Source organism: Giraffa tippelskirchi, chromosome 10, assembly GCF_054371585.1.
Source record: "Giraffa tippelskirchi isolate mGirTip1 chromosome 10, T2T-mGirTip1v1.2.pri, whole genome shotgun sequence".
NCBI lineage: Eukaryota > Metazoa > Chordata > Mammalia > Artiodactyla > Giraffidae > Giraffa > Giraffa tippelskirchi.
Genome location: NC_137284.1, coordinates 42,191,981 through 42,336,159, shown reverse-complemented (window position 1 = coordinate 42,336,159; position 144,179 = coordinate 42,191,981). Strand labels below are relative to the sequence as shown.

Below are 144,179 nucleotides of genomic sequence, written 5' to 3'. Positions count from 1 at the left end.
AAATCCCAATCCAAGGGGCCACAAAAGAGTTGGACACGACTACTGTGACTAAACAACAACAAAGAATGTATAAGCTTTAAACAAGAGATTGGAAAAGAGCCAAATGGAAATTAAGCAAAGCCTTACAGAAATTGCAGGACACCTCAGGACAAGAAGAAGGAATTCAGTTTGACTCATGCGTAAGTCACGCAATAGTGTAATCATGAAGTATAGAGACCATGGTGTGAAGATCCTTAAATGTAAATTATTCACCCTATACCTAAAAACTGAATTATACTTACACTAATTTTTACATCATACCTTTCAGACTCTGAAGAGAAAAAAAAAGCAACATTCTTTCCATGTATGAGCAAGTGCTTCATCTATTAACTGATTAATAGATTTTGAGCACATCTGACAATTTCCAGAAACTTGCTTTTTTAGCAATTCCCTATTTCTCTTATATTTTAGCCATTTCTTTGTCTACTGGGTTGTTTCTTCACAAATTATATTCTTGCTCTAATCTCCTCCATTTAAAACAAAACAATCAATCAATCCTCTTCCTCTGTTCAGATTTCCTATGAAGCTGCTATCCTATCTTGTCTTTTGGAAGGGATTTCTCCCGGGAATAGCTCATCTCTTCTTTCCATCTCATCCCTCCTGCTCCCACAGCAACTGAGCTAACGCTGTTCTAGCAGAGGTCACCCTTCAGGAAACTAATGGCCAAGTCCAGTCAATTGTTCCGAGGTCTCTTCTCAGCTAATCGCTCTACAGCATTTGATGCTAAATTATTCCAGTCCTAAGAGTTGTTCCATTCTTGTGAGCCATGGCACTCTTCTACCCATTCTCACATTGCTTCCTGACCATTACTTTTAGTCTCATTTGCTGTTCCGTCCAACTCCCCTTTCATGACTTACTGTTAAGTGAATTGAAGTTACAAAAACAGAATGTATATTATGACCCATTTATGATGCATTTGTACATTTAGATATTTACAGTATGCACATATGAGTTGCGTCTGTGTAAGCCAAGTCTGTAAATATGTGTATATCAAAGTGCTAGTAGGCAATAGAGATATTCTGAGTGAATCTCACATTAATCATTTCTAACTTTTTTTAATGTGTAAATTTGCCAATAATATTTATGTGCTGTTTAATTATAGAAAGTGAAAGAAAGTGAAGTTGCTCAGTCGTGTCTGACTCTTTGCGACCTCATGGACTGTAGCCTACCAGGCTCCTCTGTCCATGGGATTTTCCAGGCAAGAATACTGGAGTGTGTTGCCATTTCCTTCTCCAGGAGATCATCTCAACCCAGGGATTGAATCTGGGTCTCCCACACTGTAGGCAGAAGTTTTACCGTCTGAACCACCAGGGAAGTCCTGTTTAATTATACTTACATGTTAATTATTCCCTAAAGCTCAAAATTTTCCTCTGAATTACAAACCTGGGTGACCTTAATCATACCCAACTCTCTCCCCTATTCTTCATTTGTGCCTCAACAGTCCCCAGATAGTACTCTTCTCTAGGAAACTGCTTTCCTGCACCTATATCTTTACGTATTTGCAATTCCCAAACTGGAAAGCTTCATGTAATATCCTGTTTCAAATCCTAGGGCCTATCATAGTGCTTTGTAAATAGAATATACTTACTGAATTGACTGAGTGAATAAACTAAAAGCATTATTCTTTATTCTGTATGGTTTATGGAATTATTTTTAGTTAAGGAATAACATATTCAGATATATAATTTAAGATTTATTGGGAAGTATATAAAAAATGAAATGCAGGTGGAGTGTTTAAAAGAGAGGAAGTAAGTATAAGGAATCACAGAAACCTTAGCCACCAATAAGAGGATCTTTTCGATGAAGTGGTGCCTCCAAGGAATAATAAAAAATATCCCCAATGTTCCTGATATGCTATAGCTTTTAAAGATGTACATCACTTGGTATGATGAGTGAGGGTGTCTAGTGATTCTAAAATAAACCATTGCTGCCATCTTGTGGAAAAAAACATGTATACTTTATACCATTTAAATTTTGCTAAGACTCACTGAATCTTAATTATTCAGTCTTTAAAAGTAATAATAAATTTCAACTTGTTTTTTAAAAAGTTATACTTTATATTTTAAAAAGTAACTTTTTAAAAATATAAGTTGAAATGAACTTGTCTTTTAAAAAATAATAAATTTCAACTTAACCCTTAACGTTTAAAACTATTTCTTCTTCTGCCTCTATGTAAACTGACTTTTCAATTTACATGAACTTTTTAATCTATTTCTTTTTTAGAACCGAATGCTGTCTTGTTCATTGTAATATAAATATCTCTAAATTAATTTTTATATTTAAATTTGTTTTTATTCATTTTTCCTCCAAATTCTACAAGCTAAAGAAAAATGTCAGCTATAAACTAATTGTGAATTTATTGTCTTTTAGCTCCTAAGTACACGAGTCCATTCAATTTATTTAATAAATACACACTGAGTGCATATTTTGTGTCAGTAATGTTTTAAGTATTCAAGATATGGTAGTGAATAAAAGACAAAATCTCTGCTTTCAAGGATTTTACATTTTAGACATATAAAGTAGATATGTTTGTCTTGATGTTCTTCGAAAACATCTTTGTTATATACTATAACAAACTGAATAAAGTTCCTAATTCAGAAGGAAGAAAGATATGGAAGAAACTGTCACTGAAATGGAATTTCTTCTTAGAAAATAACGCCTCAGTTCCATTCAGTTCAGTTACTCAGTCGTGTCCGACTCTTTGTGACCCCATGGACTGCAGCACGCCAGGCCTCCCTGTCTATCACCAACTCCCGGAGCTTACTCAAACTCATGTCCATAGAGTCGGTGATGCCATCCAACCATCTCATCCTCTGTCGTCACTTTTCTTCCTGCCTTCAATCTTTCCTAGCATCAGGGTCTTTTCCAACGAGTCAGCTATTTGCATCAGCTAGCCAAAGTATTGGAGTTTGAGCTTCAGGGTCAGTCCTTCCAATGAATATTCAGGACTGATTTCCTTTAGGATGGACTGGTTGGATCTCCTTGCTGGCCAAGGGACTCTCAAGAGTCTTCTCCAACACCACAGTTCAAAAGCATCAATTCTTTGGCACTCAGCTTTGTTTATAGTCCCAGTCTCACATCCATACCTGACTACTGGAAAAACCATAGCTTTGACTAGACGGACTTTTGTTGGCAAAGTAATGTCTCTGGTTTTTAATATGCTGTCTAGGTTGGCCATAGCTTTTCTTCTAAGGAGCAAGCATCTTTTAATTTCATGGCTGTGGTCACCATATGCAGTGATTTTGGAGGCCAAAAAAATAAAGTCTGTCACTGTTTCCATTGTTTCCCCATCTATTTGCCATGAAGTGATGGGATTGGATGCCGTGACCTTAGTTTTCTGAATGTTGAGTTTTAAGCCAGCTTTTTCACTCTCTTCTTTCACTTTCACCAAGAGGCTCTTTAGTTTTTCTTTGCTTTCTGCTAGAACACTTCAATATTAGGACCTTGCATACAAAATTTTGAAGCTTAGGAACTGGAAAAAAACTAGGAATAAAACCACCATATGACCCAGCAATCCCACTCCTAGGCATATACCCTGAGGAAACCAAAATTGAAAGAGACACATGTATTACAGTGTTCATTGCAGCACTATTTACAATAGCTAGAACACGGAAGCAACCTAGATGTCCATCAACAGATGAACGGATAAAGAAGTTGTGATACATATACACAATGGAATATTATATAGCCATAAAAAGGAACACATTTGAGTCAGTTCTAATGAGGTGGATGAACCTAGAGCCTATTGTACAAAGTGAAGTAAGTCAGAAAGAGAAAGATAAATATCATATACTTACACATATATATGGAATCTAGAAAGATGGTACTGATTAATTTATTTACAAGGCAGCAATGGAGAAACAGACATAGAGAACAGACTAATGGACACAGGGAGAGGGGAGGAGAGGGTGAGATGTATGTTGAGAGTAACATGGAAACTTACATTACCATATGTACAACAGATAGCCAACAGGAATTTGCTGTATGTCTCAGGGAACTCAGACAGGGGCTCTGTATCAACCTAGAGGGGTGGGATGGGAAGGGAGATGGGAGGGAGGTTTAAGAGGGAGGGGACATATGTACACCTATGGCTGATTCATATTGATGTTTGACAAAAAACACCAAAATTCTGTAAAGCAATTATCCTTCAAATAAAAAAAAATTAATTTAGAAAAAAGGGGGGAAAAAAGATATTCAATGGGAATGCACACATTTCAACGTATTTCAATTTGTTTCAGCCTGAGTCCTCTCCAAAAGTAGAGCTGGAGACAAAAGCTTGTAAACAGTCTGTTTTAGGAATTACTGCGAAGAAGACGCGTGGGAAATTGTGAAAAGAAGGAGAGGAAGAAAATTGAATCCTGGGATATATTATTGAGCAGTAATGATTACTGTGATAAATAATTGGGCTCAATTCCTCCAGGAAGCCTCATAGGATACATCTCAGAATTGTCCACTCGAGACAGACTCAGGTGCACGTTTCCACTAGTCACCGTCCGACACTTGGTCAGGGTTGCACCCTTGCATGATTATTCCTACCACTTTCAGGTTTGGTAAGCATCAGAAGGGGTGACTGGATTCCCCTGGGCATTTTACATATCAGCACCAGAGAAATCTGAGGTTAGAGAATGAAACATGATTCTGATGAAATAAGATGTTAAGTTGCATCCACAATGACTAGAGTACAATGATGGGCCAGGAGAGTGTGGTGGGGCATGAAACAGGTATGTTTCTCGCCTTTCATTTCAGGAAGCTGTTGAAACTAACAAGGGAACCACCTGGAGGTGGGAGTTTAAAAAATAAAAACAAATAGTGGATAATTTATTATAAGAAAAATTACTTTCAAATTTTGGTAGGAGAATTTCATAAGTTACTTCCATCAAGAATTGCAGTATATATGAAAATTCAAATATGGGTGATGCTATGGTAACACCAGTTCAAATAACTCACACATGCTAAAGAGTATAAACATAAGCCTATGATATTTAATATATGAAATTATCATTTCTAGTTTCTCAATATTTATTTCTATTTTGTTCCCTCCTTTGTTTTGTAGGGATGATTTCAATATATTTTTGTTTCTAATCTTCATTTTTTCTTTAATTGCAATTTTCAAAAGCCTTCAAAAGCTGAAGAGTTTCTGGGAATCCAAATTTTAAAAGTATTTCAGTTAAAGGTGCTTAGCCTCTTTTGAAAATGTAACCAAATTTTGGAAGAATCATTTACAAAATATGCAGTATAATTGTATGGTATTTATACTGGCTTACAGAGTAGTGAAATAAACTCAGGACATTTCTAAAAATGTGATTGATGCAGGAAAGCAAAAAGAGAAACAGATATTATAATAAGGTTGGCCTTTTTTTTTTTTGATTCAACATAGGCTTCATTACAAAAAAGGAATTCAATTATTCCATGTAAGAAAATTTGCAAATTCTGACAGTTTTCTAATTATTTAAGTAAATAAAATTGTGCATGCACAATCACTAAGCCTAAATACATTTGTGCCTCATAAATTTCTGAATTTGATAAGAACAGGGTTTGTGTTATGATGTTGTGTCCAACAAAACTGATATTCATATTGTCACCCTCTAATCTATTGTATAAAGTATGTTATATGTAAAAGCTAGGTTATCATTGCAAATTTCAAGTTCCTAAATACCTAGACCTCATATTCTTGTGATACGTGATATGAAAATGTATATATAACCACAACTTCAGGTTATTTAGTAAAATAGCAAAATAATAACACCACATAATTTGTGAAATGGAGCTAAAATATGTGAATGCAAATTTACAGCCTTAAATTATTTCATCAGTGAACAAGGAAGAAAAATGAAATTAAGGCTTTTATCCTAAAAGAAAAATAAAATTAAGGAAAACAGATGAAATAATATATGAAACAGAGAAGATAATAATTTAATAGAATTGAAAGAAAACCTAAAAATAAACCAGAGTAGGTATACCTGTATTTTCATAAATAGTATTATGGGAGTAGTTGACTTAATGATCCTAAGTATAAAAACACTGGGAAAAAAATAACACCAAGGAAAATATACATAAATTGACTGCATAAAAATTAAATATTGCTCCATGTATCAAAAAATGATAAATAAGAAGAAAGGTCAACTATGAATAAATTTTTTAATGCTTTATTTTTATATTTTAAAATTATACAAAATTCTCTTTAAAACCAAAGTAAAAATCTTTAGTTTTCCATAGATAACTGAGTAAATGATAGGAGTAGTGAATTCACAAAACACAAAGAAAACAAAATTATTAATAGTTATAGTACTTAATGCTAGACAGATGCTGTGAATTTAGGACTTTCATGTATTGCTGTTGGGAGTGTAAATTTGTATAATCTACCTAGAAAGTAACATACGTGTATATTTCATCTTAAATATGTTCATATTGTATTGCTAGAAATTCCACTTTCAAGAAACTAGGCTGAGGAAAAAGGAGATACAAATATTTGTATATAAGGATGCTAATCATATTATTATTTACAAAAAAGAAACATTGGAGACTATATTTATGCGCAACTACAGAGAATGCCTATTGTCTAAGAACATATTGGTATTTGTGGGTGGCAATAAAATTGGATACCATTCAGTCATACTATTTCTGTGTGTGCTCCTGCTCAGTCGCTTCAGTCATGTATGCCTTTGAGACTAGAGACTGTAGCCTGCCAGGCTCCCCTGTCCATGAGATTCTCCAGGCAAGAATACTGGAGTGGGATGCCATGCCCTCCTCCAGAAGATCCCAACCCAGAGATCGAACCAGGGTCTCCTACGTCTCCTGAATTGCAAGTGGATTCTTACCCATGGAGCCACCTGGGAAGCCCACTATTTCTGTAGAACATTTCTAAGTAAAAATAGTTTTCATTTATTGAGCACCTACCATGGGCAAGGCAATGTACTAAAGAGGCTTACAAGGGATTTCCATGCTTTTAATATTTACATGATCTCTTTATAATTATTATTATTTCATTTGACAGAAGAGAAAATTGAAGTCGAGAGCTTTCCTGAAATGATTAGTCTTTTAGGTTCTATTTTGCATCTAGGTCTTCTGCCAAAGGTCTACTTTTATCTATTTTATAGCACTGCTTTTGGAACATGGGAAAAATCTCAAGATAGTATGTAAGAGTTTGTGTACGGAGAGGTGGGGTGGGATGGGTAAAAGCTGGATTTAAAGCTATATAAATTATCTACCACCACTAAGTTTCTTGAACCATTCCTGGCGGTGACCACTGGTGTGTAGGAGTGGAGACAGACGTGTGATTGAGGGTGGAGTGGAAGGCACGGTCTCTATGCTTTTCTTTCTAAGAATAATTTAATTGTATAGCTTATTAAAATACCCAGAAGAACATAAACTTCCATATACATTATGACTCCAGCCTTTCATTTTGTTTCTTAACACTCATACCATTACTTGCCTGGGCGGGGTTGGGGAGGAAGGGGGAATCACTGGAAACAATTTTATCAGTTTTTTTTTTAATGATTTCAGTACTTATTGCTAAGAAGCAGAATTACTATTGATTTGTTTTTTAGTACAGATGGTTTTTAGTACATCTGTATTTCCAAATTATCTCTTATAGCATTTATTATTTTCTGATTATAAAATGCTATAGTTGAAAAAAACTGACAATAAGCATTAAAACCATGAGTTAGTTTACTGATAGACCTTTCAATGTTACAATGATGCTAGTCAGTCAGTTCAGTCGCTCAGTCATGTCCGACTATTTGCGACCCCATGAACTGCAGCACACCAGGCCTCCCTGTCCATCACCAACTCCTGGAGTTTACTTAAACTCATGTCTATCGAGACGGTGATGCCATCCAACCATCTCATCCTCTGTCGTCCCCTTCTCCTCCTGCCTTCAGTCTTTCCCAGCAGCAATGATGCTAGGATACTCAGAAAATGGATTTGTCCGCAACCCAAACTTTTTAAACCTCTTTTTCATTTCTCCGCTTACACCCATGGCTGGTGAAAAAGCAAATTAACATTACCATTGGAAACAACTGACAGTATATACTTTAAAGTTCTGAAGTTATTTTTAAAAAGGACTGCAAGTGCATATGCATGCTTAGTTGCCTCCCACTCTTTGCGACTCCATGGACTGTAGCCTGCTAGGCTGCTCTGTCCATGGGGTTTTCTAGGCAAGAATGCTGGAGTGGGTTGCAATTTCCTCCTCTAGGGGATCTTCCCCACCCAGGGATTGAACCCAAGTGTCTTGTTTCTTCTGCATTAGCAGGTGGACTACTGAGCCACTCTGAAAGACTTTTAAAAGACTTGTGCTGTGCTGTGCTTAGCCACTCAGTTGTGTCCGACTCTTGGTGACCCCATGGGCTGCAGCCCGCCAGGATCCTCTGTCCATGGGGATTCTCCAGGCAAGAATACTGCAGTGGGTTGTGATGGCCTCCTCCAGGGCATCGTCCCAACACAGGGATGGAACTCATGTCTCCCACATTGCAGACGTATTCTTTACCATCTGAGCCACCAAGGAAGCCTGTGAATACTGGAGTGGCTAGCCTTTCCCTTCTCCAGGGGATCTTCCCGACCCAGGAACCAAACCAGGGTCTCCTAATTTGCAGGCGGATTCTTTATCAGCTCAACTTCCAGGGAAGCTTAAAAGGCTTAAGTCCTTGCAAAACAAAGAATGTTGCCCACCATCCAGTTCTACAAGGACCATGTCATTAGCCACTGTAGTCACTGACCAGCAGTATACCCTGGAAGGAATTAAAGATAAGGAACAGGTTGAGGCACTCTGTGCTTTGGCGAAACAAGCCCTCTAGACAGTTAGGTATCTCAGGAAGAATTTTAATGAAACCAAATTCTAGCATCTTTCCATATATGGAAAAAGAAAAAAAAGAAAGTACTAAAATCATTAACTGAGATACCTGTTCCTCCTGACTAGCAATCATCTTTTATTGAGATGGGGCTTTTTTTGTGGTTCAGCTGGTAAAGAATCGCCTGCAATGTGGGAGACCTGGGTTCAATCCCTGGGTTGGGAAGATCCCCTGGAGAAGGGAAAGGCTATCCACTCCAGTATTCTGGCCTGGAGAATTCCATTGACTGTATAGTCCATGGGGTCACAAAGAGTCGGATACGACTGAGCAACTGTCACTTTCACTTTTATGGAGATGTATGCTTGATTGCATGCATTCCCCATCCAAAAAAAAATCATATATATATATATATATATATATATATGATGCCCTACTTCTTCAGAGCAGTTCCTCAGCACTGCTCTGGACTATATAGTCCTCTGTGAAGACCCTGAATAAAACTCAACTCAGTGCTCTTACATTGCGAAGGTTTTTTGTTTTCTCAGTTCACACACCTTACTGACACTTCTCAAAAATCTAAAACAAGAAAAACAACAAACAATAATTTCATTATTGAGGCTTATGTATAATAAAGTTGATATGATTAGAGAAAGAATGGTTATAGTGCATTTATTCATCAGAATTATACTTCATCATTCATGTGATTATGTAATAAAACAAGAACACGTTGTAGATAAAATAAAGGAGAATACAACATTGTATATGTCTATGCTGCAAAGACTACATAAAAAATTTAAAATAAAAATGAGAAGCCTTCTTTATTGGGGTGGGAGAATTGTGAGCTCATTTTTAACACACCTGAGATCACTAGAAACATTGTATAGCTTTTTGAAAGTGAAAGTTACTCAGTCATGTTTGATTCCGGGTCCGCATGGACTGTAGCCTGCCAGGCTCCTCTGTCCATGGAATTCTCCAGGCAAGAATACTGGAGTGGGTTGCCATTCCCTTCTCCGGGGGTATTCCCAACCCAGGGATCGAACCCGGATCTCCTGCATTGCAGGCAGACTCTTTACTGGCTGTGCCACCAGGTAAGCCACTTAGGAAACATTGATACTAATTACTTAAGAATATCAATGTTACTTACTGATATTGACATTTTGATTGTTCAGTATACGTTATCAAGAAGAATTTGTTTTTATTTCAAATACACCAAGTTTGGGAAATACACAAGTTGGAGCTAGGGTTATTTGCGTGTGCCCCTTAATGTGTCACTACACTTTTGATACTCTTCATCAAGAGTATCATCTTAGTAGAGGATCCAGGATTAGAGAATTCAGCATTGCAAACTGACTAAATGAAGTTAACATGAAATAACAATCACCCGAGCATCTTAAACCAATAGCGCTTCCCTGGTGGCTCACTGGTGAAACAAATCTGCATCTGCCTGCTAGTGCAGGAAACGCAGGTTCAGTCCCTGGGTCAGGAAGATCCACTGGAGAAGGAAATGCAACCCACTCCAGTATTCCTGCCTGGGGAATCCATGGACAGAAGAGCCTGGCAGGTTACGGTCCTTGGGGTCGCAAAAAGAGTCTGACATAGCTTAGCAACTAAACAACAATCTCGAGCAGCAATGACCATTTCAGGGCTGTCCCTGAACATTTTTCTTCGATATTCTGATTTTCAAGTGATTTGTATTTTCCGTGTGATTTGCCCTCAACTACTCCGTTATTGAAACCGCTCCCGATGCCTACACCTTCTCCACGCTTCCGAGATCGGAACAGTAGAGACGGAGGGGGACTCGTCCACCATCCCGCTCAGTTATTAATCAACCGCGTTCCAGGAAGAGGAGTCAGAAAGGCTGCACAACCCTTCGCTCGTTCTCAGACCGTTCGGGAGCGAACGTCCCGACCGCCCGTAGACGCGTCACCCAGGTCCAAGGAGGAAGGAGGTTGCTGGGCGGCGGCGGGGAGCGGGGCGGTCCCCATGCTGCGCGGAGGACGCGCGGCCCGCAGCGGCGAGGGAGGCGGGGCACGCCCAGAGACCCAGCTTCCGGCCTGCGAGGCCTGTCCCGCGCTTCCCCTCGCCGCGCCAGCAGCCCCACTTGCTGGGCCCCCGCCCGCTTCCCCCGCCGCTTCCCGTCGCGTTTGCAGCCCCGTCGCGCCGCGGAGCCCCACCTGCGGGGCCCCCGCCTCTTCCTCCGCTGCTTCCCGTCGCCGCTGCGCCTGCGCGGCCGGAACCTTCGCGAAGGTTCCCGAGGCGGAGCTGGCTGTTCCCGGAAGCCAGCAGCCTGTGCGCCCGCAGGCCGGAGTCGCGCGGCGGGGGTTGCTAGAGGCAGCGAGTGGCGGTTCCGGCGTCCAGGAAGGAGAATGTCCCTGCTGTGCTACAACCGGGGCTGCGGCCAGCGCTTCGACCCCGAGACCAACTCCGACGGTGAGAGAGGCTCCGCCGCCTCCTCCCCTCCCTCCATCCCCTCCCGGGGACGCCCAGGGCCTCGCAGGCTGACCCCGCCGGGCCGTCCCATCCCCTCCCGGCGACGCCCGAGGCCTCGCAGGCTGACCCCGCCGGGCCGCCCTATCCCCTCCCGGGGATGCCCGGGCCTCGCAGGCTGACCCCGCCGGGCCGCGTCCCGGGTGCGGGGCCGCTCTGCGGGACCCAGCAACGGCGTCCAAAGCCGGCGCCCGGTCTCCGCCCCCGGCGCCCGGCGCACTTGCTCCCTGGCCGTCCGCTTTCCCTCTGGGCCGGGTTGAGAGCGTCGTTGTCCCCGCCCGCGCCTTTCGGAGCAGTGAGAAGTTAGCCAGGTGCCCTGGGCTTGCCGTGCGGTGGATGCGCGCGCGCGTGTGTGTGTATCTGTGTGTGTCAGAGACAGACATGGACCAAAGGGTTGGGCAGCGGGCGGATTATCCTAGCATTCACTTGACTCACTGTTTTAACCATACTTAAAAAAAAAAAAAAAACTGTTCTTGGTTCAGATTCTTTTGAATGGTTACGCTGTTAGGTTTTGATACGTCTTTTCCAGTGGGAGATAACATTCGTCATCCGTTACTTTGTAGCCGTCCGTGTTCCTTGGGTATTTTTGCATGGCCTTCCCGTCTTAGTACTGGGCGGTCTGCAGGATACTGTGCTTGAATGTCCTCTGTAGCAGAGGTCCCCGACCTCCAGGACCTAATAATGACTGATGATCTGAGGCAGAGCTGATGTAGTCATCGTAGAAATAAAGTGCCTAATAAATGTAACGCTTAAATCATCCTGAAACCATCCCCTACTCCACCTCACTCCACCCCGACCGCCAGCGGGTGGAAAAATTGTCTCCCGGGCCCAGGTGCCTTAAAGGTTGAGACCCGCAGCTCTCCAGCACCCACGTGTAGAATTAAGGCTGTAAACTTGAGAGTTAATGACTAGCTGAATGATACAAACTGACCGGTGGATTTGAATTTTGGTAGGTGAATGGAGTAAAGGACTGACTTGATTCCTTGAAAACTGTGAGCAGTTACAACACTTTCTCAAATTCCACCAGCATTTAGTGTATGTTTTCTGTATGCCAGACATTGGTCTGTCACTTAATATATATTACGTTATCTCATTTAATCTTTACCACAACCCTGTGAAGTGTTTATTATACCCAGTTAATAAGAGAAGTACAGCAACAAGTTAGCAGCAAGGTTTCTCATTGTGTAGGAAATTAAAATCAATACTTTAAAAACTCTTTTTCACCTCTGAGATACCTAAATGGTTATCTTGCTGCACAGGTTAATTGGTGACATAATTTAAAATGGTAAGCTCTTTGGTAGGCTTCTGAGGAAGGTCTAAGTTTAATCATTTTTACAGTATTAATGTGAAGTTTTTCAGGGAGAAAATTATGAGTCTTCAGTGGATGAAAAAATCAAGAAATAGGGGTTTCAAAGCCCTTTGCTGTTGGTAGCCTATGTAAAAAGTAAATTGCTTTAGTGGCTATACCTATTCTACTTTAATATTAAAGAGGAAAGTCTTATGCTTTGTTGAATGGGATAATATATTTATTTATAGGGTGTTATGTATCAGCCTAATTTTAAGAGGAGATACAACCAATTTTTTGGAACTCAACTCTGTGTGTGTGTGTGAAATGGTACAGTGCCTAGGAAAGAGAGAGGGGAGGGAAGCCAGGAGAGCCAGCGGTGTAGACAGTCTCAAGGATTGAGCATCCGCAGCACTGAATTAAGTAGGGAACGCCTTTAAGGTTGCTGAAAGTTTGTTAGCTTTAACAAAATTAATTGTTCAGTCGTATCTGACTCTTTGCAACCCTGTGGACTATAGCCCGCCAGGCTTCTCTGTCCACGGAATTCTCCAGGTAAGAATACTAGAGTGGGTTGCCATTCCCTTCTCCAGGGGATCTTTCTGACCCAGGATTTTCAACCCAGGTCTCCTGAATTGCAGGTGGATTCTTTACTGTCTGACCCACCAGGGAAGCCTGAGGTTATTGTAGGTACTTAAAATACTACGGGTAGGTTGGTTGATGGAAAATGGAGATACAGAAGCTAAAGGAGTGTTTTCGTGTGGTGATTTGCTTATGTTAAAACAGCTTCTCTAGAAGAAGCATTTCTTCACTAACAGTATTTTATTCAGTTCACACGTTTGAGGGAGGAAACGGCTACCAAGCAGCAGAGCCAAAATTTGAGCCAGGGTCAGACTCAATGTTAAAAGCCCTGGTTTTGTCTTGTAGCTTCTTACCCATAAAATATTACCTTCAGCGAAAGTGTCAAACTTGATTTTTTTTTTTTTAAAAGGACTAGAGAGAAAGATGTCCATCTGCATGTTATTTAGCAATGATTTCAAATACTGTTTATACTAGTTGTATGGTTAAGACCTGACTCACTCTTGCTGCTCTTCTGCCAGAATGTCCATTATTTATATATGCCTGTGTCAGACATTATGTGCTGTATGCCTCTGACTGTATGTAAATTTGATATGAAATACACTCTCTGTTCTCTACTTTGATTCTCCTCTCAAATTCCTATTCCTCTGCATATTCATTTCTACTTTGAATCTCGTTTTATGGCCCTCAATTCCACTACTCCCCTTCATTAATAGATCTTCTGAATCTGGGCTTAGGTACTGTACCATGAACACTTTCTCGCTTTATCAGCTAGTCTCTATGTAGTACCTGGTTACTAACTAAAGAAACCATACTGACTTAATACAGGGATAGGGAGATTTTTCTCTAAGTACCAGAAATTAATCATTTTAAGGTGATTCCAGAAATCAGAGGTTGTAGCCAATTGAGTACTAAACAGACATGAAAGTTTGAGCAAAGTATCCTTGTAAGAAAATTGCACAAGTGTGGAGCTGACCTTTTTCTGAGCTCATGGTTCTAACTAGGGAATAAGTGTGTCCATTATCATTTTTTTTAAACGTAATGCTCCATTATTGCAGACCATAAGAAGTCTATTTTCATAAGAGAGTTAAGTAAAAATTGATGGTGTAATGGAGAGGTAGGGAATAATAGACTAACAATCAGTGACAAATCTGAAAACATTGTAGAATTTAAGCCTCTTTTTAATGAGCTTTATATCTAGGAATTGACACCTACTTAGGAAAATTAAATTAGCAATTAGATATTACTCATATATCAGTTTTTAAAAAATGAACCTATTCTTCAAAAATGTCTTTTTAGAGCATCTCTTGCGCAACTTTTATGGATCAATACACATAACATTTAAATTTGATAGTATTTTTGTAAAAACAAAATTGAAATAGAATACTAAAGTTGGGTACTAATTAGATTTTACTGTAAAGATTAGAAGAATACAAAATATAATTGGTTATACTTGAACTATGTGTATTTTTATTTATAGCTGTCATACTCAAATTAGAATTTTAACCTTTACTATTTTAATGCAGTGTTATATTAAGCATTGTGTGTCATGCATCAAACTGGAGCATTAGTGAAGTATTATTACCTGCATATGGGAAAAGGATTATATGTTAACACTGAAGGAAAATGGGTTTTCTTCATTGTAAAATGTTTTCCTTTTTCTTTGCTTTTGACTAGATGCTTGTACATACCACCCAGGCGTTCCAGTCTTTCATGATGCATTAAAGGTAGGAGCTTGATATATTTCTGTCTTAACATTTATATAGTAAATTCAGAGGTATAATACTAGACCTTTTTTTCTTTTTCCCCCTCAGCTTATGCTTTCTTACTGACTATTTTGGAGTGCTTTAAACAAGTGTTCCACGAGAGTCAAAGAAGACAGTAGATGGCAATCTTAAGAGTTTTTCCAGTTACAAAATTATTATTTTTATCCCAACTCTCATTTTCTATGTCCCACATTTTTCTTCACCTAACTTTGAGGGGAAATGAAAGCAATTGTACTGGTTCTTAGTTTTTAAACATATCGGGCAGCTATTGGCTCATAAGAGTAGCTCTGAATTTTAGGAAAGATTGTTATAAACACTTAACAGTGCCACTCAGGACAGACATCTAAGTTGAGAGTAATACAGTACAGAAAAGAGATGCCACCAGTTTTCCTTGATGTTCTGAAGAATTAGAGACATAACAGAATATTGTTTGATGAGGATTTTTGTGTTGGGTTTATTGGTCTTTTAAAATTTATGATAATTTGGTACATTTTCCATTGTGTATCTCAAAATAAAATGTTGCAACATGGCTACTCTGGTTTTAGGTTTTCTTAGGAACATAAGCAGTCCTTCCTGTTTATATTTATCAATGTCCTTTGAATTTCTAATTTTACCTTTCAGGGAGTAATTATACTCTCTTGGTGTTTAGCTGTTAGCCAAGTGTAAACAGTGATATATGAGCAAATAACAAGCCTATATTAATCTGGTTACTTCTAAGTGAGAAAAACAGAACAAACGTTCGATACCACAAATTGTGACCTGACTCCTTACATCTTTTTGTTTTCCGATGATGTTTTTTCGCATATCTTCTAACCACGGGCGTACTTCACTTCTCAGTTTGGCTTCCTTTTTTTTCTCTTGTTCACTTCTCAGTTTGGCTTCCTTTTTTTTCTCTTGTTCGGTTTATTTTGTCCTTACTTCACTTCTATAATGTACTTTCATTTATGTGTGTCATTGGCAACTACAGATGAGTTCTGAAGTGACCCCTTATTCCAAAAATAGCCTGCCTTTGCTGCTGCTAGTAGTGATAGCACTAACTTTCTAGTCATTTAGTCCATTGCTCCTTTTTATATCCAACTGTTAATTATTCTGATTGAACTTAATGATTTTACTTGGAAGTATTTTTCTTTCTCTTTTCTAATTTTGTTCTGTTTATTATTGTTTTTATAACATTTCTTGAAGACCTAGACTTCCCAGTACTATTGAATTTCACAGCCCAGTAGATTTTAAGCAAAATATATAAATCAGTAGATTGTGTACTGTTGTCAGTTTTCTGTTTAGCCAAGTAAAAAATTAAACATTGCATGAGCATTAAACATTGCAATTAAACATTGCATTTTACTATTCAAATTGTGCATGCATGCTCAGTCATGTCCAACTCTTTGCAACCCCATGGACTGAAGCCCACCAGGCCCCTCTGGCCATGGAATTTTCCAAGCAAGAATACTGGAGCGGGTTGCCATTTCCTTCTCCAAACTATTCATACTAGAAGAGGCACATTGAGGGAAAAGAACAATTCTCAAGAAAAGACAGTTGCAACCCTATACTCGCAAACTTAAATTTTAATTTCCTTTTCACATTTTACTGAGGACAACCATACCATCTCAGGTGGGCATTGGGAACAACTAGTCTGTGTCATGTATGTGTCCCAGTATTCCCTGAATACTTAATTCTTCATATAGAATTAAGATAATAAAACTTTTTTTCATACAGAATAGCTTTACTGGTGACAATATTATCTGTACTAATTAAACCTTTAATTTTGTAGTGGTTAGTTATTTTTCATCTATATCTCGAGTAAAAGAAAATGAAATTTCAGAACAAAAGAAAATATGAATTGTAGAATATTTGACATTTCTTTTTTTAAAACTTTTGAGTGCATATTGTGAAAAAAACACTACCAAATTGTTCATGCATATATTGAGAGAAACAGTGAGGCCCAGATGGGTATGTGCAAAGCTGGCCCTTAGTCTGAATTTGAGACATCCCAAGCTTTGGGAGTACTGCATTTTTATTTTCTTTTTCTTTGTACTACATTGGAATTATAGGTGACAACTTAAAGCTATGTTTTTAGTTAGCTACTTGATACTTTGTTTAGCAATCTCATACTACTTTATAGTTTCTATATTTGTATGCTTCTAACTGAAAAGCTCATGTAACCTTGAAAGATCAAACAGTGCTTAAGCTGCTACATTAATTGTTTTTCTGAAAATAGAATGCTTATTGTTGAGAAACAACTATGCTGAGTTTGTTTAGAAACTGAATTATTATAGTTATTATCTCTAACTTACTGGATTTTAATCTAACTTAGTTTTTAAAGTAAAGCACTTCACTTGCACCCTAGATCCCTTAAAATACCTAATTTTATAAATTATAAAATGTTTTTGTTCTAAAACTCAAGTACTATTCTAAAACAGAAGCAATTTCTGTTTCCATATTTTAAGGTGCTTCTTCTTTTTTTTTTTTTTTATAAATTTATTTATTTTAGTTGGGGGCTAATTACTTTACAATATTGTAATAGTTTTTGCCATACATTGACATGAATCAGCCATGGGTTTACATGTGTTCCCCTTCCTGGACCCCCCACCCACATCCCTCCCCATCCCTAAGGTGCTTCTTTTTATGATGGATCACAACAACATTGGTTAATTCTTTTTTTTTTTAGTCAAAGACTAAGCATTTCACTTCATTAGATTAATTATCTACAACATTTTAATACTATAAAATTATATATATACAGGTCACTTTGCAACTCAAGGAAGTAAATACAAGTGGTATTTTAGTGAGTTGTGGTTCTTATACAAACAGAGTTTTCACTTTTGGCTCTTATGTTTCCTAGGGTTGGTCTTGCTGTAAGAGAAGAACAACTGACTTTTCTGATTTTTTAAGTATTGTAGTAAGTATTAATTTTTTTTTCCTAGATAATGGGAAGCTCCAAATTTGAGGAGTTTGATTTTGAACAGCTATTGCCTAGTCCTTGTTAACTTACAGATGATCCCTTTCTTTTAAAATGGAGGTCACCTCCCTTCTATGGCACTTAAAGTAGGGAATTTATCTGTTTTAGAGATTAAAGTTTCAAGGTGTTAATTAACTACTTGTCAATTTATGTTTGTTTTTGATGTTAATCTTTTTTTCTTCATTTCTAGTGTACTTATATACATCACAATTACACTCTAGAATTTTTTCCTACAGCTGATTTTTTCTTTAGTTTTTTATTTATTTTTTAATTGAAGTATAGCTGATTTACAGTGTTCTATTAGTTTCACATATACAGCGTAGGGATTCACTTATACATATGTATCTCTTCTTATTCAGATTCTTCGCCATTGCAGGTTATTACAAGATATTAAATATAATTCCCTGTGCTATACAGTAATTCCTTGTTATTTGATGTTAGTAGTCTTAACTCCATGAAGAGGCAATGATTTAAATCATATTCAGTTAGGAACAATAAATTATCGTATCTAAGATACCATCAAGTTGCACTATTATTTTGTGTACCCTTAAGAAAGAAAACTAAAGTTGCTAATTAAATGACATACCTTTGACCTTATGATTTCAGTGACGTTAAAATGTATGTCAATGTTATATAGAAAAGGTAGCTAGCGTTTATTGAATGTTTACCACCTGCCAGATATGGGAAGTATTGTATTTTTTTTGTTTAATCCTCTCAAAAATTGCCTCAATTTTACTGATGAGGAAACAAGTTTAAAAAGATTAACTTGTTCAATATCATATAGCTAGGAACAGAACTGAGACTGAGATTGAGGCCCTTTTGTATAAATAATTTGTAGAATTCTCTGTGAGATTGCCAGAATTTGTTTCCTGTAAACAAGTTTATGCTGTACCTTTAATAGAATAGTTAAAGTAGATATTTATTAGGTGTAATTTAGAGGCCTCTTTTTAATGCATTATTCACGTGTAAGAACTCATTTGCAAATATATTAAGTTTTGAGTTCTCTTTGTAGTTTCTTAAAATACGTCGGTGTATTAAAAGTGGAGAAAACATGGACTTGAATTTATGAATTAAGAATTGAAAATTAGTATGTGTCACAGCATGTGAAATAGATAGTAGGATAATTCTCAGTGAATGAATACCTTTCACCAACAGGGCTGTACGAAAGGAAGGCATAACAGTGAGAAGCCCCCTGAGCCAGTCAAACCTGAAGTCAAGACTACTGAGAAGAAAGAACTATCTGAATTGAAACCCAAATTTCAGGAGCACATCATTCAGGCCCCTAAACCAGTAGAAGCAATAAAAAGGCCAAGGTACACTTTATATAGCTATATACTGGTGTTACACTTAATAATAGCATTTGTTCCTGGTATTTCCTCTTACAGTTTTGCATCATATAATTTGTAGCCATTGTGTAGTTCACCAACTTTTGAACCATTTGGTTTTCTCTTCAGTTCAGTCACTCAATTCAGTTCAGTCGCTCAGTCGTGTCTGACTCTTTGAGACCCCATGAACCGCAGCACTCCAGGCCTCCCTGTCCATCACCAACTCCCGGAGTTTACCCAAACCCATTTCTGTTGAGTTGGTGATACCATCCAAGCATCTCATCCTCTTTCGTCCCCTTCTCCTCCCGCCTTCAATCTTGCCCAGCATCAAGGTCTTTTCAAATGAGTCAGCTCTTCGCATCAGGTGGCCAAAGTATTGGAGCTTCGGCATCAGTCCTTCCAATGAACACCCAGGACTGATCTCCTTTAGGATGGACTGGTTGGATCTCTTTGCAGTCCAAGGGACTCTCAAGAGTCTTCTCCAACACCACAGTTCAAAAGTATCAATTCTTTGGCACTCAGCTTTTTTTATAGTCCAACTGTCACATCCATACATGACTACTGGAGAAACCATAGCTTTGACTGGAAGTAATGTCTGTATTTCTTAATATGCTGTCTAGGTTGGTCATAGCTCTTCTCCCAAGGAGCAAATGTCTTTTAATTTCATGGCTGCAGTTACCATCTGCAGTGATTTTGGAGCCCAAGAAAATAAAGTCTGTCACTGTTTCCATTGTTTCCCCATCTGCTTGCTATGAAGTGATGGGACCAGATGCCATGATCTTAGTTTTTTGGATGTTGAGCTTTAAGCTAACTTTTTCACTCTCCTCTTTGACATTCATCAAGAGGCTCTTTAGTTCTTCTTCACTTGCTGCCATAAGGGTGGTGTCATCTGCATATCTGAGGTTATTGATATTTCTCCCAGCAATCTTGATTCCAGTTTGTGCTTCATCCAGTCTGGCATTTCTCATGATGTACTCTGCATATAAGTTAAATAAGTTTTCTCTTAGATAATACCTTTTCACTTCTATTCCCTTGGGGGCATGCACACAGTAAAACTCCAGGGCAGGTCTGTTCACCCATGTGCAGTTATGCTCAGGTGAAGGAGCCACACGTCTTTCCTGTGCCTTGGCATGCATGGTTTCAGTGTGGCACAGGGGAATTCTCTAAGGGAATCGTCCTTGTCAGGGAGTCAGTTTGAGTTGAAAAAGAACTTGGAGGCTTTCTATTCTACCACGGTTTGTTGAATATTTTTTAAGACATTCTTCATAGAAAAACATTTCATTTCCTTTCAAAAATTCTAATGAAGAATTTTATTTTAAAAGGCAGCTCGTTTTATCATTGCTAATTGAATATATAATTTTTCCTTGCATTGGGTCAAATTCTATTTATTTGTCCATATTTTGCCACTTATAATAAGCCTAGTCATTCATCTTTTACCCCCAGTTGTCTGAAAACTGTTAGTCTCATTACTGATCAATTTTTAATGTATTTGATTTACATGGCATATCTATTAAAGTACTTTTAAAATACATTTTGCTCATTTTGCAGTAGAATTACACAGATTCTTCATACTCACTTTCTGACCCACTATAAAAATGGCACATATGCTGGGATTATTGTTGGATATCACTGTTATACCAGGTCTTCTTCACATAGCACTTGAGTACTTAATTATTTCAGCATCAAAATACAGGACTTAAAAAAAAACAGATGGCTTTTGGCCTCAAACATGACCTTTGTTGATATTCATACTATGGATTCATGATTTCCCCAATTTTTTCTTTATTGATCCTAAATAAATAAGTTTGTAGCATCTTGACAAATATCCAACAAAGAAAAAACCCTCGGACGTTTTGATGTTTATTTTGTTTATTTAACCAAACTACTTAGGGTGATTTTTTCTATAGCCACCTTATTCATAATCATGTGAAATTTTATCAGATGTCTTACTGATTTGCCAGTTGTTGGGGGAAAGTCATAAAAAGACAAGAATTTTGACATGGATCATTATTAAATATTATAGTTGAGTCTACTGTAATTGACAGTATGAGGTAATATTTTTTAAAATAATGGACTACTAATAACTTCACTTAAGAGAAATTTATCTTAAATTCATTGGATGGTATTATAGAGATTATGAGGATACAAGTTTTTATGTACTTTGTTAATGCCTCCTATGCAGTAGGTTTTTCATTAAGGATGTAGAATGAATAACCTAGGATTTTTTGTTTTATTGCTGCATTAATTAGTATTCTTAATACTTATTGAATGCCTTAAATTGTACATACAGCACTTTACAAAATGTTAGGGGACTTTGTTGTTACTGTTTTTTTAACCCTACTACAGCTGCCTTGTGATATAACTGTCTGAATTAATAGGTGCATGTACTAGTGTCCACGTGAAGTGAACTGTCTCCACCGGTAGGGACGTGGATTCACCTCTTTGTACATAATTATTGCCTTAGTACATAATTATTTAGTTATGTACTGATGTAATGATAAAAAGCTGCTTTAAAATAAAATTCTCCTTCATTAGAATTTTTGAAAGGAAATGAAATGTTTTTCTATGAAGAATGTCTTAAAAAATATTCAGCAAATTGTGGTAGAATGGAAAGGAAAGCCTCCAAGTTCTTTTTCAACTCAAACTTGACTCCCTGACAAGGATGATTCTCTTAGAGAATTCCCCTGTGCCACAGTGAAACCATACATGCCAAGGCATAGGAAAGATGTGTGGCTCCCTCACCCTGAGCGTAACTGCACACAGATGAACAGACCTGCCCTGGAGTTTTCCTGTGTGCGTGCCCCACTGAGTAAATCACTTAGTGCATAATTGTTCACTTAGTCCGTACTTACATGCTCCCGTGTTTTCCTTAGGCGTGGAATGTAAAGGTACTTCACAGCCCCTTCCTTGGAGTTGCTCATCCTGGCAAATTTGGATTCTTAGTCTTTGCTTCCTTCCCGTTAGTCCTACTGATTCATAATTTGTGTTGAAAGTAGCATGATTATTTGATATTTAGTATCAACATTTTTCTGTTAAAACTTAGAAATGTAGCTGTGTTATAGCAGTTATTGTAAAATACTTTTTTAATTAGAGAAACTTGATTCACAAAGCTTTTGGCTTATCATAAGTAGGCTCAAGCATATTTATTTTTAGTACAAAGAAATATTTTTGTACCTCAATAATGGTGATAAAGTTTCCAAAATCTCTAGCCCAGATGAACCAATGACAAATTTGGAATTAAAGATATCTGCCTCCCTAAAACAAGCACTTGATAAACTTAAACTGTCATCGGGGAATGAAGAGAATAAGAAAGGTAAGATTTTGCTTTTTATATTTTTCTTTTCAGTTAGCCAGTTATCTAAAAGAAGCAGGAGCAGTATATTTTACGGTGTATAAATATAAAAAAGTGGTACTTTGTAATAAAGAACTTCTTTGTTTACTGAATGCCTGTTAAACCATAGAATGAATATGTGATTCATTTGGTCTTTATTAAAAAAGAGAACCTGTTAATTACTTTTTTTTTTCTTCTGTTACTCATTACTTTTTAACAGTGAGTTAAACTTTTTTGTAAATGTTTCATTGTGCAAGATATAAAATATTCAGCATTCTCTGACACATACCTGTTACCTGGGGGAAAAGAATCATTTCATGATTTCTCTTTTACATAAGGTAAATTTACTGGATATAGGGTGCATTGTAGAATAGAATTGTGTCATGTATCATTTTGGGAATATAGGCAAGACTTAATCACAGTAGTTGGCTTCTGATTCACTTTTACGTGTATTACATGAAAAGTCACAGAAAAACTATTACCTAAAATCATTGTAAAATACCAGTTTTTTGTATTTAGATTATTTTTTTAAATACTCCTTTTAAGAAAAGGTTACTTTTTAAGAATAGCACTGTAGTAAAAGTGTTCTATTTTAATGTTTCTGTTTTGTTTTTCTTTCTTTTAGAAGAAGACAGTGATGAAATTAAGATTGGAACCTCATGTAAAAATGGAGGGTGTTCAAAGGTATATATTATAAAATTTGTGTCACGTTTGGAAGTAAAATTTTAATTTTGAGAAAAGAGTAATTTACTGACTCAATTAGATACAAACATTTAACGTGCCTGTTATGTGTTGGGCACTATTCCATGGAGCAGGATTATGAGCATGGATAAGCGCCTGTCCCTGAGGAGCACGTCTGATAGATCACAGGAATAAACAGGTCTAGTTCTGTCAGCATTTACTGAGCACTTCCTGTGTGCCAGAAATGGTTTTAGGGGCTGGGAAAATGGTATTAAATAAAGCAAAAATCCCTGTTCTTGTGGAGCTGATATTCTGATTTGGGGGGAGGGCAACAAATAAGTTATTAAGTGCTGTTAATTTAGGTAGACTTGAAAAGAATAAAGCTGACAAGGAGATACAGAGTAAAGCTATTTAAGTGCACTTGTCAAGGAAGTCCTTTTTGATACGGTGACACTAAGTCAGAAATCTGAATGATGGAGCAGATGAGTTGTGTAAACCTTGGAGTGGATGTGGGAGTAGTATATGTAGAGTCTTTAGAGCTTGGCTACTCAAGAAGTTATACGAAAGGTCAGTGGAGGATTGATCAAGGGTGTGAAACAGGGTATGAAAGGCAGGCAAGATTATAGAGGTCCTTACATGTCACAATGAGGAGTTCAGGCTTTAGTCTAAGTATAATACAAAGCTGTTGTCTGTTTAAGGAGGGACTTTAAAAGGATATCTTTGGCTGATAAGTGGTAAGTTGAATGGCACAGGAGTGGAGTCAAGGGAAGGAAAACCAGCTAGGGTGCTATTTTGAAAGACCAGGCATTGGCATATGTTTTAGAGAAGCAGTTAAATGTAGGATGTCATCAGACATCTCATTGAGGCTTCTTTCTGCCTACTCTATGTAATATTACACCCTCTCCGCCATTTCCATACTCGCCTTATTTCCTCACAGCACTTGCCACCTTATTCCATACTACTTATTTTACAGATTTTGCTTCCCTTCTTCACTCATGTAAGATTTAAAAGGAAAACATTTTGTTTTCTCTTCGCTGTGTCTTGAGTGCTTAGAACAGTGCCCAGCACATGGTAGGCACATTAGAATGAGTGATACCTGGAAGTATTAGCAGGACTTGCTAATAAACTAAAAGTGAAACATCTCAGTGCTCCATTAACTGAGAAGGAGAAATTGGAGTTAGGGTTGGGAGCAGGTTTGCAGTCTTCTTTCATGCTGAGTTTGGGATCACCTGGTTCATTTAGAGATGGAAATACAAATGCATTCCCGTATATTTAAGGTAGACGTAGCAGATAAAAAGAGAACGATTAATTCTTTGAGTGCAGGAGGTACAGTGCAGGTGGTAGGGCATGTAGGGATATCAGAGCAGAGGTATCCCAGATGAATTTTGAGAAATGAATGACAGTTGTATAAATGGACAAAATGGGAAAGGATATTCCAAGCAGAGATAGCTGCTGCTGCTGCTAAGTCGCTTCAGTTGTGTCCGACTCTGTGCGACCCCATAGACGGCAGCCCATCAGGCTCCGCCGTCCCTGGGATTCTCCAGGCAAGAATACTGGAGTGGATTGCCATTTCCTTCTCCAGTGCATGAAAGGGAAAAGTGAAAGTGAAGTCGCTCAGTCGTGTCCGACTCTTAGCGACCCCATGGACTGTAGCCTACCAGGCTCCTCCATCCATGGGATTTTCTAGGCAAGAGTACTGGAGTGGGGTGCCATTGCCTTCTCCGGCAGAGATAGCAATAATGTACAAATATCAAAAATAGTCAATGATAATGGTACAGAATTTGCTGATGTAAAGTTGAAGTTAAAAGTCAGGCTAGATCCTGAAAGGCTTGCTGCTCACAGCTTAGGTCTCCCTTTAGGTCACGGTAGCCACTGAAGACATTTTTTTAAAGTTTTTTCATTGAAATACAGCATTGAATATATATAAATATAAGCTTATTAAGCAGAATGCACATGCTTCCTCTCATTCATTATTTCCTCTCCCAAAGGTAACTACTTTTTTCTCTCAACATAGATTAGTTTTGCCTACTCCTGAACTTACTGTAAATAGAATCATAGAACAGGTACTTAAATCTGTCTTCTTTGCTTAATTGTTTTTTGGTTATCTTGGTTTCATGTAGCTGTAATTTGTTCATTTTCATTGCTTTAAAGCATAGCATTGTTTGTGCCAATCAGTTTATCCTTTCTACTGTCCTGTGAAGTTTTTTGATTCATGTTACTATGGACATATTTGTGCATGACTTCTGGGATACATTTACACATTTCTTTTAGGTAGATGACTAGAAATAGTGTTGCTTCTTCAGTGTGTGTGTGTGTCTGTGCAGTTTCAGCAGGTACTCCCACCTAATTTTACAAAGTGGTTGTGTTCATACTCTTACCAGCAATATATGAGGCTGGATCCATTTGTTCCACACCTTGGTAACACTTTTGTAATATCAGTCTTTTTATATTTAGCCACTCTGGTGAATGTGGAATGTTCCCATTGTGATTTTAATTTGCACTTTCCTGGTGATGTTGTTGACTGCGTTTTTGTATGCCTGTTGGCCATTTGGATGTCCTCCTTTGTGACACTGTCCAAAATCTGTATCTGTTTTTCTATTAAGTTGACTTTTTCTAAATGATTTAGAGATTCTTCATATGTTTTAGCTGCAAGTCCTTTGTCAGAGAGACTATACTTTTTCACTGTCTTAATAATGGCTTCTTATAAACAGTCTCTTTAATTTTAATGAAATTCAGTTTGTTCATCTTTTCCTTCATGACAGGGGTGTTCTCTGTCCTCTTTAAGAAATCTGTTTCTTTTAGGGCTTAGAGGCACATTTAAATAATGCAAACCACTTGGAACTGATTATTGTATATGGTTTGAGGTAGAGGTAATTAAAGGACTTCAAACAAGAGAGTGATGCATGTTTAAGTAGATAGTGGAGTCCAGAAATTGAAGGCAGAGAAATTCATCAGAATCTTTTAGCATAGTTTCATTGCCTAGAATCTGCTAGTGATCTTGAGGAAGTTTAGCAGATTAAACTGGTAAGATTTTTTTTTAATTCAGGTTGACAGGATTTTGTGATAGACCACATGAGGGTAGAAGGGAAAGAGAAACTGAAGAGGACTTGCAGAATTTTTACTTTGAGAGACTCAGTGGATATGGTGCCATCAGATAAGATTGGGAAGAAGAGTAGGAGGTCTGGGGAACAATAGTGATAGAAGTTCAGAATCTTAACGTGCTGAGTTTTGTGTGCCCATGGAATATCTTCAGGAGATATACACACCCCGTAATCTGAATTTACAAAAAGTAAATGTACAGAATTTTATTTTCTGTAACTGTAGGATGGTTGCTGTAAATACCAAGTAGACAGAAAATATACTACTGGCTGCATCTATGTTTTATTAACATAACTTTTTGTGAATTCATCTGTAGAGCCTTCATCTACAGCAGCAATGGGGCCCGGATCTTCCAGACAAACCCTGGATATATATATAGGTCTGCAGCTCATTTTACCCTTTGTAGGGATAAGAAGTCAGCACTCTGGACTTCCAGAATTGCTTATTAGATTTTCCATATTAATTCATAATGCTCACAGAGTTTACTGTGCAGATAAGTCATGCTATAACTATATTTCTGATGAGAATACTAATCTCTTGGTTTCAGTGTTGTCCTGTGAATTTGTAGAACATACCTGAATATGTTTGGAATATGTTGGGATGTGTCCTCATACCCAAAAGTCTAAAAAACATCTGATACATCCTATTGCCTACTTTAATATTTACCTTTTTCACAGGGAACTGAAATTTAAGCATAACCAAACAGGAATCTTTTTTTCATTCCTTATTGGAATGGCCTGAGGTGAATTTATGAATGTTCTAGGTAATTGTTACCTCTTGGGCATTTTCATAGTTCATAGAGGTCACCAGTACTTACAAATACATGTGAAATGTAACATTGAGATATGAAACTAATTTTTTCCCTCTTTTTTTCTCTTGTAGACATACCAGGGTCCACAGAGTCTAGAAGAAGTCTGTGTATATCATTCTGGAGTACCTATTTTCCACGAAGGGTAACTTAAACCAGACTAACTAAAACTTTATGGTCGATGTTAGAAATGTTAATATGCCTTTAAACATTATTTGCCATGCAACAATATTAGGTATTTTACGTACATTGTCATATAAACTTTACAATAACTTAGAAATGTGAGTTTTGTCTTCTTTTTACACTTGGGAAAACTGAAACAAGGTTACAGTTGAAGTGACCATTGTGATTCACCTCATGTTTTTTTATATTCCTTTATATTACAATAGGATACTCTTTTTCTTTAAGCTGAATAGGTGTTTTGTGTTGTTTTGTTGAAGGCCTGTCCTGCCCATTGGTAGGACATTTGGAATTTTGGGCCGTAGGACACTAAGACACCAAAATTGTGGCATCTGAGAAAACCAGTCCTTTTCCACAGCCCTCAGCTGAGAGCCTCTCTCGTTATGTTACACTGTGGTTTATAGAAACACAGTACTGTGTGAGAAGCTTTCACTGTGTTTCTGTATCTTCAGGACTCCAACCCAAAGTTTTACTGTCATTTTTGTCTTCCAGTGTTAGATCTTGCTTAAGTAAATAGTGTTAGATTTTTCTCAGGTTAACTTTTCACTTACTTTGGGATTGACTATCATAGGTTATGTAAACATTAGTTTTTAGTTTGTTTGTGTGTTCTCACTTCGCTGGTTTATTCAAATATGAAGGTTTTCAGTCTTTGATCATACCATTTCATAGTAGCTTCATGAGGAAACTGAAATGCAAACTATCAGTGAAAAGCTAATTTTGGATTTTGTGATGGTTTTAAGCATCTTCACTCAGGAAGCCAGAATTGCTATACTAAATGGCATTCTGGTTATTAGTCTTCTGGTAGTTTTAACTGTTTAGCAACTTGCTGCTGCTGCTGCTAAGTCACTTCAGTCGTGTCCGACTGTGTGTGACCCCATAGACGGCAGCCCACCAGGCTCCGCCGTCCCTGGGATTCTCCAGGCAAGAATACTGGAGTGGGTTGCCATTTCCTTCTCCAGTGCATGAAAGGGAAAAGTGAAAGTGAAGTCACTCAGTCGTGTCCGACTCTTAGCGACCCCATGGACTGCAGCCCACCAGGCTCCTCCGTCCATGGGATTTTCCAGGCAAGAGTACTGGAATGGGGTGCCATTGCCTTCTCCGGTTTAGCAACTTAGACACTTGTAAAATACTAAAGTTACATGCTTACTTTTTAAAGTTACTTATCACTGTAACACTTCCAAATTTAATTGATTGTCAGATTTTATTTCTGAAATTTTTCTATGGTAATTTAAAGGATGAAATACTGGAGCTGTTGTAGAAGAAAAACTTCTGATTTTAATACATTCTTAGCCCAAGAGGGCTGTACAACAGGGAAACACATGTGGACTAAAAAGGATGCTGTAAGTAATGTTTTAAAAATAGCATACTGGAGTGTATTTATCTGAGTCATTTTGAAGACATTTGAGATTACTCTCTTTAGATTTAAAAGGAAAAAAAAAGTGAGGACAGTCAAGTTTGATGAACCTAACTAAAATCTAAAATTAATCTGAGTCCAGCTCTTAAAGCACTGCTCTTTGATCAGAATAACCATTGTGTATGTTGATGCAAATATGTAGATTTTTGTGAAATACTTCAGCTAGTCTAAATTGAAGCATATTTTTCTGTAATTGCCCACTTTGTTTCGACTTTTTCTGTTTAAAATCACTTTTCTGGTCATTTGAATTTTCCGTTTAGACTCTGATTCTCTTCTGTGCACTTACTGTCACTCAACCATTTACACGTTACAGACACTCCATCTAGTGGCCAAAGAGTAGGATTGCAGACTTATTTCTTTGGGTTGTTTTTTTTTTTAATTTATTTATTTAATTGGAGGCTAATTGCTTTACAATATTGTGGTGGTTTTTGCCATACATTGACATGAATCAGCCTCTGCTTGCTACCAGGAAACTTATGAAAAGAAAAGAGAAAGCATCAGTTCCTACTTCCCTAACAGCATTTTAAAAAGACATGTAGCTATGCAAATGATCTCTGAAAATCCCATTAAACTGTAAGAAAGCAAGCAATTCATTGGTAAATACATATCTGTTAGCTATTATTAATGTACCTTGTAGTACATTATATTAGTTTTATGTGCTGTATTGGCACTAAAAACCCCAAGACAATGAATGTTTTCAGTGTGTGTATCTTTATGTTCAGATTACTTTAGGAATTCATTTAGTGTGTATAAGCATATATTATTATGTCTGCTTTTAATAACACATGGGTTAGATACTGTAAATGTATCTGTTAAGTTATAATAATTTATCTATCACAAAACTTCTAGGAGTGTTTTATTAGTAAAAAGTGAAATCTCCCTGTATTTTCTCCAAGGTACAAAAATTTGAAAGTTTTGCTTTGAAAAAATAAAATGTTGTTTTGTGTCCTTAAGTTTTCATAGTATGTATGACCCTTGATGAAAAACACCTTTTTATTATTTTTTACTGCATATAGTTGTCAACTATTGAGTGACTAAGCCAGGTATTTAAGGGCAAAAATATGTAAGTGGTGTAAGTAATTTAAATTCAGTTGGCATAATTATACAAAAATATAAATATTGCTTTTGCACACAATAGTGTCTCAGAGTCTCATGCATTAAATTACCCTCAGTTATAAGACACATCCCACTTCATCTTTCAAGTAGTTATTGTTATAGCAATGTATCATTCATAGGTAATAATTATTTCCATAATAGTAATCAAAAGATTACTTCCACAAATTCTACCTTTTTTCACGTTATTATAAGAGGAAAATATTCAATAAGAACAACAGACAGTTATAACTAGTCAGTTATTTTTTCTCAAATTTCAGTCTGTAGAAAATAAATGGAAAGTTATTATGCATGAGGTTAAGATGTTGTCTGGTTTATATTGTTAAGCAAATACCTCTACTTCAGTCTCAAAAGTATGTTCTCAAGTCATAAACCTAGTATTTTGTTTTATTGGTTAAACTTCTTGATGGGTGCTTTAGAATTTGTTTATGCTTAAAAATATTAAGTCCTCAATTGTACGTGGTGTTTTTCTCAATTTTAATGGGTCAAATTACTCTTTTTAAGAGGCTAATTAAGGCACTTCGTAAATTCATAAAGTTTCTCTTACACTGCAGGGGAAAAAGGTTGTTCCGTGTAGACATGACTGGCATCAGACTGGGGGTGAAGTCACCATTTCAGTATATGCTAAAAATTCACTTCCAGAGCTTAGCCAAGTTGTAGCAAATAGTACATTGGTAAGTACACTAAATATCTCTGGGTTACGCGTTGTTCTGTCATAAGTGTATATATCTTCTTTGTCTGCGTCAGGTCTTGGTTGCAGTGTGCAGGGCCCTCCATGCTGATGTGCAGGTGCTTTGTAGCACGGGTCCTTTCCAGTTGTGTGTCTTAGTTCCCCAGCCAGAGAGCAAACCTGCATCCCTGCATTGGAAGGCAGATTCTTCCAGTGGTGTTCCCTGGAACACCAGGGAAGTCACTATACGTTATTCTTACTGTATTATAAAATGTTGATCTTGCTTGAGCTGTTTTAAGATTGAAAAAGTCTCTCCCATTCAAAAAAATAATTTGAAATTACTTTCATAGAAACTACTTTAAGTGATTGTTCTCAGGGAGTTATTTCTGAAGCATCCTGGAAGTACTGTAGTGGCTTAGAAGATTTATCAGATAATAATGATACTTAGTTCTCAATGTGAAACTCCACATTAATATTTTTTTCACTGTTAATGGTTTTCTCAAATAAAAGTATAATATTGGCACTTCCTTAAAATAACTTAAATGATTTTTATCCGTGTCTTTATTTTTATAATCACTGTTTTAATATCATAAATCTTTATTTTGGTTTTGATCAATTAATCAGCTTTTTTTTTTTTTCAGTTAAATGTACACATTGTATTTGAAGGAGAGAAGGAATTTCATCAAAATGTGAAATTATGGGGTGTAAGTATTATAAATCCAGCAGAATTTTTTCTTAATATGTAAAATGCCATTTTATAACAAAAGACAGTACTTTTGGTAAGCATTGATGCAGAGTAGATATATAACTTACCATTATTTCTTACCCAGGAGTTTACATCTAAGAGATGACCTTAGAAGCTTGGCATTTTGACTGTTAGTTAGCAACAGGCCATAGACATGAAGTCTTGTTTATCATTTAAACATCCTTGCCTCTAAAATTAGTAAAACCATCCAGAATACTGTCATTCTCTTTGATATGTTACAGGTGATTGATGTAAAGCGAAGCTACGTAACTATGACTGCAACAAAGATTGAGATCACCATGAGAAAAGCTGAACCTATGCAGTGGGCAAGCCTTGAACTGCCTGCAGCCAAAACCCAGGAAAAACAAAAAGAAGAGACAACAGAATGAGTTGAGAAGGGAAAAAAATGTTATTGGCTGTTTCAGAATTCTTACTATGTGGTGAAGTGGTGGCTTGCTGCTGTACTCTTGTTTTCTTGTTATTGTTGAATCTGGCATTTCAGGGTCTGCGCTAGGTTCAAGCCAAAGTTGGTTTATCTTTTGTGCCTCCCATATCGCTTTTGAGTTACCTAAATTAATTATTCATTTCTCCTCACTAATAGAACTGTAGTTGTGTCCTATACTTGAAGAAGCTAGAAAATAGCTCATAACAGTTACAATATTTCTTAGCGTAATACTGCGTTAATCAGAGAAATGTAAGAAACATTTGCTTTTACATCTTTTTCTTTTATCCTATAATTAATCACTAAAGCAAGATAGAATGTCAAATTTTTAATTAGCTTGTTCATGAATTTGTGTTCCTATACTTGAAAATCTTTAAGGAAGAGATGAAGCTCTGCATTGCTTTTCCACTCAACAGTTAACATTTTGTAGGGGGATTAACTCAAGGTAGTGTAGTAGCAAGGAAATACAAACACTGATTAACAAATCAGGATTCATTTACAACTAATTGGGTTAAAAATTACATCAGTACCTGTATACTTGCCAAGCAGTATGATATGAGTATATGAAACATCATAAATAATAAAAAGGTATCAATTTGATTAAAATTCACCATTTTATAAGACTAAACAGTAGTGTTAAACATCTCTTTCCTAATAGATCTTTGTATGGTGTCATGACTGAATGGTACCTGATTTATAGTTTGTGCCCTCTTAGAATCTTTTATTAGTTATAAAGATAAATTATATATTATCTGGCCTCCCTGGTGGAAAACTGTCTGTAAAATTGCAGGCTAAAAGACTTTTGGAAATACATTAGGGTATCAGAAAAGTAAATATTTAAACTTTGCTTTATGACAGCTATTACATGTGAAATAAACAAAATAGTTTATTCTTTTGGAGTTTTTTTATGTTTTCACAAACAGCTTGACAATTCTAGGTGATACAGTGTTGATTATATATTGTACTTGATTAAACATAGGTATCACAGAATTAGATAGTTTATGCTACTTGAACCCATTAAAGGATAATTAGTTTTTGAGGCAGTGCAGAGTTCACAAAGGAAACTGAAATTAAGACATGTTATGAAGGCAGAAACTATGGTGAAACAGTACATTTGAGTATGAATTATGTTTATGTAGATTAAAATAATTATTAAGATCCTTGAGTGTTTTTCTTTCTTGGTATTAATGGACTTGAAAAGTTTGCAGAAGTACAGTTTTAGTTAATGGTATTTCTCAAGTCTGTTGTCCTTGAATAAATAACTATTAGATGTAGTTAATGTAATTATTAAATGGTTCAGCTGTGTTAGATATAAAGACAGAAAAATTGGCAGCCAGCTTTTATGACACTTAAAATACCATGGCAAGAAATTTTTGCAGTGGAGATTGGACCCAAACAAAATGTATATTTCTGGTACTTGGGGTTGTATTTAAATTTTATTTAACTTTCATAATTTTGGAACCTGGGTTCGTTTGTAGACATGAAATCTAGTTTATTATTTAGAGGAAGGATTGATAATTGATTTGAGGTAGATTACTAGGCCCTTTACTGATGATTCCTTCTTGAGGTTTTTTCCCCCTAAGCAATACGTAATACGTACCCATGAACTATTATTTAAAGCAAGAGTATTATTCACGTAATAGTTACAAACCACTCAACCTTTATATATAATGTATTATCTATACATTATATACTCACAATTTATGTATTTAGTCTGGTTATACTAGGGACCATTCTATTTCCTTTGTTATTCCTATGAACCTCTGAATTTGTTGCCTAAATAAAAATCTAAATATAAACAATTATCTTAGACTCATACATACAGTTAAAATTAAGTAGAATGAGTTTTAATTATCAATCTGGGTCAAAATGCTTGTTAACTATTCAGTTGTTTCTCTAGAAAAGCTTTATCTATCTTAGTGTATTCATAGTAATTACTATAGCAAACTAATCAAAGCTAGGTTTATTGTACACTTGATAACTAATCTGATGGCTAAATCAACATTATAGGGAAACCTAACATAGCATTTTTCTTGCCTGGTACATTTACTAATATAAAGGAAGAAGAGTACTGAGAATTTGAACTTCTATTTTTTTTAACCTCTTATTTTGGTATTATTTTAGATTTACAGAAGTTGCAAAAAAGTACAGTTTTATGTCCTATATTAATCTTCCCCAACTGCTAAAATCTTACATATCATTAGAACATTTACAAAACTAAGAATTAGCCTTGGTACAATACTGTCAACTAATGTTGAACATTAATTTTGATTATTTGTTTTTAGTGGAACATGATTTTCAGAGTTCTTGAAACCTAGTATTTTGATAGTAATTAAAGCCAGTAATTTAGAGCCATTAAAAATATAAATTGAAATCAACCTATCATAGACAAACATCGTGACCATATACTGGCAAAGTACTGCAGTGATTATTTTATTAAAATTTATATTTTATGCCAGAGATTTTAATTCTTATTAAGTAAAACTTGTTTGGTTTTCTTTAGACAGTTCTTTAGCAATCCAAGGGTGAGCAGAACCTTAAAGCTGCTGCTAAGTCGCTTCAGTTGTGTCCAACTCTGTGTGACCCCATAGACAGCAGCCCACCAGGTTCTGCTGTCCCTGGGATTCTCCAGGCAAGAATACTGGAGTGGGTTGCCATTTCCTTCTCCAATGCATGAAAGGGAAAAAAAGTGAAGTCACTCTGTCGTGTCCGACTCTTAGCGACCCCATGGACTGTAGCCTACTAGGCTCCTCCATCCATGGAATTTTCCAGGCAAGAGTACTGGAGTGGGGTGCCATTGCCTTCTAAAAGAGTTCTTGCCAATATCTTAAGATGACTTTGGGTTATTGCTCTACCACCCCTTGCTTTGGGGAAAAAAAAAATCAGTCATTACTCAGATTTAAAATTATGTTATACATACACCTGTAATAAATTGATGGAAAATCTTAAAAGTGAAAATTCCCTGGTGGTCTAGTGGTTTGGCCTCTGTGCTTCCACTGCAGAGGATAGGTTTGGAGTAAAGAAAAAAAAGGATTAAAAGCTCACTTATGAGGTCTGTAACCTTGCTTTTTCTTTGTAATGGCCAGGTACTTTTTGCTATCAGAAAGTTAAGGGATTTTTCAGTTTGTTTCGTTCAAATTATTTTGACCTGGTATTCATTTTTGATACTTATTTTCATTCTTTTGCCTATGTTATAATTCTTTAGCCTTGGTTCTAGAACGCAAACTAAGTCCTGCTTGTTTCTTAGTTTTGTTAGAAACTTTGTTTCTAACTGAGTTTTTAAGTTTCATTTCTTTTGTTTTTTGGGTAGCTGGGAAGTTGGTGTTTCACCTGATTGCTTCCTTTCTGCCCAAATATTTTACAAGTTAAACTCTGGAGTTGTTGGGTGGCTTGGTTTTTTTTTAAGTACAGATGCGTGGTGCTTTATACTTTATACCTTTGACATTATCTCTAAAATACTGGACTTGCAAAGGTTGCTTTTTTTTTTTTTTTTGCATAGTTTGATTTTACTTTTTTTTTTAAGTTTTTGTATAGCTCTTAGTTGTGAAGAATTCCGTAAAAAACAGTTACTTTTAAAGAGCATGATTTTCTTAAATGCCAGTTAATGCCTTTTCTTATTTTTCCAATTTAGTAGGCCACCTTTAATGTCTACTGAAGTGAAATAAAACTTCAAGCCTTAAACATTTTTATGTTGCTTAAAGATTATGTGGCAAAATAATTTTATTTGCTAATCCTTTTTGACTCAGCAGATAACAGTGTCCAGATGATTGTGTTGTTAAATTATGCTTTTAAGACTGCTAAGAAAGATTAAGCCTGGGAGAGGAAATTATCAATCTGTCAAAATGCTTGTTACTTCCTGAACCTGTAATACTTTCTGTTCCAAAAATGAGACTAGATGAGTGTATTAATGTTTTTAAAAACACTGTCATCCTTCATGTTGCTCATTTTGGTTTAGAGTTCCATATTTATTAATTATTTATTTGTATGATTAATTTGTTAATGTTTGTATTCTCTTATAGACCACATATAACCTTGACTGTGTCTAGGCCAACCATTATATCCCTGTTTTCTAGGATAGTACTTGGCATGTTGGTTGGCTCTTACAAATATCAAGGCATGTAGCACTTGTTATGGGCCAGTCTAAGGACTTTTGTGAAAATAGACTTAATCCTCATGACACCCTGTGAGGTATATTCTCTTGTTACAGGCAAGGAAACTGATTTATGGCACAAGTGAGATAACTTGCCCAGTGGCAAAACTAGCGAGCTGTGGAATAGAGATTTCAGACTCGGGCGCCTGGCTTCGTGTTCCGTGCGCCTGCCTGTTTCACGCTGCTTGTGTCTGTCAGTTGAAATAATGGTTCCATGAAACACTGGCATATACTGCATGGAAAACTAGTACCATTGTGTTTAGTTACCAGGAAAAATCTTACTTTTTCTTATGTTTTGTTAGAAAATAAATTTATAAAATAAAGTATGTAGTCTTTTTGTCTGTATGGTTTTGGTTCTAATAATAAGCTGGGTTAAAAACTTATCATTTATGATTTAACAACTCTTAAGGTCTATAGTTTCTTTAAACAGCTTCCAAAGAAATTTCAGAGTCCTCCTCAGTTCAAAAAAGTTGCCATTGTCATTTTGATTGTCATGTATTTTGCATATAGCTTGTAGACAGGAATATACACCTGTGTGTTGGATAAAATATGTCATGAAACAGCATTAAATATACCTTAGTTTTCCCCATTAGTATGAGAACTGGTTGAAGCAATTTAGGTCTGGAGCATAACATGCAGAGAAAGACAGATAAGACTGTAAATATAGGGATAAATAGCAAAGGAATTGCTGGCTTTTGAATCTGAATTGTTGGCTTCCACCTTCTAGTCCAAGTTATTGGTCATCAAAATACCACTCTTAGGCCGGCGGTGTCAGCATCTTGGAATCTGTTACAAATGGATATTCTTGGTCCCCAACATGTCAGACCTACTAAATCAGAAGCTCTGGGAGTGGTGTCCAAAAGTTTGCAGAAGAATTTCCATTTTACTCTATGATGGGAAAACACTAGCAGCGTGGACGTCTAATTAGGCTTGCGTTTTTTTCTTTTTATCAGCTTTATTTGTTTTAAATTAACTTTTTGTTTAAGAACCATTTTGGATTTAAAGAAAAGTTGTGAAGATAGTACAGAGTTCCCATATACTCCACTATTTTTAATATCTTGCATTAGTATGGTACATTTTTACAGTTAATGATCCAGTATTGATCCATTATTATGAGCAAAGTCCAACTTCATTCTGATTTCCTTAGTTCCACCTAATGTCTTTCTGTTCCAGGATCCCATCCAGGACACCACATTTCATTTACTCATCATGTGTCCTTGGTCTCTTCTTCTTTTTGACAGTTTCTCAAACTTTCTTGAAAACCCTAACATTTTGGAGAAGTACTGGTCAGGTATTTTGTAGAATGTCAATCGGGAATTGTGTGATGTTTTCCTTAGGATTAAATGTATGTGTTTTGAGAAAGAAAACCACAGGTGTAAAGTGCCGTTCTCATTGGTGGTGGTGAGTAGGTGGTGTCAAGAGTAGGTACTGTCAGCGTGGCTTACCATTTTAATCTGGCTGAGGTGTTTGTCAGACTTCAAAGCGTGAAGTTACTCTTTGTCCTGTCTTCTATCTTTTAGTCATGTGCAGCCCATACTTAAGGGTAGGGAGTTATGCTCCGTCTCTGAAGGGTAGAGTATCTACGTACGTTATTTAGGACTTCTGTGCACTAGAAGGTTTGTTTCCTCTGGATGTATTGATTTAGTCATATACATATACCCGTACAGACTCGTTGTTAGACTTTGAGCTATAGTCCATGTTGCTTTGTTTCTCAGGTTGCCCAGCGGTGGTTATCGTAACTTCTCAGTCGCCTCTGTGTTCCTTTGTCACGCCCCTGGCCTGTCACTGGGTTTGCTTTTGGTTTGGCTTGGTTTTGGTTTTGTGTGTTAGCACATTCTTTCTGGCACTTGAGCTTGCTCCAGTCAGTCATTTCTCTAAAGATTCTGGTTCTTCTTATTGGGAAATGGTGTTAGAAACCAGTATCTGGGTGTTAGGTATACTCATTGCTGACATATCTCTGTGCCTAGGTACACTCAAGCCGATAGCAAGGAAATAAGTTTGTATATACTAACGTGTCTATACACATATCTAATTATTTCTATAATTTGTATCTATATGAAGGTAAACGAGTTCATAGTTAGTTCTCCAACACTAATCCTTTACCACATGGATCACTGGAGCCTCCTCCCCTAACTTATCTGTATCTTCCACTCCTACAGCAAAAAACCCTGGCTTCTATCATCCACTGTCTGTTTACTTGTTCAGTTTCAGCATACTTGTACAGCAGTATCAGAATTTCTAACCTAATCTCCCTTACAAAACAGATCTATCACTTGGAGCAGTGCTTAGGTAGTTTTCTGTCTGTAGACTTCATTCATTTCTAGACTCCTGCACTCTTAGAGTTAGCTGGACAATTTTTTCCCCTCACTTCTTTCTTTGAGGTTTTTTTTTTATATATTTGAGATTTTTTTTCATTGATTTGTAATAAGACATTTTATTTTAGAAAGATCATTGTAGGGAATTCCCTGGCAGTCCCGTGGTTAGGACTCCCAAGTTTCCAACTGCAGGGGACCCAGTTTTAATTCCTGGTCAGGGAACTCTGATCCCCCAGGTTAAGTGACATGGCCAATGTATATATATAAAAATTATCTAAATAGATCATTGTAATGAAAGGTACAATTAGAAGTGGTTTAAGGAGAAAGACCCTTCAGGATGAAGGCATGAAATACAACAGAAGCAGTAGGAAGAGAATAGATTTAACTTGAACACAAAGGAATTAGAGATTAGGTGAGATTTTACAAATAACTCGTAGGTTCATTTACTTCTCCAGGGGATCTTCACAACCCACATCCCCTCCCTTGGCAGGCACATTCTTTCCCACTGAGCCACCAGGTAAGTCCATCTAAACCAGATAGGGATTATATAAAAAAGCTTTTGGAAGAAGTGATTTTTCACATAGGACCATTTGAGTCCAAGGAATCTTTATAATGTCCAGGTAAGGGCTTCCATTGTGGCTCAGCTGGTAAAGAATCCACCTGCAATGCGGGAGACCTAGGTTCGATCCCTGGGTTGAGAAGATCCCCTAGAGAAGGGAAAGGCTGCTCACGCCTGTATTCTGGGGTGGAAAATTCCATGGACTATATATATAGTCCATGGGGTCACAAAGAGTCAGACATGATTGAGCAACTTCAACTTTCAAAGTAGTCCAAGCCATTGGTAGTCCCAACGTGAGCCCGTGTCTGGCTCAGGATTTGAAAGTCCTAAGTAAATAGGCGGTAGTGCAAATAAGCCATTTTCCTAACTTTAAGGATGCAAAGTTGATACTATTCTGAACTTTGGAGGTCATCTGACTTTAATTCAAAAACAGTGACAATTCATGTTCTTTGTATCATGTAGAGATACACAGGCATTGAAATAAATAAGCCTGAAAAAGCAGTGTTGAGGCTTACACACTGAATAGGCAGAATGTGCCACCTAAACTACCTATAATGGCTCTGTTTGATGAAAGAGTTCTTTACCAGGAGACTGGAAGGAAGGCTTGGTGGACAAAAGCACCATGAATTCTGTCAGTACAATCATTTATTATTTTAGTGTTAGGCATGATATGCTCTTACAGCAGAGGAAAATGTAAAGATTACTTGTCGACAGATACAGTGAGGTGTGCGTACTTGGTCATGTCCTACTCTTTGTGACCCCATGGAAGGGGCCTGCCACGTTCCTTTCTGTGGGGTTTTGTAGGCAAGAATACTGGAGTGGGTTGCCATGTTTGATGCATTAGGCTTGTTAGAATTGGTGGGTTCATTATAGTTAATATTACATTTATAAAGTTCTAAAAGGCAGCCAAATAATGGATTTCATTAACAGACCGATCCCAGACCAACCATAGTAGAGACCAAGTTGGACTGTTTTTGTTACTTTAATGATTCCTTCCAGCCCCACCCTCACCTTCCCTTCCCCATAATGCTACTTAAATTATCATCAAGAGGCTGGGTTGGGGACAGAGGGTGGAAACCAGTTTATGGAAGCACAAAGCCAATATCAGGATAATGAAAATCAGAATTGAAGGATACTTAGTTAGGTGGAACTCTAGTCCCATCTAAGTAAATGTATAGTAAGAGGGCTTTAAAATTTACTTGATCAGATTAAAATACTTCATAAATTATGTGATTTAGGCTTAGGAAATTAGGAAGTATTAGTTACAAGTAATTTGAAACTGTAGAAATAATGATGACTAATTTTTAATTCAGTAGCTTGGCAAGTAATATGTGCCAAGGACTTTGCTGAGTTCTTTTGATAGCTTTTCATTTTATCTTCAGAACACCCCTATGATTATACACTATTATACGTGCATTGGATAGAAAAACAGAGGCAAAGGAAAGCCACATGACTTATCTCAGGGCAAAAAAGATAGCAGATGGTGAAATTACATTTTAAAATGAGGGCCTTCAACTTCAAAGTCCTGTTTAAACTCTCCATCATGACACTAAAGATAATCTGAGTCATCTTGCAAAACTGTCAACTTTAAAAAAAAATGCACTACCTGAGAGTTGAAAGTTAATTTTTACTTGGGGCAAAATGAGGGCTGCAGCCGGTGGGCAGCCCTTCAGATTCCTCTGACTGCTCCATAGAGGCAGCCAGGGGGAATACCAAGCTGTATGTGATTTTGGTCAAGGGGAGTTTTATGTGATCAAGCACGTATTTTTGAAGAAGGTTTTGCTGATCACGAGGTGTCATGGTGAAGGAATTTGGTGCTTTTCTAGATATAAGAAGATGCAAGAATTAGATCAGCTCTTGAAAATATCTAACTATCTGAAGACCTGTTCTACAAGTTTCTCAGAGCACAGAGTGCCTCATTCCTGCTCTCCACCCTGAACTCTTTCAGGGTATGTTGAAACTGAGCAGCTGCAGAAGCATGTGGTTGAATCGTAGTGGTAGAAAGTTCAGTTCAGTCGCTCAGTAGTATCCGACTCTGCAACCCCATGGACTGCAGCTCACCAAGCCTCCCTGTCCATCACCAACTCCCAGAGTTTACTCAAACTCACGTTCATTTGTCAGTGATGCCATCCAACCATCTCATCCTCTGTCATCCCTTTCTCCTGCCACCTTCAATCTTTCCCAACATCAGGGTCTTTTCCACTGAGTCAGCTCTTCACATCACGTGGCCAAAGTATTAAGAGTTTCAGCTTCAGCAACAGTCCTTCCAATGAACACTCAGAATTGATGTCCTTTAGGATGGATTAGTTGGATCTCCTTGCTGTCCAAGGGACTCTCAAGGGTCTTCTCCAACACTATAGTTCAAAAGTATCAATTCTGTGCTCACAGCTTTCTTTATAGTCCAACTCTCACATCCATACATGACTACTGGAAAAACCATACCTTTGGCTAGATGGACCTTTGTTGGCAAAGTAATTTCTCTACTTCTTAATATGCTCTCTAGGTTGGTCATAACTTCTTCAAAAGAGCAAGCGTCTTTTAATTTCATGGGTGCAGTCACACAATATGCAGTGATTTTGGAGTCGCCAAAAATAAAGTCTGCCACTGTTTCCACTGTTTCCCCATCCACTGGCCATCAAGTGATGGGACCAGATGCCATGATCTTAGTTTCCTGAATGTTGAGTTTTAAGCCAACTTTTTCACTCTCTTTCACTTTCATCAAGAGGTTCTTTAGTTCTTCTTTCTTTCTCTCATAAGGGTGGTATCATCTGCATATCTGAGGTTATTGATATTTCTACTGGCAATCTTGATTCCACCTTGTGCTTCATCCAGTGCAGTGTTTCTCATGGTGTACTCTGCATATGAGTTAAATAAGCAGGGTGACAATATACAGCCTTGACGTACTCCTTTCCCAATTTGGAACCAGTCGGTTTTTCCATGTCCAGTTCTAACTGTTGCTTCCTGACCTGCATACAGATTTCTCAGGAGGCAGGTCAGGTGGTCTGGTATTTTCATCACTTGAAGAATTTCCCACAGTTTATTGTGATCCACACAGTCAAAGGTTTTCAGTTGTCACTCAGTTGTGCCCCATGGACTGCAGCACGCCAGGCCTCGCTGTCCATCACCAACTCCCGAGTCTACCCAAAAAATGTCCATTGAATCTGTGATGCCATCCAACCATCTAATCCTCTGTCATCCCCTTCTCCTCCTGCCCTCAATCTTTCCCAACATCAGGGTCTTTTCAAATGAGTCAGCTCTTCGCATCAGGTGGCCAAAGTATTGGAGTTTCAGCTTCAACATCTGTCCTTCCAATGAACACCCAGGACTGATCTCCTTTAGGATGGCCAGGTTGGATCTCCTTGCAGTCCAAGGGACTCTCAAGAGTCTTCTCCAACACCACAGTTCAAAAGCATCAATGGCATAATGAATAAAGCAGAAGTAGTTGTTCTGGAACTCCCTTGCTTTTTCGATGATCCAATGGAAGTTGGCAATTTGATCTCTGGTTCCTCTGCATTTTCTAAATCCAACTTCAACATCTGGAAGTTCATGGTTCATGTGTTGTTGAAGCCTGGCTTGAAGAATTTTGAGCATTACATTGCTAGTGTGTGAGACAAGTGCAATTGTGCAGTAGTTTGAACATTCTTTGGCATTGCCTTTCTTTGGGGTTGGAATGAAAACTGACTTTTCCAGTCCTGTGGCTACTGCTGAGTTTTCCAGATTTGCTGGCATATTGAGTGCAGCATTTGCACAGCATCATCTTTCAGGATTTGAAATAGCTCAGCTGCAATCCCATCACCTCCACTAGCTCTGCTCATCATGATGCTTCCTAAGGCCCACTTGACTTCACATTCCGGGATGTCTGGCTCTAGGTGAGTGATTACACCATCGTGATTATCTGGGTCATGAAGATCTTTTTTATATAGTTCTGTGTATTCTTGCCACCTCTTCTTAATATCTTCTGCTTCTGTTAGGTCCATACCATTTCTGTCCTTTGTTGTGCCCATCTTTGCATGAAGTGTTCCCTTGGTATCTCTAATTTTCTTGAAGAGATCTCTAGTCTTTCTCATGCTATTGTTTTCCTCTAATTCTTTGCACTGATCACTGAGGAAGGCTTTCTTATCTCTCCTTGATATTCTTTGAAACTCTGCATTCAAATAGGTATATCTTTCCTTTTCTCCTTTGCCTTTTGCTTCTTTTCTCAGCTATTTGTAAAGCCTCCTCAGACAACAATTTTGCCTTTTTGCATTTCTTTTTCTGGGGGATGGTCTTGATCACTGCCTCTTTTACAAAGTCATGAACCTCCATCCATAGTTCTTCAGGCACTCTGTCTAGCAGATCTAATTCCTTGAATCTATTTATCACTTCCACTGTATAATCGTAAGGGATTTGATTTCAGTCATACCTGAATGGTCTAGTGGTTTTCCCTACTTCCTTCAATTTAAGTTTGAATTTGGTTATAAGCAGTTCATGATGTGAGCCACAGTCAGCTCCCAGGCTTGTTTTTATTGACTGTATAGAGCTTCTCCATCTTTGGCTGCAAAGAATAAAGTCAATCTGATTTCAGTGTTGACCATCTGGTGATGTCCATGGGTAGAGTCTTCTCTTATGTTGTAGGAAGAGGGTGTTTGCTATGACCAGTGCGTTCTCTTGGCAAAGCTCTGTTAGCCTTTGCCCTGCTTCATTCTGTACTCCAAGGCCAAATTTGCCTGTTACGCCAGGTGTTTCTTGACTTCCTACTTTTGCATTCCATTCCCCTGTAGTGAAAAGGACATGTTTTTTGGGTGTTAGTTCTAGAAGGTCTTGTAGGTCTTCATAGAACAGTTCAACTTCAGTTTCTTCAGCATTACTGGTTGGGACATAGACTTGGATTATTGTGATAACGAATGGTTTGCCTTGGAAACAGAGATCATTCTGTCATTTTTGACACTGCACTCAAGTACTGCATTTTGGACTCTTTGTTGACCATGAGGGCCACTCCATTTCTTCTAAGGGATTCTTGCCCACAGCAGTAGATATAATGGTGATCTGAGTTAAATTCACCCATCCCAATCCATTTTAGTTCGCTGATTCCTAAAATGTCGACGTTCACTCTTGCCATCTCCTGTTTGACCACTTCCAATTTGCCTTGATTCTTGGACCTAACATTCCAGGTTCCTATGCAATATTGCTCTTTACAGCATCGAATCTTGCTTCTATCACCAGTCACATCCACAACTGGGTGGTGTTTTTGCTTTGGCTCCATCCCTTCATTCTTTCTGGAGTTATTTCTCCACTGAGAAATATTGGACATATTGGGCATCTGCCGACCTGGGGAGTTCATCTTTCAGTGTCCTATCTTTTTGCCTTTTCATACTGTTCATGGGGTTCTCAAGGCAAGAATACTGAAGTGGTTTGCCATGCCCTTCTCCAGTGGACCACATTCTGTCAGACCTTTCCACCATGCCCCGTCCATCTTGGGTGGCCCCAACGGCATGGCTTAGCTTCATGAGTTAGACAAGGCTGTGGTCCATGTGATCAGATTGGCTAGTTGTCTGTGATTGTGGTTTTCATTCTATCTGCCCTCTGATGGAGAAGGATAAGAGGCTTATGAAAGCTTCCTGATGGGATAGACTGAGGGGGAAACTGGGTCTTGTTCTGATGGGCGGGGCCATGCTAAGTAAATCTGTAATACAACTTTCTGTTGATGGGCGGGGCTGTGTTCCCTCCCTGCTATTTACCTGAGGCCAAACCATGGTGGAGATAATGAGGATAATGGCGACCTCCTTCCAAAGGTCCCACACATGCACTGCTACACTCAATGCCCCCAACCCTGCAACAGGCCACTGCCAACCCACGCCTCTGCCAGGGACTCCTGGACACTCACCGACAAGTCTAGGACAGTCTCTTGTGGAGTCACTGCCCCTTTCTCCTGGGTCCTGGTGCACAAGTTTCTGTTGTGCCCTCTAAGAGTCTATTTCCCAGTCCAGTGTAAGTTCTGACAGCTCTATGGTGGGGTTGAAGAAGGAATTCAAAGGGCCTGGACTCCATCTTAGGCCTGTTCGTGCTAATTATGCTTGGCCACCTCTCTAATGGACTCTGAACTCTGTGCTTAGTGCCTGTGGAAATGACAATAGAAGGATAAGACCCCCTCTGGACAGGTCATAAATTCTTATCTGTAACCTCAGGCTTATTGATTATTGACTGTTTGAACACATAACACATGAATGATGGAGTTATTGTGATTGTATTTACCTTTCCTTTGTTTATGTAAGTCACAAGGAAGTTGGGTGGTGGGTTCAGACACGTACACATGGGGTATAAAAGATTTTCACAAATGCTGGTCGGGGTCCTTGGCTAAGAGGATACTCTGCCTTGGGCCCGCCAGTGTAATGAACTGCACTTCACTATCTGCATCGTCCTTCTGAGTGAGCTTGTTTCCCGGAACGTGTGGCTATAACAGGGTTAATTACGACCTCCTCCTGAGTGCTTATGTCATACCCAGGTCTGCTGCACCCAGAGCCCCTGCCCCTGCGGCAGTCCACTGCTGACCCGTACCTCCACAGGAGACGCTCAAACACAGTTCTGTCTCAGTCTCTGTGGGGTCCCTGGGTCCTGTGCACACAAGGTTGTTTGAGCCCTCTGAGCGTTTCTGGCGGGTATGGGGTTTGATTCTAAGTGAGATTTCGCCGCTCCTACCATCTTGCTGGGGCTTTTCCTATACGCTTGGACGTCAGGTATCTCCTCGCAGCCACTCCAGCACCTACCATCTTGCTAGGGCTTCTCTGCTCTTGGACGGTGGTAGTGGTAGATGGCAACTGCCAATTTGTAGTTGACAAAATCAAAAATTGGAACTGGCATTTCTCTATTGGTGTTTAATGTTTTCTTTCTTAGTATCAAGTGTATGAATTACTGTGAAAAGATAAATGTAGTTAATTGAGCTATGAACTTTCTTGATAAGGACCTCCATAGGGCAGATGGGCTAGTAACAAGAATTAGGGATGGTGTTTGCAGAGCTAAATGAAAGTAAAATGCCCTTGGCAATTAATTTGTCCTTTGTTGGCCTTATTATCATTTGGAATCTAGAATCTGGCCTTATCACTTGGAAGTTTTCTAAATCTGTATTCTTAGATATAGATCATTGGAAAACAATGTACATCAGCCAGTAACATATTACTGGAATGGAGTGTCCAGGAGTCTCCAGTGGAGGCATGGGTTGGTGGTGGCCTGTTCCAGCATTGGGGGCACTGAGTATAGCAGTGCATGCATGGGACCTTTGGAAGGAGATTGCCATTATCATTACCTCCACCATAGTTTGGTTTCCGGTCGTACTACAGGGAGGGAACACAGCCCCACCCATCAACAGAAAATTGGATTAAAGATTTACTCAGCATGGACCCGCCCATCAGAACAAGACCCAGTTTCTCTCACAGTCTGTCCCATCAGGAACCTTCCATAAGCCTCTTATCCATCAGAGGGTAGACAGAATGAAAACCACAATCACAGAAAACTAACCAATCTGATCACATGGACCACAGCCTTGACTAAACTGAATGAAACTATGAGCCATGCCATGTAGGGCCACCCAAGATGGACAGATCATAGTGGAGAGTTCTGACAAAATGTGGTCCACTGGAGAAGGGAATAGCAAAAGTCAAGAGATACCTGGAGTAACAGGCAAATTTGGCCTTGGAGTACAGAATGAAGCAGGGCAAAGGCTAACAGAGTTTTGCCAAGAAAACACACTGCTCATAGCAAACACCCTCTTCCAACAACACAAGAGAATACTCCACACATGGACATCACCAGATGGTCAGTACTGAAATCAGATTGATTATATTCTTTGCAGCCACAGATGGAGAAGCTCTATACAGTCAGCAAAAACAAGACCAGGAGCTGACTGTGGCTCAGATCATGAACTCCTTATTGTCAAATTCAGATTTAGATTGAAGAAAGCAGGGAAAACCACTAGAGCATCTGGGTAATGACCTAAATCAAATCCCTTATGATTATACAATGGAAGTGACAAGTAGATTCAAGGGATTAGATCTGACACAGTGCCTGAAGAACTATGGATGGAAGTTCATGACATTGTATAAGAGGCAGGGATCAAGACCATCCTCAAGGAAAAGAAATGCAAAAAGGCCAAATGGTTGTTTGAGGGGCCTTACAAATAGCTGAGAAAAGAAGAGAAGCAAAAGGCAAAGGAGAAAAGGAAAGATATACCTATTTGAATGTAGAGTTTCAAAGAATAGCAAGGAGAGATAAGAAAGCCTTCCTCAGTGATCAGTGCAAAGAATTAGAGGAAAACAATAGCATGGGAAAGACTAGAGATCTCTTTAAGAAAATTAAGAGATACCAAGGGAACATTTCATGCAAAGATGGGCACAACAAAGGACAGAAATGGTATGGACCTAACAGAAGCAGAAGAGATTAAGAAGAGGTGGCAAGAATACACAGAAGAACGATACAAGAAAGATCTTCATGACCCAGATAACCACAATGCTGTGACCCCTCACCTAGAGCTAGACACCCTGGAATGTGAAGTCAAGTGGGTCTTAGGAAGCATCACGACAAGCAGAGCTAGTGGAGGTGATGGAATTGCAGTTGAGCTATTTCAAATCCTAAAAGATGATGCTGTGCAAGTGCTGCACTCAATATGCCAGCAAATCTGGAAAACTCAGCAGTAGCCACAGGACTGGAAAAGGTCAGTTTTCATTCCAACCCCAAGGAAAGTCAATGCCAAAGAATGCTCAAACTACTGCACAATTGCACTCATCTCACATGCTAGCAATGTAATGTAATTCTCCAAGCCAGGCTTCAACAACACATGAACCATGAACTTCCAGATGTTCAAGCTGGATTTAGAAAAGGAAGAGGAACCAGAGATCAAATTACCAAAATCTGTTGGATCATAGAGAAAGCAAGAGAGTTCCATAAAAACATCTATTTCTGCTTTATTGACTACACCAAAGCCTTTGACTGTGTGGATAACAACAAACTGTGGAAAATTCTTCAAGAAGTGGAAGACCAGAACATGTTTTACCTGTCTCGTGAGAAATCTGTATGCAGGTCAGGAAGCAACATTTAGAACTGGACATGGAACAACAGACTGGTTCCAAATTGGGAAAGGACTATTTCATGGCTGTATATTGTCACCCTGCTTATTTAACTTAAATGCAGAATATATCATGCAAAATGCCAGGCTGGATGAAACACAAGCTGGAATCAAGATTGGGCCAGTAGAAATATCAGTAACCTCAGATATGCAGAAGACACCACCCTTGTGGCAGAAAGTGAAACAGAACTAAAGAGCCTCTTAACAAAGTTAAAGAGAAGAGTGAAAAAGTTGTCTTAAAACTCAACATTCAGAAAACTAAGATCATGTCATCTGGTCCCATCACTTCATGGCCAGTGGATGGGGAAAAAGTGGAAACAGTGACAGACATTATTTTCTGGGGCTCCAAAATCACTGCAGATGGTGATTGCAGCCATGACATTTTTAAAAGATGCTTGCTCCTTGGAAGAAAAGTTATGACCAACCTAAATAGCATATTAAAAAGCAGATGTTACTTTGCCAACAAAGGTCCATCTAGTCAAAACTATGGTTTTTCCAGTGGTCATGTATGGATGTGAGAGTTGGAGTATAAAGAAAGCTGAGTGCTGAAGAATTGATTCTTTTGAACTATGGTGTTGGAGAAGACTCTTGAGAGTCCCTTGTACTGCAAGGAGATCCAACCAGTCCATCCTAAAGGAGATCAGTCCTGAGTGTTCATTGGAAGGACTGATGCTGAAGCTGAAGCTCCAATACTTTGGCCACCTTATGCGAAGAAGTGACTCATTTGAAAAGACCCTGATGCTGGGAAAGATTGAGGGCAGGAGGAGAAGTGGATGACAAAGTATGAGAGGTTGGATGGCATCACCAACTCGATGGAAATGAATTTGAATAAGCTCCAGGAGTAGTGATGGACAGGGAGGCCTGGCGTGCTGCAGTCCATGGGTTTGCAAAGAGTCAGACACTACTGAGTGACTGAACTGAAGTGTAATGGGAGGAAAGAAACCGTAAGTTAAAAAGAAGTATTAGTACATTAGGCAAACAAATTCACTCTTATTTCAGTCATGTAAAGCTAGGATTTCCTTTGTGAAAAGTTAGAGAACCTGTCTCATTAAATTACAGGGAGAAACACTTAAACCTGAGCTTTAGTGTTTTAATGAATCAAGGACCACATATAAAATTATTGTGTTATATTTATAGGTCGCTTCTTCCAAAGAGATCTGTAGCCATGCATGTGTGATCTTTTATATGTTACTGTGCTTTGTCAGGTCATCTTAAGGCTAGGTTTCTTAATATTTCTTTCTCCCAAGGAATTGTTCTAAGTTGGTAGTTAATGAAATTTGTTGATTTTATTAAAGTTTTTGATAAGATACAAAAGTTTATGACCATCTTTAAGTATTGTATCCATTCCTTTGTTTATTTTATTTCATTTAAGGAGACATTTTTTTAGCTACTTCTTATGTGCTAGGGATAACTGACCAAACACACAGGCCTCTGCTTCTGGAGAAACTTCCAGCAAGAAAAGGAAAAGGTCATCAAATAAAAACTGTGCTAAAGGTAATCCTGTAAAGAGTGGCTAAGAGAGCATATTTGGTAGATTTTATATATAGATGTTTGGAGGGGCAGACACCAGCATCCTGAGAAAAATGGGCAGGATTTAACTGAATAGAAGAGGGAGGAGAAAGAGTTGCAAAGACCTGGAATTGAGGGATGACGATGGTCTCAAGAAAACTCTTGTTAGCCTGCTGAGCCCTCAAGCTTTCTGTCTTATCCTCGTCCCTGAGCAAACATCTCAGCCTTTGGTTTTAGGTTACTCCAGATTCTACTACATTGTGGTAGTACTAGAATATGACCATTAGAAGTTCTGCTGATGTTCCCTTATAAAGTGCTTTAATCTAGGCCAAATCTGATCATTAGCTCATAAGGAGAATTGGCAAACGCCCCCAGGGAAGTAATCAGTAGTTGTCAGCAGTACTTGGAGAGTTTTAGTACTGAATACATTTAGTCTTCACTGCTTCCACAGCTTTTTGATATCTCTAAAAACGTGTGTTCAGTGAATTTTTTTCTAGTTGTTCGAACTGCAGTGATTACCTATCAATACCTACTATATCATTCCTGGGAGTGTGGAAGTCCGTATTGAAAGCTTTGCAGAGTGCAGCATGATCACATTTAGGAAGTTCATTATGGCTGAAGTCACTATAGTTGTAGTACAATAGGGGAAAGGAAGTGGGTGATTTGAAAGGAAGTTGTTACATCATTTAAGTGAAAGATGTTGTTGACCTGAATTTAGAATAACTGCCCTTGGGATTGACAGAAATGGATGAATATAGGAGTTACTGAAAAGAGAGGAAACAGAGCAGATGAGTCACTAACATTAAAAAGCAATGACAGCACAAAGATTAAAATCTATTATAGTATTGTAATTATTTCTGACGTTACTGTTTTACCAAACCCATTTCTATTCTTTGAAAGTCGACTAGAGGAGAAATAATTATTTTCTTGTATCTCATTTTCATATATAAACTTGAAAGTTTGAAAGTCAATTGATAGTTTTGGAATTCTGAGCTAATATGAAAAACACTAAAAGTCAAGGCTATGGTTTTTCCAGTGGTCACGTATGGATGTGAGAGTTGGACGGTGAAGAATGCTGAGCGCCGAAGAATTGATGCTTTTGAACTGTGGTGTTGGAGAAGACTCTTGAGAGTCCCTTGGACTGCAAGGAGATCCAACCACTCAATCCTAAAGGAGATCAGTCCTGGGTGTTCATTGGAAGGACTGATGTTGAAGCTGAAACTCGGATACTGGGGCCACCTCATGCGAAGGCTTGACTCATTGGAAAAGACCCTAATGCTGGGAAGGATTGGGGGCAGGAGGAGAAGGGGATGACAGAGGATGAGATGGTTGGATGGCATCACCGACTTGATGGACATGGGTTTGGGTAAACTCCGGGAGTTGGTGATGGACAGGGAGGCCTGGCGTGCTGCGATTCATGGTGTCACAAAGAGTCGGACCCAACTGAGCGACTGACTGAACTGAAAATAGCCCATGTATGCTTCTGTGCTGCTGCTGCTAAGTCGCTTCAGTCGTGCCCGACTCTGTGTGACCCCATAGACAGCAGCCCACCAGGCTCCTCCGTCCCTGGGATTCTCCAAGCAAGAACACTGGAGTGGGTTGCCATTTCGTTCTCCAATGCACAAAAGTGAAAAATGAAAGTGAAGTCGCTCAGTCGTGTCTGACTCGTAGCGACCCCATGGACTGCAGCCTACCAGGCTCCTCCATCCATTGGATTTTCTAGGCAAGAGTTCTGGAGTGGGGTGCCATTGCCTTCTCCAGTGCTTCCGTAAATGAGTGTTATTTATGTCCTCAGAATAGAAAAACTAGTAAATTACAAAGATACTAAAAGAAGTTTCTATCTTTGAACTTCATTGCATCCTGAACGTTATGGACTTTTCTTCAAAATGAAAACAGCCTTACTGTAGTTCTTATTATAAGAAATTAAAGCAATACAGAAAGGTACAAAGAATAAAAGCCTACCACCCAGTGTGAACACTGCTGATATTTAGTGTGGCATCTTAACCTTTAGCTTTATCAAGATTTTATTTTCTAACTCAAAAATAACTCATGAACAACTTACCAGAAAAAGGAAAACTGTTTCAGTCTTATGATTATTATACTGGAAGTTAACCAGTTTACCACTGATAAATATTTAGTTTATGTTTTTACTATGATAAAATGTTGCAGTACGTATCTTTGTCACATGTATTGGCATTCTTTCCAATTTTTGCTAGAATACATTTTTAGAATTTCTAAATTAAATTATATGCCTACTATTCACTTGCTTTTTATTGGTTTACTTCTATGTCATTCAACATAAAAACATGTTTAAATGATGCAGTTATTGTAATAGAAATTCATGGCTTTTCTAAGTTTGAATTTAAAAGTCAATAATAGGGTTTGCAAATGATGTGACTGATAAGGAATTCGTCTCCACAATTTATGAGCAGCTTATGTCACTTATTAGCATCAAAACAAACAACATTCTCAAAAAATGGGCAGAAGACCTGAATAGACATTTCTCTAAAGAAGAGACATGAAAAGGCACATGAAACGATATTCAAAATTACTAGTTATTAGAGAAATGGAAATCAAATGAGATAGTGACCTCATACTGGTCAGAATGTCTGTCATCAAAAAATTAACAAACGACAAATGCTGGAGAGGGTACGGAGAAAAGGGAACCCTCCTGCACTGTTCATGGGAATGTAAGTTGGTACAGCCACTGTGGGAGAACAGCATGCAGGTTCCTTAAAGAACTAAAACTAGAGCTACCCTATGGCCCTGTAATCCCACTCCTGGGCATGTATCCAGAGAAAAACATGGCCCCAAAAGATACTACACCCCAATGTTCATTGCAGCACTGTTTACAATAGCCAAGACATGGAAACAACATAAATGCTCATCAACAGAGGAATGATTTAAGAAGATGTGGTGTATACACACACACACACACACACACACACACACACACACACACACACACACACACACTGGAATATTACTCAGCCATTAAAAAGAAATAAGGCCATTTGGAGCAACATGGATGGACCTAGAGAGTGTCAAACTGAGTGAAGTCAGAAGAGAAACAGCCTATGACATCCCTTATCTGTGGAATCTAAAAAGAAATACAAATGAACTTAAAAAACAGAAAGAGACTCACAGACTTAGAAAACGAATTCATGGATGCGGGGGGAAAGGGACAGTTAACGACTCTGGGAAGGTCATGTACACACTGCTATATTTAAAATGGATAACCAAGAAAAACACATTGGATTGTGCATGAAACTCTGCTCAGTGTTATGTGCCGGCCTGGATGGGAGGGGGGTTGAGGGGAGAATGGATACGTGTGTATGTGTGGCTGAGTCACTTCACTGTGCACCTGAAACTATCACAATATTGTTAATTGGCTATATCCCAATACAAAATGTTTTTGGTGTTGACAAAAAAGTAAAAATAAAAACATTTTAAAGTCAATAATAGGAGATTCCCTGGCAGTTCAATGGTTAGGATTCAGCACTTTCACTGTCATGGCTCAGGTTTGATCCCTGGTCCTGGTTGAGGGAACATAGATCCCACTAGCCCCACAGCATGGCCTTAAAATATATATAATACTAATAAAACAGGCAAAATTACTGCAGATGGTGATGGCAGCCATGAAATTAAAAGGCGCTGGCTCCTTGGAAGAAAAATTATGACCAACCTAGATAGACAGCATATTAAAAAGCAGAGACATTACTTTGCCAACACAGGTTCATCTAGTCAAAAGCTATGGTTTTTCCAGGAGTCATGTATGGATGTAAGAGTTGGACTATAAAGGAAGCTGAGCGCTGAAGAATTGATGCTTTTGAACTGTGGTGTTGGAGAAGACTCTTGAGAGTCCCTTGGACTGCAAGGAGATCCAACCAGTCCATCCTAAAGGAAATCAGTCCTGAGTATTCATTGGAAGGACTGATGCTGAAGCTGAAACTCCAATACTTTGGCCACCTGATGCGAACAACTGACTCACTGGAAAAGACCCTGATGCTGGGAAAGATTAAAGGTGGGAGGAGAAGGGGACGACAGGATGAGATGGTTGGATGGCATCACCGACTAGATGGACATGAGTTTGAGTAAACTCGGGTAGCTGGTGATGGACAGGGAGGCTTGGCGTGCTGCAATCCATGGGGTTGCAAAGGGTCAGACACGACTGAGCGACTGAACTTAACTGACTAAAACAGGCAAAACATTGTCACTAGCAAAATATTTCCTTGCTATTTCACAAGTATCCTTATGAGAATCTCTTACTCAGGATGTGGACCATTGAATAGGATATGCTTAGGGAAAAAACCTTTTTTTTTCTTTTTGCAGGGGGATGATTCTTTGAGCTGCTGCTGCTGCTAAATCGCTTCAGTCGTGTCCGACTCTGCAACCCCATAGACGGCAGCCCACCAGGCTCCCCCGTCCTTTGAGCTGGGAGACAGATAAATGGGAGTTTATTGTATGTTCTTTTTGACGGTGTAAGTCTGACTTAAGGAAGTGCTGTTCTGGGTGTAAAGTACTCAAATCAGGCACCATCCTCTTCTAGAGTGTTTTGTTGTTGTTTTGCTTTTGTTTTTTTAAAACATATCTGATATGCAACATGTAAATTTAAAGTGTAAAATGTTAATTTGATGCATACTGACATTGTAACATGATTGCCATTGTAGTGATAGTTAACACCTCTATCACCTTAGTATCCTTTTTTCTAGAAGTTGGAATAAATTCTCTAATAATTTTGATGATTGTATTATACTGTCAGTTCAGTTGAATCGCTCACTCGTGTCCGACTCTTTATGACCCAAACACTGCAGCACACCAGGCTTCCCTGTCCATCACCAACTCCCAGAGTTTACTCAAACTCATGTCCATTGAGTCGGCAATGCCATCCAACCATCTCATCCTCTCTCATCCCCTTCTACTCCTGCCTTCAATCTCTCCCAGCATCAGGGTCTTTTCAAATGAGTCAGTTCTTCTCATCAGGTGGCCAAAGTATTGGAGTTTCAGCTTCAGCATCAGTCCTTCCAATGAATATTTAGGACTGATTTCCTTTAGGATGGACTGGTTGGATCTCCTTGCAGTCCAAGGGACTCTCAAGAGTCTTCTCCAACACCACAGTTCAAAAGCATCAATTCTTCAGCGCTCAGCTTTCCATATAGTCCAACTCTCACATCCATACATGACTACTGGAAAAACCATAGCCTTGACTAGATGGACCTTTGTTGGCAAAGTAATGTCTCTGCTTTTTAATATGCTGTCTAGGTTGGTCATAACTTTTCTTCCAAGGAGTAAGCATCTTTTAATTTCATGGCTGCAGTCACCATCTGCAGTGATTCTGGAGCCCCAAAAAATAAAGTCTGTCACATTTCCACTGTTTCCCCATCTATTTGCCATGAAGTGATGGGACCAGATGCCATGATCTTAGTTTTCTGAATGTTGAGCTTTAAGCCAACTTTTTCACTCTCCTCTTTCACTTTCATCAAGAGGCTCTTTAGTTCTTCTTCACTTCCTGCCATAAGGGTGGTGTCATCTGCATATCTGAGGTTATTGATATTTCTCCCAGCAATCTTGACTCCAGCTTGTGCTTCATCCAGCCCAGCGTTTCTCAGGATGTACTCTGCATATAAGTTAAATAAGCAGGGTGACAATATACAGCCTTGATGTACTCCTTTTCCTATTTGGAACCAGTCTGTTGTTCCATGTTCAGTTCTAACTGTTGCTTCCTGACCTGCATACAGGTTCCTCAAGAGGCAGGTCAGGTGATCTGGTATTCCCATCTCTTTCAGAATTTTCCACAGTTTATTGTAATCATCACAATTTTGATGATCGTATTGTAACATACTGTAGCATTCATCATATCTTAACTTTTTTTTTTTTTACTATTTATTGTAAATTTGTACCCTAAGCAACAGTTTTGTCCTCTGCTTACCTTGTTGAGTTTATCACCATTTTATTGTGTTTCTGCAAATTTGACTTTTAAAACTTCCAAACATAAGTGACAACATATAGTATTTGTCTTTTTCTGTCTGACATCTCAGTTAGCATAATGTGCCAAGGCCATCATGTTCTCACAAATGCCCTCCTCTTTTGTGGCTGAATAATATTCCATTATATATGTATTAAATAGCATGTATTCTTTATTTATCCATTGATGGACACTAAGTGTTTTCCATATCATGGCTATCATAAATAATCTGGCCATGACTATTCAAGTACACATATCTTTTCAAGTAATTGGTTTCATTTTCTTCCCAGAAGTGGAACTGCTGGGTCGTGTTAGTTCTTCCTTTAATTTTGGGGGAACCTCCATACTGTATACCAAGGATTCCCTTTTCTTCACATTCTCACCAGCACTTGTTATCTCTTGTTTTTTTAATAGCCATTTTAACAGATATGAGATGATACCTCATTGTAATTTAATTTCCATTTCCCTGATGATTATTGATATTGAGCATCTTTTTATGTACCTGTTGGCCATCTGTATGTCTTTGGGAAAATGTTTATATAGGTCTTCAGCCCACTTTTATTTTTTTGAAGTTTATTAATTTTTTAATTGAATAGTCGCTTTACAAATTTGTGTTGGTTTCTGCTCTACAACAACACAAATCAGTCATAATTATATAAATATTAATATATACACACACACACACACACACACATATCCCTTCCCTCCGGAACCTCCCTTCCCTCCCCCCATCCCACCCCTCTAGGTCATCACAGAGTACTAGGCTGGGCTCCCATGTTATTTAGCAACTTCCCACTATCTGTTTTATACATGATAGTGTATATATGTCAATGCTGCTTTCTCATGGGCTCCTGCCCATTTTTAAGTCAGATTGTTTACATTTTTGTTCCTTAGTTATGTGAGTTCTCTCTATATTTCGGATGTTAACCCCTTATCATAAATTGATTTGCAAAAAGCCTCCCTCATTCTGTAGGTTGCCTTTTCATTTGGTTGTTTTTATTATTTTTTTCTGTGTAAAATCTTTTGAATTTGATGGAGTCCTATTTGTTGATTGTTGCTTTTGTTGTCACATCCAAAAAAAATCATTGCTAACACCAGTGTTGAGAAGTTTCCTCCCTATGTTTTCTTCTAAGAATTTTAAACTATCAGACCTTATGTTTAGATCTTTGACATATTTCAAGTTACAAGTGGTGTAAGATAATGGTTCATTCTCATCACCTTTTCATTTTATGGTTTCCTTTGCTGTGCAATAGCTTTTAAGTTTAATCCATTTCTTTATTTTAGTTTTTTTTTATTACTCTAAGTCATAGAGTGATAAAGATCTTGCTGTGATTTATGTCAGTGTTCTGCCTATATTTTCCTAAGAATTTTATGGTATCCAGCCTTACTTTGGGTCTTTAATGCAAAGAGTTTGAATTTATTTTTGAGTAAATTTGAGTTTATTTTTGTGTATGACATTAAAGAGTGTTCTAATTGCATCCTTTTACATGTAGCTGCCCAGTTTTCCCAGCACCACTTATTGAAGAGACTATCTTTTCTCCATTGTATACACTTGCCTCCCTTGTCATAGATTAATTGACCATGAGTACATGGGTTTATTTCTGGGGTTTCTATGCTGTTCCACTGACCTAGTGTTTTGTCTGTTTTTCTGATAGTGCCATACTATTTTGGTTACTGTAGCTTTGTAATAGAGCCTGAAGTCAGGGAGTGTGGTTCTTCCTGTTCTGTTCTTTCTCAGATTGTTTTGACTATTCAGGTTCTTATGAGTCCATACAAATTTTCAAATGATCTGTTCTAGCCAGTGCAGGAGACCCCTTATAGAAAAAGGATGGTGAAAGTGGGCCTCCTTGCCATGTTTCCCTGATCTTAGGGGAATACCTTTCAGTTTTTCTTCACTGAGTATCTGTTAACTGTGGGTTTGTTATCTATTGACTTTATTATGTTGAGGTATGTACCTCTACGGAGAAGGCAATGGCACCCCACTCCAGTACTCTTGCCTGGAAAATCCCATGGACGGAGGAGCCTGGTAGGCTACAGTCCATGGGGTCGCTAAGAGTCGGACACGACTGAGCGACTTCACTTTCACTTTTCCCTTTCATGCACTGGAGAAAGAAATGGCAACCCACTCCAGTATTCTTGCCTGGAGAATCCTAGGGATGGCGGAGCCTGGTGAGCTGCCGTCTATGGGGTCGCACAGAGTCGGACACGACTGAAGCGACTTAGCATAGCATGTACCTCTATACCCAGTCTGCCTAGGGAGTTTTAATCATAAAAGGATGTTATATTTTATCAAATGCTTTTCTGCATCTACTGAAATACTAATGTAGTTTTTATCTTTTATTAATGTTATGTATGACATTTATTGATTTGCATGTTGAACCATCTTTGCATACAAGGAATAAATCCCATTTGATCATGATACGTAACCCCTTTGTGTCTTCTTGAATTGTTTGCTAAGATTTTGTTGAATGTTTTTGTAAACTCCTTAGGGATATTGCTCTATTGTTTTCTTTAAGTGTTCTTATCTAGCTTTAGAATCAGGGTAATAGAGGCCTCAAAAAATGAATTTGGAAGTATTTCCTCCTCTTCACTTTTTGAAAGACTTCGAGAAGGACTGATATTAATTTTCTTTTGAATGTTTGGTAGAATTTGCTAATGAAGCCATCCAGTCCTGGGGTTGTGTTGGTAGGTTTTTGATTACTGATTTAACCTCTTTGCTTGTTACTGATCTATTCACATTTTCTACTTTGTCCTGATGTAGTCCTGGGAGTTTGTATTTATAGAAGTTTATCCATTTCTTCTAGGCTATCTTGTTCATAATAGTCTCATATGTCTTTAATATTTCTGTAGTGTCTTCCTTTTCATTTCTGAGTTTTCTAGTCTGGTTAAAAGTTTTGTTGGTTTTGTTTATCTTTTGAAGAGTCAGCTCTAATTTTGTTAATTCTATTTTTTCCCCTCTGTTCTCTATTTCCACTTTGATCTTGATTATTTCCTTCCTTCCTCCTGCTAACTTTTTCTAGACCCTTGATGTGTAAAGTTAGGGTTGGTTTTTTTTTTTTTTTTTGAGATTTAATTAATATATGAACTTATTTCCTATAGTCTTTCCTCTTAGAACTGCTTTTCCTGCATCCCATAAGATTTGATAGGTTATATTTCCATTTTCATTTGTTGTGAGATAATTTTTTTTCCTCTCTGACTCATTGGTTGTTTAGTAGGAGTGTCTTGTTTATTTTCCATGTATGTGTAGATTTTCGAGCTTTCCTCTTACTGTTGATTTCTAGTTTCACACCATTGCTATCCAAAAAGACAGTTGTCATGATTTCAGTATTTGTTGAGATGTGTTTTTGCTTTCATTTCTTCTCATATCATATGATCTATCTTAGATAATGTTCTGTGTGCACTTGAGATGTATATTCTGCTGCTCTTGTTTCAAATGTTATATATGTCTATTAAGGTCATTTGTTATAGGTATGGTTAAATTTCAGTATTTGTTATTGATTTTATGTGTATTATCAGTGGTCATTTATCAGTGGGAAACTGAAAGCCTCTAGTACTATTGCATTATCTATCTCTCCCTTTTGATCTGTTACAATTTGCTTAACATATTTCATTGTGCCAATGTGGGGTTTATATTTATGACTGCTGTATCTTCTGGATGTTTTGACCTTTTTATCATTACACAGCAACATTTTGTCTTTTATCATTTTTGGCATCAAGTCTATTTTGTCTGGCTATACCTGCTTTCTTTTGGTTTCCAATTGCATGGAATATCCTCTTATACTCAAATCTTTACCCTGAGCCTATGTGTATCTTTAGAGCTGAAAAAGTTAGATCTTTTTAATCCATCCAGCCACTCTGTGCCTTTGACTAGAGAACTGAATTTATTTCTATTTAGAGTGATTATTGCTATGTAATTACTTCTTACTGCCATTTTTTTCCACTCTACCTTTGTAAAATGATGATTTTCCATGGTGATTTGATCAGTCTGCCCCCTTTTTTATGTTTTGTGACTACTCTAAATTTTTTCTATATAGTTTTGCAAGTATGAACATCTCATAGATAAAATAACCTATGGAAAAAACAGACTTTTTAAAAAAGTAGTTCCAATAAACACTTTGTGAATTGAACATATGGTTATACACATTCACTATCTAATGTCCTTAGTTTATTACCTTGCATGCAAATAAGCATTGTTCTGTTGGGATTATCAATTGTTGATTAAAGATGATAGAAACAAAAACTTACCACTTAAGTAAACAATAAGCTGCAAAGGTTACTATTTTTCTCTAAACTCGTAGTTCTAACCACATGTGATGTTTCAGTAATACATGTCTTCTACGTAGCGATTTACTCACCTGGGACAGTAGAAAAGTGTGATTTGTGGGTCATAACCAAATATTGTCTCTACAATACAGTGCTTTAAGTCAAAAATTAAAATACAATTACTCCTGTGTCCCAAAATAAGTTTTGTGCTAAGGTAACATAGTGCAGGAGAAAATACAAAGGTCTACTATGCTTTATAAACTTATGTTTCATAAGTACCACTTTCATTGCCCTTTAAAGCTTCTGACTGCAGTCGGTGTGCCTGCCTGCCTGTGAGGGCTCACCTAATTTTGATTCGCTTTTTGGCAAAATAATTGAACAACCAAGCTTTAGGAAGGTTTCATCTTAGATCACCCACAATTCTGAATCATTAGGCTCTTGTTGAAAGTTTGTACAAGCTGGTATGATTCTGTTCAACAGGACTGAGTATGAAGATTTGTGGCAGCTACAGTGGACCTGTGGACAACACAGGTTTCAACTGCGTAGGTCTGTTTACCTGATTGTTTTCACTAAATACATACTACAGTACTTCATGAATGCATGAAGTCGGTTGAATGCATGCATGCAGAAGCAAGGATATGGAGTGACTAACTGGCAGGTTACACATGGATTTCCAGTTATACAGAGTCAGCACGCTTAACCCTCATGTTCTTCAAGGGTCAACTATTTTCACCTATCAGACATATTATTCAGTAGGGTTGAAGCTATCAAAAGTATAGCTATTACACTTTTCTTTACCATTTGTACTCCATAATGGTTTCACAGGAGAAGGTGAGGCAGCAGGAGGAAGACAGGGAGGGTGTAAATTTAGCCAAACTGTCCATTCACAGAAGGATTTTTAAAGCTTAAAAATGTATATGGACCTAACAGAAGCAGAAGATATTAAGAAGGGGTGGCAAGAATACACAGAAGAACTATACAAAAAAGATCTTCATGACCCAGATAATCATGATGGTGTGATCACTCACCTAGAGCCAGACATCCTGGAATGTGAAGTCAAGTGGGCCTTAGAAAGCATCACTACAAACAAAGCTAGTGGAGGTGATGGAATTCCAGTTGAGCTATTTCAAATCTTGAAAGCTGGTGCTGTGAAAGTGCTGCACTCGATATGCCAGCAAATTTGGAAAACTCAGCAGTGGCCACAGGACTGGAAAAGGTCAGTTTTCATTCCAATCCCAAAGAAAGGCAATGCCAAAGAATGCTCCAACTACCGCACAATTGCACTCATCTCACATGCTAGTAAAGTAATGCTCAAAATTCTCCAAGCCAGGCTTCAGCAATACGTGAACCGTGAACTTCCAGATGTTCGAGCTGGTTTTAGAAAAGGCAGAGGAACCAGAGATCAAATTGCCAATATCCGCTGGATCATCGAAAAAGCAAGAGAGTTCCAGAAAAACATCATTTCTGCTTTATTGACTATGCCAAAGCCTTTGACTGTGTGGATCACAATAAGCTGTGGAAAATTCTGAAAGAGATGGGAATACCAGACCATCTGACCTGTCTCTTGAGAAACCTGTATGCAGGTCAGGAAGCAACATTTAGAACTGGACATGGAACAACAGACTGGTTCCAAATAGGAAAAGGAGTACATCAAGGCTGTATATTGTCACCCGGCTTATTTAACTTATATGCAGAGTACATCATGAGAAACGCTGGGCTGGAAGAAACACAAGCTGGAATCAAGATTGCCAGGAGAAATATCAATAACCTCAGATATGCAGATGACACCACCCTTACGGCAGAAAGTGAAGAAGAACTAAAGAGCCTCTTGATGAAGGTGAAAGAGGAGAGTGAAAAGTTGGCTTAAAGCTCAATGTTCAGACAACTAAGATCATGGCATCTGGTCCCATCACTTCATGGGAAATAGATGGGGAAACAGTGGAAACAGTGTCAAACTTTATTTTGGGGGGCTCCAAAATCACTGCTGATGGTGATTGCAGCCATGAAATTAAAAGACGCTTACTCCTTGGAAGGAAGGTTATGGCCAATCTAGATAGCAGATTTAAAAGCAGAGACATTACTTTGCCAACAAAAGTCCGTCTAGTCAAGGCTATGGTTTTTCCAGTGGTCATGTATGGATGTGAGAGCTGGACGGTGAAGAAAGCTGATCGCCGAAGAATTGATGCTTTTGAACTGTGGTGTTGGAGAAGACTCTTGAGAGTCCCTTGGACTGCAAGGAGATCCAATCAATCCATCCTAAAGGAGATCAATCCTGGGTGGTCATTGGAAGGACTGATGTTGAAGCTGAAACTCCAATACTTTGGCCACCTTATGCGAAGAGTTGACTCATTGGAAAAGACCCTAATGCTGGGTAGGATTGGGGGCAGGAGGAGAAGGGGACGACAGAGGATGAGATGGTTGGATGGCATCACTGACTCGATGGACATGGGTTTGGGTAAACTCCGGGAGTTGGTGATGGACAGAGAGGCCTGGCATGCTGCAATTCATGGGGTCACAAAGAGTCGGACACGACTGAGTGACTTAACTGATATACATATATATCAGTATTACATGTATATTTATATAATTTTATTTTTAAATGTTAGATACAGAGAAAGCAAGCTAGAAGACAATATAGTTACTTTGCTTTTAGGAAAAAAATTGATGTATTCTGCTAAATTTTAAGATATTTATTACGTCTGGTAATGCAGAGAGAAAGGTAGAATTCCAATGTTTTCTTCAATAACTGACTTTTTTCTAAACTAAAAATTATGAGAAAAGATGGAAAACTAAGCTATTCCAATTTCCTTGCCAGATTTTTTTTTGGTAATAACATTTATTAAGGTATCATTGTTATACATTTTAAGTGTACAATTTGATGAGGTTTGACAAATGTGTATACCTGTGTACACATCATCCAGATCATGATAGAGAAAACTCCCATAATGCCAGAAACTTCCCTCTGTGCCGCAAACCTCCCTGACCCTTACTTGACCCATGCAATCACTGATCTAATTTCTAATACCATAGATTAGTTTTGCTTCTTCATGTATTAAGTAGAATCTCATACTAAGCATTCTTTTGCATCTGGCTTCTTGCCCTCAACAATGTCTGCCAGTAATGTTACATGGACTGGCAATTCTTTCATTTTATTGCTGAGTCGTAGTCCATTCAACAGTTTATTCATTCATCTATTGATGGACATTTACATTCAGTTCAGTTCAGCTGTTCAGTCATGCCCGACTGTTGGTGACCCCATGGACTGCAGCACGCCAGGCCTCCCTGTCCATCACCAACTCCCAGAGTTTACTCAAACTCATGTCCATTGAGTCGGTGATGCCATCCAGCCATCGCATCCTCTGTCATCCCCTTCTCCTCCTGCCCTCAATCTTTCCTTACAATTATTTGCACATTAAGCTGCAATGAACATGCCAAGAGTCTTGGTGATCATGTTTTTACTTTTCCTTAGTAAATACCTAGAAGTAGAATTTGAGCTATAATTATATATTTAACTTCATAAAAAAGTGCCAGACTGTTTTCTGAAGTGGTTGAACTGTTTTACATTCTAGCCAACAATGTCTGAAGAGTTTAAGTTCCTTGCCATATTTTATTTTGGGGAATTTTCATTTACTTTATCTCTTTCTCCATATGCATGGATGTCCGTGCTCAGTCATGTCTTGGACTGTAGCCAGCCAGGCTTCCCTGTCCATGGTACTTTCCAAGAAGGAATACTGGAGTGGGTTGCCATTTCTTACTTCATTCTACTACAAATGATGAAGTTCTTTGGTTTGTTTTATTGGATTAGCACTTTGATGATGAAGTTTTAAATTTTTGGAGCCAAAAATCTCTTTACAGATGAACAAGCTGGAAGTCTAAAGTCAAAACATGACATGAAAAGCAAAATTTTAGCATACTCTGGCTTCATGTGTTATCAGAAAGATGGATTTTATCCTCAGACTTTTAATGGCAGCCAGTTGCCTGAGACTTTAGTATAAGAATTCTTTCAGAGTCCCTGCCGCTGCTTGAATTGTAAAGGCTGCAATAGAAATGTGTTTCTTCACTTCTTTCCAGGCTGAACGAGGATCTGCTTTATTTTCAATATCAAACATAGCATCAAAGATGCCAGGAAATGATTCACCAGCATATTTGTTGTGGCTGCTTGGAGCAAAGATGATGTGCCTAGCAGAAAAACACAGAGGACAGGCTGAGCTAAAGAGTACTCATCATGCATTACATTTCACATGCTCTTCTTTTCTCTTTTGTGGTGTCTTTCTTAGATCGCATTCATAATGAAATACTGTGTCTCCTCCTGATATCTACTTTTGTTACTCCAAAGTAAAACCTTATGTTGTTGGTTTGAGACACTTAGGCAATAGTATCATTTTAAGCAAAGAAAGGAGTTGATAAGATGTGTCTAGCAAATCATATCATGTTATCAACCCAAGCAGCTGGAAATAAGGAGATACTTTCCTGTAAGTTACAGGCATTAGTTGTCTAACTGCCAAGACATCCACAGACATCCATAAAGCATGTATAATTTATGGATATTTTTTTAATAAGAGATTTAAAAATAATTACATTTGTGTTGTCTTTTTTAAAGATTCAACAAGAATGAGTTATTCCCAATACTCTTCAGAATTAAAAAGCAACAAGCAAAGGAGCTTGTATTTCAAAAATATCATAATTAGTAAGGATAACGAAGCCCATTCCACAAAGGTAAAACAGCTACATATGGGTTGCCCACAAAGACACACTTAATTTCCAATCTAGAAGAAAAGACTGCAGCTGATTTCCTACTTCATCTCATAAGTAGCTCAGGAGATCAAGCCACTTCTCTCCCCACTGCATGGAATTCTACCTTCCAGAAAGGGACATATTGGATTAATCACTCTTATCAGGAATTAGGCCTAGACTTCCCTGGTGGTCCGGTAATTAAGGAAATCCACCTGTCAACGCAGGTCCAGAAGACTCCACACACTGTGGGACAACCAAGCCCGTGTGCCACAACTACTGACCCCACACTCACTCTTGAGCTTGCACAGCCCAGAGGCCACGCTCCACAATGAGAGAGGCCACCGCAATGAAAAGGCCAGGCGCCACGACCAGAGAGTGCCTCCCCGCCACGCCCCGCCACAACCAGAGAAAGACTGCTCGCAGCAATGACGACCCAGCGCAGACAAAGTAAATTAAAGGCAGCTGCGGGGGCTTGGGGGAGTGCTTCAGATCCCTTCTTTAAAAAAAAAAAAAAAAAAATTAGGCCTAACAGTCAAATCCTAGAGCTGCTTCAGAATGTAAAGCTACCGTATGACAAAATATGGAACTCTCTGTAAGTATTAATGATCGAAGACATTTATAATGTAATCATTTAGATTTCCCAGAGTACATCAGGATTTATTGCTTTGGCTTTTGAATTTTAGTATGGCCTTAAGTGGATTGTTGTTAATGAAACAAGTATACATGGTGAACTGTTTATAAACATTAATAGTCTGACCTATATATAAGCTGAGATACTAGAGATAAAGGTCACAGGTATTCCTTAGTACATATGCCATCTTCTGGAGAGCTGTAGAGGGAGAGTAATGTACAATATTATTGATTCAGGAATCAAGAAAACCTGATAAAATTGTAAATGAGGTGTTTCCTTAATTTTTCTTCTGATCATCAGTGTATAGAAACACCATAGGTTCCTGTACATGGATTTTGTGTCCTATAACTTTACAGATTTCATTTATTCTAATATTGGGTTGGCCAAAAGGTACATTTGAGTTTTTCCATACACCTTTCAGAAAAACCTGAATGAATTTTTTGGCCAACCCAACAGTTTTATTTCTGGAATCATTAGGATTTTCTTCTGCAATAGTGGCAGTTACTTCTTCCTGATTTGGATGTCTTTATTTTCCCAAACTGCTATGGCCAGGACTTCCAATACCCTGCTGAATAAAAATGGTGAGAGTGGACATACTTGCCTTGTTCCTGCTCTTAAAGGAAACGCTTTGGGTTTCTCACCATTGAGCATAAAGGCAGCTGTGGTTCTGTCATATATGGGCTATGTTATATTGACATACATTGCCTCTGTATCCAGCTTGTTGAGACTTTCTTTTTTTTTAATCAGCCTTGCCATGGTGTGCGGAATCTAAGTTCCCTGATGAGAGATCGAACGTATGCCCCCTGTGAAGGGAGCATGAAGCTTTAACCACTACGCCACCAGGGGGCGCCACTGTCTCTGTTAACACCTTTTCTGACATTTGAATTATAGTTTGTCTTAGGATGGGTATCTTCTGAGTTCATCTCATTCACACTCTCTGGGTTTCCTGGGTCTGGATGTCTGTCTCCTTCCCCAGGTTAGGGAAGTTTTCAGTTCCTTCTATCCTTCCGTCTGGAACCTCTGTAAGACACATTGTTTCACTTGATGTTGTCCCAGAGGTCCCTTCAACTGTCATCGCTTTTAAAAAACCCTTCTTACTTTTTGTTGCTCTGTGAGTTCCACTGCCTGTAGTTCCAAGTCACTGATTCTTCTGCTTCGTCTGGTCTGCTAGTGAACCCGTCCAGTGCATTTCTCAATTCCATTAACATATTCTTTAACTCCATGCCTTCTATTTGGTGATGTGTGCCAAGTCACTTCAGTAATGTCCAACTCTTCGTGATGCTATGGACTGTAGCCTGCCAGGCCCCTCTGTCCATGGAATTCTCCAGGCAAGAACACTGGACTGGGTTACCGTGTCCTCCTCCAAGGGATCTTCCTGACCCAGAGACTGAACCCACATCTAACCCATATCCCCTTGAGAGCTGCAAGCATACTTCCCTCTGGTCACCAGAGTCAGAAAATGTAAAGGCATCCCCGGTAGCAGCTTCAAAAATCGGAGGGCCAGAAAAGGGTATAAGCTCCCTTCTGAGAGAGGGTCAAGCTGGAGTGAGGCAGAGGAGGAGCAGAGAGCGTTTTCACCAGCCTTCACTACCCAAGTGCAGCCCTGCAGACTTCTAGAAGCGGGCCGGAGTGAAACCCTGCCACTCAGGCCAAAGCTCTTGGCCAGGCAAAGGAGCTTCTTCCTCAGAAAGACCCGGGGTGTGTTTCAGTCTGCTCTCTGGCAAGAACTGTCTCTCCAATTGTTACAGCCCCATGGGATTCAGGAATGCAAGCCCCCCTCACCCTCCCAACCTCAAGCCAAGCAATCAAGGAGTGTCTGATGGAGACAGCTGGAAAAACCAGGACACCAGATGCAGAAGCCAGCCTATCACATGCAGATAAAAGCTTCCCTCTGGAGATACTGGTGCTCTGGAGCTCAGCAGAGGGACTGCAGGAAGATCACTGCCTTTGGAGAAGAAGAGGGGAAAGCTGGTGCCCACCAGCCTCAGCAAGGCAGAGGAAGAGCAGAGTACCCACCAGCCTCCACCCCAGAGAGGGTCCTAACCGGTCCCCGCCCCTCGAGCCAGTGCTTTAAGATCAACAAATGAACCTCTTTCACATAAAATCTGGGGGATACTCAAGGGCTGCTTCTGTGCTGGGGCCGGTGGCAGGTGATTCTAGCGGAGTTCTTTCAGCCTGAGCCATTTCTAGCTTCTGTGCATCCCTTTGGTCTCATGGATGCAGCCTCGTTGGGTCTCAAAGCCAGGTATCGGGGAGGCTCACCCTCAGGTGCAGGTGAGGTGGCTCATTTGGGGACAGGCCCTTTGCTCCCCAGAGAGAAGCTCTGGGTCTGTGAGCTCCCTCCTGATGGTCGGTTGCCGCAACCACACGATGCAGTGGGATTTGTGGTGACACTGGGCAGTAGCCTCCTCTACCCCTTTCACATCCACATGGCCTTCTTCTACTTCGCCTGATGTGAAGGAGTTGCTCAGTTTTCAGGGTTTGTTTTTTTCCCCCCAGAGGAAACCATTCCATCTGTGGCTGTAGATTCTGTGTGTCTGGGGGCGGTGAGGTCTGTATCTCCTTACCCTGCCGTCTTGAACTGCCTCTCCCTCACTTTAGAATACAGCCTTTGTGTTCAATGAACAGTTCCCAATATATTTTTTAAATTGGAGGACAGTTTGTCAGCTACTTAATCAAATTTAAAATGTGTTTACCTTTTGACCCTGAAATCCCAGGTACTGATTATAGAGATATTAAATGTTCAAGTAGGTCTTGGGGACATTTTATAGTAGTACTTTTCTAATAGTAAGTAATTGGGGGAAAAAAACAAATTAATTAAAAACTCAATAAGGACTAAAAATTACACATGCAAGCCATATAATGGAAAACAATGAAACAGATGAGAATAGCTTAAAGTATACATACTGACACAGAAAAACCTCTAAGATAAACTGTTACCCAAAAAGGCAGTTGCAAGGTGATATATGGTCCCATTTATGTAAATACAAATGAATAGATAAACAACCAAACGTATACATAACTGCATTCAAAATTTAACACCAAACTCTCATCTCTGATTTTCTCTGAAGGAAATAACAGAAACATCTAGGTGCTAGCATTGCCCCTTTTTATTCTATGTAACTCCACAGAGCATGAATTTGAAAATGAGATATCCTGCTTATAAATCATATAAATTAAAAACATATATTATAAAGATGGACTCATGGCAAAAAAAGATTAATCTATAAATTGGCTTCCAATCTTTGGTTTATGTAAATACTTAACTGATGGATGCTATTTTATTTGCATCAATAAATATCTTCACAACATGTAAGATTTTATAAAAACAGCAACTATTGCGCTCACTTCGACAACACACATACTAAAAACAGCAACTATTTACTCAGTGCACCCCTCTCTGAGATAAATCTTCTGCAAGCCTTAAATCTATAAACCTATGGGGTATAAGCACAGTAATCTCCATCTACCGTTGAGGAATCTGAGTCTTGGAGAAGTAATTTGCCCAGGTGACACTTGGTATTTGGCAGAGATGGGTTCTAAATGCCTAGGATTATAAGCAGTTAAATGCTAACACTAATTACTAATGTTTATAAGAAATGAAATATGTAGAGCTATCTTTTGTTTGTGTCACTTGACTATAAACAGCCTTGTAAAATAGCTTGTTATCACCCTCTTAATTCAGATGAGCAAGCCCTAGATATGACTTGCTGTAAATCACACATGTGCCAAGTGAACTAGAACAAAGATTTCTGACTCTAGGGCCTTTCTAATTTTTACCAAGGAACCACAGCTTAAAAGGCACTTTGAAAAACTGGAGACTATCCAAAAGCAGCCAGACACTGAGAAAAAAGCACAATTCTTTATGGGAAACTATGGCACCCATCTTCTGAAACCCTAAACGCTATATGGAAATAGATCGAGACTATTCTACTTGACTTGGAGAGCAGTACAAGATCAGAGGGAGAACATTATGGGGAAATATATCTTTATAATGAAAACTTCTTATTAAGTAGATCTTTCTTATAATTGAATGAACTTCCTCATGTGATAGCAAGTCTTCCATCACTGGAAGATTCAAACAGCAGCTGGATAACCACTTTCCTGAGATCCTACAGAAAAGATTCATGTAGAAAGTTGAACCACATGAGCTCTAAAATCCCCTTTAAGATTCTGTCTTTTAGATTTTGTCACAAAGAGTCATTTTCAACTATCATTTGCCATTTATATCTGTAGCAAAGCAATACAGGATATGAAATTAATTTTTCTGATATTACAGATTACACTGTTATGGGACTTCCCTGGTGGTCCAGTGGTTAAGAATTAGCCTTGCAATGAAGGGGACAGGAGTTCAATCCCTGGTGGGGGAAGATCCCACATGTTGTGGAGCAATGAAGCCTTCGCACCCCAACTACAGTGCCCACAGGCTCCTGAGCCTGTGTGGCACAATGGGAAAGCCCGTGTGCCACAGAGAAAGGGCCCTCATGATGGAACTGAGACCTGGCACAGCCAAATAAATTAAAAAAAAGTATACTATCATGCATGCATACTAAGTCGCTTCAGATGTGTCCAACTTTTTGTGACCCCATGGACTGTAGCCCACCAGGCTCCTCTGTCCATGGGATTCTCCAGGCAAGAATACTGGAGTGTGCTGCCATGCCTTCCTCCAGGGGATCTTCCTGACCCAGGGATCAAACCCCTGTCTCCTATGTCTACCTGCATCGGCAGGCAGGTTCCTCACCACTAGTGCCACCTGCATAATCTCACCCGTGTTTCCTTCAGTATACATATCCACTTTCCACACATCTGACAGTGGTTTAAAGCAGACCTCGGGCATGCTGGTTTGGGTCAGAGTGACATGCTTGGTGTCCTTTAGTGCAATACCTGTTGCCTCCTTACCTGTAGAACGGCCTCCCTGGTAAACCAAGAGGATCGATGAATGCTCTTTCAAGAAACATCAGCTGATCATTCATGATTCTCACTGCCATGGGGCTTTGAGAATAAAAAAATAGATAATTAAAACCCTTACCATGAAGCCGCATTTTAAACTATTAAATAAGGATAAGGCATGGGGAAAAGAAACTTCTAAATCATAGACTTTTAAGAAAATAAATATTAAAATACCCAGGCTCATACGGTAAGCTGCATATAACAGCAGGCGCATCTTTCTAGTATTTATAATAGGCAAAGAGACTGATTGGGAAATGGTTTGATTTCTTTTTCAAGACCACAGACTTTCCAGAAAGAAGTGAAAGACATCTTTAATTCTCTGTAGGAGAGCCAGGACCCCTGCAAAGATAGACAGCGTGGACTGCCAAGCTGTTCTTGGTAAGTCATTCAGTACCACCATGGAGGAAAGCAGCAGAGTAAAGGCTGAACAACACAGAATGAAGGGAGTTTGCAGGAGCCTCCAAGTGGGGAGAGAGACAGCTGTACCTTGTGGGCGGGGAGTCCCTTCCACACTTGGAATCTGCCAACTTAATCTTTTGGGGTGCTGCACAAGTTCCCTAGGTTGTCCTACGACCCCAGGGAGAGAGAAAGGCCCCTCACAATGACTGACACAGCTTTCTGCCTGGATGGGAGGTGGGAAAGCGTTTTTGAATGAATTTAAAAAATATTAAGAAAAGTGATATGAACTGTGAGGTGGTACAATTTATGCTTGTTAAATAATGCTTTGAGTATAACTTAAAATTATTTTTCACCTTTCAAGTGGCAAGAGGTTACTGCTACTGCTAAGTCGCTTCAGTCGTGTCCGACTCTGTGCGACCCCCTAGATGGCAGCCCACCAGGCTCCCCCATCCCTGGGATTCTCCAGCAAGAGGTTAAAGGACATGCAAAAAAAAAGTAGAATTTCTACACTGTTCACAGGACTATTTGGGACTGTAGTATAATGTGTTACGAATGCACTTAAACCCGCAGAATTATGAATTAGCAGCAGCAGTCAGAATTCTTACCATGCAAGCTTCAAAAGACATGTCTCCTTAGCCCCCACCATGGGATGAGTTTTTAGTTTATCTTTCAACAGCAATGCGCCTCAAACTTTAATGTGAATACAAACTACGTGGAGAGTCTACTGTAGAATTCTAACTCAGCGGGTCTGGCACAAGGACTGATATTCTGCCTTTCTAACAAGCTCCCGGGTGATGCTGATGCTGCTGGTTGGAAGACCATAATTTGAGTAGCAATGATTCTGAATTGAGTGCTTCTGTGAGGGCACACAGTTCATTCCACTAATCACATTGCTTTTAAAAACAGTAGATAGCTTTACATTTGAAACTTACTTATTCAGATCAACTTGTGAAAGTCTTCTGTGGAAATCTGAAGCGGCTTCTGAGAAGTTCTTCACAGCAGAAAATAAGGACTCTTTTTAAAAAATAGAATAGAGGTGAAATTATTAAGCACAAGTGTTTCATATTTCAAAGTTTCACTTTCCCACCATCCTCATGCTAGTTTGCTATGACTCAATAGGTATTGAAACTATTTTTCTACTGAGTCTTCTTGCAGATCCATGGAATGTATTAGAAAATCTTGTAACAAAGAAATAATGTACAAAATTGAAAATGGCAAAATTGATTCTTAAGGAAATAACAAATTTCAAGAGTCTAGGACATAAAAACTCAATTTATCAGAAACTCAGCATTCATTTATTATTCTTTCATTACTTATTTATTGGGACAACTGTATGCCAGACACTATAAATGAGCTTCATTCTTATAATTATTACAGAATAAAACAATGTCATTTTTAGTTTTTAAGTAGTACATTTAAGATCTTATTTAAGGCAACCTGTGACAGACAAGCTGATACATTTAAACTCTGAGACTGGGATCCAGCTTGGTCTGATCAATCTTTAGTTCACAAAATTTCTAAGAAAAGGGACTAGGAAAGTGTATCATATTTTTAATAAAAACCTGGTCATCATTTTCCATCTTTTCTGAACTGGACACTACCATACATTATTGATTTGCCTCTTACATTAATCCTATAATGCAGGGGATTCAACATTCATTTTATTTTTTTATTAATAAACTATTTTTTACTGGAGCATAATTACTTTATTTTTTTTTCAATTTTTTTAATTTTATTTTTTTATTTTTTTTTATAAATTTATTTATTTTAGTTGGGGGCTAATTATTTTACAATATTGTAATACTTTTTGCCATACATTGACATGAATCAGCCATGGGTTTACATGTGTTCCCCTTCCTGGACCCCCCTCCCACCTCCCTCCCCATCCCATCCCTCTGGGTCATCCCATTGCCCCGGCCCTGAGCCCTTGTCTCATGCATCGAACATGGAATGGTGTTCTGTTTCACATATGATAATATACATGTTTCAATGCTATTCTCCCAGAACGTCCCACCCTCACCTTCTCCCTCAGAGTCCATAAAACTGTTCTATGCATCTGTGTCTCTTATTCTGTCTCGCATATAGGGTTATCGTTACCATCTTTCAAATTCCATATATATGCATTAGTATACTGTATTGGTGTTTTTCTTTCTGGCTTACTTCACTCTGTATAATGGGCTCCAGTTTCATCCATCTCAGTAGAACCGATTCAAATGTATTTTTTTTAATGGCTGAGTAATATTCCATTGTGTATATGTACCACAGCTTCCTTATCCATTCGTCTGCTGATGGACATCTGGGTTGCTTCCATGTCCTGGCTATTGTAAACAGTGCTGTGATGAACATTGGGGTACACGCGTCTCTTTCAATTCTGGTTTCCTCGGTGTGTATGCCCAGCAGTGGGATTGCTGGGTCATATGGCAGTTCTATTCCCAGTTTTTTAAGGAATCTCCACACTGTTCTCCATAGTGGCTGTACTAGTTTGCATTCCCACCAACAGTGTAAGAGGGTTCCCTTTTCTCCACACCCTCTCCAGCATTTATTGCTTGTAGACTTTTGGATAGCAGCCATTCTGACTGGTGTGAAATGATACCTCATTGTGGTTTTGATTTGCATTTCTCTAATAATGAGTGATGTTGAGCATCTTTTCATGTGTTTGTTGGCCATCTGTATTTCTTCTTTGGAGAAATGTCTGTTTAGTTCTTTGGCCCATTTTTTTATTGGGTCGTTTTTTTTTCTGGAATTCAGCTGCAGAAGTTGCTTGTATATTTTTGAGATTAATTGTTTGTTGCTTCGTTTGCTATTATTTTCTCCCATTCTGAAGGCTGTCTTTTCACCTTGCTTATAGTTTCCTTTGTTGTGCAAAAGCTTTTAATTTTAATTAGGTCCCATTTGTTTATTTTTGCTTTTATTTCCAATATTCTGGGAGGTGGGTCATGGAGGATCCTGCTGTGATTTATGTCGGAGAGTGTTTTGCCTATGTTTTCCTCTAGGAGTTTTATAGTTTCTGGTCTTACGTTTAGATCTTTAATCCATTTTGAGTTTATTTTTGTGTATGGTGTTAGGAAGTGTTCTAGTTTCATTCTTTTCCAAGTGGTTGACCAGTTTTCCCAGCACCACTTGTTAAAGAGATTGTCTTTTCTCCATTGTATATTCTTGCCTCCTTTGTCGAAGATAAGGTGTCCATATGTGCGTGGGTTTATCTCTAGGCTTTCTATTTTGTTCCATTGATCTATGTTTCTATCTTTGTGCCAGTACCATACTGTCTTGATGACTGTGGCTTTGTAGTAGAGCCTGAAGTCAGGCAGGTTGATTCCTCCAGTTCCATTCTTCTTCCTCAAGATTGCTTTGGCTATTCGAGGTTTCTTATATTTCCATACAAATTGTGAGATGATTTGTTCTAGTTCTGTGAAAAATACCATCGGTAGCTTGATAGGGATTGCATTGAATCTATAGATTGCTTTGGGTAGTATACTCATTTTCACTATATTAATTCTTCCAATCCATGAACACGGTATATTCCTCCATCTGTTTGTGTCCTCTTTGATTTCTTTCATCAGTGTTTTATAGTTTTCTATATATAAGTCTTTTGTTTCTTTAGGTAGATATATTCCTAAGTATTTTATTCTTTTTGTTGCAATGGTGAATGGTATTGTTTCCTTAATTTCTCTTTCTGTTTTCTCATTATTGGAGTATAGGAATGCAAGGGATTTCTGTGTGTTAATTTTATATCCTGCAACTTTACTATATTCATTGATTAACTCTAGTAATTTTCTAGTAGAGTCTTTAGGGTTTTCTATGTAGAGGATAAATGCAAAAGAAACAAAAGAGACCATAGCAAAAATCAACAAAACTAAAAGCTGGTTTTTCGAGAAGATAAACAAAATTGACAAGCCATTAGCCAGACTCATCAAGAAACAAAGGGAGAAGAATCAGATCAACAAAATTAGAAATGAAAATGGGGAGATCACAACAGACTCCACAGAAATACAAAGGATCATAAGAGACTACTACCAACAGCTATATGCCAATAAAATGGACAACTTGGAAGAAATGGACAAATTCTTAGAAAAGTATAACTTTCCAAAACTGAACCAGGAAGAAATAGAAGATCTTAACAGACCCATCACAAGCACGGAAATCGAAACTGTAATCAGAAATCTTCCAGCAAACAAAAGCCCAGGACCAGACGGCTTCACAGCGGAATTCTACCAAAAATTTAGAGAAGAGCTAACACCTATCCTACTCAAACTCTTCCAGAAAATTGCAGAAGATGGTAAACTTCCAAACTCATTCTATGAGGCCACCATCACCCTAATTCCAAAACCAGACAAAGATGTCACAAAAAAGGAAAACTACAGGCCAATATCACTGATGAACATAGATGCAAAAATCCTTAATAAAATTCTAGCAAACAGAATCCAACATCATATTAAAAAGATCATACATCATGACCAAGTGGGCTTTATCCCAGGAATGCAAGGTTTTTTTAACATCCGCAAATCAATCAATGTAATACATCACATTAACAAATTGAAAGAAAAAAACCATATGGTTATCTCAATAGATGCAGAAAAAGCCTTTGACAAAATTCAGCATCCATTTATGATAAAAACCCTCCAGAAAGCAGGAATAGAAGGAACATATCTCAACATAATAAAAGCTATATATGACAAACCCACAGCAAACATTATCCTCAATGGTGAAAAATTGAAAGCATTTCCCCTAAAGTCAGGAACAAGGCAAGGATGCCCACTTTCACCACTACTATTCAACATAGTTTTGGAAGTTTTGGCCACAGCAATCAGAGCTGAAAAAGAAACAAAAGGAATACAGATAGGAAAAGAAGAAGTAAAACTCTCACTGTTTGCAGATGACATGATCAACATTCATTTTATAGATAAAGCATTACAGCTCCAAACATGGGATCTCTGTGAGACTACAAAGCTAGTAAGTAGTGCATTCAGTATAAGCACATTCAATAGAAGAAATAAGGTCTTTTTTGGTCTTCAGTTATTGTTGCTGCTTTTAACATCATGTATAAATCAAACAATCTAATAGTAGATATTATGAAAGCTAAGGGAAAAGAGTGTTGAAGAAATTTTAAATTTCAAGTGAAACACAAAATTCAACATATTAATAGAGAAAAAATGTGTCCCTAGGATTTAGTGGCACAAGTAAATGATACCTTTGGAAAGAGCAGTTTTAGTAGAGTCTTAGGAACATAAGACAATGCAATGAGTTGATAAGCAGGATGTAGAGAACTGCATATCCATCTATACATCGTTACATTCATCATTCCTTCATTAAAATGCTTCTGAGGGACTGTTGCCTAACCTTAAATGAAGGATTTTAACTGTGAAGGAAGGAGGGCACATCGCATAGAAGAATGTTTTTAAGATAGAAAAGATAGGAGAATACTCAGTGTTGATGGAGAGGCACCAGTGGAGATACAGAGTTTGAAAATAAGGGGAAGAAAAGCATTTATAGATCAGCCTAGGGCCCTCAGATGGAGAAAGGATGGATCCATCAACTTTCTACACAGTCCTTCTGCTGCAACTATGTAATCTGTCCCTCAACTGGACCCTACATAATAAAAATTAGCAAAGGCTAATTCACCAGAAAGAAATCAGGGCATTTACGAAGAGAAATAGATGCTGGACAGCCACAGGACTCCAAACACCCGTCCTGCTGCAGGCTCTGCTTATTTCTTCATTTCATTTCTCTTCATTTTTCCCATCACTGCAGTGATTGTAGAATCATAATGATATAAGCACCATTTTCTAAATTTTTCTCTGCTTCAATTTCTAGATCTTAGTATTGCTGCTAATCCTCTTTCTGAAGATTACTAATTGCTGTGTAATTATATTCAGAAGCCATTACTGACCATCCAGTACTCATTTTCAGGGCCCTTATAGTGCACCCCTCTAATAGCTTATCTCCTGCGTTTGGTCTTCTCCTTCTCCATGAGAATATAAGCTCTGTGAGGACAATGACTATCTCTTAAACTTCTTTCTGTCTTCCAGGAAATAACGGAGCACTTGGTACACAGTAGACACTCAGTAAGTATTTGTTAACTTTGATATATACAAAGAATATGTACTCCCAGAATAGTAAAAGAGAATGGTTACAATAAAACAGTAATAATAGCTAACATTATGAGCACTGTCAGTCACCATTGTTTCTATGTACCAACCAACTGAATCTCCACAACAATCTTGGAAACATATTTTACTATTTTATTCACAATAAAACGGACAGTAGAGGTGTTAAGTAACTTTCCCAAGGTTTGACAGTGACTAAATATTAGAGCCAGGATCTGAGCTAGGAAACTGCTTCAAGATACAATGCTTAATGCTCCTACACTACACTATACTATAATAAACTTCATCACTGCTTCTCAGGAGAGACTTGGTGTGAAAAGCAACCACAAAAAGGCAAGATAGAAAAGGAAAGAATGCGGAAAACTATGTAAAAAAATCCTCCATGTAGGAAAACACTAATAGGTAAATGCTGTAATAATGATGATAATAATTATAATACATACATGTAGCAGAATTTGTGGCTTTCTCTACTTCCCCATCTTTCTGTAATATTGTTACACTGTAATAGTATTGTTCTTATAACAATAAAAACATTTTTAAAGGCAGCAATATAGGGAAAATATTTATCAACCCAATGTTTGCAGCACAAACTTAAGCACAATGGATTCATCCTACACATATCAAACTAAATGGCACTGTTTAATAGGTGTTTAAAGTTCTTTGTCTAGATGTCAGGATGATGAAATGAAGCAGGGATAAATTCTAGGATGAAACTGTATGCACTGATGATGACAGGCGACAATATCTTAAAGCTCTAACTTGATGACTGTAAAATATCTGCCCAACCATTTCTTACCAAATGATACTCCATGGTCTCTACATGCTTGCTCATGTTTCCTGGATGAATTATAAATACTTCTTGCATAGTTTTCCAAAGTTTTTGCATAGTCTTGAATATTGAAAGGAATGATTTTAGAGTCTGCAAGCTCATAAACCAATGCTCCTCGTAGCTGAGCCACGGCAAGCTGTTTTTTAAACGTGGGGTCATAAAACTTCTCTACCAATTCAAATGTCTCATAAATTGTATGGTATATTGGATAGCTGCTGTAAGTATCTGTTTTCTGGAAAAAAAAAGGGTGGGGAGGGATCAAGTATAGAAAAATATTAAATATTCAAATTATAATATTTTATGGAATTATAAAATGCTTCCATTAAAAAACATAACCGTATGGTACCCTGAGTTTCATCACAATGAAGGAAAAAGTTAAGGCTAATTCACTAAGACTTCACCATGAAATGTTCACCAACTTAAAATTTTACCATTATTCACTTAATAATTCATATAATCTTCATTCAAAATACTGCTTCTTGAAGATTTTTCTCATTGCTTTGCTGAAAATTAAGGAGGACATACTCAAACTGCATATCAGCACAGTTAGAGATTATCAACCGATTGGGAATGAAAGGCTCTGTGCAGCTCAGTATTGACAATAACTGGGGGATTATTCAGGTGACACTTTAACAACATGGGTTTGAACTGCAGGGGTTCACTTATACACAGATTTTTTTTTCAATAAATACGTACTAAAGTACTACAGGATCCCAAATGTAAAGTTACACATGATTTTCAACTTCTCCAGGGGTTAACACCCCTGTCTCCTGAGTTGTTTAAAGGTCAGCTGTATATTTAAGTCCTGTGCCTGCATTCCCAAGCAGTGTATATTCATATGCCACCTAATCTTTGTTACAAAATTAAGGATTATCATTATAAACAAATTGTTACAGGGTGGTACTCCAGGTAAACATTTTTGACTACTTAGATCTGCTTTTCTTAAATCTGCTTCTTTGATATAAACCTATCATGCTTATTGCTTTTAACATCACTGAAAGGAATCCTTGTATCTATCTCCTTCCATTTATCTAACACTCTGCTTTTAATCTGCGTTGTCTTAGAAACTAGATCACTTTGCTCAGAATGATGACAGAGTATAAAAGTGAACAGGCTTTGAAAGAGGGTAAAGTGCATCTCTTTTCTTTTTTTAAAGGCAGCTTTAATGAAGTGTAATTTAATAACATTCATCAGCATTAAGTGTACAGTGTGGTGAGTTTTTGTTTTTGTCTTTTGATTTTTAACAGAAAATTTTTGGCTGTGCCACATGGCATGTGGGATCTTTATTCCCCGATCAAGCATCTAACCTGTGCCCCCTGCAGGGGAACCATGGAGTCTGATTGATGGGAATTCCCAAAAGTACATCTCTTATGAATGAAGTGTAATGAGTAGCAGTATACCGATTTATGCACTTATTTTGGGTTATTCTGCAGCTGTTTTTGCTTACTTCCCTGTTCTTAGTTGTATTCTGGATAGTCAAATTTGCAAGGGATATGTATTCTAGACAAGCATGATGTTGGCATATTGCACTTACAAGAAAATTAGTAAAATCTTTGACAAACCTAAGTGTACTGATGTAATCTTCAGTATGATTTATGACATAACTTATAACATAGACAAAAATGGTATAGGTTTGCATAACCCATATACTTGCATACCATCAATGTGCTTGAGAAGCAATGGGGCAGATAAGAAAACAAGAATCAAATTTTCCAACAACACCTGCATCAGAAGAAGGATGCAAGCCTCTTGGCAGTGATAACCAGCTAAGCACCTGGCATTACTGTGTCAACTACCACTTCACTGAATAACCCTGGCAGTGAACATTCACAAAATAACACAAATTATTTCTCAGTCTATCTACAGTGGGACCTGCAGTCTAGCTCTATCCCTGGCATCCTTCCCAGGGCACATGTCCATTCAGTGCCCGGTGCCCAACCACTAAATGACAGTTCCTAACAAAAAGAATGTGGATTAAGTGCTATGTATCCAAAATAAAGAAAATGGCTTACCCTATTCTTAGTGTAACGGACTCTTCCTGAAGCAATCCCAAGTCTCTGAAAATAAGCTTCAAAATCACTTCCAGATCCAAGCTTGCTGATTCTAAATGTAAAATATAACACACACACATGAGGAAATAAATGCAAAAATAGATACTATAAATAGATGGGACAATGAATCCTGTCCCAACAACTGCAAAGAACTGTATGGTACCTTTATAAAAATTTAAAAAGGTATACCACCCTCAAGAAAACTTTCCTATGAAGATCCCCTGCAGTAGGAAATGGCAACCCACAACCAGTATTCTTGCCTGGAAAATCTCATGGACAGAGGCGCCTGGCAGGCTAGTCCATGGAGTTGCAAAGAGTCGGACAAGACTTAGCAACTAAACAACAACAACAACAACAGTAACAACAGCCCAATGATATGTTGATTTTAAACAATAAAACCTTTTTTATTATTTAAAATAGTAACAAATAAACCATAATTTATTTTAAAGTTTATCTTTAAACTTTAGAAAATAAAGTTGATTAAAATGTGGGAACAAAGGAACTTCCCTATTACATCTATTTATACCTATGGTAAACCTATAAATCTGCACTGACTAAATCAGAGTTGGGCAGTGACACCAAATTTGGCAACCTGGTAACTATGGCCTCAGCATTTATGGCATTTTTTGAGGGAAAAACAAATAATAAGATATGATCTCTCCCCTCAGAGACCTGAAGTCTAGTATGAAAACTGCCATGAGAAAGTCTACATTTAAGATCATGAAGACTCTAAATGTGCCCTAGTATATTTCAGAAATAAATCTAATTATATTTCTTTGCATATAATTAAGAAGCCACTATATACATACATACATATTTATATATAATGTAATGACATAGAAGATTTTCACTCAAAATGATGTCAGTAAAACAGAATATAAAATTATGTATACATTAAGAACCTAACTATATACTTCCAAACTGTTAGATGCGTTTTTTGAGATTGAGACCTTGGGATGTTTTTCAATCTTTTACTCTAGTGTTTTTCTTACTTCTGAATAAGCAAATAAAACATAATGAAGATACATTTAAACTCTCACAAGCCTTATTTGCTATAAATTGTTATCAACAGCTGATTTCAGAAATAGCATAGGAGTTGAAAACAAATATAAATACAAAATAAGTGCAAGACAGCTGTTGTATAAATGAGAAGTAAAAATTAATTCTTACATAAATTCTAAACTAACTACAGGTAAAGACATAACTTGGTGGTTGCTGATAATGCACCTTAATAAATTTAGAAAGAAATAATCCATCATTTTTTTTTTACTTCATCATTACCATTTGAAGTTATATTTATTAATATATTTAATACATGTAATTCATGTGCTCAGCCATATCTGACTCTTTGTGACCCTATGGGCTGTAGCTCGCCAGGCTCCTCTATCCATGGAATTTTCCAAGCAAGAATACTGGAGTGGGCTGCTGTTTCCTCCTCTAGGGGATCTTCTCAACTCAGAGATCAAACTTGCATCTCTTGTGTCTCCTGCATTGGCAGGGTGCGCTACCCGGGAAGCCCTTATTTAATACATATCTGAATGTAATTTTATACAAGAATGCAAAGTAATACCTAATAATCTTTTACTAAATATTTGCAAAAATATACTCAAATTTGGCATCCTGGGACACCTGAGAATCGCATGTCTGGAGAAACAAGGAGCCAAGGGGAGAATTGATTCTGTGGTAGAAAATGTATATACAGGTAATTTACCTAGGCAAAGTTTTATTTTTTGACGAAGGGTCCTTTTCTAACCAGCTTTCATACAGAGATTTACTCTCAAAACCATCATCAGGGCTGGAGATCTGAAAAGATAAATCAAATATTAAGAAAAGAGAACAATTAAATTTTTGCCAGTATTAAACCACATGTTGTTTAACATCAACTTCTACCTTTATCTACATGAACATTTGTGTATTATACTCTTTATAGAAATATAAAGAAATATATATGCTTTTGCAAATGGCAGGGGAAAAAAATCCCAGCCCAAACTCCTATTCATTTATAATTTGTACTTGTTAGTAATCTGGCCATGTACTTAGGAGATTGTCCAAGACGGTGCACACTGAGGCCTCAGAACAGCAGACAGACATTAAAGAGCTGAGCTTGAAACTCTCAATGAGTCCTGGTTTTGCAGGGCAGGTGGGGTGAAAAGGAGCAGTTAATTTTAGAAAGTCTGTGTTTAAACAATTTAATGGAATTTAATGGGTTTTAACAAGCTATATGACCTCAGGTTTCTAGTTGGGAATTTTAAGAACTTATGTAGGAATACACACAGTAGGGATACACACATAAACATTTTTTATTATCCTCATTAAACATATACTTACAAACGTATACTCTCCATTCCTTTCTCCACTCTAAGTATCACCAATTTAAAAAACAAGAGTTATTTACTGTCTCTCAGAAAAAATTAAGACAGATCTACTACATACCTCTTTCGTCAGTTTATACACTAACTGATGAAGAAGGGGTGTACAGTCAACTCTGAGAGTGTAATTGCCTGAAAAATACACAAGATGCATGAAGTATTTTAATACTTCCAAATGAAACTCCAATCTATATTTAATCCTAACTTTATTTTCCAAGTACGAACAATATACTATAAACTTCAAATTGAATGCATCATTCCCAGAGAATTAAAAACAGGGTGGAAACATGGAGAAGGAAACGGCAACCCACTCCAGTGTTCTTGCCTGGAGAATTCCATGGACAGAGGGGCCTGGCAGGCTACAGTCACAGGGTTGCAAAGAGTCAGACACGACTGAGTGACTAACACTTTCACACTCAGGATGCAATTTCTAGCTCCAAGTCACTTTTGGGGAACTGCCTCATTTTGCAGTGCTTTGTGTAAAAATAAAGACTATTATTTAAGACAACAACAACAAAAATAGGATGGAAATAATTCTTCAGTGGCGAGAGAGGCTGCAGGACACACTTAGGATACTGGAATTTGCTAAGGCAGCAATTCACACAGTAACAGTCAGAGTCATTCTTCACTAAGGCAGTATCACTTAGGGCAACTTTGGCAAAGGAAGGCGTAAGGCCACAGTATTCATTCTCTTCATTCATAGTTCCCCAACTAGGGATCAAACCCAGGCCCACAGCAGTGTAACCATGGCATCCTAACCACTGGACCACCCGGCAATTCCCTTATTTATTTAATTCAGCAGTATACAGCAGACATTAGACCAGAGCGTGTCAGCAGCTAGTAAGCGTGCTCTGACATTTATCTAGAAATAATAATACAAAGCCTAGAGATACAAATGTCACATATTAGGGACAAAAGGAAGTGTGTAGATTTTGCTCCCTTCAAATCTGTTTCATTACATTCAGGAAGTATTTCTGTATAAAATATTCTGTAAAATAATTCTTCTGAGATATTTTAGTCTAATCCTTTTACTATCTCCATATGAATAATGTAATGTCATACTAGAGATTTTCTTTTCCTTTTTTTTGGCACCTCAGGTAATTCAATGTTATTCAATACAAAGTTTAACCACCCTCTAAAATATCTCATATCTTCATAACACATAGTGTTTTTAAGAAAAATATTCTTTTTTTAAAAAAAAACACTTATTTTAAAGCCAAGTAACAATGTTGTGATAGTTTCAGGTGGACAGCAAAGATGGTCAACCATACATATATATGTACCCATTCTCTCCCAAACTCCCCTCCCATCAAGGCTGCTAAATACTAGTAATTCAAAATAAGCAAATAGTAAATATAAAGAAATTAGGATCAATAGTTTAGTTATGAATCACATTGATATATCTGAATTATAATGATTGTCTCTCTAGTAAAATGGAAAATGAAGGTATTGAGGTATCTCATAGGAAGAGGATAACCTTGTTTTACAAACTGAATGCACAGACTTAAATGATGGTATACTACTTAATAACAATCAAAAATACAATTTACCTTCTATAGATGAATCTGAGTTGATATAAGCCACGCTTCGCTCCTGGAGTGTTTTTACATTCTCCTATAGTTGAAGCAAAGTTGTTACTAACGCACGGCATTTTGTGGGAATATAAACAAAATAAATTAATTGAGTATAAGAGTGTTCTACAAATACCTTTATAAAACCCATGCCTTTGACAATAATTTCTGAGAAAATGCTGTTAACTCGTTGGTTGACAACACTGATACATTTAAAACAAGAAAAATATTATGATGCTTAGTTACTATATATAGCAATAGCAGCGAGCCCTTAGGCAAGAGCATTTTCAGAGTCAGTTCCTTGATGCCCTGAGAGTGAGTAAGAAAGGCAACGCCAGAGAATGCGCAAACTACTGCACAACTGCACTCATCTCACACGCCAGTAAAGTAATGCTCAAAATTCTCCAAACCAGGCTTCAGCAATTCGTGAACCGTGAACTTCCAAATGTTCAAGCTAGTGTTAGAAAAGGCAGAGGAACCAGAGATCAAATTGCCAACATCTGATGGATCATCGAAAAAGCAACAGAGTTCCAGAAAAACATCTATTTCTGCTATATTGACTATGCCAAAGCCTTCAACTGTGTGGATCACAATAAACTGTGCAAAATTCTTAAAGAGATGGGAATACCAGACCACTTGACCTGCCTCTTGAGAAACCTGTATGCAGGTCAGGAAGCAACAGTTAGAACTAGACATGGAACAACAGACTGGTTCCAAATAGGAAAAGGAGTCCGTCAAGGCTGTATATTGTCACCCTGCTTATTTAACTTATATGCAGAGCATATCATGAGAAACGCTGGGCTGGATGAAGCACAAGCTGGAATCAAGATTGCCGGGAGAAATATCAATAACCTCAGGTATGCAGATGACACCACCCTTATGGCAGAAAGTGAAGAAGAACTAAAGAGCCTGTTGATGAAAGTGAAAGAGGAGACTGAAAAAGCTGGCTTAAAACTCAGCATTCAAAAAACTAAGATCATGGCATCCGGTCCCATCATTTCATGGCAAATAGATGGGGAAACAATGGAAACAGTGACAGATTTTATTTTTCTGGGCTCCAAAATCACTGCAGATAGTGACTGCAGCCATGAAATTAAAAGACGCTTGCTCCTTGGAAGTAAAGCTATGACCATCCTAGGCAGCATATTACAAAGCAGAAATATCGCTTTGCCAACAAAGGTTTGTCTAGTCAAAGTTATGGTTTTTCCAGTAGTCATGTATGGATGTGAGAGTTGGACCATAAAGAAAGCTGAGCGCCAAAGAATGATGCTTTTGAACTGTGTTGGAGAAGACTCTTGAGAGTCCCTTGGACAGCAAGGAGATCCAACCAGTCAATACTAAAGGAAATCAGTGTTGAATATTCACTGGAAGGACTGACGCTGAAGTTAAAGCGCCAATACTTTGGTCAAATGATGTGAAGAACTGACTCAGTGGAAAAGACCCTGATGCTGGGAAAGATTGATGGCAGGAGGAGAAGGGGATGACAGAGGATGAGATGGTTGGATGGTATCACTGACTCAATGGACATGAGTTTGAGTAAACTCTGGGAGTTGGTGATGGACAGGGAGGCCTGGCGTGCAGTCCATGAGGGTTGCAAAGAGTCGGACACAACTGAGTGACTGGACTGAACTGAAATCTCTAGCAATCATTACATACATAGAAGTATGAGATCCACTGAAACTGGATATACCCATGTACATTTATCATTTAAAGTGAGTAGTTGCAAATTTCCGTTTATCTAAAATTATTTTAAGGTATGATGAAGAAAAAGAACAAAAAAAGCAGGGAATGGAGAAAAAAACTAGAGGGAGAGAGGATGGACAAGAGGACTAACAAGATATTCTTTCTCTCTCTCTCTTTCACACACTCACCCTGTAAGATAAAGCAGAGAAAGGCTAGTGTCACATACATATGAGAATATGCTGAGAGATCTCTCTGCTTCTCTCTCTAGCTTGCTACCATATAAGAACACGTCACAATAAAAACATTTAAAGCTGTGAGTGGTTATTACACAAATGAGGATTCTTGTCTCTGTGGCTGCCCACACAGGTCAGGTGACAGCTAACTCTGCTATAGATAAATAGAGTCAGAGTCCCATTATAACAGACTTACAGTAGAAATAAAGAAGATTCCTAAACTATATTTAAGAAGGTAAGGTTTCTGTTGAATGTGATCAAGAATCTGGCAGAAATCTAGAAACAGTATTGAAACTGTCTTTTAATCCACATGTTTTTAAATTAATGCAATTATTTTATCTTCATTTTAAGCTGCTAAAATTATAGGAACACAGATATATATTTATACATACATGTATTCATAAGAAATTATTCATCTAAAGTTAAGTCTATTCCAAAATGCATATTCACAATACTGGCGTAAAAATAAAACTTCGCAATATAAATGGAACAAAGCATAAGTGATACAAGTTAACTGTGTGTGTGTGATTTTACTTCCATATTTATTTAATTCATATTATTTTAAAGTAAAGTAAGAGGAAAGGAGTCAGAAGGAAACAACAGATGGCAAGAAATACATGACATGCTTTAAAGCAATTCTATAAAATCTGGACTCATAAAATAGAGGATGGTAGAGGGAAACTTGTTTTTGGCACACTTGCCTTCTGAGCTTACCTTGCACATTTAAGAACTCAGAGATACTGGACAGGGAGGCTAAGGGAAGAGGATGACAGAGGGGAGCCTACAAGAGACACTTAAAGCATCAAGTCAATGACAGAATTAATCATAGCAGAAGCAAAAAATAAACCCTTGAAATTACAAGTCAGTTTACAAAATTATCATCTTATACTCCACAATCAGGCACTTTCGTAATGGTAAAATAAACCCATGTTTACAATTATGCATCAAATCTATAAATGTGAAATTATAATAGAGTATAGTCACCATAATAGAACATCTTATGTTTTCTTAGATAGAAGAAATCCAAAGAAACTTCAAAAACTTGAAAATTAACTCCAAGGATCTGTATCAGTTTTTAGATAAGTTAATTAATTTGTCAGAAACAGCCTGCTAGTTTTAACTGCTTTCTGAACATATAGATTTTTTACAAAACAAATACAAACTAAAATATTTTGACAATAATAAATTTGTTCGCAGTCCAGTAATTAAGAGGATATTCCATTTTGCCAATTTGCTATGAAAGTAAAAACAAACTCTCCTAAATTCTCTTGAGTATTTATCAAAATTAAAACCATATTAGGTAATGGAATCTATTTGTGACTATCCTGCTGCTGCTGCTGCTAAGTCGCTTCAGTCGTGTCCGACTCTGTGCGACCCCATAGACGGCAGCCCACCAGGCTCCCCCGTCCCTGGGATTCTCTAAGCAAGAACACTGGAGTGGGTTGCCATTTCCTTCTCCAATGCATGCATGCATGCTAAGTCCCTTCAGTCGTGAGATATATATATATATTTTGCTTGTTGACCAAGAAAAACAAGAACTTTTCTGTCTTATTTACCTCAGCCCATTCTGTAGAACCCAGAAGTCCAAATTCTTCTGCATCCCAGCTGGCAAAAATGATAGTTCTTCTTGGTCTCCAGCCTGTAATCATTGTTAACATACATAACTAGGTATATATGCCTAAAAGCAAAGGAAATTTCAGTTGGTCACTTTTTGTCACCACCTCCCACAGAAACACTACTTACCACTACTCAGCAGTTTCCCAAAACTCTGGGCAACTTCTTGCAAAGTAGCAGCCCCACTGGTTGGGTCAATGCCTCCAAATACCCAGGAGTCCCGATGACCTCCCAGAATAACATACCTGTCTGGGAAAAAATGTGTTCAAAAGAACTTCAACTTTGAATACATTTATAAAGAGTACAATTTATGTTTTTAAATTAAACTTCCTCTAATAAATGTACCACTACAAGATGTTACATGTGGGGTTTGAGGGGAGCAGGGGTTACATGTGAGCTCTCTGTACCTAGTACTCAATTTTATTCTGAACCTAAAATTGCACTAAAAATAAAGCATATTAAAAATATTATGTTCTAATCAAAAAAAAAAAAAACTTCCTCTTGAGTTTCCCCATAGAAATGAACACCATAAGGTAGAGTCTTCTTTTAGAATTATACTTTTTTTCTTCCAAAGTTAGTCATTTCACATCAGCCAGAAAAAAATTAGCTGTGGACTAAAATCTTCTTGCAATCTTGTAAAGGCAAATGTCTACAATAATCCATCAACTTACCAGGTTCCACAGATCCTCTGATAGTTCCGATTACATTGTAAATCCTTGTGACTGTATTGATATTATAAACGTGCATTCTAACCTTCCTAGAATTTCAAAGGGGACAAATTACTTCACATGGAGCATTATGTCTAACAGCTTTCTTCCACTGTTTTATTATAAGAAATCTCAAAAGTACAGAAAATTGTATAACAGGACAATAACTTCCCAAATGCCTACCACATAAACTCAAATAACTGTAATATTGTTGTTGCTGCTACTAAGTCACTTCAGTCGTGTCCGACTCTGTGCGAGCCCATAGACGGCAGCCCACCAGGCTCCCCCATCCCTGGGATTCTCCAGGCAAGAACAGTGGAGTGGGTTGCCATTTCTTTCTCCAATGCATGAAAGTGAAAAGTGAAAGTGAAGTCGCTCAGTCATGTCCGACTCTTCGCCACCCCATGGACTGCAGCCTACCAGGCTCCTCTGTCCATGGGATTTTCCAGGCAAGAGTACTGGAGTGGGTTGCCATTTCCTTCTCCATAATACTGTTGAGCCATTTGCAAGTAAGTTGCAGATATCATGACATCTTACTCCTGTATACTGAAGCATGCACATTAAATTCAAATTTTAAAAACCAAACATCAATATCTTATATTTTTCCTCCCTCATAGTTCTATTGTTGATATTTAAAGCTCAAAACATTCTATTATTAAACACATCTTGTGTATTCATTCCTATTATTAAACACATCTTGTGTATTCATTCCAAAATTTTTAAATACATGCTACACAATTACAAAAATAAGGGAGAGCACCTATTATCTATTAAAGGTCAAAGAAGCCTATTTTTCATATATATTTATTCATTTGGCTGCACCGGATCTTAGTGGTGGCATGTGAGACCTGATCAGGGGCTGGAACCGGGCCCCCTGCATTGTGAGCTCAGAGTCTTAGCCACTGACCACCAGGGAAGTCTCCAGAGAAGCTTATTTTTAATTTGTTTCATAGTAATATTAATTCCTGATATTCAGTTAACATTTTCCAAGACTATCAAAATGGTCCGTTAGTATACTGTTAAAGAGCTGATTGAGTGCTGCCTACAAGAAACATGATAAACTCTACTGTTAAATGACAGTTTGAGAAACACCTGCTAAAATGTATAAGACAGCTTTATGATGAAACTCTTCCAGGCCATCACTGTTGATTCTGATCTGGGCCTGCCTTTTAAATATTCATTTATCAATTGTAATTAACGAAATCAGAATTCACAGGAAGGCACAATCAAGATCAGAAAATCATAAAAAAAATGCCATTCACATTTTATAAAGCCGAACTGACATGGGAATATGTTGAGCCTCTTTATCAGAAGGGAACAAAAATTTTTAATCTATGGCAGGCTCATAGGAAGTGCACAGGGAACCCCAGAACTTTCTACTTTTTAGTTCATTTTTGAATGCAAGAACTAACAAGTCAAATCCCATATATTGTTAAGTGTAGATTCTGGTGTTTCTCCCCCCAAAAGTACATTGTGATTCTGAATGTATATATAATTCATGAATAGTATTCAGCTAAAAAGTGCCTTTAGGGGAAAACTAATCAATGGGTGTTGTTCTGCATTTTGAGACATTTGGTAAAAGATTTTATTTTTGCTTCTGAATGATTAAAATTAATAGCAAAAAGCAAAACTATTCTTTAGCATGTTTCTAAATATACGAGCCTAAGATCTATCAGTAAGAAACACAACTTCACTGACATATGTAATTAAATGAAGAAAATCAAAGAATCCTGTAACAATGAGGAATGAGAGAAGACAATCTATTTTAATCTAAATGGAAAATAAACTAGCTATCTGCTCAGATTCTCAAAGAAGCTCATCTACATCTTTAATCTTTATTTTTTTCTAGTTTTTAGTATCACTGACTCTAGAAGTACCTGAAAGAATTACCTAGAGAGGAACTGCTATGGTTTCCAGTGAGTCAGCAAGAACATTGTGGACTCTGCAAATGAAGTTTCTAAATTCTGGACAACTTGGGAGATTGACTTTGGGGCATCTCCTACTTCACCATCGACAGAAACATTTCCAGAGGAATTTGATCTTCAATGTGGGACTCTATGCTGAGGGAATTTGGCTGGCCAGGAAGCTGAGTGACAGTGACATCAGCCAGGGGTGTAGCCATACAGACACAAGGAACCCCTGTGCTGTATCTGAACCTTCCAAACCTGAGCCTCCAATCTGGGACCACCACAAGACCTGCCCTGGGGGCAATTTGACTCAGATGGGCCCTTTTCTTCCCCGCCTTGTAACAGGGAAGAACATGTCAGATTTTATTACAAGTTAATCACTAAAGGGATGTTGCCTATAAGATTAAATGATACGTAATGGCCCATAATGTCCTGCTATCACTTCAAATTTATTATGTTCCAAATAAATTGAACTCAAGAATATAGACTCCAGAGGGCAGGGGTTTTTGCCTCTTTTGTACACTGCTGAATCCCCAGTGCCCAGAATGGTGCCAGGGTACAGTAAATGCTCAATAAATATTTGTGAAAGGAATGAATATTCTCCTATAGGGAAATACGGGAGAAATCTGAGAACTCAGCTCACATATCAGAGTTACTTCTGCCTATCAAAGTCTTTGTTTGATAAGACTATTTTAAAACTCTACAGAGACAGAATTTAACTTGTGGAAATCTGGTAATACAAATAATTCATGTCCACTGAAGTGCACAATTTCTCTCATAAACTTTCCTTTCCTAATGTGGAAGAAATTAGTTTTTCAGCTATTAAGCATACTCATTTCAGCATTCCTAAGGAGCTCATTTTTTGTATCATCTTTGAATTCTCCTTTGAACCAGCTTTTAACTCCTTTTGGGTTCCCTTATTGCATTAAATAAATTTTTTACACAAATTCATTTTATATTTGTATGAAAATTATGGTTTTACTTACAAAAAAATCATGCTTATCATTTCTGGAAGTCCCACTGAGATGTACAATGGATTCTTCTTGGAGAGCTAAGAATGGGCAGCTTAAACCCAGACATGTCTTCCTTGACTCTCAGATGTAAATTCCAAGCAGCAATAAAATTTTAACTTGTCTGAATCTCTGTATCTCCAGCTTATTTTTTTCTACTGATTCTGTGTTTTGTTTATGTTTCTAGTTTGCTTACAGCAGATAAGTTACACCCCATTTGTGGTGGCAATGGTAAAGAATTTGGTTTTAGGTCTTATCATCTGGTAATCTCTAAAAGTTGATCAATACATTATTATTAAGATCTCTTAGATGAGAAGTGACACAGAGTCTTGTTTTTAGCAATTATTTTTTAAAAAATTGTGTATTTGCCCATTTTGAGTTCAAATCAAATAGGGTTTTTTGCTCATGGTGAAGATGGACAGCTTTTTGATATCTTCACCAGAGAAATGTTCTGTTTCTGAGTGTACTCTTGAACTGTGACTGTAGCTACATGTTTATTGATTTCTCTGTGTATGTATGTTTCTGTTTATAAATCAGAAAGGCCTATATCTTTTATTGTGTACCTCAAGAGAGTATCAATAATTAGATAATAAAATCTCTTATATTAAAAGAAGTCCATTCTAATTGAGAGACAGAGATGAATAAGCACTTACATAAAAATATTTCTAAAATTCCTATAAAATAAAACTGAACTCTTAATATTTTAAAGAGTTTCCCACGTGGTGCTAGCGGTAAAGAATCTGTCTGCCAATGTAGCAGATGCAAGAGACCCAGGTTCGATCCCTGTGTTGGGAAGATCCCCTGGAGAAGGAAATGGCAACTCACTCCAGTATTCTTGCCTGGAAAAATCCCATGGACAGAGGAGCCTGGTGGGGTACAGTCCATGGGACTGCAAAGAGTCGGACATGGATGAACACTTGTCAGCAGCAATAATTTAAAAGTTCTGAAATAAAACTCTTAACAGAAATTAAAAGACATTCTCAGAATACAATTTCATATTGTTAAGTAAATTTCTAGCGAACAAGACTGACTTAATAATTTTGTCTTAATACAGCTATACTTTCTGTGATTCATCAGTTTTTAAGTTTCCCTTCCTCTCTACCTTTCAAGCAAATCAAAGTACTTAAAGTTCTGATCATGCCATAATGTTCTACAACTCTGGACAAGCTGTTCTCTGACACTGGCATTTTCTGCCTAACTTGATCCACTGGAAAACTTATTCTTTCTGTAAAATTAAGCTCAATGAAACATATTCTGTGATCATGCCTCCTCAAAAGTGCCATCACGGGTTGGTAACAATAATAACTAAAATAAGCATATTGAGCCTTATAACAGTTATGTGCATATCCGTTTTAACTTATTTAACCCACACACACAGGAAGTGATCAGTAAAAGGCTGGAACCTGTCTCTCTTCTCTTTTACTGCTTCCCTTAAGTTAAGCTAGTGCTTCACATGCATAGCATTTTAACAGCTATCGGAAAAGCTATTTAAAAACGTTAGGTAAAGAGAGAAGTTAAGGGATTCCCCTGGTGGTCCAGTGGCTGAGACTCCATCTCCCAGGGCAGGGAGCCCCAGCTCAATCCCCAGTCAGGGACAGTACCGCATGCTGCAACCAAGACCTGGCACAGCCAAATAAATACTTTAGAAAAAAAAAGAGGAGAGTTAAAATGTTAAACCTGTAACTCAAATGTAGCAATTTTTGAGATATAAAAAACAAATGTGGTGATATCCTTGTTGGAAGAAGAATTTAATATATCATTCCATAAGTAATTTTTTTGCTTAGTCACCCAGTCGTGTCTGACTCTTTGCAGACCTCTTGGACTGGAGGCTGCCAGCCTCCTGTGTCCATGGGGTTTTCCAGACAAGAATACTGGAGTGGGTTGCCATTTCCTTCTCCAGGGGATCTTCCCAGCCCAGGGATTTGAAACCAGGTCTCCTGCATTGCCATCTGAGCCACCAGGGAAGCTCTAAGTACTTCTAAATGATAATTATTCACTATGAAAAATGAGAAAAATAAGATAAGCAAAATGAAACTGGCAGAACACTTATCTTGACATTTTTTTATTAAATATGTAAACTTTTTCTAGGATACTAAAGTAACGTAAAATTACCTGAAAGAATCATGTCCTATAAAGCCAGGCCCAATGTTGTAACTCACGTTAAGACTTCCCTTCCAGCTCTCATCTGGTGAAGCAATTCCTCCCAAATAGCTGTCAAGAGAAAATGAAAATGACAGAAAAAAAGGCTGAGCATCACAATTTCTAAAAGAAATCACAAAATAAGCTGATGAGGTTTTATTCAGACATTTAACAAATATATGTTGAAGATTTACTAAGTGCTGGGAACTATAAAATTTCCTTCCCTTGCAGAGCTTACATCCTAGTGAGAGAACCATAACTGAAATAGATAAGTAAAATGTTTATATGCTAGTGGTAAGAGCTAAGGAGAGGAATTCCGTGGCGGTCCAGCGGTTAGGACTCAGCCTTTCACTGCCTGGGCCTGGGTTCAAGCCCTGGTCGAGGAACTAAGGTCCCATGTGCTTCACAGCACAGCATCCCATCAAAAAAAGAGCTAAGGAGAAAACAACCAAAATACTGAGTGGAAATGGGAAGCATCAGTGCATCAGCCTCTCTGCTTCTGACTTTAATTATTTACATAGGGAAGTATTAGGTTCAAGAAATCCTAAATAAATGAAATTAAGGAGAAGAAACTAATTTCTAGAAAAGCTGATTACATAGTAGCCACACAAAAAGCAATTACTGAAATGCACTGGCACATACATTAAACAAAAAATAGACGTTAGGAAATCTGAAAAGGAACCAACAGTTATACAACACAGTAATAGCAAACACTGACTGAATGTTTTTCATATGATATTTATATAATGATTTCATCTACTCATAATAACTCTATCAGGCAGAAACTAGTTCTGCCTTCATTTCAGAGAAGGAACCTGAATGGGAGAAAGATTGAGTAACTGGTTTAAGTTTACACATCTAGTGAGTTGTGGGCATCACCACATTTTTGAAATGCAGGTCAAATACAGATACCTAACAAAACCTAACTACTTGAAAAATCTCAAGTCAATATTTTTATCTTTGGACATAGATTTTCCTTTTGAGACTTCCATTTGTAGCAAATACAGGAATGTTTTCTTATATTTCTTAGTTATTAAACTGCTCTTCCTTACGGAAAAAAAAATGTGTTCTATACTTCCTACTTCAGGAGTCAATTCTGATACAAGACTTCACTTTTAACATAGGTAGGTTTTAGAAGAGAAAATAGATGTTTAGTGTAATATATCTTATTCTCAAATACAACTAGAAAACTATACCGTAATAATATTTCTGCATCGTTATATCCAATGGGATGTACAGGGATTTGGGGAATTCCCACTCCATCTTCAACATCAAGTCTGAAGGTATACTCTGCAGAAATCAATTGCATAAGAGGAAAACAATTGAAGAATCTAAGCAAAGGGTATAAAAGAATTCCTGTTATTACTAATGCAGATTTGGTATATGTTTGATTTTATATCCAAAATTTAAAGTTCCTCCAAAGTGACTGACTATTTTATCCAATATGGTCTATTTAATTTGACAGTAAAAAATTAAATCATTTACATTTTAATGTAAAATCAATTACAAGGATTACAGACACCATAATTGCTTTGACATTTCATGTAATTCTCTTGAATTTTCCAAGAATATTTTATTTCCTTAAGGATATTTTGAATACTTTTTAGAGAAGCTTCAGTTAACTAAATATCTGGAAAATGTGTCCCAGATTCTGAAACTAGAAAGAACTGTGAAAAAAGAATTGAAGGGAATGCAAAATGTTGGGCTGGATAAAGCACAAGCTGGAATCAAGATTGCCGGGAGAAATATCAATACCCTCAGATATGCAGATGACACCACCCTTATGGCAGAAAGTGAAGAAGAACTAAAGAGCCTCTTGATGAAAGTGAAAGAGGAGAGTGAAAAAGGTGGCTTAAAGCTCAAGGTTCAGAAAACTAAGATCATGGCATCTGGTCCCATCACTTCATGGCAAATAGATGGGGAAACAGTGGCTGGCTTTATCTTGGGGGGCTCCAAAATCACTGCAGATGGTGATCGCAGCCATGAAATTAAAAGACGCTTGCTCCTTGGAAGGAAAGCTATGACCAACCTAGATGGCATATTAAAAAGCAGAGACATTACTTTGTCAACAAAGGTCCGTCTAGTCAAGGCAATCTAGTTTTTCCAGTAGTCATGTATGGATGTGAGAGTTGGACTATAAAGAAAACTGAGCACTGTAGAACTGATGCTTTTGAACTGTGGTGTTGGAGAAGACTCTTGAGAGTTCCTTGGACTGCAAGGAGATCCAACCAGTCCATCCTAAGGGAAATTGGTCCTGGGTGTTCACTGGAAGGACTGATGTTAAAGCTGAAACTCCAGTATTTTGGCCACCTGATGTGAAGAGTTGACTCATTTGAAAAGACCCTGATGTTGGGAAAGATTGAAGGCAGAAGGAGAAGGGGATGACAGAGGATGAGATGGTTAGATGGCATCACCGACTCAATGGACATGAGTTTGGGTAAACTCTGGGAGTTGGTGATGGACAGTGAGGCCTGGCGTGCTGCAGTTAATGGGGCTGCAAAGAGTCAGACACGACTGAGCAACTGAACTGAACTGAAAATCACTGCAGATGGTGATTGCAGCCATGAAATTAAAAGACGCTTGCTCCTTGGAAGAAAAGCTATAATCAACCTAGACAGCATATAAAAAGCAGAGACATTACTTTGCCAACAAAAGTCCATCTAGTCAAAGCTATGGTTTTTCCAGTAGTCAGGTATGGATGTGACAGTTAGATTATAAAGAAAGCTGAGCACCAAAGAATTGATGCTTTTGAACCACGGTTTTGGAGAAGACTCTTGAGAGTCTGTTGGACTGCAAGGAGATCCAACCAGTCCATCCCAAAGGAAATCAGTCCTGATTATTCATTGGAAGGGCTGATCCTGAAGCTGGAGCTCCAATACTTTGGCCACCTGATGCAAAGAACTGATTCATTGGAAAAGACCCTGATGCTGGGAGAGACTGAGGGCAGAAAGACAACGGGAGGACAGAGGATGAGATGGTTGGATGGCATCACCCACTTGACGGACATGAGTTTGAGTAAACTCCGGGATTGATGATGGACAGGGAAACCTGGTGTGCTACAGTCCATGGGGTCGCAAAGAGTCAGACATGACTGAGTGACTGAACTAAGTGGTATTGGGAATAAGTGAAAATTTCTTACTCAAATAATAACAATATTCTCCTTAAAGGAAGATGAAAAGTATTGTCATGCTTAAATTCTAATTGGGACTTGTGGTTTCAGCCAAAACAGAGTTTTCTAGAGCATTAAAACAACTCTCTTAGAAAAAAGAGAAGTTTCAAACAAGTTACATCAGATTCCACTTTTAAAAACTGAAAAAATAAGAGCAAATGAAGCAAAAATGAGCAGTAGAAAGGATATATCCTACTAAAGACCAGAGCAGAAATTTTAGAAATAGAAAACAGACAAAAGATAGAAATTATCAACGAAATCCAAAGCTGGTTCTCTGAGTGGATTAACAAAATTGATAAATCCCTTGCAAGACAAAACAAGACAAGAAAAGAGATATAAACCATAAATACCAGAAATAAAGAAGAGAACAGCACTCCAGTACCTGCAGAAAAGAAAGAAAGAGAGAGAAGAAAGGAAGAATAATACAAACAACTATATGCCCATAAATTTAACAACTTAGATGAAATGGACAAAATCTTAAACTAGCAAATCTCACTCAAGATTAAATACATTACCTAAACAGACATATATCTACTGAAGAAATTTAATTTGCAGTTAAAAACATTCCTACCAACAAAATATCAGTCCCACATCGATTCACTGAAGGATTCTACATCATGCCATGTTACGCTCAGTTGCTTAGTCATGTCTGACTCTTTATGACCACATGGACTATAGCTCACCAGGCTTCTCTCTCCATGGGATTCTCCAGGCAAGAATACTGGAGTGGGTTGCCATCTCCTCCTCCAGGGGATCTTCCCGACCCAGGAATCAAACCTGCGTCTCTGGTGTCTCCTGCATTGGTAGGTGGGTTCTTTACCACTGAGCCACATTTACAGACAAAATTAAACTCATTCTACATTAACACTTGCAGAAAAATGAAGAAGATGAAGTAATTTTTAATTCATTCCATGAAGTCAATGTTACTGCTACCAAAATGAGACAGAGATACTGCAAGAAAGTAAATTGATAGGACAATATCTCTTATTATTAAAGACAGATTCTTAGCAAAATTTTTAGCACAAATCCAGTAATATACCAATATTCTATAAGAAAATAATACAATGAGGACTTCCCTGGTGGTCCAGTGGTTAAGAATCCACCTGCCAATGCAGCAGCATGGGTTCAGTGCCTGGTCCAGGAAGATCGCACATGCTGCAACTACACCCCTGTGTCACAACTCCTGAGCCTGAGTGCCACGACTGCTAAAGCTCGTGTACCTAGAGTCTGTGCTCTGCAACGAGAAGCTGCTGCAATGTGAAGCTTGTGCACTGCAACTTGAGAGTAGCCCCCACTCACTGCAATTAGAGAAAGCCTGCACACAGCCATGAAGACTCAGCGTAGTCATAAATAAATTAAAAAAAAAAAAGAATGTCCCATTAGAGTTTATCCCAGGCTGTTTTGATTTAACACTCAAAAGTCAATCTGGGGAATTTCCTGGTAGCCTAGTGGTTAGGATTCTGTCTTTACAACCATGGCCTGCGTTCATTACCTTATTGGGGAACATCCAATAAGCTGCACGGGGTACATCCCCCAAAAAAAAAATCAATCTGTATAATTGAAAAAACATAGATAAGAACGATTTAAGATCATTTCATTAGGTACAGTAAAAGAATCTGACAAAATTCAATACACACTGCCTGCCAAATGAGATAAATGTGCTAAGATAAAAATTCATAGCACTTTAAGATAGAGGTGAACTTCCTCAATCTGATAAAAAACAATCTATAAAATCTGAAAAAGAGGAACAAAACAAAACCTATAGCTAAGATCCTACTTAACAGAGAAAGACAAGGAAAGTCTTTGGGGCAGGAATATGGCAAGGATATCTGCTCTAACAACTTTTTATAGCAATGTTCCAGATACTACAATAAGAAAAGAAAAAGTAAAGGCATCCAGAATAGAAACAAAGTAATAAAACTCTTTATGTGCAGATGACATGATTACCTATGCAAAAGCTGATGGAATCCACAAAAACCTAGCAGAACTAATTACAGATAAGTTTACAGAATACAAGATCAATACACAAGATCAGTATATTTCCTCTAGAAACAACATTTTCATTTACTAACAATGGTCCACTGGAAATCAAAATTTAAAATGTAATTTAAAAAAGAATAACACTATGAAATTATTATGGCTAAATGTGAAAAAAGATACACACTGTCTGTACAGTGAAACAACGAACGTGCTGAGAGAAAGTTACGGATACCTAAGTAAATTGAGAGCTGTACCATGTTTATGGGTCAGAAGATCCCATATTTTAAAATATCAATTTTCCCAAAACTGACCTATAGGGTTAATTCAACCTCAATCAACTTCCCAAGAGACTTTTTGGTAGAAATTGATAAGCTGGTTCTAAAATTCACATGGGAAGGAACAAGAATAGCTACCAAAACTTTGAAGAACTGTAACTTGGAGACTTCCATATCGACTAGAATGTAAAGTTAAAAAGTTCAACCATACTAAGCACTGACAAGGATGCAGCAAATGGAACACTCATAAACTGCTGCTAGAAGGCAAAATGGTACAACCACTTTGGAAAACAATTTGAAAATCATCTATCATGTTATCCAGTCATGCCATTTCTATACATTTACTCAAGAGAAACAAAAGTATATGTACATATAAAGACTTGCATACAACTGTTCATAGCAGCTTTATGTGTAATATCTCCAAAACTTAAAGCAATCTAAATTACCAACAAAAAGTAAACGAATAAACAAACTGTAGAGTATCCATTCAATGGAATACCATTCAACAACCATGACAAAAAAAACTGAAATATTGACACAGACATCAACAGAGCTGAAGCTCAAAGTAATTATACTAGACAGAAGGCAAGTCAGGGGATTGGCAGGGGGGGAGTGGGGTTGAGAGGAAGGCATCATAAAAAGATGAGATGAAACTCTTTGGGGTAATGGACACGTTCATTATCTTGATTGTGGATATGGTTACACAAATGTGAAAACCTTTCACATTTTAAATATTAAATCACACAAAAAAACTCATTGGTATTTTCAAAAATAGAAATATGTGATCTACAGAAAAATAAAGTCACTACACAGTTCAGAAGCCCTAAGTTCTAGTTTGGTAAGAATAGTATTATTCTAGACATGTGTTTTTCAACCTCCACTAAGGCAGAAGAGAACGGAACTATCTATTCCCCCACTCCAGGTCCACACCTCACGGAAACTTAAAGCTGAAATAATAAAAGGGAAATTCTTTTAAATTCCTAGCAGTAGCAATCCAAAATACAATTGTGCACACTTTTAATGTTATTCTATAGATGCTTACTTTTATGCCTTCTGTAGGGACAAGTAATATTTTTGCAAAAATGAGTGGACCATAACAGGCTCATCTGTTACCTTTAGCTGGATAGCCTGGAGTGAGGGGGTCACCAGCACCGTTCAGATTTAACACATTCCCTCTCTGGGCTGCAGTTCCAGGAAGGTTCCACCCTTTGGGATATGGCTGTACCCCAGGAGCAGAGTAGTCAGCTGGATCTGAGTACAAGATGATGCCCTTGGCTCCTGCCAACATGGCATTTTTAACCTGCAGGGGCAATAGGCAATCCATAATGTAGAAATGGCAAAAGACTGACTTACACATGTAAGATAAAACCAATTTAATAACACAAGGAAACTTACACACTGTTTTATTATCACACTGGTAACAATCAGTTCTTTTTGGCTTGAATACGATTTCTGCCTAGGTAGACTTAACAACTCGCATTTATTCAACATAACTCTGAACAAGTTGTTACCTTTTCTGTGAAGCACTCCTATTAAAAGCATTGTAAAATAACTTTTAAACATCTTTCTTTTCTACTACTGTTTTTGAAAACAAGGACCTTGTCTAACTCACTTTAACTATCTACCCCTCGGTGTTTGGGGCTTCCCAAGTGACTCAACAATAAAGAATCTGCTTGCAACGCAGGAGATGTGGGTTCTATTCCTGGGTCGGGAAGATCCCCTGGAGGAAAGCATGGCAACCCACTCCAGTATTCTTGCCTGGAAACTCCCATGGACAGAGAAGCTTGGTGGGTACAGTCCACTGGATCACAAAGAGCTGGACATGACTGAGGAGACTGAGCACGCACACTCTCCAACGTTTAGAACACCACAGACTTAAGATGATGTAAATATCTGTGGAATTAAGAAAGCTAATTTAAAATTCTATACAGGTGAAGTCCCTGGTGGTCCAATGGTTAACACTCCATCATCTCACTGCAGAGAGCCAGGGGCAGAAAAGAGGAGAAAGAAGAGATGAAAATCAACCCGGAACTCAGTGTCTGAAACATCCCCCAGTGTTTTGTAAATATTTTTCTAACAACTCAAACTGATCACAAATAGGAAAATGTATCCTGTAAGACACTGAGTTCTTGATTACCAGAAGTAGTATAATGAAAGATAGATAACCATCAATCAGCTAAAACACTCCCCAGTATTCAGACAGCATTTTCTTATAAGATTAGAAAGAGTAAAATCCGATACAACTTTTTTGAAGTACAAATCGATGATGTCCATCAAACTTCTGAAATAATGTACAACTGATCTTTGAACAATGCAGGGTTAATCCAAGAATAACTTAGGCTTGGCCCTCTGTATTCTCCATTTGTCTGCATCTGTGGTTTCAACCAACCTCTGACCTTGTAGAAACTGTGTGAATGCGTGCATAGCTGCTCATTCCTGTTCAACTCTTTGCGACCCTATGGACTGTAGCCTGCCAAGCTCCTTTGTCCATGGGATTTTTTAGGTAAGAATACTGGAGTTGGTTGCCCTTTTCTACTCCAGGAGATCTTGACCCAGAGACTGAACCCATACCTCCTGTGTGTCTCTTGCATTAGCAGGCCGCTGTGCCACCTGGGAAGCCCATGTAGTAACTGTATAATACTATTATTAACTATTGAAAATATCCATGTACAAGTGGACTCACATAGTTCAAATCTATGTTGTCATAGATTTGAGTCAACTGTACACTATGATTTAGCCATTCAGTTTGTAGGAGTGAATCTATATTACAAAAGTCCTCATACAAATGTTCAAGTACATATGGACAAAGATGCTCACAATATAAATATTTGTAACAGTAACAAATTTAAGACAAGACAAGCAGAATAGTTAAATAAATTTATAACTCTGTGAAATATTACATAGCCATCTAAAATAATGAGGGAGGAACTTCTGTGATGGTCCAGTGGCCAAGACTCGGAGCTCCCAATGCAGGGAGCCCAGGTGTGATCTCTGGTCAGGGAACTAGATCCCACATGCTGCTCGTGAGAGTTCAAGCGCCATGACTAAAGCTCCTGTGTGCTGCAACTAAAACTCGGTACAGCCAAACAAATAAAGGTTTTTTAAAAATTAGGTATTTACTTAATAAGCAGTTACAAGAAATTACTCAGTACCAGTAACTATCCTAAGTGCTTTCAAATGTAAGGTTGATAAATCCTACTGTGGATTCTAAGAGATTAATGCTATTATTAGCATTCATATTTCACGTAAGAAGAAACACTGGCACAGAGAGGTTAAGTAACTTGCTCACGGGAAAAGATCTAGAGCATAGGGAACCCACACCGGACGAGAAGCCAGGTTATGCAGATCTAGCACGCTATACTCTTAACCATTTCATCATATACCTCTCAATGTGCTGACCTCTGAGTTATTATTGAATGAAAAAATAAATGTATACTATATGTAGTATCTGATGCCCTCTTTGTTAAAAAAAAAAAAGAAATTATGTAAAATTAGTACATGAAGACATACATTCATATTTCACAAAATTAGGCCTAAAAAGACCTATTAAGAATTGATTACGTCTGGGCAATGAATTAGTTGAGTAATATATGGATTTTCATTTTTTAGTTTATATAAAATTTCTTCATTTTAATAAAAAAAACATAGCTTTGGTAATAAAACTAAGAAGAATAATTTCCCTTTCCAGATAGGCAAGGTAGCAAAAACAACAATGACAAAAGACAAGCAAACAAATAAAACCCCAGGATTTTTCTGGGCAACCATGAAAATAACAAATTTATAAATATATATATGGCAATTTTGGAGAAGGAAATGGCAACCCACTCCAGTATTCTTGCCTGGAGAATCCCATGGACATAGGAGCCTGGCAGGCTACAGTCCACAGGGTCACGAGAGTCAGACACTACTTAGTGACTAAACCAACCAATGGCAATTTTTGGGAACCACAATGCAAATGATGTAAATCATTTATATTTACATATAATTATGTATGTTATATATGTTAATAATATGTTAATAATATATGTTATACATTATTTTTCCCTTTAGAAAAGCAAATAACAAAGTACTTTATTTCCTCTGAAGATTTTCCCATATCTTGCAATAACAATCTTTCCAGTGCAGTTGATGTTCATCTCTCTTTCTAGTTTGAAAAAGTCTTCAGTACGAGCGTAGTTCACATATACAAGCTCCCCCTGTTGGAAATAAAAATAAAAACAAACAACAACAACAAAAATACAAAACACTGCTAAAGAGAAAACCAAAGTAGACGTTTCTCCATAACACTGTATCATAATAAAAAAGTTATCTTTCTTGTCGTGGGCTTAATAAACAGACCCATGCTAATTCTGGAGAAGTCTTTTAAAATATTTCAGTATCCTGAAAGTTAAAAAAAAAAAGAGACAATAGTAAAATATTTAAACAGTGTTTAAATGTTTGAAGGAATTATTAGTGTACACTGAGCTATGGGAAATAGTATAAATAAAAGTAGCTATGTTATTTCTAACCACGGTATTTATTTCCAACCATGGTATTAAGAACTTCTGTGGTATGATTTATCAATTCAGATCTACAAATCTATAACAAAGTCAGACAATGAACAAAAGAAAAAAGTTTGAAAACTATCTACTACCCTTACTGAATTAAGACATGTTCAGCAGTTTCTTAGTTATTTCAAAGAGTGGCATGTGCTTATCAGGGTCTGGTTCTCAAGTATCTATTTTCTTTTTTTTTTCTTTTTTAAAAATTGTTTTTAGGGAGGTTATGTAGAGCATAGAATCTCAAAGTATGAATTAACATGTATGATCCACCTAATTTCCTTGGTTTTAGTCCTTTACATAGGTATTTTTATATAAAGGCTTAAAGAACTGAGTGTCTTTTATTTTACCTCTGGCATGCCTGGGGGTGAAAAGGCATTATAGGGTGGTACAATATTCTTAACATTCTCATATCCATCTGGTGGTGGCTCAACATATGATGTATTGAAAATCTAGCAAGAATTAAAACACACAAAGTTAGAAACACTTCAGATTGCTATTAATAATACATTCTGTGGGCAAAAGGCCTAAATAGATATTTCTTTAAAGAAGACATACAGATGGTGAACAGGCACATGAAAAGATGCTCAACATTGCTAGCTATCAGAGAAATGTAAAACAAATGCTAGAAAAGATGTAGAGAAAAAGGAACTCTCCTACACTGTTAGTGGGAGTGTAACTTGGTACAGCCACTACACACAACAGTATGGTGGCTCCTTAAGACACTAAAAATAGAGCTACTGTATGATCTAGTGATTCTACTTGTGGGCATATATACAGAAAAGACAAAAACTCTAATTTGAAAAAGTACATGCACCCAAATATTTGAAACAGCACCATTTCCAATAGCTAAGACATGGAAACAACCCAAGTGCCCATTAACAGACAAGTGGTTTAATAAGATTTGGTTTACATATACAATGGAATATTGCTCAGCCATAAAAGAGTATTAAATATTGCCATTTGCAAGCAAGAGGGGTAGACCTAGAGAATATCATACTAAGTGAAGTAAGGCAGAGACACAAATACATCACTTTTATTTGGAATCTAAAAAATAACACGGATCTATCTATATACAAAAGAGAAAGGTTTACAGACATAGAAAACAACTTATGATTACTAAAGAAGAAAGGGATGTGCTGTGTTTAGTCGTGTCCAACTCTTTGCAACCCCATGGACTGTAGCCTGCCAAGCTCCTCTGTCCATGGGATTCTCCAGATAAGAACACTGGAGTGGGTTGCCATGCCCTCCTCCAAGGAATCTTCCCAACCCAGGGATCGAACCCAGGTCTCCCGTGTTGCGAGCAGATTCTTTACCATCTGAGCCATCAGGGAAGTAATGGGAGAAGGAATAAAACAGGAGTATAGGATTAACAATTCCCAGGTGGCTCAAGTGGTAAAGAATCGACCTGCCAATGCAAGAGACGCAGGCAGGAGATACAGGTTTGATCCCTGGGTCGGGAAGATCCCCTGAAGGAGGAAATGGCAACCCACTCCAGTATTCTTGCCTGGAGAATCCCATGGCCAGGGCATGCTGCCAGGGTATTATCCATGGGGTCAAAAAGAGTCGGACACGGCTGAACCAACTTAGCACGTGCTATAGGATTAACAGATACACTAACAGATACATTAACAGATATTAACAGATACATTAAGTAGGGAAGCAATGAAGTTTTACTGTGTAACACAGGGAACAATATTCAATAACTTATAATAATCTATAATGGGAAATAATCTGAAAAAAATTTACATAAAACGGAATCACTTTGCTGTACACCTGAAACTAATACAGTATTGTAAATCGGTCACCTCAATTCCATGTTCATCCATGATTGATACGTAGCTGGCATTTGTCTCATTAGGGTAAGACAGGAGAACATCATAGTGCACCAACTCGGCTGAATCCAGTCCAAATTTCTTCCACTGGCTTTGGACTTTCTTGGCAAGCAATAAATTTTGTTCCGTTCCTGCCAGATGAGGTAGCTTTGTAAACAAACTGAAATGAAAATAAAATTAAAGTGGGATTCAAAGACTATATTCAGAAAATGTTCTAAGAACTCTTCTAGATGCATAACTCATATTTTAGACATTAAGTATCATTTCTATAACCAAGATACAAAAAACATGGCTAGGGATTTCTAGATATGCCAGTTTTTAAATATTTATGTGTAACTGCAGTTTTCACATTGTGCTTGCAGGGAATATGCTATGCACAGGCCTGTACTATAATTAACCGGGCTTCTTTGAAAAATAAGAATGACTTTCTCATCACCCCCAGGCGAAGGGCTGGGAGCAGTAAAAAGTACATCATGGAAAGACACCTTGAAAACAAGATGCTGAGGTACTGATGTGACTGATGGAAAACCAGTCGTGACTGTTCCCGTGACCAGAGCCTTGAGGGGGTTGCTAAGAAAGAGCGTCACTAGCCGAAGGGCTAAACAGAGTCATGAAAGGCCTGAAGGTTTGACATCTGAGACTGTAAAGAACAGATACGTCTAGAGCACAAACAAGGAAGGAGAAGTTAACAATAAAAGGCATGCAAGGATTAGGATCTGGGCTTTTGCCTGCGAATGGCATCAGCCCCCTGATCCCCACTTCATTTCTGAGTCTTCTTTTTCCTTATTCTTCTGTGGCACCGCTCCCTCAGGTCAGTTCGTTGTTGGGCTGGTCCCGACAGTGCTCCTCAGAAAAGAACACATCCCGTGGGGAACACAGTCAGCAGGGATTGGGGACAAGAAAACATGATGGAAGGATGGCCCACGCCTACGCCACCAGTGCTAACTTCCTGCTGCTTATCAGGAAGTGAAGATACTCTCAAACAAAGATCATAATGTTTGCCAGACACCAGTCGGGCAGCCGCGTTAGCATGCACTTCTGGTGCTGTTTTCGCCCTACTGTATACAGTTGTTTATTTATCCCATTGAGGTTCAAGTCCATGCATCTTTATGTTTATATTTCCAATGCTCAGTACTTGCCTGTTATCCAGGAATTACATAATTCAGATTTGCTGAACTGAGTTTGGGCAACGATCTCCTGGTTCTGAGTCTATATGATTCGCAAACGTTAAGTAACTTCACAAACATAGTTTCAAATGAAATTCACTTTGCTTGAGGTAAATATTTTAAGTTTCCCAAATCCCCTCCCTCCGTAAGTAGGGCAATTATACTTCTATACACTAGTGTCTTAGTCAATCATAGAACGACCAAAAAACACACAGAGTAAAGCAAAATCAGTACTGACTGAAAACTTACTATATGCCAGTAATCTGACGAGGTATTTCACATGGGCTTTCTGATTTAATCCTAACCACCCTTCTTCCATTGTCCCCATTTTGCAAATGAGGAAACAGAGAGCAATTAAATAAGTTGCTTATAATTTAGTAGGGCTTCTCTTGTAGCTCAGTGTAAAGAATCTGCCTGCAATGCAGGAGACCTGGGTTTGATTCCTGGGTCAAGAAGATCTGTTGAGGAATTGAATCATTCATCTGATCATACAGATCAACTGCTTAAAATCCTTCTATGGCTCCTTATATTCTGCATTATAAAGTTCACATTGGACATAGCATTTGGAGCCTTTTTTCATCTGATCCACTTTCCAGCTTCATTTCTCACCACTCACCTTATAAACTTCTTCACTCTTATCATTTAATATGCTAATTGGTCTCCTAAAATCACCACCCTTTTTAGCCTTTGCACAAGATCTTCTCTTAGACAAAAGTATCATCCTACTTACCTAAATATCCCTGCCCGTAAGCTATGAACCATTCATTACGATACTTCGACTATTTTCTTTTCTGTGAAGCTTTCCACTTCTATTATCATTAAATCAAAGCTGCAAGTTACTGATATTTAATACCATACAATATTTGTGGGGGGAAAAAAAAAGTATCGGGACTTCCCTTGTGGTCCGGTGATTAAGAATCCACCTTCCCACACATGCATTTTGACTTAAAGCACTGCTGACAGGAAGCCTCAAAGGGCCAAGCCAGTTGCTGACAATTTAAAACAAAGGTCTTAAATAGAGAGACCCATGAAGGGAAAGCCAAGAAAAAAAAAAAAAAAAAAGAATTCGCCTTGCAATGGCGGGAATGCCGGTTTGATCCCTGGTCAGGGAACTAAGAGTCCATGTGCCACGGGGCAACTAAGCCCACACACCACAACTAGAGAAGCCCCCGTGCTGCAAAAAAGAGCCTGTGATCTGCAACTGAGACCCGATGCAATCAAGCAAAATAAACTTATTTTTTAAAAAAAGTATTAATGTGTTTGCAGACAGAAGTTTTTGCATGCACAAGAAAACCACTGGGGCTGAGGATATTTAAAATTCTACTTCACATAATTCACTATTGTTTTATTTCCTTTAGTGAATAAATAATATTCTTACAATTGGGGGGGGTAAGGTAAGTATATTGCCTTAATTTAAGGTGAAGGATTAATCATTAAGGTTTGCCTTACACCTTTTCAGCACCAACTGAAATGAAAGAAGTGCAAAAAATAAGCAGCAGGGAACAACTTTACTGAATTTCTCCTTATGGTCCCAAGATGCGCATTGCAGCTCCATGCATCATATATTCATGCTACAATGTTCAGGAGAAGTTATTTCCTCTTTTGTGTTCCTTTTAACAGAGTAAAACTTTGTAGTGGATCTCAACTAAATTTTTCTCCTATTTTATCAGGCATAATACGGTCATATGCATGCGTGTGTGTGCTTGCTCAGTCGTATCCAACTCTTTGCGAGTCGATGGACTGCAGCCCACCAGGTTCCTCTGACCATGGAATCTTCCAGGCAAGAAACTGGAGTGGATTACTATTTCCTCTTCCAGAGGATCTTCCTGACCCAGAGATTGAACCCGCTTCTCTTGTGTCTCCTGCATTGGTTGGTGGATCTACTCAGTAAACTGTAGTACATCCCTAGGGCTTTCCTATTTGCTCAGATAGTAAAGAATCCACCTGTAAGCAGGAGACCTGAGTTTGATCTCTGGATTGGGAAGTTCCCCAGGGGAAGGAAATGGCAACCCACTCCAGTATTCTTGCTTGAAGAATTTCTTGGACAAAGGAGTCTGGCAGGGACTGGACCACAGTCCATGACGTCACAAAGAGTTGGGCATGACTGAGCAACTAACACATACAGTACATACCTATGATGAATGAAGAGATTAAAAGATTTCTAATTTGCTCACAAATTCAATGCAATTTTAATCAAAGCTCCAGCAGGCATTTTTTCCCTTGGTAGGAATTGAGAAGTTGATTTTAAAATTTATTTGGAAATGCAAATAAAATAGTCAAAGCAATTTTTAAAAAGCAAAATATGTAGGATTAACTCTATCTCATTTTCAACTTACTATTAAGCTATACCAAACAAGACAACATGGTACTGAGATTAATAGATCAATAGAAGACAATATTTTGCTGACAATGGTCCATATAGTCCAAGCTGTGGTTTTGGCAGTCATGTACCAATGTGAGAGTTGGACCATAAAGAAGGCTGAGCACTGAAGAATTGATGCTTTCGGACTGTGGTGCTGGAGAAGACTCTTGAGAGACCCTTGGAAAGCAAGATCAAAAGGAGACCCTAAAGGAAATCAACCCAGAATATCCATTGGAAGGACTGACGCTAAAGCTCCAATATTCTGGCCACCTAATGCAAAGAGCCGACTCATTGGAAAAGACCCTGATGCTGGAAAAGATTGAAGGCAGGAGAAGTGGGTGACAGAGGATAAGATGGTTGGATGGCATCATTGACTCAATGGACACAAGTCTGAGCAAACTCCAGGAGATAGTGAAGGACAGGGAAGCGTGGTGTGCTGCAGTACATGGGGTTGCAAAGAGTTAGACATGACTGAGCAACACAACAACAGAAGAAAATATAATATACAAAAACAGGCCATTATGGCCAAGTGATTTTAGTCAAAGATACCAAAGCTATTCAAAAGGGAAAGGAAAGTTTTTTAAACAAATCTTGTAGGAATAATTACATATTTGTATTTAGAAAATCATCAACTCATATCATACTACACATAAAAATTATGTTGAACTGGACTACTGACAGAAATGTGCAAGCTACAATTATAAAACTTCAAAAAAAAATCTTCACAACTTCTCATAGGCTAAATTAGATAGAACACAAACAAAAGTATGAAACATAAGACAAAAATTGTTCAACTGGACTTTATCAAAATTTAAAATCCCTGCCCTATATAAACTCCACTAAGAAAAAAAAAAGGCCAACCATAGAACAGAAGAAAATATTCACATGTCTGACAAAAGAATGTATAAAGAACTTTTACCCTCAATAACAAAACAAAATAATTTTTAAATGAAAAAAAAACATTAAACAGGGACCATATAAAAGGTATACAAATTTCCAATAAGCACATAAGAAGATGCTTAATATCACCAACCATCAAGAAAATATAAATTAAAAACATAATGAGATACTGCTACATGCGTTCGTGCCAAGTCACTTGAGTCATGTCCGACTGACTCTTTGTGACCCCATGGGCTGTAGCCCACCAGGCTCCTTTGTCCATGGGATTTTCCAGGCAAGAATTCTGGAGTGGGTTGCTATGCCCTCCTTTTGGGATCTTCCAGATCCATGGATAGAACCTGCATCCCTCCTGTCTCAGGCACATTCAGGCAGGTCCTTTACCACTAGCGCCCAATACTAATACACACCTACTAAAATGGTTAAAACGAAACAACCAATATTACTAAGGTAGGAATATAAAATGGTATACCACTTTTGAAATCTCCGTCATTTTCTTGAAAAGTTAAACATTTGCTTATCACCCAACAGAGCCATTCCAAGATAAATGAAAACATACACAAACATATGTTCATTCCAACTTTGTTCACCATGATCAAAAACAAGAAACAACCCAATATCCATCAACTACATATTGGGGTCTATCCATACAATCTATTCATTGGAAGGGCTGATGCTGACACTCCAATACTTTGGTCACCTGATGCGAAGAACTAACTCATTAGAAAAGACCCTGATGCTGGGAAAGATTGAAGGCAGGAGGAGAAGGGGACGACAGAGGATGAGATGGTTGGATGGCATCTCCGACTCGACAGACATGAGTTTGAGCAAGCTCCAGGAGTTGGGGATGGACAGGGAAGCCTGGCATGCTGCAGACCGTGGGGTCGCAAAGAGCTGGACACGACTGAATAACTGAACAGAACTGATCCATACAACAGAATAATATTCAGCAATAAAAAGCAACGTACTCCACAGATACAATCAACAACCTGGCTGAATTCCAAAATCATTTATTATGCTGAGTGAAAGATACAAAAAAGCACATACTGTATGATTCTATTTATATAAAATATTAGAAAACAAAAAGGAATCCATAGTAAGAGAGTGAAGGAGGAATAAACCGCAAAGCCTTGATATAATTTTTCTGTCTCTTGATTGAGGAGGTTGGCTAAGTGTATTATGCACATGTCAATACTCTCAAGTTGTAAGCTTTATATGGATGAAGTTTTTTTTTATGAAAATTCAGTTCAGTTCAGTTCAGTTCAGTCACTCAGTCGTGTCTGACTCTTTGCAACCCCATGGACCACAGCATGCCAGGCCTCCCTGTCCATCACCAACTCCCAGAGTTTACCCAACCTCATGTCCATTGAGTCAGTGATGCCATCCAACCATCTCATCCTCTGTCATCCCCTTCTCCTCCTGCCCTCAATCTTTCCCAGAATCAGGGTCTTTTCAAATGAGTCAGCTCTTTGCATCCAGTGGCCAAAGTACTGGAGTTTCAGCATCAGCATCAGTCCTTCCAATGAATATTCAGGACTGATTTCCTCTAGGATGGACCGGTTGGATCTGCAGGCCAAGGGAGTCTCAAGACTATTCTCCAACACCACAGTTCAAAAGCATCAATTCTTCGGTGCTCAGCTTTCTTTATAGACCAACTCTCACAGCCATACATGACTACTGGAAAAACCATAGCCTTGACTAGATGGACCTTTGTTGGCAAAGCAGTGCCTCTGCTTTTTAATATGCTGTCTAGGTTGGTCATAACTTTCCTGCCAAGGAGTAAGCGTCTTTTGATTTCACGGCTGCAGTCACCACCTGCAGTGATTTTGGAGCCCCCAAAAATAAAGTCAGCCACTGTTTCCACTGTTTCTCCATCTATTTCCCATGAAGTGATGGGACCAGATGCCATGATCTTAGTTTTTTGGCTTTAAGCCAACTTTTTCACTCTCCTCTTTCACTTTCATCAAGAGGCTCTTTAGTTCTTCACTTTCTGCCATAAGGGTGGTGTCATCTGCATATCTGAGGTTATTAATATTAATCCCAGCAATCTTGATTCCAGCTTGTGCTTCTTCTTCCAGCCCAGCGTTTCTCATGATGTACTCTGCATATAAGTTAAATAAGCAGGGTGACAATATACAGCCTTGACGTACTCCTTTCCCAGTTTGGAACCAGTCTGTCGTTCCATGTCCAGTTCTAACTGTTGCTTCCTGACCTGCATACAGATTTCTCAAGAGGCAGGTCAGGTGGTCTTTCAGAATTCTCCACAGTTTATTGTGATCCACACAGTCAAAGGCTTTGGCATAGTCAATAAAGCAGAAATAGACGTTTTTCTGGAACTCTCTTGCTTTTTTGATGATCCAGCAGATGTTGGCGATTTGACCTCTGGTTCCCCTGCCTTTTCTAAAGCTAGCTTGAACATCTGGAATTTTACAGTTCATGTATTATTGAAGTCTGGCTTGGAGAATTTTGAGCATTACTTTGCTAGCGTGTGAGATGAGTACAATTGTGCGGTAGTTTGAGCATTCTTTGGCATTGCCTTTCTTTGGGATTGGAATGAAAACTGACCTTTTCCAGTCCCATAACCACTGCTGAGTTTTCCAAATTTGCTGGCATATTGAGTGCAGCACTTTCACAGCATCATCTTTTAGGACTTGAAATAGCTCAACTGCAATTCCATCACCTCCACTAGCTTTGTTCATAGTGATGCTTCCTAAGGCCCACCTGACTTCACATTCCAGGATGTCTGGCTCTAGGTGAATGATCACACCACTGTAGTTATCTGGGTCATGAAGATCTCTTTTGTATAGTTCTTCTGTGTATTCTTGCCACCTCTTCTTAATCTCTTCTGCTTCTGTTAGGTCCATACCATTTCTGTCCCTTATCGAGCCCATCTTTGCATGAAATGTCCCCTTGGTATCTCTAATTTTCTTATACCTCAATAAAACTCGTTTGTTTTGTTTTTTTTTTTAAGTGAAATAAATGTCACAATAGCTGTCTTCAAGGACTTCATAATCACTCCCCTGAATGTCATTCTTTCTCTTGCTAACACACTGGGGGGTTTGCACTGATCCTTTTGCTTTCATTCTGTCCTCTTTATGTTCCTTAAGTTTGTAGATGGGACAAAGGTTTAATTTGTGGTGAAGAGAATCTGAAACTTTAATCTCTTTCTCTCTAAATCAAAGTTTACCACCATCTGAGTCTTCCTGATAGAATGTAGCATTTAAATAAATTCCCTGATTAAACCCAGGCCTGGGGAACAGAGGGTAACATTGAGCTGCCCTCCAAAGTACATGAAGTTGGAACATCTCTTAATAAAGAAACCAAAGACTTTTTCAGCACATGAAGTTAGGGAAGAAAGACTTCTGCAACATTCAAATAGATTTTACTCTAAGAGTGGTATAAAGGACATTTAAACTACCAGGAATTAATATGATATTATATCATTTCACACAAAGAAGGTTATCCACATGAATATAATCAGTTTTCAAACAGTTCTCACTCTGCATTGTTTCCAAATTCTTATTTTTAAGATCAATTATTCAAAACAAACTTACCGAAGAAATGATTTTATATTATCAGCTTTCATCTCAGATATCAGTTTCCACCTTAGATTCTGGTGACTGTCTGCTGAAGTGGCCATATCTTTGAGGGGCTTACTAAGCCAACCTGTGGGGGGTCGGGGGGGTGCAGAATACATAGACATATACATATTACATACACAATAATTGTTTTTGACTTTTATAAAAACTAGAAGTCTCCCCACCCCAAAAGTCAAAAAACAACAGCAACAACACAAAGAGCCCTCAGCAGAGAAACAGATCACGGGGAGCATTACAAAAAATTCAAACTAAATGCAGAAAACCTTCAAATTCTGCTGTGTAATTCTGACTTGGTTAATGGAGTTTTAGATGAGAGAGAATCTTGTCACTTCCTCCGTGTTATGTACTAGAGCACAGGCCTCTATCTTTCTTGTTCGCCCACGGAGGTCTGCTTCACAGTGCAGCGGCTGACACACGGGGAGGATTCCCCAGATATTTTTGTAATAAATGATCACAGAAGGGCAGTTGCAAGTTTCAACTCTTGGAAACGAAATCATCTCTTTGACCCCTGCGAATAATGGTAACTCTAAAGTTTCTTTACAAGTACCCTGGAAGTTTCTTAACAGTACCCTGAATGACTGAAAGTTGCTCAGCCGTCTTAGACTTTTTTCTCCAGGCCAGAATCCTTGGGTGGGTAGCCTTTCCCTTCTCCAGGGGATCTTCCCAACCCAGGGATCGAATCCAGGTCTCCCACATTGCAGGTGGATTCCTTACCGTCTGAGCCAACAGAGAAGCCCAAGAATACTGGAGTGGGTAGCTGTTCCCTTCTCCAGGGGATCTTCCCAAGCCAGGGATGGAACCGGGGTCTCCTGCATTGCAGGCGGATTCTTGACCAGCTGAGCCACCAGGGAAGCCCAAGAATACTGGAGTGGGTAGTTTATCCCCTCTCCAGGGGATCTTCCAGACCCAGGAATCGAATGGGGTCTCCTGCATTGCAGGTGGATTCTTTACCAGCTGAGCCACCAGGGAAGCCCCGAGCTCGGCATGTGCAAGACTTGAATTGCAGCCACCCTTTATTAGGAAAGCCGAATGCACCGCGTTCGGCTTCCAGTCGGGCTGGGATGCGGCGCCGCGGCCGTCCCCGCCGGCTGTCGGGCTTCTCTCCACGCAGGCCGCAGGGTGGAGGGGCGCGCGTGGCGCCCGGGGCAGGGGTCTGCACACTTACCCACCGTAAATCCAGCCAGGAAGGACGCCAGCGCTGCGGCCAGGCCTATCCACAGGTACGGCCGGCGCGAGGGCCGGGCCATGGCTTCCTCGGGCCGCGGCGGGAGGCGCCGGCCGCGGGGTCGCGCCGCGGGGGCGCGGGCGAGCCGGGGGCGCGCGGCCGGGCGCGCGCGGGCCCCCCAGGCCGCCGCCCAGCGCGGTTCCCGCGGCCAGTCTTCAGGGCCCCGCCGGCCTCCCAGCGGCTCCGAAGGCAGAGGGACGCCGGCCCCGAGCTCCCGTTCCCTGCAGTCTCCTGGGGGCCTCGACGGAGCAGAGGCGACCCTGCGGGGGGAGGAGACATCCTTCTTGGTGGCAGGCTCCGTCCACTCTATCCACCCCATTTTTCAGGCCGGTGAAAAATGCCCCTAAGAAACTCTACTGACCAACCTCTTTCCAGGAACTGCCGAATCCGGCAGTCAAATATATTTAACCACAGCTCTGTCTTCCCTGTTGATTACCCTCTGCCGAAATCTAATTTCTGACTGCTCACGCTTGGGAAGCATCTCTGGTTCTGCCTGCTCCATGATAATGCATCAATTTCTTTCTTTCTTTTTTTTTTATTGCTTATATTTTATCTTTATTCATTCGAATATTGTATACAGGCACCACGGTACTAACATGTATATAGTGACACATTCAGAAAAATAAATATTTTTTTATTTTAATTTAAAGGATCAGATAAATTTAAACACAAATAAAAGTCCTATTTTTTTCCTTATAGGCTAATTGACTATGATGTGCTTTGTTTGGGATTCGTATTTTCCATTTTGATAACATCTATCTGTTGTCTTCCCGATGGCTCAATGGGTAAAGAATCTGCCTGCAATGCTGGAGACACAGGATATACAGGTTCAGTCCCTGGGTCAGGAAGCTCCCTTGGAGAAGGGAATTGCAACCCACTCCAGTATACTTTCCTGAAAAATCCCATGGACAGAGGAACCTGGCAGGCTACAGTCCAAAGAGTCACAAAGAGTCGGACACAACTAAGCACACTCACTCCTATAAGCTTTCATGCTGAATGCCTTTTTGGGCTTCCCTTGTGGTTCAACTGGTAAAGAATCCACCTGTAATGTGGTAGGCCTGGGTTCGACCCCTGGGTTTGGAAGATCCTCTGGAGCAGGAAAAGGCTACCCATTCCAGTATTCTGGCCTAGAGAATTCCATGGACTACAGTTCATGGGGTCTCAAAGACTTGGACAGATTGAGCGAGTTTCACTTTTACTTTCACTTTCATCTATATTGAGGCCTTGGTTGATATTCACATTCTGCACAAACTAGCAATTTTCAAGTAATTTTAACACATCAATTTCTTAACCACATACAACATGGAAACTGATGGGATTTTCTTTTCTTTTCCTTTACCAGAACAAGTCTCCAAATGTCTGTAACTGTCAGTTTCTTCTTGGGCAACTGGGGGTTTCCCGCTATTTCACTAGAATGCCATTGTTTAGCTGCTAAGTCCTGTCTGACTCTTTCACAACCCCATGGGCTGTAGCCTGCCAGGCTCCTGCGTCTAAGGGATTTCCCAGGCAAGAATACCGGAGTGGTTTGCTATGAATGTTGTAGGTTCAAATTAATAAGATTAACCACTGAAAGTGCCTTGCACCCTAACTAATGGTAGTTTCTTGACACATGTCATCCTCCCTAACCTCTCCCTCCTCTCTACCCCAGCGTATCTTTTTAAAAGTGATATCAAGCTTTGCAAAGCAGCCATCCTTGTAAACAGGATGCCTGAATCCACCTTGTTTTATTCTGGAGGCAATCTTTAGTAATTCATGACTGGATTCCTCCTATCCAAAGCAGTTTTGCTGCCAGAGCAAAGGTGCCCACTGAGTAGAACTTTAAAAGGACAGTATATCTCCTGTTATGAAACAGAGCAGGATGCTGTGGGGCTTCGGGGTACAAATCGTTTCTGTGGCCCGCATTTCTTATTTGTAGGAAGTCGGCTTCATTCAGCCTCCATGACCTTCCCTGAGTTCCAAAGGGCAGGTTCAAACAGTTGGCTCCAACACTTTGGCCATCTGATGCGAAGAGCAGACTCATTGGAAAAGACCCTGATGCTGGGAAAGATTGAGGGCAGGAGGAGAAGGGGATGACAGAGGATGAGATGGTTGGGTGACATCACCTACTTGATGGACACGAATCTGAGCAAACTCCGGGAGACAGTGGAGGACAGGGAAGCCTGGCGTGCCGTAGTCCAGGGAGTCCAGGGAGTCGCAAAGAGTCTGAAACTCAAGGACTGAACAACAGCAATCTAAGGAAGGGAGGGAACACAGGAACAAGGGAGGACAGTCTAGAAACAACAGGGCAGCCTGGGGGCAGCTTCCTGGTTCCTCTGGAGGAATATACATAACAATACCTTTACAATCTTCTGAGACCTGAAGGCCCCCACCCAGGTGGACCTGGGCAACTTCTGGCTGAGGGCAAGATTTCTGCAGACCACCCTGTTACCTCACCACCAACCAATCAGCACAAAGCCGCACACCTGTAGCCCCCACCCCAAATGTTACCCATAAAAAGTTCTTCCCCAGATAAATGGGGATTTGGTGTTTTTGAGCTTGAGCTGCCTGTTCTCCTTGCTTTTGTTGTTGTTCAGTCACTCAGTCGTGTCCAACTCTTTGCGACTGTATGGACTGCAGCACGCCAGGCTTCCCTGTCCAAATCTTCTCAAGTAGAAACTCTCAGAACTCAGATATTGAGTTTATAATTTGCTCCAATCATTCCCTCACAGTGCAGTGGGTAAAGAATCTGCGTGCAATGCAGGAGACCTGGGTTCGATTCCTGGGTCGGGAACTTACCCTGGAGAAGAAAATGGCAACCCTCTCCAGTATTTTTGCCTGGAGAATCCAATGGGCAGAGGAACCTAGCAGGCTACAGTCCACGGGGTTGTGAGAGTCAAACATGACTGAGTGACTAAACCACCTCCCACCAATCACTAAACCTTGTTTTACTTTTGTCTCCATAGAAATGCATCTTATTAAATACTTGATTGCTTGTATCCTATAGGCCTAACTTTAAGAGCCTGCTTGCATCAATGCTTCCTGAAATGAGTAACTGACATGATTTTATTTTCAAAACTAAGAAACTGACTCAGTGAGATAAAGCAATCTATCGACTTCTGGACTATGAGATGTCTTTAAAAAAATTTCGAAGGTAGGACTGTAGGAGAGCAAAATTTGCCACCTGTGGCCCGTACTTTATTTCCAGCTGAAAATCAAGGCCCCAAAGGCTCAGGAATAAGCTTTGATCTTCCCCCTAACTGCCTAAAAGAATGTAAACAGAGGAGCTGACCCAGGAATGCAGCCATCACCATAGATAACCCTAGGGTGAACTCGGTATGGTAGACAGAGAGGGAGAGGCTGTTAAAATTCCTCTCTGTATCCCTCTGTCTCTGCCCTACATTTTTTTTACTAATCTTTTGGTTTCTATCTCCGTGTGAGTTGCCTTCCCCCCTCCCCAACTCTGAGGTCCCTAAACCACTGCCCTCAATGGCTTTAGCTAAGGATGGTATTTAAGGTGAGGGTTTTGACCATTTTGGGAAATTACTCAATTCCTCTGGGTCTCTCTTATCTATGCATGTGAGCTAGGTCACTTAGGTGTGTCTGACCCTTTGCAACCCCATGGACTAGACCACCAGGCTCCTCTGTCCAAGGGATTCTCCAGGCAAGAATGCTGGAATGAGTTGCCATTTCCTCTTCCAGGGGATCTTTGCAACCCAGGGATCCAACACGACATGCGTCTCCTGCATCTCCTGCACTGGCAGGCAGATACTTTACCACTGAGCCCCCTGGGAAGCCCTCTCCCATATATACATGTTATTAAATTTTGTTTGGTTTTCTCATGTTTAAGAAAAAAAATTACTAGGTTATTTGTGAAAACTGTTTTTTCCTACTCATATCTCAATTTTTATAGCTAATTAAATGTTGACTAATAGAAGAGATCAGTGTGTTAATTAACAGTTTCCCAATTTAATTAATCTTCCCAAATTAAAATTAGATTATTCACTCACTTGATGAGGCTACAGCATTCCAGATATTGTGAAAAATTCTGAATATATGGCCCTTGCCTTTAGAGAGCCTACAACAATGAGAAGGCAAATATTGAATACATAATTAAACATAAAAAGTTCTAAGAAGGAGCAGTGTTACCTTAAATATGAAGGTTGTCGATGCCTTAAGTGGTGGCATCTGCATTCTTTATCTTGGCAATTCATTGTATAAAGTCCAGTTAGCTACTTCAGCAGGGCTTTGGCCTTTTCTAAAGTAAAGATACAGATTCATTATTCCATCTTCTTAATTAAGCATATAAAAGAATGCTGTTATCACCATTTCTGATTACTGGCATCTTAGATGATATTTGCATCTAATAAAGCACACTTAGAGCAACATTGTTGATGTATGCTAACCCCTTTTGGTCTTTCCTTCAGCTAAAACGTGGAGGAAAAAATGTATAGGAAAGTTTAAGTATTGAAAATCAATCTCTCAGTAAAACTATTATCACATTTGTTCTGCTCAGTATTCAGGGACTCTAAAGAGGCAGAACTCAGTATCTTTTTCATTCATAAAGTTTAATTACTCCTGTGTGCTCAGTCATGTCCAACTCTTTATAACCCCATGGACTGTGGCCCGCCGGGCTCCTCTGTCCATGGGATTTCCCAGGAAAGAATACTGGATTGGGTCGCCATTTCCTCCTTAAGGGTATCTTCTCAACCCAGGGATTGAACCTGTGTCTCCTGCCTGTGTCTGTTACTTTGGCAGGTGGATTCTTTACCAATTGAGCCACCTGGAAATTGTTCCTATATAATTTTTTTCCCCTCTTCTACCATCCAAGAAGAGGTAATCTTGTAACTTCAAAGTCCAAATCCCATCAAATGGGTCACATAAGGTTTGAAAAAGTGTGACCTGTGTATAGTGCTTAAAAAAGCACTATATGTAAATTTTTTTTAAGAAACATGCCAATAATTAGGATTCTATAGAAAAGAAATAATGTTTAGCATCAAATTATATGTTTCGTTTGAAGATGTTGCTTTATCTTTCATAATAGAGGGATCACCTAGATGCTCACTGTACAAATATCAGTTCAGTTCAGTTGATCAGTCATATCCGATTCTTTGTGACCCCATGGACTGCAGCACACCAGTCCTCCCTGTCCATCACCAACTTCCGGAGTTTACTCAGACTCATGTCCATTGATTTGGTGATGCCATCTAACCATCTCACCTTCTGTTGTCCCCTTCTTCTCCCCCCTTCAATCTTTCCCAGCATCAGGGTCTTTTCAAATGAGTCAGTTCGTCTCATCAGGTGGCCAAAGTATTGGAGTTTCAGCTTCAACATCAGTCCTTCCAATGAACACCCAGGACTGAACACCCATGGACTGGTTGGATCTCCTTGCAAGCCAAGGGACTCTCAAGAGTCTTCTCCAACACCACAGTTCAAAAACATCAATTCTTCAGCGCTCAGCTTTCTTTATACCCCAACTCTCATATCCATACATGACCACTGGAAAAACCATAGCCTTGACTAGATGGACCTTTATTGGCAAAGTAATGTCTCTGCTTTTTAATACGCTGTCTAGGTTGGTCATAACTTTTCTTCCAAGGAGTAAGCGTCTTTTAATTTCATGGCTGCAGTCATCATCTGCAGTGATTTTGGAGTCCCAAAAAATAAAGTCAGCCACTGTTTCCAGTGTTTCTCCATCTATTTGCCATGAAGTGATGGGACCAGATGCCATAATCTTTGTTTTCTGAATGTTGAGCGTAAGTCAATTTTTTCACTCTCCTCTTTCACTTTCATCAAGAGACTCTAGTTTTTCTTCACTTTCTGCCATAAGGGTGGTGTCATCTGCATATCTGAGGTTATTAACATTCCTCCCGGCAATCTTGATTCCAGCTTGTGCTTCTTCCAGCCCAATGTTTCTCATGATGTACTCTGCATACAAGTTAAATAAGCAGGGTGACAATATACAGCCTTGACGTACTCCTTTTAGAACCAGTCTATTCCATGTCCAGTTCTAACTGTTGCCTCCTGACCTGCATACAGATTTCTCAAGAGGCAGGTCAGGTGGTCTGGTATTCCCATCTCTTTCAGAATTCTCCACAGTTTGTTGTGATCCACACAGTTGAAGGCTTTGGCATAGTCAATAAAGCAGAAATAGATGTTTTTTTGGAACTCTCTTGCTTTTTCGATGATCCAGCAGATGTTGACAATTTGATCTCTGAGTCCTCTGTCTTTTCTAAAACGAGCTTGAACATCTGGAATTTCACAGTTCATGTATTATTGAAGCCTGTCTTGGAGAAGTTTTTTTTAATTAGTTTATTTATCTATTTTTTAACTTTACTTTACTAATGTGTGAGATGAGTGCAATTGTGCAGTAGTTTGAGCATTCTTTTGCATTACCTTTCTTTGGGATTGGAATGAAAACTGACCTTTTCCAGTCCTGTGGCCACTGCTGAGTTTTCCAAATTTGCTGGCATATTGAGTGCAGTGCTTTCACAGCATCATCTTTTAGGATTTGAAATAGCTCTCTGTAATTCCATCACCTCCACTAGCTTTGTTCATAGTGATGCTTCCTAAGGCCCACTTGACTTCACATTCCAGGATGTCTGGCTCTAGTGTGATGGTGATCACACCATCATGATTATCTGGGTCATGAAGATCTTTTTTGTACAGTTCTGTATATTCTTGCCACCTCTTCTTAATCTCTTCTGCTTCTGTTAGGTCCATACTATTTCTGTCCTTTATTGAGCCCATATGATGATATCACAGGGTGATATGATAATCTGATCATCCAGATAGCAGCATTCCCTTTCCAAAAAAGTGAAAAGTTGATGTCACAATGGCTGAGATTCATGATAAGAGATGTATTCCTATTGAGCATTTCTAAAATCCTGGGTCCAAAACTGCCCTAAAGTAGCTTAAAACTTAAAGTAAAATTTGAGAATGCTATGCTAATATATTTTACAGTATACCATAACCTGTAGAATGGGTGAGAAGTGAGACAGGAATATAGTATGAAAAGTATAAAAGATTAATATAAATAAGTGAGAAGAAATTTAAAAAGAAAAGCAGAAAACCATGATTGGATGATTTCCTCCTGATGTCACAATTACTCTACTCAACAGTAAATGCAGCAACTAGAGAAGACCCAAGTTAAAGTGTAAAACAGACAGGACGACCACCCACATCATCCTGTCAATATAGAGTGTGTATACCACAATGCTAACATTCCAGGTGGAATCCTCACACTGGTAAGTTATATTATTTGGCCTTTAAGCCATGTTTTCCCTTTCTCATTCCTTATCATTAATATGCACCTTAGCCTATTTTCCATGACAGCTTTCACATAATAATGCTAGGATCAGAGGACCCCCTCATGCTTTTTCTTCCAACATTCTCATCCTCTGTCCTCATTTACATCCTCAGTCCCTGTGTACCTTCAGTATCTTTAGATTATGAACAAATCTCTCTAGACTTCTGATCTTCCTTCTAACAGCACTTTCTCTATTCCATTTTACCAGGTATCTGTTTTAACTTGATGACACCCCTTGTCCTAAAACCAGAAAAAAAATTCACTTCGTGGGGAAGTAGAAATGGTCTCATATGTACTCATCAGAGAGGAAGAATGGGCCTTCGCTCTGACATCATTATTCAGCACAAGCTCTCTTTTGTCGTTGCTGCTCTGTGATTGTATCATTTGCTTCTTATTCACATTCTTATCTCCAGGTGAACACCATAATGCTCTCCCAGCTTTCGGCAGTTGTTTTAATGGCAGTCTTGTAGGTTTTTGGCATACCTCTGGTGCAAAATCTTGGCATACCTCTGGCATACTCTTCTTTCACACCTTGTTCCCAATCCACCACTAGGTTCAATGGTCTCTGCAATCAAAATATATCATGAATCAGCTGCTTCACTAGTATTCATCTAATTCCAGCTATTGTCATCTCTCATCTGGACTCCTGCAACAGCCCCCATATAACTATTGTTCCTGCACCAACACTCTTTGCTACTTTATGAAGAAGACTCTACAGAGTCAATCAGATCAGGTTATCATTAAAATCCTTCAAAGCTTTCTCATGAAACTTAAAAACAAAATTCAGACTCCTTAGAGTGTCAACTAAACCTACTTGATCTAGCTTTTGGATCTTGCCTCTCTTCAAGGGAAGACAACACTAAGGAAACACACGCGGACCACATGCAGAGAGGCCAGGAAACAACCACATCAACAGAGACTACAGCATCACAAAGATCCAGGCAATCCCAAAGGGAGGCCTGTGGCACTGTGCTCTCCCATTGCTAGTGTAGCATGGCCTAGGCCTACAGATGAAGGCATTGGTCAATGGCCAGCGGCTAAGGGCATCCCTTGCCTTCTTCCACAGTACTGCCCAAGGCTTGCTAACAAGACAAAACAGCAGAAAAGGAAGGGGGTAGTCAACAATTTCATAATTGGAGAAAAGTTTTATAATTGAAAAAGCTAAAATTACTTCATGTTTTTCCTCCAGTGAGCTGATACTTCTTGACCAGCCACAGTGACTAAGGACAATTTATAATAACTGCAGTATAACTCATATTCTGCAAGCCCTATCTTTAATAAAGATCAACTCTATATTCTCCTAAATGGCATTGACAGTATTGATGATATAGTACTTATTCTCTGCTCTCTAAATCTCAGACCACCCTGAAAAAGGCTGTCAGACATTTGCCTGACACTACTATTATTACTTTTAATAATACTACTATTAACACTTCCCCAATGGTTCAGTGGGTAAAGAATCTGCCTGCAATGCAGGAGACACAGGATATACAGGTTCAATCCCTGGGTCAGTAAGCTCCCCTGGAGGAGGGCATGGCAACCCACTCCAGTATTCTTGCCTAGAGAATCCCATGGACAGAGGAGCCTGGTGGGCTACAGTCCAAAGAGTCACAAAGAGTCGTACCTGACTAAGCAAGCTCACTACTACAAACTTTCTTACAGAATGCCTTTTTTTCTCACAGTAAGGCTCTTCATGAATAAATGAAAGAGGTTTTCAGATGATCGAGGGGTGAAGTTATTGCAGACTCTGGTTCAAACGTACAAAGAGGGTGAACGAGATCAAGGGAAGAAGAGCCACAAGTCCAAGGGGACATGAAGTAATGTTCAGTGAATACTTTCTGGCTTTCAGAAAGACCAAAATTTTAACAGTCCATCTGTCCCATTTCTTAAAACATGGGTTATCCTTCCATAGCAAAACTAAATATCCAACTAACACTGAAAATTAAAAAAATTCCTTTAAGGTGGATCAAAATATCTTAGTGTAGCTTCCATATTGAAAATAGGATAAAAGACCCTAAAACTAAATAAAAAAGTAAAGATGGACTTTGAATGTGTTAAAAAATAAAATTGAAGGATTATTATAGCCAACTGTACATTGTTACAAGTTTTTCCTCAAAAGTATTAAAAAACATCAACTTAGAAGATAGCTAGATCCCAGGGCCATAATTCTGGAAAGTATTGTTGTCTTTTTTGTGTGGTAAGCAAGAATATGGTAAAACCAGCATCTTAACATGAAAACGTTGGGTTTTTGGTATTGCTTAGGGAAGAAAGATTCTGTCCTTGCAATTTATTGGCCTGAAGAGACCCCACTCTATCCCAGCAAAATATAATCAAGGAGAAAAACTCAACTTTCATGGCCAATCAGCTTTCCTAAATTTTATACCTTTCCTTATTTTATTAGTTTTGATGAAATCAAATTTAAAACTGATTTAAAAATACAGAGTTTAGAGTGAGGTGATTCCTGTTTAGTCTTTATTTTAAAATTTGCTTTGAGGACTTCCCTGGTGGTACAGTGAATAAGAATCTGCCTGCCAATGCGGAGGACACAAGTTCGATCCCTGGTCCAGGAGGATCCCACATGCCATGGGGCAACTAAACCCATGAGCCACAGAGCCACAACTGGAGAGTCCCTGCCTCACAGAGAAAGATTCCTCTCTCAGCAGAGATCCCACATGCTGTGACTAAGACCTGATGCAGCCAAGCAAATAGATAAATATTTTGAAAAAAAAGAATGATAATGGACACACATCAAAAGGACAGGGAGGACATCTTGAAGGGATGCTATTGATCAAACCTGGGACAGACTAACAAAAAAAAATAATGCTTGTAGCTAATTATAACTTACTGAATAGAACTGGAAATCATGAGTCCAAACAGTTATAAATGAATGAATAAATTGAAATGATATAAATGGATAGATTTAATGTTTAATGAGGAATATGCTTTTTGCATACCTTCCAAGAACCTAGGCATAAATATATTTAAAAGGGAAAAAGGAACTTTTTTTTTTTTTGGTTCTGCTGAAAGGCTTTTGGGATCTCTGTTACCCTACCAGGGATGGAGCCCTGTCAGTGAAAGCCTGGAATCTAAACACTAGGCCACCAGGGAACTCCCCAGGTGGGAAAAGGCAACTTTCATGTGCGACAAGCCAGCAGACACCACCTTGAATAAGTGATATAACTGTTAGGGACTGGGACACACAGCAAGAGGTGAGCAGCCAGAGAGGGAGTGAAGTTTTATCTGCAGCTCCCCACTGCTCCCCATCACTCCCACTCTCACCTGAACCATCTCTAGCCCCTCCTCCCCCTGGGTCCATGGGAAAATTGTCTTCTATGAAACCGGTCCCTGGTGCCAAAAAGGTTGGGGATCAGTGATCATCATCAATGATCCACCATCAAAATCATGCAACATTAGGAAGAATGCAATAACGACAGCATCACTTTTGTGATTTTTCTGGTCAAAGATGCATAACTTATTTCTTTCTAATCATGAGGAAACAGACAAAATTACTTTAAGACATAATCTACAGAATATCCAACCATGGTGTTTGCCTTGTGGTTCACTGGTTAAAACTCCAAGCTCCCAATGCAGGGGGCACAGTTTCGATCTCTGGTCAGGGAACTAAGATCCCTCATGCCCTATGGTGTGGCCAAAAAAGAAAAAAAAAGTCCAGTCTTTCATCATCAAAAGTATCAAGGCCATGAAAGCTAAGACTGAGGAGTTGTTACAAAACAAAGGGACAAAAGAGACATGGCAAATAAATGCAGCTTGAGATTCCAAATCGAATGCTTTTGTTATAAAGGACATTATTGGGATAATTGGCAACTCTTGATGGAGCTCAGATAAAATGACACTAACGCATCACTGTTAAGTGTCTGATTTTGATGGTTGTATTGTATGTTAGGTAGGAGAACATCCTAATTTGTTGGAAATATATGATATAGCATTCAAAGGTAATGTGGTCCACAGCTTACTCTTTAATTATTTTGGAAAAAAGAAATAATTGTTGCACTAGATTGCAACTTTTTGTATGTTTGTGAGCCTTCCAAATTCAATCAAATAGTTTTAAGTGAAGTTTCGGTTATAGTCATCTCTGCAGTTAGTGTATCAGCTCTGATACAGTGTTCTCACCAGTTTAGGATGTGCATGTCATAGGACACAGAAGCAGATCAGAATTTGAGGATAAGCAAAGGAAGAGAAGGACTTCCCTGATGGTCCAGTGGCTAAGACTCTGCACTCCCAGTGCAGGGAGCCAGGGTTCAATCCTTGGTCAGGGAACTAGATCCCACATGTAAGAGATCACATGCTGCAAGTAAGACTGCATGCTGCAACTAAAGATCCTGCATGCAGCAACTAAGACCCGGTACAGCCAAATAAATACAGCTTTTTAATAAAGGCTTTGTTAAAAAAGAAAGAAAGAAGGCCTAAACAAGACTCTCAGAAGACAAGACAGTATTATAGACACTCTAAACTAAGGTTTTTTCTACTAACACCCGAAAAGATAGGGATTTGTAATTACTAGCATTTGTCCTATAAGAATATAGTTTAGTAAACTGTTCAAAATTTATGTAATGTGAGGGTTCATTCTCCTCAATTTATTCTTTTTGTTGCTTTTTTTTTTTGCTACTGCCATGACGGCATGAGGGCGATCTTAGTTCCCTTGGCCTGGGATCAACCTGTGTCCCCTGGAGTGGAAGCACAGGGTCTTAATCACTGAACTGCCAGTGAAGTCTTTTGTTGAATTTTTGAAATCCTGTGTTTAGAAGATGTCAACTTACAGGAATTCAGTGGTTTTTGCTCTTCTGGTGAGCAACAGATAGCATGCTTCCATGGAATGACCTCTGAATAAAGAAAATTATTGTCAAGCGCTCAAGCCTTCAATTTGATGGAGTCCCAATCTGCCTTATTCACCAAGCCTGTGTGACAAACTCTAAACAGGAGTTTAAGAGAAGTGCAATTTTATTCATATTGAACAGATAAAGCAATTCACTTCCAATTCAGTCTACTTTTAATCAGAGGAAATAGCACAAAACACACACTCAAACATACTCAATAATATACAGAAAAAAAGTACAGGCGAGAGATCCCTGAGTTACTCAAATTTGCCCAATTTAAGTCAAAAAATGTTAACTGACAATTTTGCAAATTCCTCCGTATCAAATTTGCAAATATTTACAAACTTAAAGTAATAATAATTTTATACAATTTTATTTCTAATGTGGAAAAATTCAGATGTCTTAGAAGTTGGTTTTTCTCTATTCTGCATTTTTGAACCATTAAAAGTCCTTTAAAAGTTGATTTTGGAAGACTTCCTGGTGATCCAGTGGTTAAGAATCCTCCTGCCAATGTCGGGAACACAGGTTCCATCCCCGGTCTAGGAAGATCCAGCGTGCTGCGTGGCACCTAAGCCCGTGAGCCAGACTGCTGAGTCCAGCCCACCTGCTGCGCTTGCTGAAACCTGAGATCCTTAGAGCCTGTGCTCTGGAAGGAGAAAAGCCAGCGCAATGAACCGCAACCCCCGCCTGTCACAAGGAGAGAAAGCTTGTGCGCAGCAACCGAGACCCAGTGCAACAATGAAGGGAAGTGAATATACACCGAGGAAACCAGAATTGAAAGAGACGCGTGTACCCCAATGTTCATCGCAGCACTGTTTACAATAGCCAGGACATGGAAGCAACCTAGATGTCCATCAGCAGACGAATGGATAAGGAAGCTGTGGTACATATACACAATGGAATATTACTCAGCCATTAAAAAAATACATTTGAATCGGTTCTACTGAGATGGATGAAACTGGAGCCCATTATACAGAGTGAAGTAAGCCAGAAAGAAAAACAACAATACAGTATACTAATGCATATATATGGAATTTGAAAGATGGTAACGATAACCCTATATGCGAGACAGAATAAGAGACACAGATGCATAGAACAATTTTATGGACTCTGAGGGAGAAGGTGAGGGTGGGACGTTCTGGGAGAATAGCATTGAAACATGTATATTATCATATGTGAAACAGAACACCATTCCATGTTCGATGCATGAGACAAGGGCTCAGGGCCGGGGCAATGGGATGGCCCAGAGGGATGGGATGGGGAGGGAGGTGGGTGGGGGGTCCAGGAAGGGGAACACATGTAAACCCATGGCTAATTCATGTCAATGTATGGCAAAAACTATTACAATATTGTAAAGTAATTAGTCCCCAACTAAAATAAATAAATTTATAAAAAAAAAAAAAAAAAAAGGAAGTGAAGTCCAAGTCGGTCAGTTGTGTTTGACTCCTTGCGATCCCATGGACTATACAGTCCATGGAATTCTCTACGCCAGAATACTGGAGTCAGGGACCGCACCCAGGTCTCCTGAATTACAGGCAGATTCTTTACCAGCTGAGCCACAAGGGAAGCCCAAGAATACTGGCATGGGTAGCCTTTCCCTTCTCCAGCCGATCTCCCCGACCCAGGAATCGAACCAGGGTCTCCTGCATTGCAGGTGGATTCTTTAGCGCAACAATAAATAAATATTTGTAAAAAGTTGATTTGCTTTTTTTTTGTTTTGTTTTCATTTTCAAATTTCTTCTCTATAAAAGTAGGCTTCATCGCTGTGCCTGGACTTTCTTCAGGCGTGGCTTCTGTGTGCGGGCTTCTTGTTTCGGAGCCCCTCCCGTTGAGGACAGGCTCCAGGCCCGCGGGCAGCGGGCGGGGCCGCACGCGGGCTCAATTGGGTGGCTCTCGGCCCTATGGCGCAGGCTCAGCAGTTGTTGCGTACAGGCTTAATTGCTCCTCAGCAGGTTCAATCCTCCCAGACCAGGGATTGAACCTGCGTCCCCCGCACTGGTCCCCCGCAAGGCCAAGCGGATACTCGTCCACTGGGCTACCAGCAAAGTCCAAGAATTAGATCTTTAAAGTACTTTTGAAGCCACCTGTGTGAGTTTTGCTATTTACTTACATCTCTTCTTTCACACTCTTAACAATGCCCATTGTAGGCTGTATGTTTTAGTATTGTTTGACTATTTTTGTTATTTTAATTATTTTAATACGATGTTTGCTCAGTTTGCAGGTTTTTTAAAAGTTAATCAAATAGAATTGTACTTTCTAAATAATTTCATTTTTTGAATAAAATCATTCTCTTGTAATTCTTCTGTTGTTGTTTGTATTTTACTCATGTTTTCTAGCTGTACATTATTCTTGGGCTCCAAAATCACTGCGGATGGTGACTGCAACCATGAAATTAAAAGATACTTGCTCCTTGAAAGGAAAGCAGTGACCAACCTAGACAGCATATTAAAAAGCAGAGACATTACTTTGCCAACAAAGGTCCATCTAGTCAAAGCTATGGTTTTTCCAGTAGTCACATATGGATGTGAGAGTTGGAGTATAAAGAAGGCTGATTGCCGAAGAACTGATGCTTTCATACTATGGCTCTGGAGAAGACTCTTGAGAGTCCCTTGATTTGCAAGGGGATCAAACCAGTCCATCCTAAAGGAAACCAACCCTGAATATTCATTGGAAGGACTGATGCTGAAGCTCCAATATTTTGGCCATCTGATACGAAGAGCCAGCTCATTAGAAAAGACCCTGATGCTGGGAAAAATTGAGGGCAGGAGGAGAAGGGGGCAACAGAGGATGAGATGGTTGGATGGCATCACTGACTGAATGGAGATGAGTTTAGGCAAACTCCGGGAGATAGTGAAGGACTGGGGAGCCTGGCGTGCTGCAGTCCTTAGGGTTGCAGAGTCGGACATGACTTAGCAACTGAACAACATCAACACCACTTGTCCAAGTTGAGGAGACAGAGCTGAGAGTCTGGTGCTGATGCCGGAGCAGACAGGATGTGAACCTCAGGCTTCTCACTGTCCTGCCTGGGTTCCTAGCTTGATTGCTTACTGTCATTAGAAGCCGGATCACACTGGATCAGGAGCACACCCTGAGCGGCAGGGCCGCCATGTTCCCAGTGACGTGGCAGGGGCCTCCTGGATGAGTCCCCAGCTGACCATGCAGATCCTGGCTATTGTGTGTGGTTTTTGCTTTTAGTTTTTTGAAAACAATTTTATTGACATATAATTAACATACAGTAAAACTGCACATAGAGTGTATAATATAAACATTTTGAAAAAGTTAAAAAAGTTTTTTTTTTTAATTTTAAAAAAAGTTAAAATGAGGCTACTAACCATGGAGAAATAAATTCATAGAAGTGAAGAGAAAAGAAATTTTGCACCTCGTCTAACAGGTAAGTGGGAGAAAGTTTGCCTGCTATCTGCTGCAGAGTCTGTGAAGACTTGTGAGAAAGGGTGGATATTTTTGTTTTGTCTCCATAGTTTTCCGTTTTTTTCTCCTTTCCTATTATGTTTTCTTCTTGTTCCCTTCTCTCTCCCACCCTGTCTGTGTGAGAGCTGCAGCATTTTGCCAAGGAGGTGAAAATTCCAGCCCTCGAGATATATTTTAACATAGCTGAGCAGCTCCCAGAAAGATGCCAGTAATGTCAGAAGCCAGATTGCCCTGGCTCCTGAACCCCATATTTTGGACAAGCAGTCTGTTTTCCTTTCCCTGTTTGGTTGATTTATTATTTTCTCTATGACTGAGAGGTGGCTTCCCAGGTGGTACTAGTAGCAGAGAACTCACCTGCCCATGTAGGTAGACATAAGAGACGCAGGTTCGATTCCTGGGTCGGGAAGATCCATCCCCTGGATGAGGAAATGGCAACCCATTCCAGTATTCTTGCCTGGAGAATCCCATGGACAGAGGATCCTGGCGGGATATAGTCCATGGGATCTTAAACAGTTGGACACAACTAAAGTGACTTAGGGGAATCAGTACTTTTCTCCCTTGTATGAAAATTTGCATGAAAAAACGTTTCTTGAGGGACAATTGTCTCTTTCTGCTTTTCTTTGTCCGTTCATTTGTCTATCCTCCTCCCAGTACCCAGAATCAAACGCCCAAAGGTCCCAGACTGACGAGAAATCCTTCAGAATGCATTTTCATGTAAAATCGGATGCGTTATCATTACCATTAAGAGAAATTCATAATTTCTCTGGAATGGATGGGGATCGGAGGGAGCTGGTGCTTCTTGGCCGTCCATTTTACCAAGTCTGAGAAATCCTGAGGAAATGTTGGTGAGGTGTTGACCCTAGTTAGGCCTTTGAGTTGTGAATTTTGGTTTTGTTTTTAAGATACACCCATCCTGAGTTGTGTTAGAGTTAGGTCCTTAGATAGATCCCAGGTTGGTTTTCAGATGTGTGTGCTGTGCTAAGAGTCTTCAGCGTGTCCGACTCGACTCCGTAGCCCACCAGGCTCCCCTATCCATGGTATCTCCAGGCAAGAATCCTGGAGTGGGTTGCCATGCCCTCCTCCAGGGGATCTTCCCAACCCAGGGATCGAACCCTCATCTCTTATGTCTCCTGCATTGGCACGTGGGTACTCTACCACCAGCGTCACCCTGGGAAGCTCTTGTTTTTGGATACCGGAAGGCAATCAACATCAGCACACTCATCTTTTTCTACGCCATCACTAACTTCAACATTCTAAGGAAGGGTCCCTTTAGGGCTGGGCTGGGAAGACCCTGCCTCCCCCTGGTGAAGATCCTCCCAGCCAGGTAGGATCACCCGAAGCTCAAAGCTCTGGCCGCCGTCTTGGCTCCCTGTCTGCCTGCCCACCCCTCTCGCTGGCTCTCGGGCTCCCTCTAGCGGTCCCTCATTTTCCGCCCTGGTGAGAGATGAGCTCCAAGGTTCTCTCCTGGCTCTTCTTTTGTTGTTGTTGTTGTTTTTAAATTTTACTCTGCCTGAGAAGTTGGCCAGCAAATACACCACTCCTCCTCTGTCTCCATATTTTTGAAAGTCAGAGAGTTCCTGTGCAAATGGCCTTCTGTTGCAGGGCAAATTGGGGCTGTCTAAAAGCTATGGGGAAACAGCGGCAACAGTGTCAGACTTTATTTCTTGGGGCGCCAAAATCACTGCTGATGGTGATTGCAGCCATGAAATTAGAAGATGCTTACTCCTTGGAAGGAAGGTTAAGACCAACCGAGATAGCATATTTAAAAGCAGAGACATTACTTTGCCAACAAAAGTCCGTCTAGTCAAGGCTATGGTTTTTCCAGTGGTCATGTATGGATGTGAGAGTTGGACGGTGAAGAAAGCTGAGCGCCGCAGAATTGATGCTTTTGAACTGTGGTGTTGGAGAAGACTCTTGAGAGTCCCTTGGACTGCAAGGAGATCCAACCAGTCCATCCTAAAGGAGATCAGTCTTGGGTGTTCATTGGAAGGACTGACGTTGAAGCTGAAACTCCAATACTTTGGTCACCTCATGTGAAGTGTTGACTCATTGGAAAGGAGCCTGATGCTGGGAAGGATTGGGGGCAGGAGGAGAAGGGGACGACAGAGGATGAGATGGTTGGATGGCATCACTGACTTGATGGACATGGGTTTGGGTAGACTCTGGGGGTTGGTGATGGACAGAGAGGCCTCGCGTGCTGCGATTCATGGGGCTGCAACGAGTCGGACACGACTGAGCAACTGAACTGAAAAGCTATGGTTTTTCCAGTAGTCATGTAGGGGATATGAGAGATGGACCTTAAAGAAAGCTGGGCCCTAAAAATTGATATTTTCCAGTTGTGGTGCTGGAGAAGACTTTTGAGAGTCCCTGGGACTGCAAGGAGATCAAACCAGTCAGTCCTAAATGAAATCAGTCCTGAATATTCATTGAAAGGACTGAGGCTGAAGCTGAAGCTCCAATACTTTGGCCACCTGATGCGAAGAACTGACTCATTGGAAAAGACCCTGATGCTGGGAAAGATTGAAGGCAGGAGGAAAAGAGGACGATTGAGATGGTTGGATGGCATCACCGACTCAACGGACATTGAATTTGAGCAAACTCTGAGAGATAGTGAAGGACAGAGAAGCCTGGCATGCTGTAGTCCGTGGGGTTGCAGAGTCAAAGACACGACTGAGTGACTGAACAACAACAGCTTGTTTTCTCTAAGTATAGGCCCAGGTGTGGCATTGCTGGGTCATATGTTAGTTCTATTTTTAGTTTTTTTAAGGAACTTCCATACAGTTTCTCCATAGTGGCTGTAATAATTTACATTCCTGCTAACAGTGTAAGAGAGTTCCCTTTTCTCCACACCCGCTCCAGCATTTATTGATGTAGATTTTGTGATGATGGCCATTCTGATCAGTGTGAGGTGATACCTCACTGTAGTTTTGATTTGCATTTCTCTAATAATTAGTGATGTCGAGCATCCTTTTATGTGTTTGTTGGCCATCTGTATGTCTTCTTTGGAGAAATGTCTATTCAGGTCTTTTGCCCATTTTTAAAAAAAATTATTTATTTTTTAATAAATCCCACCCCTGTAGGTTGATACAGAGCCCCTGTTTGAATTTCCTGAGACACACAGAAAATTCCTGTTGGCTATCTATTTTACATGTGGTAATGTAAGTTCCATGTTACTCTTTCCATACATCTCACCCTCTCCTCCTCTCTCCCCATGTCCATAAGTCTATTCACTATGTCTGTTTCTCCTTTGCTGCCCTGCAAATTCTTCAGTACCAGTTTTCTGGATTCCGTATATATGTGTTAGAATATGATATTTATCTTTCTCTTTCTGACTTAATTCACTCTGTATAATAGGTTCTAGGTTCATCCACCTCATCAGAACTGACTCAAATGTGTTCCTTTTTATGGTTGAGTAATAGTTCATTGTGTATATGTACTGCAACTTCTTTATCTGCTCATCTGTCGATGGACATCTAGGTTGCTTCCATGTTCTAGCTATTGTAAATAGTACTGCAACGAACAATGGGATACGTGTATCCCTTTCAATTTTAGTTTCCTCAGGGTATATGCCTAGGAGTGGGATTGCTGGGTCATATGGTGGTTTTATTACTAGTTTTTTAAGGAATCTCCATACCATCTTCCATAGTGGCTGTATCAGTTTACATTCCCACCAACAGTGCAAGAGCATTCCCTTTTCTCCACATCCTCTCCAGCATTTATTGTTTGTAAACTTTTTCATGATGGCCATTCTGACTGGTGTGAGATGATATCTCATTGTAGTTTTGATCTGCATTTCTCTAATAATGAGCAGTGTTGAGCATCTTTTCATGTGTTTGTTAGCCATCTGTAGGTTTTCTTTGGAGAAATGTCTGTTTAGGTCTTTTTTCACTTTTTGATTGGGTTGTTTGTTTTTCTGGCATTGAATTGTATGAGCTGCTTGTATATTTTTGAAATCAATCTGTTGTCAGTTGTTTCATTTGCTATTATTTTCTCCCATTCTGAGGGTTGTCTTTTCACCTTGCTTCTAGTTTCCTTTGCTGTGCAAAAGCTTTTAAGTTTAATCAGGTCCCATTTGTTTACTTTTGTTTTTATTTCTGTTACTCTAGGAGGTGGGTCATAGAGGATCTTGCTTTGATTTATGTCATCAAGTGTTCTGCCTATGTTTTCCTCTAAGAGTTTTATAGTTTCTGGTCTTCCATTTATGTCTTTAATCCATTTTGAGTTTATCTTTGTGTATGGTGTTAGGAAGTGTTCTAATTTCATTCTTTTACACGGAGCTGTCCAGTTTTTCCAACACCATTTATTGAAGAGGCTGTCTTTGCCCCATTGTATATTCTTGCCTCCTTTGTCAAAAATAAGGTACCCATAGATGCATGGGTTTATTTTTGGGCTTTGTATCTTGTTCTATTGGTCTATATTTCTGTTTTTGTGCCAGTACCATACTGTCTAGATGACTGTAACTTTGTAGTATAAACTGAAGTCATGAAGGTTGATTCCTCCAGCTCCAGTCTTCTTTCTTAAGACTGCTTTGGCTATTCGGGGTCTTTTGTGCTTTCATATGAATTGTGAAATGTTTTGTTCTAGTTCTGTGAAAAGTGCCACTGGTAATTTGATAGGGGTCACACTGAATCGGTAGATTGCTTTTGGTAGTATAGTCATTTTCACAATATTGATTCTTCCTACCTAGGAACATGGAATATCTCTCCATCTATTTATGTCATCTTTGATTTATTTCATCAATGTCTTCTAATTTTCTGTGTACAGTTCTTTTGTCTCCTTAGGTAAGTTTATTCCTAGATATTTAATTCTTTTTGTTGCAGTGGTGAATGGGATTGATTTCTTAATTTCACTTTCTGATTTTTCATTGTTAGCATATAGAAATGCAAGCTATTTCTGTGTGTTGATTTTGTATCCTGCAACTTTGCTAAATTCACTGCTTAGTTCTAGTAATTTTCTGATAGTATCTTTAGGATTTTCTATGTACAGTATCATGTCATCTGCAAACAGTGAGAGCTTTACTTCTTCTTTTTCAATCTGGATTCCTTTTATTTCTTTTTCTTCTCTGATTGCTGTAGCTAGGACGTCCAGAACTATGTTGAATAATGGTGGCACAAGTGGACACCTTTGTTTTGCTCCTGATCTTAGGGGGAATGCTTTCAGTTTTTCACCAATGAGAATAATGTTTGCTGTAGGCTGATCATATACGGCCTTTACTATGTTGAGGTAGGTTCCCTCTATGCCCATTTTTTTGAAGAGTTTTAATCATAAATGGGTGCTGAATTTTGTCAAAGGCTTTTTATGTATCTATTGAGATGATCATATGGTTTTTATCTTTCAATTTTTTAATATGGTATATCACATTGATTGATTTGTGTATATTGTAGAATCCTTGCATCCCTGAATAAACCCGACTTGATCACAGTGTATGAGCTTTTTGATGTGTTGCTGAATTTTGTTTGCTAAAATTTTGTTGAGGATTTTGCGTCTATGTTCATCAGTGATATTGGCCTGTAGTTTTCTTTGTTTGTGCTGTCTTTGTCTGGTTTTGGTATCAGAGTGATGGTGGCCTCGTAGAATGAGTTTGGAAGTGTTTCTTCCTTTGCAATTTTTTGAAAGAGTTTTAGAAAGATAGGCATTAGCTCTGCCTCTAAATGTTTGATAGAACCGATTCAAATGTATTTTTTTTAATGGCTGAGTAATATTCCATTGTGTATATGTACCACCGCTTCCTTATCCATTCATCTGCTGATGGGCATCTAGGTTGCTTCCATGTCCTGGCTATTGTAAACAATGCTGCAATGAACATCGGGGTACACGCGTCTCTTTCAATTCTGGTTTCCTCGGTGTGTATGCCCAGCAGTGGGGTTGCTGGGTCATATGGCAGTTCTATTCCCAGTTTTTTAAGGAATCTCCACACTGTTCTCCATAGTGGCTGTACTAGTTTGCATTCCCACCAACAGTGTAAGAGGGTTCCCTTTTCTCCACACCTTCTCCAGCATTTATTGCTTGTAGACTTTTGGATAGCAGCCATTCTGACTGGTGTGAAATGGTACCTCATTGTGGTTTTGATTACTCAGCCATTAAAAAAAATACATCTGAATCGGTTCTATTGAGATGGATGAAACTGGAGCCCATTATACAGAGTGAAGTAAGCCAGAAAGAAAAACAACAATACAGTATACTAATGCATATATATGGAATTTGAAAGATGGTAATGATAACCCTATGTGCGAGACAGACTAAGAGACACAGATGCATAGAACAGTCTTATGGACTCTGAGGGAGAAGGTGAGGGTGGGACGTTCTGGGACAATAGCATTGAAACATGTATATTATCATATGTGAAACAGAACACCATTCCATGTTCGATGCATGAGACAAATGCTCAGGACTGGGGCAATGGGATGACCCAGAGGGATGGGATGGGGAGGGAGATGGGAGGGGGGTCCAGGAAGGGGAACATATGTAAACCCATGGCTGATTCATGTCCATGTATGGCAAAAACTACTACAATATTGTAAAGTAATTAGCCCCCAACTAAAATAAATAAATTTATTTAAAAAAAATAACTCAACAAAAATAAATAAATGAATAAATGTTTGATAGAATTCTCCTATGAAGCCATCTGGTCCTGAGCTTTTGTTTTTTGGGAGATTTTTTTATCACAGATTCAATTTCAGTGCTTGCAATTGGGTTGTTCATAATTTCTATTTCTTCCTGGTTCAGTCTTGGAAGATTGAACTTTTCTAAGAACCTGTCCATTTCTTCCAGGTTATCCATTCTATATAGTTGTTCATAATAGCCTCTTATAATCCTTTGTATTTCTGCATTGCCTGTTGTAACCTTTCCTTTTTCATTTCTAATTTTGTTGATTTGATTCTTCTCTCTTTTCTTCTTGATGAGTCTGGCTAATTGTTTGTCAATTTTGTTTATCTTCTTAAAGAACCAGCTTTTAGTTTTATTAACCTTTACTAGCGTTTCTTTCATTTCTTTTTTATTTATTTCTGCTCAGATCTTTATGATTTCTTTTCTTCTACTAATTTTGATTTTTTGTTGTTCTTCTTCTTCTCTTTCCAGTTGTTTTAGGTGGAAAGTTAGGTTGTCTATTTGATGTTTTTCTTGTTTCTTCAGGTAGGATTGTATTGCTATAAAATGCCCGCTTAGAACTGCTTTTGATGCATCCCATAGGTTTTGAGTTGTCATGTTTTCATTGTCATTTGTTTCTAGAAATTTGTTGATTTCCCTTTTGATTTCTTCAGGAACCTGTTGGTTATTTAGAAACGTGTTGTTTAATCTCCATGTGTTTTTGTTTCTTATGTTTTTTTTTCTTGTAATTGATATCTAGTCCATAGCATTGTGGTCAGAGAAGATGTTTGATATGATTTCCACTTTTTTTAATTTACTGAAGTTTGTTTTGTGACCCAAGATGTGGTCTACCCTGGAGAATGTTCCATGTGCACTTGAGAAGAAAGTGTATTCTTCTGCATTTGGAGGGAATGTCCTGAAGATATTAATGAGATCCATTTCATCTAATGTATCATTTAAGACTTGTGTTCCCTTATTAATTTCCATTTTGATGATCTGTCCATTAGTGTGAGTGGGTGTTAAAGTCTTCTACTTTTATTGTGTTACTGTCAATTTCTCCTTTTATGTCTTCTAGTGTTTGTCTTATGTATTGGGGTGCTCCTATTTTGCGGGCATAGATATGCACAATTGTTATGTCTTCCTCTTGGACTGATCCCTTGATCATTACGTGGCGTCCTTCCTTATCTCTTATAATCTTCCTTATTTTAAGTTCTATTTTGTCTGATATGAGGATTGCTGCTCCAGCTTTCTTTTGCTTCCCATTTGCTTGGAATATGTTTTTCCATCCTCTCACTTTCAATCTATATGTGTCTTTAGGTCTGAAGTTGATTTCTTGTAGACAGCATGTATATGGGTCTTGTTTTTGTATCCATTCAGCTAGTCTGTGTCTTTAGGTTGGAGCATGTAATTCATTTACATTTAAAGTAGCTATTGATATATATGTTCCTATTGCCATTTCCTTAATTATTTCCGGTTGATTTTGTAGATCTTTTTTCTTCTCTTGTATTTCTTGACTATATAAGTTCCTTTAACATTTGTTGTAAAGCTCATGTGATGGTACTGAATTCTCTTAACTTTTGCTTGTCTGAAAACCATCTTAGTTCTCCATCAATTTTGAATGTGATCCTTGCTGTGTACAGTAATCTTGGTTATAGATTTTTCCCTTTCAGTACTTTAAATATACCCTGCCATTCCCTTCTGGCCTGCAGAGTTTCTGCTGAAAGATCAGCTGTTAAGCGTATGGGGTTTCCCCTTGTATGTTACTTGTTGCTTCTCCCTTGCTGCTTTTAATATTCTTTCTTTGTGTTTAGTTTGTTAGTTTGATTAGTATGTGTCTTGGTGTGTTTCTCCTTGGGTTTATCCTGTATGGGACTGTTTGTGCCTCTTGGACTTGACTGACTATTTCCTTTTCCATGTTGGGGAAATTTTCAACTATAATCTCTTCAAAATTTTTTTCAGACCCTTTAATTTTCTCTTCTTCTGGGACCCCTATGATTCAAATGTTGGTGCATTTGATATTGTCCCAGAGGTCTCTGAGATTGTCCTCAGTTCTTTTCATTCTTTTTACTTTATTCTGCTCTTCCAAAGTTAGTTCCACCATTTATCTTCCAGCGCACTGATTCGTTCTTCTGCTTCAGATATTCTGGTATTGATTCCTTCTAGAGTATTTTTATTTTTTGTAATTGTGTTGTTTGTTTTGTATGTTTATTCTTTAATTCTTCAAGGTCTTTGTTAATTGATTCTTGCATTTTCTCCATTTTGTTTTCAGGGTTTTTGATCATCTTTACTATCATTATTCTGAATTCTTTTTCAGGTAGTTTGCCTATTTCCTCTTCATTTATTTGGAGTTCTGTGTTTCTAGTTTGTTCCTTCATTTGTGTTGTATTTCTCTGCCTTTTCATTATTTTTTTTTAAGTTATTTTGTTTGAGGTCTCCTTTTCCCAGGCTTCAAGGAAATTCTTTCCTTAAAGAAAGTTGAATTCTTCTTTTTGGTTTCTGCCCTCCTAATACTGGTCCAGTGGTTTGTGTGAGCTTCATATAGGGTGAGATTTGTGCTGAGTTTTTGTTTGTTTGCTTGTTTGTTTTTCTTCTGATGGGCAAGGCTGAGTGAGGTGGTAATCCTGTCTGCTGATGATTGGGTTTGTATTTTTGTTTTGTTTGTTGTTTAGATGAGGCATCCTGCACAGGGTGCTACTGGCAGTTGGGTGATGCTGGGTTTTGTATTCAAGTGGTTTCTTTTGTGTGAGTTCTCACTATTTGATACTTCCTAGGGTTAATTCTCCAGTAATCTAGGGTCTTGGAGTCAGTGCTCCCACTCCAATGGCTCAGGGCTTGTTCTCTTGGCAGGAACAAAGATTTCACACATGGTTTGTTATGGCATCAAGTGAGATTAAAACAAATACCCCAAAATGAGAAACCAAAGATGAACCCCAGGCAAATAGCAGTTACAAAATACTAATTAAAATAATGGAATATACACATATAAATATACACCCATAAACAAAATCAAAACAGTCCAACTAAAATAAAGTACAGTAGATTGACCTGGAAAACCAAGGAAATCAAAAACTATATTCACCAGTTAAGAACAAAACTAGCTAAAGCACAAACTGGAAAACAAAACTAAAGCAAGGTGCCCATTGGGGAATAAAGCAAGGAAAATAAAACTAACAAATATGTTGAGAGGAAAGGAGAGAAAGAAAAGAAAGAAAGAATAGATATGCAAAGTTAAATAAAGGTAGGTAAAGAAGATTTATACACATTAAAGATTAACTGCAAGGGGAAAAGAACAGTAAGAAAAGAAAACAGAAGAATAAATGAAGAAAAAATAATAATAGGCTTAAAAAATTAAAAATGAGAGAAATAAAAAAAAAAAGGGAGGAAACTCCACAGAACTGCAAAAGCCCAACTTAGAGGCAGAGGTTTATAAAACAATAAAAAATGTGACTAAGAAAAAAAAAGCTCAAAATCTTAACTGGATTTCTTAGTGCCAAAAAAATATACAACTACAACCGGGGGCGGGGGGGGGGGTGGCGGGGTAGAGAAAGGGGAAAAAAATCCAAAAGAATCTACAGAATAAGTCAAAAAATAAGAATAATAAATGTTTTTCTTGAGTCACTGCTGTCAGAGTCCTTTCCCGTGCTGGGAGTCACAGTCCACCTCACCTCCCTAGGATGACCTTCAACACTGTGCTGATCTCTGGACCTGCTGTGGGGGCAGCTCAGACTCTAATCTGGTCCTACCCCTGTGTGTTCTTGCCTCCAATGTCCACAGCTATCAGAAGTAGTTCATTGTCTTTTGTGGGAGCTCTCAAAGGCCTTTTACATATTCCATAGACACAGAGTCTGCCTAGTTGATCGTGTGGATTTAATCTGTAGCTTGTAGAGCTGGTGGGAGGGTTTTGGGTCTTCTTCCTTAGCTACGCTGCACCTGGGTTTAAATTGTGGTTTTGTTTCCACCTCTGCATGTGGGTTGTCCACTGGGGTTTGCTCCTGAGGCTGTCCTGGAGGACTTGGGTTTGCCCCTGTGAGGGCCAGCTGTGGAGGTGGTGCAGCTGTTTGGGTCTCAGGGGTTCTGGCAGCACCAGGTACTCAAGGGAGTTGGTGGCCAGGGCAGCAGGAAACATAGTGCTCTAGAAGGATATGGCAACCGGTATTGGCCAATACACTCCAGTATGCTTGCCTGGAGAACCCCCCTGACAAAGAAGCCTGGCAGGCCACAGTCTACAGGGTCGCAAAGAGTTGGACACGACAGAAAAGACCCTGAGCGTGTATACACAAGAGATTTTTTTTTTTTTTTTTTTTTGCCTGTGGCAGCTCTGCCCCAGTGAAGGTTGAGCGTGTACGGGGCGCAACTGCTTGGGTCACGGGGACCCTGGTGGCACCAAATGTGCAGGGACACGGACTGCCTCCACCACAGGAGTTATGGCCCAATCAGAGTCTTTTTTCCAGCCTCTTGTAGCTGGTGATCAGAAGGCCTCTTTGGCCAGTCCACTCCGTAGCTCCACCCGTTCAGGCACTTAGAGGCTCCCTTGCCCAGGGTCCTTCTCTGTTGTTTGGTCCTTCTCTGCGTCAGGCACATAGAGGGGCTCCCCTGGCTGGGGTCCTACTCTGTAGATCAGTGTGTCCAGCATTTGATGGGCCAGCCTCTCTATTGTTCTGCTGCCGTTGCTGGCATGGTGAGAGAGAGAGGCTATGGTGATGGCTCCACCCCCTATGCGTGACTCACATTATCGCCTTGCTCTCATGTATGCCTGGCTTTCCTCCACAGGCATTTCCCACCACAATCTCCTCCCTCACATTCGCTCAATCCATATCTCCACAGTCAACAGCAGCCCGTGCGCTGGGGTTGCTCCATAATCCCAAACTCCAGCTCCCAGTCGCTGCGCCTTCCAGAGGACCAGAGTTCCTGTCTGCTCTATGTATGTCAAGAAGAGGTGGCAAGAATACACAGAAGAACTATACAAAAAAAATATTTAGGACCCAGATAATCATGATGGTATGATCACTCACCTAGAGCCAGACACCCTGGAATGCGAAGTCAAGTGGGCCTTAGGAAGCATCATGAAGAACAAAACTAGTGGAGGTGATGGAATTCCAGTTGAGCTATTTCAAATCCTAAAAGATGATGCTGTGAAAATGCTACACTCAACACACCAGCAAATTTGGAAAACTCAGCAGTGGCCACAGGACTGGAAAAGGTCAGTTTTCATTCCAATCCCAAAGAAAGGCAATGCCAAAGAATGCTCAAACTACTGCACAATTGCATTTATCTAACATGCTAGTAAAGTAATGCTCAAAATTATCCAAGTCAGTCTTCAATAGTATGTGAACTGTGAAATTCCAGATGTTCAAGCTGGTTTTAGAAAAGGTAGAGGAACCAGAGATCAAATTGTCAACATCTGTAGGATCATCAAAAAAAACAAACAAGAGTTCCAGAAAAACATCTATTTCTGCTTTATTGACTATAACAAAGCCTTTGACTGTGTGGATTACCACAAATTGTGGAAAATTCTGAAAGAGATGGGAATACCAGACCACCTGACCTGCCTCTTGACGAATCTGTACGCAGGTCAGGAAGCAACAGTTAGAACTAGACATGGAAAAACAGACTGGTTCCAAACAGGAAAAGGAGTACGTCAAGGCTGTATATTGTCACCCTGCTTATTTAACTTATATGCAGAGTATATCATGAGAAACCCTGGGCTGGAGGAAGCACAAACTGGAATCAAGATTGCCGGGAGAAATATCAATAACCTCTGATATGCGGATGACACCACCCTTATGGCAGAAAGTGAAGAAGAACTAAAGAGCCTCTTGATGAAAGTGAAAGAAGAGAGTGAAAAAATTGTCTTAAAACTCAACATTCAGAAAACTAAGATCATGGCATCAGGTCCCATCGCTTCATGGCAAATAGATGGGGAAACAGTGGAAACAGTGGCAGATTTTATTTTGGGGGGCTTCAAAATACTGCAGATGTTGACTGCAGCCATGAAATTAAAAGACGCTTGCTCTTTGGAAGAAAAGTTATGACCAACATATAATATGACAGCATATTAAAAAGCAGAGACATTACTTTGCCATCAAAGGTCCATCTAGTCAAGGCTATGGTTTTTCCAGTAGTCATGTATGGCTGTGAGAGTTGGATTATAAAGAAAATTGAGCTCTGAAGAATTGATGCTTTTCAACTGTGGTGTTCGAGAAGACTCTTGAGAGTCCGTTGGACTGCAAGGAGATCCAACCAGTCCATCCTGAAGGAAATCAGTCCTGAATATTCATTGGAAGGATTTATATCAAGCTGAAACTCCAATACTTTGGCAATCTGATGAGAAGAACTGACTCATTTGAAAAGACCCTGATTCTGGGAAAGATTGAAGGCAGCAGAAGGGGACGACAGAGGATGAGATGGCTGGATGGCATCAGCAACTCAACGGACATGAGTTTGAGTAAACTCCAGGAGTTGGTGATGGACAGGGAGGCCTGGCGTGCTGCAGTCCATGGGGTCGCAAAGAGTCAGACACGACAGTGACTGAACTGAACTGACTGTATGTATGGCTGTGGCAAGGACTGTCTGATTCTCATTCCGTTTAGGCTGCCACAGATCAGCTGTTTCACTCTCAGACTTAAATGTTTCTCCTCTGACTCAGACAATTGCCCCAATGTGAGGACCCCTGCTGCAATGCCCTCACCTGCCAAGGGCAGGACCAGTCCTACCAACACTCCTGTTTCTCCCCCTAGTTCCTTCATCCTACTGAGTTTTGCATGTTCTATATATTCTTTTCCACTGGTCAGGTCCTCCTGTCCTCTCTCAGCTGGTGTTCTGCATGCACTTCTGTGTCTGAAGCTGTATTCCTGATGTATCCGTGGAGAGAGACATATTCCATGTCCACCTACTCCTCTGCCATTTTTGTATCTGCCCATTATTTGATTGGATTGTTCATTTCTTTGATATTGAGCTGCATGAGCTGCTTGTGTATTTCAGAGATTAATCATATGTCAGTTGCTTCACTTGCAAATATTTTCTCCTATTTTGAGTGTTGCACTTTGAATTTTGAACATGCTGCTTCCTCTATCTGGACATCACTTCCACCATCCCTTTCCCTACTTGCTCCCTATTCAAGTCTAAATGTTTCTTGTGTGTTTTGCTTCCGGAGGGATTTTTAACGTTTTTTTAAGCCTCCAGGACTAATTCTGTCAAAAGGCGAAATTTTCTCAAGTTATAAGCCTAACTATTTAAGTTTGCACATTTGTTCAGAACAAAAATTAAAGCTATTTTTTCCCAGGTCCCTCAATGACTGGGTAGACTTGAACGAGTGGTTGTCATTGGGTGGAAGATTATTCTCCTCATATACTAGTGACTTTATAATGTCTTCTTTGGAGCACTGGTCTTGCCGTTAGACATTATCTTTAGGTATTTGGGCCATTTGTAAGATCCAAGTTATGCAGACATTTCAGTAAGAGCTCAAACTTCTTCATTCTCAAGACCAGCAGGTGAATTATTTTTGGAAGTATGTATGTGTTATTTCATATTTTTGAGGATAAAGAGAGGAAATGAATGACAAGATCACAACTCCACTTGGGATATGTCCCTTGTATTATTAAATCTCCCTGACAATATAAATGGAATATTGCCTATTCTGAATTGAAATTGATGTTCAGTTTCATATACCACATTTGCACTTTTCAAAAGTATCACCCTCCACTCCAGCCTGCCTTCTGCCAAACCTCATCAGGTTCTGTCTTAAATGCAAAGAAGTGAGACCAAAAACTGACTACTCTCTTAAGAAGCTCAGTTCAGTTCAGTACAGCCGCTCAGTCGTGTCTGACTCTGCGATCCCATGGACGGCAGCACACCAGGCCTCCCTGTCCATCACCAACTCCTGGAGTTTACTCAAACTCACTTCCATTGAGTCAGTGATGCCATCAACCATCTCATCCTCTGTTGTCCCCTTCTACTGCTGCCTTCAATCTTTCCCAGCATCAGCGTCTTTTCAAATGAGTCAGCTCTTCGTATCAGGTGGCCAAAGTATTGGAGTTTCAGCTTGATTTAAGTCCTTCCAATGAATATTCAGGACTGATTTCCTTCAGGATGGACAGGTTGGATCTCCTTGCAGTCCAAGCGACTCTCAAGAGTCTTCTCCAACACCACAGTTCAAAAGCATCAATTCTTCAGTGCTCAGTTTTCTTTATAGTCCAACTCTCATATCCATACATGACCACTGGAAAAACCATAGCCTTGACTAGATGGGCTTTTGTTGGCAAAGTAATGTCTCTGCTGCACAAAAAGACTTGGGGAAGAAGTATAAGAATATACAATGAAAAGAGGAAGAGCTAAAAGGGAAATGACCTTTGTTCTCTAGTACTTTGAGTATGGCCACTTTCTAAGTGCTGCCCAGGTGTCCATGACTGATGGTGTGAGTAGAAATAAAATGTGACAAGCCAAGGAGCTCCTCTACAGATGCATCCCACCTTGGTCTTCTTATGACTGAGACTAAACTTGTAGTAAATGAC

General features: G+C 38.9%; 2 protein-coding genes across 7 annotated transcripts; one reads left to right on the top strand and one right to left on the bottom strand.

Annotated features, from left to right (window-relative positions):
* Positions 1-11,078: 11,078 nt before the first annotated feature.
* CHORDC1 (cysteine and histidine rich domain containing 1) lies at positions 11,079-36,176 on the top strand. Of its 2 annotated transcripts, XM_081533383.1 has the most exons (11): positions 11,079-11,255; positions 14,851-14,900; positions 17,779-17,835; positions 19,051-19,208; positions 22,430-22,533; positions 23,177-23,235; positions 27,214-27,284; positions 28,554-28,659; positions 30,401-30,520; positions 31,158-31,220; positions 31,504-36,176. In XM_081533383.1, the coding sequence occupies exons 1-11, from the start codon at positions 11,192-11,194 to the stop codon at positions 31,648-31,650; spliced, it is 999 nt and encodes a 332-aa protein (XP_081389509.1). In that variant the 5' UTR covers positions 11,079-11,191; the 3' UTR covers positions 31,651-36,176. The 2 variants fall into 2 exon arrangements, with proteins under 2 accessions (XP_081389509.1, XP_081389510.1); XM_081533384.1 differs by lacking the exon at positions 17,779-17,835.
* Positions 36,177-62,374: 26,198 nt separating this feature from the next.
* On the bottom strand, positions 62,375-121,725 carry NAALAD2 (N-acetylated alpha-linked acidic dipeptidase 2). Of its 5 annotated transcripts, XM_081533378.1 has the most exons (23): positions 121,635-121,700; positions 121,304-121,385; positions 117,661-117,769; positions 115,642-115,766; positions 113,476-113,795; positions 112,266-112,377; positions 104,260-104,446; positions 102,802-102,903; positions 101,984-102,109; positions 99,027-99,213; positions 93,686-93,779; positions 92,463-92,561; positions 87,398-87,483; positions 86,856-86,975; positions 86,669-86,751; positions 83,176-83,239; positions 81,690-81,757; positions 80,968-81,059; positions 79,218-79,308; positions 77,173-77,437; positions 71,205-71,286; positions 69,823-69,915; positions 62,375-63,737 (listed from the first exon to the last, which is right to left on the bottom strand). In XM_081533378.1, exons 3-23 carry the CDS (start codon positions 117,703-117,705, stop codon positions 63,545-63,547), a joined length of 2,634 nt encoding a protein of 877 aa, XP_081389504.1. In that variant the 5' UTR covers positions 117,706-117,769; positions 121,304-121,385; positions 121,635-121,700; the 3' UTR covers positions 62,375-63,544. The 5 variants fall into 5 exon arrangements, with proteins under 5 accessions (XP_081389504.1, XP_081389505.1, XP_081389506.1 ...); XM_081533379.1 differs by lacking the exon at positions 115,642-115,766 and having other exon boundaries at positions 121,635-121,725; XM_081533380.1 differs by lacking the exons at positions 115,642-115,766; positions 117,661-117,769; positions 121,304-121,385; positions 121,635-121,700 and having other exon boundaries at positions 113,480-113,576.
* Positions 121,726-144,179: the final 22,454 nt, after the last annotated feature.

Bases quoted from the DNA above. Each gene is read 5' to 3' on its own strand.
- CHORDC1 (XM_081533383.1), top strand. From the start codon at position 11,192: ATGTCCCTGCTGTGCTACAACCGGGGCTGCGGCCAGCGCTTCGACCCC. The intron at 17,836-19,050 runs GTAAGTATTAAT...TTTCACCAACAG, and splicing joins CTGATTTTTTAAGTATTGTA to GGCTGTACGAAAGGAAGGCA. The intron at 30,521-31,157 runs GTAAGTACACTA...TTTTTTTTTCAG, and splicing joins TTGTAGCAAATAGTACATTG to TTAAATGTACACATTGTATT.
- NAALAD2 (XM_081533378.1), bottom strand. From the start codon at position 117,705: ATGCAGATGCCACCACTTAAGGCATCGACAACCTTCATATTTAAG. The intron at 92,562-93,685 runs GTATAGTTTTCT...TTCTCTTGACAG, and splicing joins GATGCAGAAATATTATTACG to CTATTTGGGAGGAATTGCTT. The intron at 86,976-87,397 runs GTAAGTTGATGG...ATTTTTTCCCAG, and splicing joins CAGAGGATCTGTGGAACCTG to ACAGGTATGTTATTCTGGGA.